The sequence below is a fragment of the Odocoileus virginianus genome, chromosome 20 (genome assembly GCF_023699985.2).
Source record: "Odocoileus virginianus isolate 20LAN1187 ecotype Illinois chromosome 20, Ovbor_1.2, whole genome shotgun sequence".
In the NCBI taxonomy this organism is placed as follows: Eukaryota; Metazoa; Chordata; class Mammalia; order Artiodactyla; family Cervidae; genus Odocoileus; species Odocoileus virginianus.
This window is the reverse complement of record NC_069693.1, coordinates 14722414-14860824: the sequence shown is the minus strand read 5'-3', so window position 1 is coordinate 14860824 and position 138411 is coordinate 14722414. Positions and strand designations below refer to the sequence as shown.

At 50.5% G+C, this 138411-nt stretch overlaps 7 protein-coding genes across 23 annotated transcripts; 3 read left to right on the top strand and 4 right to left on the bottom strand.

Annotated features, from left to right (window-relative positions):
• The first annotated feature begins 3916 nt into the window (after positions 1–3916).
• Positions 3917–11546, top strand: LRFN3 (leucine rich repeat and fibronectin type III domain containing 3). Of its 4 annotated transcripts, none has more exons than XM_020871826.2 (4): positions 3917–5099; positions 5211–5312; positions 6642–8078; positions 10911–11546. In XM_020871826.2, exons 2-4 carry the CDS (start codon positions 5218–5220, stop codon positions 11374–11376), a joined length of 1998 nt encoding a protein of 665 aa, XP_020727485.1. In that variant the 5' UTR covers positions 3917–5099; positions 5211–5217; the 3' UTR covers positions 11377–11546. The 4 variants fall into 4 exon arrangements, with proteins under 4 accessions (XP_020727485.1, XP_020727484.1, XP_020727487.1 ...); XM_020871825.2 differs by having other exon boundaries at positions 6639–8078; XM_020871828.2 differs by lacking the exon at positions 5211–5312 and having other exon boundaries at positions 3918–5099.
• A 30183-nt stretch (positions 11547–41729) lies between these two features.
• SDHAF1 (succinate dehydrogenase complex assembly factor 1) lies at positions 41730–42838 on the top strand. The gene has a single exon (XM_020871778.2). It carries the CDS (start codon positions 41733–41735, stop codon positions 42207–42209), a length of 477 nt encoding a protein of 158 aa, XP_020727437.2. The 5' UTR covers positions 41730–41732; the 3' UTR covers positions 42210–42838.
• A 5953-nt stretch (positions 42839–48791) lies between these two features.
• SYNE4 (spectrin repeat containing nuclear envelope family member 4) lies at positions 48792–54083 on the bottom strand. 2 transcript variants are annotated; one of them, XM_070451836.1, is made up of 9 exons: positions 54009–54083; positions 53285–53410; positions 52726–52876; positions 51797–51940; positions 51307–51501; positions 50984–51235; positions 49852–49929; positions 49110–49168; positions 48792–49018 (listed from the first exon to the last, which is right to left on the bottom strand). In XM_070451836.1, exons 2-9 carry the CDS (start codon positions 53398–53400, stop codon positions 48838–48840), a joined length of 1176 nt encoding a protein of 391 aa, XP_070307937.1. In that variant the 5' UTR covers positions 53401–53410; positions 54009–54083; the 3' UTR covers positions 48792–48837. The 2 variants fall into 2 exon arrangements, with proteins under 2 accessions (XP_070307937.1, XP_020727433.2); XM_020871774.2 differs by lacking the exon at positions 54009–54083 and having other exon boundaries at positions 53285–53941.
• ALKBH6 (alkB homolog 6) lies at positions 54031–59847 on the bottom strand. Of its 6 annotated transcripts, none has more exons than XM_020871844.2 (7): positions 59774–59847; positions 58887–58969; positions 58503–58571; positions 56592–56652; positions 56057–56208; positions 55728–55844; positions 54031–54468 (listed from the first exon to the last, which is right to left on the bottom strand). In XM_020871844.2, exons 1-7 carry the CDS (start codon positions 59796–59798, stop codon positions 54205–54207), a joined length of 771 nt encoding a protein of 256 aa, XP_020727503.2. In that variant the 5' UTR covers positions 59799–59847; the 3' UTR covers positions 54031–54204. The 6 variants fall into 6 exon arrangements, with proteins under 6 accessions (XP_020727503.2, XP_020727504.2, XP_070307951.1 ...); XM_020871845.2 differs by lacking the exon at positions 59774–59847 and adding an exon at positions 59675–59757; XM_070451850.1 differs by lacking the exon at positions 59774–59847 and adding an exon at positions 59517–59662.
• A 416-nt stretch (positions 59848–60263) lies between these two features.
• On the bottom strand, positions 60264–73615 carry CLIP3 (CAP-Gly domain containing linker protein 3). The gene is made up of 14 exons (XM_020871808.2): positions 73462–73615; positions 72922–73145; positions 68981–69120; positions 68803–68896; positions 68438–68599; positions 67953–68071; positions 67217–67453; positions 64540–64675; positions 64295–64423; positions 63261–63404; positions 63069–63192; positions 62797–62861; positions 62354–62426; positions 60264–61773 (listed from the first exon to the last, which is right to left on the bottom strand). The coding sequence occupies exons 2-14, from the start codon at positions 73085–73087 to the stop codon at positions 61719–61721; spliced, it is 1644 nt and encodes a 547-aa protein (XP_020727467.1). The 5' UTR covers positions 73088–73145; positions 73462–73615; the 3' UTR covers positions 60264–61718.
• Positions 73616–75124: 1509 nt separating this feature from the next.
• Positions 75125–91258, bottom strand: THAP8 (THAP domain containing 8). 6 transcript variants are annotated; one of them, XM_070451838.1, is made up of 5 exons: positions 90681–91246; positions 77888–78080; positions 77393–77776; positions 77140–77193; positions 75125–75719 (listed from the first exon to the last, which is right to left on the bottom strand). In XM_070451838.1, the coding sequence occupies exons 1-5, from the start codon at positions 90998–91000 to the stop codon at positions 75579–75581; spliced, it is 1092 nt and encodes a 363-aa protein (XP_070307939.1). In that variant the 5' UTR covers positions 91001–91246; the 3' UTR covers positions 75125–75578. The 6 variants fall into 6 exon arrangements, with proteins under 6 accessions (XP_070307939.1, XP_070307940.1, XP_020727363.2 ...); XM_070451839.1 differs by having other exon boundaries at positions 77170–77193; positions 90681–91244; XM_020871704.2 differs by lacking the exon at positions 77140–77193 and having other exon boundaries at positions 90681–91240.
• Positions 91259–91375: 117 nt separating this feature from the next.
• On the top strand, positions 91376–138156 carry WDR62 (WD repeat domain 62). 3 transcript variants are annotated; one of them, XM_020871702.2, is made up of 32 exons: positions 91376–91632; positions 101171–101262; positions 102900–102962; positions 105308–105365; positions 105613–105783; positions 106947–107084; positions 107489–107671; positions 110012–110172; positions 111249–111423; positions 113457–113594; positions 115060–115238; positions 117131–117222; positions 119390–119515; positions 122946–123013; positions 123095–123216; positions 123942–124017; positions 125301–125412; positions 125649–125712; positions 126423–126545; positions 128068–128201; positions 130486–130538; positions 131746–131964; positions 133737–133864; positions 134162–134265; positions 134623–134730; positions 135002–135136; positions 135514–135628; positions 135741–135867; positions 135949–136000; positions 136161–136778; positions 137562–137719; positions 137814–138156. In XM_020871702.2, the coding sequence occupies exons 1-32, from the start codon at positions 91456–91458 to the stop codon at positions 138075–138077; spliced, it is 4533 nt and encodes a 1510-aa protein (XP_020727361.2). In that variant the 5' UTR covers positions 91376–91455; the 3' UTR covers positions 138078–138156. The 3 variants fall into 3 exon arrangements, with proteins under 3 accessions (XP_020727361.2, XP_020727362.2, XP_020727360.2); XM_020871703.2 differs by having other exon boundaries at positions 111234–111423; positions 125301–125379; XM_020871701.2 differs by having other exon boundaries at positions 111234–111423.
• The last annotated feature ends 255 nt before the right edge of the window (positions 138157–138411 follow it).

Below are 138411 nucleotides of genomic sequence, written 5' to 3'. Positions count from 1 at the left end.
GAGATATACCACCTCCATCCCTTCTTGCTCTAACAACCCCCTGACTTGGAAGGGGCCTCATTTATTTTAAAAGCCACCCTTTTTTGGCAGACAGACTGAATCTGTTGATTTGAATGTACATGCATGTGCACGTGTGTGTCCATCCTATGTAGATGTCTGGTATGACTCTCAGAATGCTCTTTGTGTCTATCTGTGGGAATGTGGCTCACACACGTGTACACGAGAGAATCTGTGTGCCAAGTGTGTTTTTGCACATGTGACTTCTCACATGTCTGAATGTGGGTCTGTGTGTGTGTTTTGGAAGTGTGTCTAAGTATGTATTTGTGTGTTCCCCAACCCCCCTGCATGCGTGCGTCCCCATTCGTGTCTGACTCTTTGCGACTCCAAGGATTGTAGCCTGCCAGGCTCCTCTGTCCATGGAATTTTCCAGGCAAGAATACTGGAGCAGGTTGCCATTTCCCTCTCCAGGGGATCTTCCCAACCCAGTGATCGAATCCACGGCTCTTGTGTCTCCTGCATTGGCAGGTGGGGGGGGGGGTGTGTGTCTGTTTTTTTCCACCAGCTGAGCCACTGAGGAAGCCCAACTTGTATAAGTCTCTCTATTTGGACGTGATGTATGTTCTGTGTGCCTTCTGTGTCTGTGTGTGTTCTGGTGAGCCTCTGAGCATGTGATGTGCATTGTGAGTATGGATGTGTATTTTTGGATAGACTGTGTGTGTAGATATGAGCAGTTCCCTTCCTCCCAAGGCTCCCTCAGCTCTCAGGCAGTTTAACCTCATTCTTCCTGCTGTGGCTGTTTCCGATGCTTCGGTCCCCTTCTCCAGATGTTGCAATTAAGTAAATGCAGCAATTAAGCGGAGTCCCCCAAACAACCATCCCACCAGGATCTCCTTCCAGGAGCTAATGAAGGATTACAGCACATGCAGACACACGCACGGAACTATTCAGAAACCAACTCCCCCCAGCCTGCACATGCTATGGCATAAGGGCATACAAACAGCATAGGCATCCCTTTGCCCACCTGCTTCATTTGTTACTTATCCTTCAATCGCAGTATAAAGGTCTCCTCCTCCAGGAAGGCCTCCTGACTCCTGGAGGGTGGGAAGGTGGAGGGAAAGGCTGGACTCTGCCTCTGAGGTGCACACCCTCTGTTTCCTCCATCAGAACTATCCATCAGAATACCCTCTGGTTCCTCCATCCAGCCCTGTACTTTGTCATCAAAGCCCTTATTATTTTGCCCTGTGCTTCTGTCATACTCTGACCGCTCTGTCATGACAGTCCCAGTCTTTCTAGCCCAAGCTCCTCCCATCCCAGGCCCGACCACCCCAGGCTGTCTTTCTCCCTTTTAGAATGTGAGCTCAGTGAAGCAGGACCTGACACTGTCTTGGTAACACTTTTACTGCAATGTCATCTAGTGCACAACCATGCCCAGAAATCCAAAGTAAATGTTGAACTAGCATCTTTGCCTCTGCCTGTCTCTGTTGCCAAGTCTCTCTGTATGTCTCTAAACATGTTAGCTTCTTTGGTACGCACTTGGGGTGCTATGTCCCCTCAATCACCAGGTTTTGGCACAGTGTGGTGGCCAGGACCACACACATTGTAGACGTTCCTGGTTTAGCCCAGTGCTTCTCTGAGTGTGGTCCCTGGGCCAGCAGCGTTACCATCAGCCTGGAAGTCAGAAATGCAAATCAGAAACTCTGGAACTGGGGCCTGAAGATCTCTGGTTAACACAGCCTCCAGGTGATTCTGATAAGGCTGAAGTGTGAGGACCTCGGATCTAGATCATTCAAGGCAGCCCCCTCTGATCTCAAATTGCTCTCAATACCACCCCCTCTCACCAAGGAACAGTCATCACCAAAGAAGGCAAGGCTGTGGATATTTCCTCTGAAATCTGCATCAGGGAAGGAAGGGAAGGAACAATAGTTCTGATGTGTTCTATAAGGTTCCTTAATGTTCCCCAGCAGAATCAAGCCCCAGTTGCCCAAAAGGGCAACCTACTCCTCGTCTGCACCTTCTATTAACTTCGTACCTCCTCTGCCTCACTCTTTCCCTCCCCACTTGCGCATTTCTGGGGGCCACCCCCAAAATCAACCAGTTCCACTGAATTCTAACCCCGGCCTGCTTGAGATTGTCCCCAGGTATCTTCAGGCTTCCCTGATGGCCCAGTTGGTAAAGAATCGCCTGCAATGCAAGGGACCTTGGTTTGATCCCTGGGTCGGGAAGATCACTTTCACTTTCCAGGCATTTTCCTCTGGCTCCCCCACCTCCGCCACTGCTGTAGCATCTCTGAAACTTCTCATGTTTTTCCTGAGTGTCTGAGAAACCAGTATCTGTTGTACTGGGCCAGGAGCACTGATGAACTTTGCTAATGATCGGGAAAGGCGGGCCCTAGAGCTGAGTTAATTTTAGCTGCAATTTTTCAATACACACAAGTGGAAGGAGCCAAAAGTCTGTTCTGAAACCTTCAGCAGAGCTAGTGATGCCAGGGTGGATGTGCATTCATGCCCCCGCCCCCAACAGGGTTACCTTACTTCTCCACTCAGATGGGGGATCCTGGGGTGGGGGGGGTTGTGATCAGGTTCCCCCAGGGTAAGGTGATGACCACGAGCCAAGGGTGGGTCCTCTTTGGACCAGGGCTCCCAAAAGATTAGGTCCCCCAGGTTGCTATAACCAAGTTCCGAGGCCAGGCTTGTAGACCACGGCTCACATCCCTCTTCCCGCAACACCATCTGCCAGGAAACACGTGGGATCCCCCCACCCTCATCCTCTCCTCCACTATCCTCCGTGAGCATCAGTGCAGGCAGACACCACTCCTGGTGAGTCATGTGTTAGTACGATTCTAGTAGGATATTCTATGGGGCAGTGGACCTGAGTCGAGGAGAGGGGGAGGCAGTGGCTATACGGATATACTTTTCTGGGTCAACCCGGCCTGCCCCCTGCCTCTGTTCCAATTCCTATCTTCTCCTTTCTCCATGGGATATCTGGCAAGTGTGACTTGACATCTAGCTCTATTTCCAGAGCCAAGTTTTCCCCTTGCAGCCAGTGCAAAGAGCCTTGGGACAGAGCAGAGTCTCTACACTGGCCAGAAAGATAAGGCTTGATACAGGTAGGGCCCAGGCAAGGAAATTCCACCTAAAGGACATCCCAGAGAGGTGATGCTGAGACAGGAAGGCAGAAGACAGGCTTGGGCGGCAGAGGGCTCTGGGATGGAGAATCACATTCAAGGCTGCGAATGAGAGGGGACACACACAGACACACACACACGCACAGACACACACACAGACACAGACACACACACATACACAGACACACACACAGACACACACACACAGACACAGACACACACACACAGACGCACACAGATACACACACACAGACACAGACACACACACAGACACAGACACACAGACACAGACACACACACACAGACACACACACATACACAGACACACACACACACAGACACAGACACACACACACACAGACACACACACATCCTCACAGCTGAGTTGCCCAGCTCAGTCTGTCGCTGTCTCTGTCTCTCCCTCAATCTCTGTCTCTTTGACTATCTCTATGTCTCTTTGTCTATCTCTAACTGGTGCTGTCTCTCGTCTCTCTTTTTCTTTCTGGGTCTCTCACTGTCTCTGTATCTCCATCTCTCCTTGAATATGTGTGTCTTTTCCTCTCTCTCTGTCTCTGCCTCTCTGATTCTGCTCCTCTTTGTCCCTCAGTCTAAGTCTGTCTATCTTTCTGTCTCTTTCTCTATCTCTGTCTCTCGGTTTCAGTCTCTGTGTCTTCCTGACTCTTTATCCAAGGATTCTCTCTCCCAAGGAAAGCTAGGACGACTCCATGAAAGGTGGGGCTAGGGGCGCGCCTTTGAGAGAGGAGACCTGCCTACACCTTTAAGCGCGGGCGCGCGCGGGGCCTGCGCCTTTAAGCGCGGGCGCGCGCACGGCCCTGGGTTCCCGGCGAGGAGGCCGCGGGAGCGCCCGGACCCGGCCCGCCAGCCCGGCCCCCGCCCGGCCCCCGCCCCGGCCCCGGCGGGGGAGGGGTCTCTGAGCGCGGCCCCTCCCCCCTACGTCCCAGCCTGTGCTGCGGTGCCCCCACCCCGCGTGTCCCTGTCTGTCCGTCTGTCCGCGCCCAGGCCTCGCCCCACCCCGGCCCTCGGGGCTGCCTGGCCGCCCCCCGCCCCTACCGCAGCCGCCCCCCTCCCTCTGGACCAGCCCCCGCTGCATCCCGGGAAGCGAGTGGAGACGGCGCCGCCCCACAACCAGGACCCGCACCCCGAAATCGGGGAGCCTGCACCCCAAGACTGGATCCAGAGATCTGGAAACCTGAGCCTTGGAGCCTGATTTGGGGCTGGGACCCCGAGACCTGGAGCCTGAACAGCAGTATTTGGGGCTGAAATCGCAACATCAGTCCCTGGGACCCCAAGATTTGGAGCTGGAACCCCCAAGAATTGGAATATGTACCCCAGGATTTGGAGCCTGAACCTCAAGATTTGGAATCTGAATCCCCAAATTTGGAGCTGAGCTCTGAGTTCTATGCCTGGGACCTTCAAATCTGGGACTGGATTCTCATTTCTACAACCAGGAGCCCACTAATTGAGACTCGAACCCTGAAATTTAGGCCTCAGAGTCCAAGATCTGAACCCTGGCATTGCAAAGGGCCTAAACCTGAGTTTGGGCCTGAAATCCTTGCTGCTAAGCCTAATGCTGAAATTTGGGGCAAATCTTGACTCAGCGCCCCAATATCTAAACCCAGAACCCTAGCATCAAATCCCAAGATTGGGCTTGGGACTCAGATCTTAAACTCTCCATCTGTCTGTTTAGCATCCCAAGACTGGAGCTGGGAGATGGTGACTCCGGGCAACCTAGATTGGGGCCTGGGTCTCTAAAATTGGGCCCTTAAGAGGCCCAGTATTTGGAGATCTAAGACCCTAAGTATCAAGGTCTAGAGACTCTTTGGCCACAAATCTGAGCGGAGACACAACAGACTTGGGAGCAGGGAAGGCATGACCAGGCACCCCCTCCAGAGCCCTGACCCCTGACCCCTCGGAGCTTGAGGATTCTTGCTCCCTGGGGCGGCTTCCAGCTCAGGTAAGGCTACTGGGAGACCCTGTGGTGGGGAGGGACTTGAGAGGAACTTCATTGCTGGGGGTGGAGGTAAGGAGGACCATGTACCCCTGGGCACCCTTGGAATTTCCCCAGGGAACAGATGTCCCTTCACAAGAGTCTGCCTCGAACACTGTGGACATTTGGCCAGCCCTGCCCCTCTCTGACCTCCTCATCCCCAGCTGATGGCATCTCCAGGTCTGTGACTGCCCCCATCCCCCCGCCCCGCTTGGGCTCTCCAGCTTCTTCCTACCATCTGTCTTATTTGATCATCTCCAGCTGCCTCTCATGTCCACCACTCCTCTCTCCAGTGTCCTTTCTCCATCTCTTCCTCTCACTGACCATCTCTACTCACCTCTTCTCTCTCTCATCATCTTTGACACTTATGTCCACTGGCTCTTCTCCCGGGCTATCTCTGGCCCCCACTCCTCTCAGTGACCATCTCTGCCTGCCACTGCTGTGTTTGATCATTGTCTTTAGCACCCCTGTCCACAGCATCTCTCTCCGGCCACCTCTGTCTACTGTTTCACTCAGTGACCACCCTTGACATCTCTGTCTGTAGTACCTCTCTCTAATCATCTTTCAGCAGCTCTCTTACCCGTGTCTACCCTGGACTCTAAGCCTTGACCCGTGACTGTCTCTGACCATCTTTCACCATCTCTCTCTACCATTCTTCTGTCTCTCCTCTCTGAGTTTCTCTATCCACCTTTTCCTCTGTCTAACCATCTTTCACTGTCTCTCTTGCCCTCTACCCACTCCTGACTCCAACTGCCAGTCTCCGACCATCCGCCCTCACTGACCACCTTTCTTCTCTCAGTCTCTCTTGCTCATTGGTGCTCTCTGATCATTTCTAACATCTCTGACTGCCTTTCCTCTCTCTGGTGCCCTCTCCCCACACCCATCAATCGCAGCAGCTGTCCCGTCTCCAGCTGTCTCTGACATGTTCTGTTCCCTCCTCCTCTCTCTGACAGCCCTCCTCTCTCTGACAGCCTCTCTGCCTTTTGACCATTTCAGACCATCTTTGACCATCTCTCCTGGATCTGGCCATCCCTGCCACTTCCCCTCTCTTTGGCCACTCCTCATCTTTGTGACTATCTCTAACAACCTCTCTCGTCTGGTCCTGTCTGGCTACTTCTAATCATTCCCACCACCCTGACCACCTCTTCTCTCTTTGGCCATCTCTGAGTGTCTCTCTTTGACCACATCTAAAGCTCTCTGGCTTACCTTCTCCCCACCCTGATCACTGCTCCTGTTCTCTGCCTGTCTCATTTCTAATCACCTCCCTTCCCTCTGACTTTCTTTGTTCATTTCTTTTCCCTCTCTTCCCTCGTGACACATCTCTCTGAGTCTTTAACCATCCTCTCTGGCTTCTGGTCTTTCTGACCACTCCTCTCTGGCCATCGTTGATCAAGTTCTCTGCTCTCAGCCCACTTTGACCCTCTCTTCTGGTCTCAGACCACCCCGACCCCCTCCAGCACCCCTCTTCTGGCCCCAGCCCGCCCTAACACCCCCTCCTTTTCCCAGCAGGCCGCCCCTGCCCGCGATGGCCGTCCTCCCGCTGCTCCTCTGCCTGCTACCGCTGGCCCCCGCCTCATCTCCACCCCAGCCAGCCTCACCCAGCCCGTGTCCCCGGCGCTGCCGCTGCCAGACACAATCCCTGCCCCTAAGCGTGCTGTGCCCGGGGGCAGGCCTCCTGTTCGTGCCACCCTCACTGGACCGTCGGGCGGCGGAGTTGCGCCTGGCCGACAACTTCATCGCGACCGTGCGGCGCCGGGACCTGGCCAACATGACGGGCCTGCTACACCTGAGCTTGTCCCGCAACACCATCCGCCACGTGGCCGCCGGCGCCTTTGCAGACCTGCGCGCTCTGCGCGCGCTGCACCTGGACGGCAACCGGCTGACCTCGCTGGGCGAGGGGCAGCTGCGCGGCCTGGTCAACCTGCGCCACCTCATTCTGAGCAACAACCAGCTGGCAGCCCTGGCGGCCGGGGCCCTGGACGACTGCGCCGAGACGCTGGAGGACCTCGACCTCTCCTACAACAACCTGGAGCAGCTGCCCTGGGAGGCGCTGGGCCGCCTGGGCAACGTCAACACGCTGGGCCTCGATCACAACCTGCTGGCTTCCGTACCCGCCGGCGCCTTTTCCCGCCTGCACAAGCTGGCACGGCTGGACATGACCTCCAACCGCCTGACCACCATCCCGCCGGACCCGCTCTTCTCCCGCCTGCCGCTGCTAGCCCGGCCCCGCGGCTCGCCCGCTTCCGCCTTGGTGCTGGCCTTCGGCGGCAACCCCCTGCACTGCAACTGCGAGCTGGTGTGGCTGCGGCGGCTGGCGCGGGAGGACGACCTGGAGGCCTGCGCCTCCCCGCCGGCCCTGGGTGGCCGCTACTTCTGGGCAGTGGGCGAGGAGGAGTTTGTGTGCGAGCCCCCGGTGGTGACCCACCGCTCGCCGCCCCTGGCCGTGCCTGCCGGTCGGCCGGCCGCCCTGCGCTGCCGGGCGGTGGGGGACCCCGAGCCCCGCGTGCGGTGGGTGTCACCTCAGGGCCGGCTGCTGGGCAACTCCAGCCGAGCGCGCGCCTTCCCCAACGGGACGCTGGAGCTGCTGGTCACCGAGCCGGGAGATGGCGGCATCTTCACGTGCATCGCGGCCAATGCAGCTGGTGAGGCCACAGCCGCTGTTGAGCTGACTGTGGGTCCCCCGCCACCCCCTCAGCTAGCCAACAGCACCAGCTGTGATCCCCCGCGGGACGGGGAGCCTGATGCCCTCACCCCGCCCTCTGCCGCCTCTGCCTCTGCCTCTGCCAAGGCGGCTGAGGCCGGGCCCCCTACTGACCGTGGCGTCCAGGTGACAGAGCATGGCGCCACAGCGGCTCTCGTCCAGTGGCCAGATCAGCGGCCTATCCCGGGCATCCGCATGTACCAGATCCAGTACAACAGCTCAGCCGACGACATCCTCGTTTACAGGTGCAGGTCCAGGCGGCGGGCAGTTCGGGTGGGGGAGCGAGGTGGAGGGAGGGCTGGAGGAACACCTACTGATACCCCAGGCTGCACCACCGGAAGTGAAGCTGCAGGGTTACAAAGGAAATCAGGCAGAGAAGGCAAAAGGAATGTGGCAGCAGTGGTAAAAAGAAAGGAGGCAGCAAAAGTAAACAGTAACAGACAGAAAAAGGAAATCTGGTAGCAAGAATAAAAGGTAATCAGGACTTCCCTGGTGGCCTAGTGGTTAGGATGCTGCGCTTCCACTGCATGGAGCAAGGGTTCGATCCCTGGTTGGGCAGCCGGAGAGGCAAGGTTGAAGGGTTACGAGCAGATTTAAGTAGTAAAGAGAACTAAGTATTTCCAGATGACAGCTAGATTCAAGTCAGGCTGCAGGAAGAAAAAGAGATCAAGCAGGAGGGTCCAGGGATCATGGGGAAAATGGAGTGAGGCAACCCAGCTGCAAAGGAGCTCAGTGCATGCTCAGTCATTTCAGTCGTGTCTGACTCTTTGCAACCCTGTGGACTGTAGCCCGCCAGGCTCCTCTGTCCAAGAGATTTTCCAGGAAAGAATACTGGAATAGATTACCATGCCCTCCTCCAAGGGATCTTCTTGACCCAGGGATTGAACCCGCATCTCCTGCATTGCAGGTGGACTTTTTACCCACTGAGCTGCCTGGAAAGCCTGCAAAGGAACTCAGACCAGAAGTTAAAAGGAAAATGGGGGAGGAGGTTATATAGAGATTAGGCTTTGGGTTTGTACGATGTGACCTGCTCTATGTGTTTGGAGTTCTAACATGGTGACATCTCAGCTTTTTTTTTTTTTCCAAATCAAATTCAAGCTAGTTCAGGCTCCACCACTGCTAGGTGAACAGGACTGTTCAGTCTGGCATTGCTGGGGACTCCCTACTCCCTTCTGTTGCGGCAAACAAAACCTGGGTTACACACTTCAAGAGTGGGTTACCATGACAGTCATCCAGGCAAGATTGGAACATCTGCTGTGGCCACATGTGGTCACTGATGGTGGCTGTAACCCAGGTGCTACTGACATGTCTACCCAAGTCCAGCTTTGCATGGGTGGCTGGGGATGGCTCCCTGTCCTCTCTGTCAGGCTGGCCCAGGCTTGACACCCAGCTGCGGAAGAGTGGGCCTCCCAAGGTCTGGGGTCCATGCCTTGTAAATCCAGTATCTGGGTTCCCTTTGCCTCCCCACAAGCCAAAACCCTCAAAGATTAGTAATCACTTGATTTCTTTCTCAGTCCTGGAAATCCAACAAGCTTTTCTCCATTCCATTTCAAAGATAGCCATCTTCAGTCGATTCCACAGAGGGCCCACACCTGAAAATCACACAAGTCCCGTCCACCTTGCTGGATGGGGTGGGGAGGATGGGACAAATGCCCTCCTAGATTGTCACCCTACTAGAGATAATCATGGAGTTCCCTCATTAAAGCCGCTGAAGAATAAAACAGGGATTATAAAACAAGTTAAATCTCCCAACAGGGCGCCCTGCTACAAAAGGAAATATAGTGAAATTGGGTACTAAAGATAAAAGGAAATGAGAAAGATAAGGATAAATTGAAACCAGGCCAGAGAGATAAAAGAGAATCAGGAGACAGAACTGGAACGAAATAAGGCAACAGGGAGGAAAAGAACTCAGCAGCGATGACTGAGGCACATCAGTTTAATGAAAACGGAGTCAGATGACAGGGCTCTCTGGCAAGCAGGCTACGGCTACAGCAATAATAATACGGCAGCGGGGCTCGGGGGACCTTCATTGGCAGGTTAGAAGGAAATCGGGCATCAGCACAACAGGGGATTCAGGTGGTTAGATTAGAGAGAATTCTAGCTTTCCACTAGAGGAAAGTCAGGCAGCTGGGAAAGTGCAACCCAGTCCGGGATGGAGGAAAGTCAGAGGAACAGAGGGAAATTAGGTGAAGGCCTAGAGGGAGATGTGGAGGTGGGATTAGAGGGAAATTGGATGGGCAGGGGGATGGTAGAAAGAAATGGGCATCAGGCTAGAGGAATACCAGGCAGCCTCTTCTCTAGCGGTCCCGTGGTTAAGACTTCGCCTTCCCAAGCAAGGGGTGCAAGTTAGATTAGTGGTCTGCGAGCTGAGATCCCATATGCCTTGGGGCCAAAAAAACAAAGCAAAGAAACAGTATTGTAACAAATTCAGTATAAAATGGTCCACATAAAAAAAAAAAAAAGAACAAAGCTGGGCACTGAGTTGGAGAGATGTCTGGCTGGAGGGAACTCAGTGGTGGGCTGACAGGAGATGGGGTGATAGACTTGGGGGACTCAGGCAATGAGCTAGGGGAGAGGCGGGTGGGGGAACCAGAGTGAAGTCAGGCGGAGGAGTGGAACAAAACTGGGCAGTAAGGCTAGAGGGAACTTGGGCTGCAGGCTCGGGGAAAATGCTGGAAGGGTGGCAGTGCAGGAGGGGAGCCAGGCAACGGGATATAAAATGAAACCACACTTGGGAGGCCATGGGGCTCACGGCAAACTGGGCAGCAGGGGGTGGGGAAGCGGGCACCGGTGAGAATATAGGCACTGAGGCCAGAGGGAGATCAAAGGGACATTTGAGCAGCAGGAAAAGGAGAAGGGGGACTGAGGTAAAGCTGGCTAACAGAATGGTGGCTGAAGGGTATCAAACCAAAGGGAATTCAGGCAGTGGTTACAGGGGACCTCAGGGTCTAGGGTGAAACGAGGCAGTGGCCTCGGGTGGGGGGTGAAGGGGATCTTCCAGACTGGAGGGTTGGGGCAGGGTGCAGGGTGGGTGCTGGGCAGCCAGCGACCTGACCCCCACCCGCCTGTCCCTCCAGGATGATCCCGGCCGAGAGCAGCTCCTTCCTGTTAACGGACCTGGCGTCAGGCCGCACCTACGATCTGTGCGTGCTGGCCGTGTACGAGGACGGCGCCACGGGGCTGACCGCCACACGGCCGGTGGGCTGCAACCGCTTCTCCACCGAGCCGGCGCTGCGGCCCTGCGGGGCCCCGCACGCGCCCTTCCTGGGCGGCACCATGATCATCGCGCTGGGGGGTGTCATCGTGGCCTCCGTGCTGGTCTTCATCTTCGTGCTGCTCATGCGCTACAAGGTGCACGGCGGCCAGCCCCCCGGCAAGACCAAGGCTTCCGCGCCTGTCAGCAGCGTGTGCTCCCAAACCAATGGCGCCCTGGGCCCCACGCCGGCCCCGCCGGCCCCTGAGCCCACCGCACCCAGGGCCCACACCGTGGTCCAGCTGGACTGTGAGCCCTGGGGGCCCAGCCACGAACCCACGGGACCCTAGCCTGGCGCCCACCTCTACGGCCCAGAAGGGCGCCCCCTGCCGGGGTGGCAGGACCCAGACACCCCGTGGGACCTGGCCTCGGACTCACCAAATTGCTCACGGTTTTTAAAACTCTGACGGGGAGGGTGTCGGGGGCACCGGGGCACAACAAGAAAGTCCTATTTTTCTAAGCTTGGGCCTGGGCCCTTGCCCGTGTCTCTGTCTGTTGGGGGTGGGGGTTCGTTCAGGGGTCCGGAGTGGGATGCCTCCACTGGGGAGAGAACCCTGCCCCACCCCCGGCCCTTTCTGAGGTCCCCGGATGAGCTTGAGGACGGCCGTCCCTTCACCCTGCAGACATTCCCTGCGTGTCCCCTCTGGGCCTGCCCTATGCTGGCTGACCGTGCGACCCAGGCGGCCCCCAGCCCTGCCCCTCAGACACTGATAGCTCAGGGCAATGAGAGACTTGGTGAGGAGGGAAGCCTAGGAGATGGCAGGAGCCCCCCAAAAGGTGTGGTCACAGCCTAGGGTGTGGTCAGGGAGGGCCTCATGAAGTAGACGTGAGCTGAGAATGACATCTGAAGGAGATAATGGGGCAAAGAGCAGAAGGAAAGGTATTCTGGGCTTAGGGCCAACACAAGCAAGGGCTTAGGACATGCAGGGCACTGGGGGCGCTGCGGTAGAAGTGAGGCAGGAGGCGTGGGCAGGGTTCAGGACCCCCAGGCTGAGGAGCTCAGACTCTGGCCCGATAGTTTTGGGGAGTCACGGAGGAGTCTATGCAAGGGAGGGAGAGGGTCAGGTTTGGGTTTTAGGAAGATCTTTCTAGCTGTCAGGACGGTGGATCAGAGACAAAGACTGTGGCTGGGAGCCTGCGGAAAACCAAGGCAGGAACCTGGGTGGGTGAGGACAAGGCTGGACCAGGGGCAGGCGTGGGGGAAAGCAGCAGAGGGTGGGTGAGAACGATAGGAAGCTGAGTGGATCCGTTTTGGAGCTGAAGGGCTGTGGGGGAGGGAAGTGTCCAGGGGAAGGCCCAGGGCTCTGACCGGGGGAGGGACAGTGGATCTGCCCTGATACAGGACCAGGGAGGAAGGGCAGGTTTGAGGACGATCCTGAGGCCAGTGTGGGACTTGGTGGACATGGAAGGCAGCTATGCTCACCGTTGTCCCACCAATGCCACTGGGACTTGTTGAATATAGGGGTGGGGGCCCAGAGGGTGGGCATGCCATCAAGGGTTGGCAGCCAGGAGACCACTAGACCCCTAGTCTAAGACCAGAGCTAGGGACAGAAATGGGGGCACTGTCAGCAGGGATGGGTCATCAGACTCAGGTCATCAGACTCTCCATATTTAAGGGACAGGAAAATAAATACCTGGGCTGAAAAACAAAGACTGAACAGCAATAGGTGGAGGGACGGAGTGAAGCAAACCAGGCAAATCAGAGCCAAGGACTCTTGTGTTTAATGATCTCAAGGCTGTGGTGACCTCAGCGAGAGCTGTGTAGGGGATTGGCTGGGCAGCTGCCAAAGCCAGCTGATTTGACAGTAGGAGGTAAGAAACTATAGACAGGGAGTATAGACCCTGTGGTCCTGTGGGCCTTGAGCCTAGTTCAGGTTGATTGGGGCCTTTCTGCCCCTGTGTCTCTCCAGGGTTTGTCCTCGTTCAGTCTAGATCTGCCCTAGGCCTCCCCTTGGATACCAGGCCTGGAGGTTTGCACGATCAAACCCTGGGTCTTGGAAGTGTCACTGGAGGCCCAGGAATGGATCAGCAGTAGGAGGACCAGCACTTCCTGACCTCAGACCACCGCTGGTACCACCTCCAGAGGCAAGATATGGAGTGAACTTGGGTCTTGTCTTTCTTCCCTGCTGTGTGAGGGGTTTGATGAAGAGCCCAAGACTGGATTGGCCATGCTCATGATCTGGTGCACATGACTTGTCCTAGAATAACATCCTAGATCCTGGCACACCTTTCTTGGTTGGGTGTAGGCCTTGGAAATGATCCTCCATTGACCAAGGGAACAGCCTGAGTCCCAAGGACCTGACCTGATCCCCCAAGTCCTCCAGCAGCATCACGAGGTCCTTCTTCTTCTTGTTTGTTACCCTCAGTGGCTGAGGTCAGGTGAAGCTGTCAGGGAGAGTGAGGTGTTTTGGAGAAAGGGACCTAGAGAATGGGAGGATGGGATGGATACCTAGTGCCTGCATCAAAATACCACTTGCTGCCATAAGGGGGAGCCAGAGCGTGCCATCCTGCAACCTTCCTTCTAAAATTTGAACAATTAATGCCTGTAGTACTAGAGCATTAATTAATGCAAAGTACTAGGGCTTCCCTTGTGGCTCAGTGGTAAAGAATCCCCCTGCCAATGCAGCAGACACAGGTTCAATACTTAGGTCCAGAAGATCCCCTAGAGGAAGAAATGACAGCCCATTCCAATAGTCTTGCCTGGAGAACCCCATGGACAGAGGAGCACTCTGGGGCTACAGTCCATGGGGTCACAAAGTGTCCAGCATGACTCAGCAACTAAACAACAGCAACAAAAAGGGATTTGATACTGAACAAACATAGGCCCGTCCTGCCCTCCCATGTCTCACCATTTGGTGAGGGAAACAAGCGTCATATAAGCAAGTGGAGAGCATGTATGGTGACAAGGTGGGTCACGCAGGAGAGACCCTTGGAACTATGAGACCCTATAACCAGGGCGCTTGACCCAGGAAGAGAGTTTAGGGAGTCTTCCTGGAGGAAGTAACACCTGCTGAGATGCTCAAGCTAACTACTCAGTGGGTGGAAAGGATATTTCATACAGATGAAACAGCACTGCCGGAGGCTGCAGGGCTGGCGTGGGTTGGAGGGGAGGAAAAAAAGAGTGATCCTGTGTTTAGGTTGGAGAACTGAAAGGGGGCAGATGATGAAGGACCCTGTGGGCAACTGGGAGGATCCCAGATTTTATTCTCAGTGGCATGAGAAGTCATTGGAGGGTTTTGACCCATAAGGAGAAGAGTCCTCCCTGATGTCTAGGAAGCTCCAGTGGGGGTTCTGTTTACATGTTCATGACAAAGGTGACTCAGGGAGACCAAGGAGGAGGCTACCGCGATGGTGCAGGCAGAAAAAGTAGCCAGACAAGGTTGGGAGCTGAAGTGAGAGGATTGAGAGATCTGAAATACTTTACCCAAGGCCTCCATTCCCCTACACAGAAGGGGACAGTGGGGATCACTGTCCAGCTGCCCCGTTCTCAGGCAAGATTGCAGAGACTGGGGAAGAAGAGTTGTGGGGCCTCGATCTCTGATACCTGGGATCCATCCCTTAGATGAGGAAGGTGACTTCTCTATAGTACAGGAATTAAGGACCTCTTCCAGGTTCAAGTGCTAAGACTGAGGCTGTGGCCTGTGGGGCAGGGGAGAGGGGGATGTGAATCCAGGAAATTCAGTCCCAGAGACACACGCATACCCACACAGGCAGAAGTAGTGAGGTGGGAGGAGGCACATGGGGGCAGGCTGGTTCCTCTAGCATGGTCCCCTTCTGCCTCCCCAAAAAGATACATGGACCATCCCCCAACCCCATGCAGAAACAATCCAACTCTAGGCAAATGATCATGTGTCTCTGTAGCTGAAAGTTAAAATGCAGCTTGTCCAACATTGCCTAGCTGGGTCCACCAGTTTTCTGAGCTCAGGGAGTGCAACTCTTTCCACTCTCCATCCCCCATCTGGCTTGGAGGATCCCCTGCCCATTTCTGAGACCAGCTTTCCTGGCACCAAAGCTCCAGGCTTCTGGAGGATTTTCTTGAAGACACTGTAGTTCTGATACCAGGACTCTGTCCCCTGTCCCCTCCTGCCAGATCCTGAGTGTGGCTAACCCATGGTTCCTGAGTGTCTGGACATAAGTGTGATTAAATGAGAGGCTTCAGCTAATGCCAAGACTTCACAACGCTACCTGGACGTGCATGTGGGAGAATCCGCTGAAGGGTCCTCCAAAAGCGGATGTTTCTTTGCTAGACTGAACTTGGGCATGGTTCCTTCCTGATCACACCTCACAAAAGCAAGGATAGGTATCAATTCTCAGCGTTGCTCTGACCTGTGCAGAATGATAGGGGCCTCCCTGGTGGCTCAGATGGTAAAGAATCTGCCTGCAGTGCAACAGACCCAGACTCAATCCCTGGGTCAGGAAGATTTCCCCTGGAGAAGGGAATGGCTACCCACTCCAGTATTCTTGCCTGGAAAATTCTGTGGACAGAAAAGCCTGGCAGGCTATGGTCCATGGGGTGGCAAAGAGTCAGATATGACTGGGCAACTAACACTTTCACTTTTTCATGCACAGCGATACCGGGAACAGAGTGGTAACCAACAGCCCTAGACCCTTCCCTCATAGAGTTCAAGTCTGGTGGAACAAATAAATACTCACCAAACAATGGCAGCCCAGAGTGGTCAAGGCTGGGATGGGAGAAGCACAGGCAAGAATGATTAGGGCCTGTTTAAGCTGAGGGGACTCTGGGAGCCCAGAAGGGGATCCTAACTGAGCCTGGGATGGGAGGTGGGGAGATTCCAAGATTCCCGAAGGCAGGGCCAGCTTCATGGCAGTGTGATCTGCATGGAAGCCCAGCACCCCTTGTTTAAAAGGACCCCATGCTGACTGATGCCCCACTGTCACCATCGTGAAATTCTTAATGATTTTTGAACAAAGGACTCCACATTTTCATTTTGCACTGGGACCCCACCCCCACCCCACATACTTGAAGGATGTATGGAGAAAGCTGGGAGAAGTGAGTTCTCCCAAGAAAGAAGAACACTGTATGCAAAAGAGAAGCAGGAAAGAGAGAGGATGGGCACTTGGAGAGCTGGCCAAAGTTCCCTGTAGCTGGAGAACAGAGTGGGAGAAGAGGGCGGGTGACGGGGAAACTTAAGAAGTGGGCGGATGCCTGCTGCCAGGCTGAGGAAGTCTAACTGCACGCCAGAGGCACCGGAGCCATGGGAGGGGCAGGGTCTGGTGTGGACTTTAGAAAGATCCGTGGTGAGGAGGGTTGCTTGGGGCACAGAGCAAAGAACAAGGTTGGGATTGGGGGCTCATTTGCCTTAGGAGGGGTTGGGACTGTCTGACTGCTGTGGGCAAGCTTATGAAGAGCCTTGAATGCATGGGTGACTGACACTCCAGTGTACTGGGAGACTGATCAAGGAGATTCCACGGCTGAACCCAGAGAACCTGAACCCATTTTCACTGTTGAGTGTGGGAGGGGAGTACACAAGGGTAGGTTCAAGGGTGTTCCTGGTAAGTATTTGAAAATCTTTTTATATGAGAACTCACATGGGTAGACTGATGGAGTTGAATGCAAAATTGACGAGACTTTAGAGTATAAAACGTGACACTTCAGAGGACTTTATTCTGGGTATATTCTGGCTTCAACTCTCTACAGAATCCCTGGGGTACACTTGACTCTGGATAAAACATCAGTTCTTTGGGAATTTCCTCTTCATCCACAGCCCTGAATGCTGTGGTCCTTACCACCCTCCTGCTTCTCCACTCACCTCTTTCTGGGGCATCACCCCCAGCACACCCCAAAGTTTCCTTTTTCCTTCTCTGCTGAGGACCTCACACCTCTATCCCGGCCCTAGGCCCTCCCCTGAACCCTGGGCCTGGCTTTGCTTGGCTTCCTGAACATCCGCCTGGGGCCCCTCACACCCACAGGGTCCAACCCTGGCCTCAGCTTCTCCCCCAAACTGCCTCTTCCTGAGTCCTGTCTCAGGGCAACCCCCATTCAGCCTCCTGAGCAGCGCCCCCCACCTTCCTCCATTCTCTGGCCCCATTCTGTTCTAACTCTGGCCTCACCCACATGGGTCCCTGAACCTCCTCCCCCTGGGCTTCTGGCTTCAGTCTCACCCTCTGGTCCAGGGAATCTTCCTAAAGCCAAACCCGACCCTCCTCTGGGCTTCCCAACTGGCTCAGTGGTAAAAAATCCACCTGCCAATGTAGGAGACACTGGTTCGATCCCTGGGTCAGAAAGGTTCCCCTGGAGGAGGAAATGTCAATCCACTCCAGTCCCACTCCAGTATTCTTGCCTGGAGAATCCACACAGACAGAGGAGCCTGGCAGGCTACAGTCCATGGGGTTACAAAGAGTCAGACGCAACTGAGCACCCGTGCACCCTCCTCTGCGTGGAACCTTCCATGGCTCTCCAGGGGGCCCGGGACAGAGTCCCAGTTCCTCAGCCTGGCAGCGGAGGCTTTGCCCCCTCCCCTGTTCCCAGGTCCAGCTCCATCTCTAGCACGTATCTTCCCCACCTCCGTCTGGAAGGAAGTCACTGCTCCCGGAAAGACCCTCACCTTTGCACTCCCACACTTTGTTCCCTGTGCCCTTGGTGGAGCCCCCCTCACCTCCTCTGCTTGTGATGAAGAGCCTGGGAGGGATCTTAAGCAGGTGAGAAATGAAACTACTGAAAGTCGATTCCTTCTTGAATTCTCCCCCTCCTCCTCCCACCCAAAGCAAGGGTTCTGGGTGGAAAGAGGCTAGGGGGTGCACATTCCTGGGACCTGGGAGAACGGAGGGGCTGGAAACTATATCCAAGATCTCTTGCTTCTCCCTGTCTAGAGCCCCAGCCTTGTCTTTCCTCCCAGATCCTCCCTCCATGGACGGTGAGGCTCCACTGTCCTCTGGTTCAGGACGTTCTAGGAGGATGAGAGCAACTGGAAGCCATTGTCTTCCCATGGGAGCTCCACCGTCAGATCCTCCAGACCTCCACATGGCGCATGTGTTGCCCTCTCTAGTCACTTTCACGACCTGGAGCCCAGACTCCACCTTCCCCAGGAAGGTCCCCGGTCCTCCTCCCTCAGACTCAGGAAATCCAGTCTCCATGCTCGCTCTTCTGCAGAATCCAGGTGTCCAGGCACCCAGCACCCTCCTTTCCAGGACCCCAAAAGTTCAAGTCTGAAGCCTCTCCTTTCTCATTCCTCAGCAGGCTCAGGAACCCTGACCCTGTTTTCTTAGGAACCATGATATTTTTTCTCTCTCTCTCTTTTTTTTTTTTGGCCACACTGTGTGCTAGCTCTGTGACCAGGGGTTGAACCCATGCCCCCTGCAGTGTAAGCACAGAGTCTTAACCACTGGACCACCAGGGAAGTCCCAACCATGGTATGCTAGTCTTACCCACTTCGATCCCCTGATTTGTAATTTTCTGTCTTAAACTTGGAGACTTCTCCCCTCCAAACACTTGAGGGCCCTCTGAAGGAATATCTTTCTTGTCTGTCTTTGGGTCTTCACATCTCTCCACCACTCAGCTCTCTCTACCTCTCTGACTCTGCCTCTCTCCCCACACCCATCTCTCCATCTCACTGCAATTTTCTTGTATGTTTTCCTCTCCCTCTCTCCGTGTCTCTGCTCAGCTATGCTCCCCCGTCTCCCCTCCCTGTCCTTTCCCCTCCCCTCTCTGTCCATCTGCCCCTTTTCCTTGACCCTGCCCACATAATGAGGCCTCATTACTATCGATGGCAACAGGTCAGGCTGGAGCCAGTGCTAATGGGGACCTCAGTGTGCTAACCCAGGGAGAGTGCTGAGGGCCAGGCCCAAGCATATGTGAGTTAGTTGCTCAGTCATGTCTGACTCTTTGAGACCCCATGGACCATAGCCCACAAGCTCCTCTGTCCATGGAATTCTCCAGGCAAGAATACTGGAGCAGGTTGCCATTTCTTCCTCCAGGGGATCTTCCTGACCCAGGGATTGAACCTGAGTCTCCGGCATTGCAGGCAAATTCTTTACCATCTGAGTCACCAGGAAAGCCCAGGCATTTGGAACCATAAATATGCCCCCACAATGTGCCTGGCCTCATTTCGGCTCCTTGCAGGTAAGCCCCCATCTTACTTTATTCCCTGGGCTCCGAGGACTGCGTTCTTCTCTGGGATTCCTCTTGCATCCCCTCTGTTCCTGCTGTAGGAGGCCTGGAGGGCAGACTGGCGAGAGAGACTGCGGTGACTAACCGGGATCCACCCACTCCCTCTTACCTGCCCCACTCTGCCGCGGCGCCCTGAGCTTCCAGTGGGGTGAGTGACCTGTGGGAGACCCAGAAGGCAGGTGAGTTGGTCTGAATCAGCAGCAGGGGACCGGCAGAGCCAGCTGGGGCTCCTGGGCTGCCTGGCAAGTTCTGTGACAGGGGATTGGCCACAGTGGAGTTTCTTGGGGCAGGGCCCTGGCCAACTGGGGCAAAGGACTATTTGGGCAGGGTCTGTAGCAAGGGATTTGGCCAAACAGCTTGCGAGAAGGGGACCAGTCGGGCCTTTCTGGGATGACCGCCCAGTGGAAGCAACTTTATTCTAAGTTAATGTTTATGTACCAGACATTGTTCTGTGCCCTTTACATACATTATCTCATGTAATCTTCCCATACCCCTGGGCTAACACCCTCTCTTACATATGAGTCAACTGAGGCCCAAAGAAGTGAAATACCTTGCCCACGCTCACATGGCCAGGGATTAGATGGCGACAGGATTAGAACATTATGTGTTTGGCCTCAAAATCCACCAGATAATACTGATTCCTTCCTGTCCCCTCCCAGTTCCCTCTGGCCGGGTGACTGCATGTGTGGGTTTCCAGGGATGTTACTACATCAGGATTCCTTGGAGGACTGGTGCTGAGAAGCCCAATTTCCGGCTGTCCCTGTCGCCACCGTCCAAGGGGCCCCTGACCACAGTGCTGGTGAGGGCGCACTGGTGGAGTCTGTGGGCGCGCTTGTGCTGCGCTGTGTCGCTGCGGGGCCCTCGGAGGGCGGTGGGTAGCCAGGTGCACGTAGGGGCGTCCAGGCCGACGGGAGCTACAGTGGTGACCCCGGGTGGGCACGCCTCCCTGGACCCGACGCTGGCTCTATCGCGCCACCTGCTGGGTACTCGCTCCGTGATGGTGACGCCGTCGCCGCAGCCCCACGACCCGCACGAGGAGTTTGCCGCGGGGGCCCGAGCCTCACGCCTCCCGGGCCGTCCTGCTGGACGGCGTCGAGCACGCGGCCCGCCGGCCCCTCCTCGCACAACCTGAGCCTTTCCAGGTATTGCAGGTGCAGAGCTCCACAGACCTGTCGGGCACCGGCGTGGTGGCCACGCATCCCGTCCTGCATGCGGGAGACAAGGCCTGCGACCACGTGTCCAAAATGCTGTCCCAGGGTCTCTGAGGACCTGTCTACGCCGTGCCTGCGTTCGTGCTGGCGGATCCCTGGCACCGAGACCTCGTGTGCTTGGCGGCAGGCTGCACCCGCGGCCGACGCTTGTAGGAGAGGCGGCGCCCAAGGGGTGCGCCCCGGCTCCTGGCTGCGCTTCGACCCGGACCTGGGGCGCCCGCTTGTGCTGCCCTCGGCCGGCCTGCACGTGCTTTTTCTGGCCGGGGACGCGGCCCGGGGCGGGGGCGTCGTCTATGATCCTTCCTTTTCTCCCGTGCTGCCAGTGGGCGCGTTCAGCCTTGCTTAGCGCCCGTAGAGCTGCCAGGCTTTTCCAATACGCGGCCGCTGCTCAGCGTGCACTGGAGCCTCAGCCCCTCCGGTCCTGGGCCACATCGCCGGTGGCATTCTGACCATAGCCAAGCCCCTGCCCAGGGCTTCACCTGGACGGAGCTGGCTTGTGGACCCCGACGCTGTGCCGTCCACAGTCTGGAGATGCGCCAAGCCTCCTGGACCCGAGCACAATCCCTGGATTGGGAAGACCCTCTGGAGAAGGGAATGGCAACCCACTCCAGTATTCTTGCCTGGAGAATTCCATGGACAGAGGAGCCTGGCGGGCTACATACACCATAGGGTCACAAAGAGTCACACACAGCTGAGTGACTAACATTTGTTTTAAAAATGTAATCCTCAGCCACCGTGGAGGCAGGTCTTTTTATTATCCCAATTTTATAGAGGAAGCAGTTGAAGGTTGAAGTTAAGAAATCACCAACCAAATCTGCACATGGAACAGGTGGCAGCTGTGACCCTAAAATCCGCTCAGGCCACTAGGGAAGAGGCCTGTTGCCACCAACAGTGAGGCCCTCCGCGCAGACTCGGTGTAAACTGGATGCTGACCATAGTCCTAAATTATGTTATGGGACTGATTTCCCAGAACCTTGGAATAAGGGGCTCCCATTCAGTCTCTGTGCTTCCCTGGCAGCTCAGTGGTAAGGAATCTGCCAGCCAAGCAAGATACCCAGGTTTGATCCCTGGGTCAGGAAGATCCCCAGGAGAAGGCAATGGCAACCCACTCCAGTATTCTTGCCTGGAAAATCCCATGGACAGAGGAGCCTGGAGGGCTACAGCCCACGGAGTCGCAAAGAGTTGGACACAACTGAAATAACTGAGCATGCACGTACACAATGCTGTTTTTAGATGAAACTTGTGTTCACCAGCTCATCAAAGTCCTATCCTATACCCAGGCTGTGCTGATCATTTCTGTACTGTCCCTCAGCCCCATCATTCTCTTTCTGCTGATGTGGGCCCCAATTCATTTTATTTTTTCCTGATTTTTTTTTTTTTTTTTGGCTGCACTGGGTCTTTGTTGCTGCAAGAGGGCTTTCTCTAGTTGTGGCAATCAGGGGAATCTCTAGTTACAGTGCATGAGCTTCTCATTGTGGCACTCAAACTCTAGGCATACAGGCCTCAATAGTTGTGGCACACAGGCTTAGTTGCTCTGTGGTATGTGGAATCTTCCCGGACCAAGGGCTGAACCCATGTCTTCTGCATTGGCAGGAGGATTCTCAACCAGTGGACCACCAGGGAAGTCCTCCAATTCATTTTATATTGGGAACCGTGTTAGCTTCTGAATGCTGACGCTTCCATACCAGAGACCTTGGGTGTCTAGTGTGTGGAGGGATGAGATTAATGTCAGAATTCAGTTCTGATGCATCCTCTCCTCATCTCATCTCCAGATGTTCTGACTGAGGAAGCTGTGGACCCTCCCATGGAATCTCATTCCCTCCTAGCATCTTCCTTGATGATGTCACTCCAGTTCCCAGTCTCCTGTAATGACAATGCTTCCTTTAACAGGACCACATGTCACCTTTGCGAAGCACAAGACTGTGTGTGCCCAGCACGCAAGCCACATTTGAGTCCAAGACCATGTCCAGTTCCAAAATGGTACCTCTGAGGGGCTCCAGAGCAGTGTTTAGCTCTCAAACTACGGTAATGGCCAATCCAGGATCAGAAAGCACACTTGAAACTGAACCAAGGCTTTTACCTGTGGCCACAGCTTAGCTGGGGCTTGTCAAGGGGCTGTGAAGGGACCCTGGCCTGAATCTGTACCTGTGGTTGAATCGGCACCTGCACCTGTCTCCCTGCTGATGCTCACAGCTGACCCAGAGTCCAGATCCAATGACAGTGTCATGGTCTGGGTCAGCAACTGCCTTAGTGGCCAAGCCAGGGTCCCGGGTGATGGCAGTACTGAACCAAGCTTAGAGGCTGTGACTGGGGAAACCAGAACTTGAAACTGTGTATGAGTCCAAAACGATGTCTGTGACCAAATAAGAGATAGAAGCTGTCTCTGGTAATGGGCAGGGGGCCATCACAGAGGGTACTGCTGTGCCTCTGGGTTACCATACATCTATACTTTTTGGCCGCACCATGCAGCATGTCGGATCCTAGCTGCCCAGCCAGGGATCGAACCTGTGCCCCCTACAGTGGAAGATGAGTTTTAACCACTAGACTGCCATGGAACCTATACATTTGATGGTTATGCTTTCCCCACACCTGGGAGCTGCCACCTACATGCTGAGCCTTTGCCCTTAGACTCTACACAGAGGCCTCCCTTCCTTTCAATTGTGGGTCACCTGCTCTGGGGGGAGACAGTCCTTGCTTGTCACAATGCACGTCTTTGGCATCGTCATCACTGCTATCAAACATGAGTTCAGCTTTGTTCATGTGAGAATCACACTGTATGGAATACTGGGGAACTCCCTCCTTCTCCATCTCTCATTTTTGTCATCTCTAAAATGGAGGCAATTAGATAGGTCCACAGTCCCTTATCTAAAATGACTGGGGGGACTTCCCTGGTGGTCCAGGGGTTAAGATCTTGTTTTCCAGTGCAGGTGGTGCAGGTTCAATCCTTGGTCAGGGAGCTAAGACCCCACATGCCTCTTGGCCAAAAAAAAAAAAAACACAAAACATAAAAAATAGAAGCACTATCATGACAAATTCAATAAAGATTTTAAAAATGATCCACATCAAAAAAATCTTTTTAAAAAAGTAACATTTTAAAGGATATGTTTTTATTTATTTGGCTGTTGGATCTCAGTTGAGGCATGCAAGATCTTCATTGCATCATGTGGAATCTTGTGTTGGGGCACACAGACTCTAGTTATGGCACATGGCTCTGCAGCATGTGGGACCATAGTTCCCTGACCAGGGATCGAAGCCATGTCTCCTGCCTTGCAAGGTGGACTCTTAACCACTGGACCACCAGGGAAGTCCCAACAGTAACAATTTTTTTTTAATAAACAGATAAAAAATAGGGCTTCCTTGGTAGCTCAATGTAAAGAATCTACCTGTCAATGCAGGAAGGTTGGGTTCGATCCCTGATCTGGGAAGACCCCACATACCACAGATCAGCTAAGCCTGTGGACCCCAACTACTAAAGCCCATGTGCCCTAGAGCCTGTGCTCCACAACCATTGAGGCCACTGAAATGAGAAGCCCGCACACAACTAGAGAAAAACCTGCACAGCAAAGAAGACCCAGCATGGACAAAAATAAATAAATAAAATAAATAATTTTTTTAAATAATAAATAAGTAAATAAAAGGATTATGGCCCAGTGCATTTCAGATTTTGGAATTTCAAAGGGTCATCCCATGCAAATGCCATGTATCATATAATACTCCTAGTGGGTGTTACAAAACCACAAATATGAATGTTTCTGCAGTGACATGTCTGAGTATGCATACCAATTGGGATAAATTACAACTGTAAGCAGCCACATGTGAGTTCAGGTCAGCTTTTGCTGCTGACTTAGTTTTAACATCAAACACATAACACATCTTTCAATCTTCAGACCACTTTTGCCTCGGGGAATTGTAGATATGGGACTGTGGACCTCTAGCAGCTACTTCGTCAGGCCCTTGTGAAGTGGGAACAAGTTAACGTAGGGAAAGTGCTTGGAAACAAGTCCAGCTCATGCTGAGCGTCACTGAGGAATGTTTCAGCTATTTCTATTTCCCCCCAACACTGGCATCTGGAACCTCCAAATTCTGTGAGCTCTGGCCATATCCCAGGGCCACATGCAACCACTGACATGTCCCAAATTTTTCCTCAGGGAAGGTTTCCAAACATTTCTCTGGTTGGAAAGTTGTGGGGGCTAGACAATATATTTAATCAGGGGCAAAGTGTTGGATGTTATGGATGTACAAAGCTACCTTTCTGCACTATAAAAAGACAATGGACTCTGGAGCCAGATGGTTTGGGTTCAAATCCCAACTTGACCACTCGTTATTTATATGACCTTGGGCAAATTATTTAACCTCTCTGGGTCTCGGCTTCTTCATCTGTGAAATTGGGATGATATAAAGATCAAACCAGTCAATCCTGAAGGAAATCAACCCTGAATATTCATTGGAAGGACTGATGCAGAAACTCCAATGCTTTGGTCACCTGATGCGAAGAGGCAACTCATTGGAAAAGACCCTGATGCTGGGAAAGATTGCGGACACACAGGAGGAGAAGGAGGCAACAGAGGATGAAATGGTTGGATGGTATCATCAATTCAATGGACATGAGTCTGAGCAAACTGCACGCGATAGTGAGGGACAGGGAAGCCTGGTGTTCTACAGTCCATGGGGTCACAAAGAGTCAGACACATCTTAGCAACAACAAGTGACCAACAACAACCACCCATAGGGCTGTAGTGAGGATTAAATGAGATAATATAAGGAAAGCTCAGAAAGTATATGATGCTAAGACCTCATATGTGAACCCATGATGGTCCATACTCCCCTTCACACCCCTTGAGAGCTCACCCTGCCACTCAGGAGTCAGGAGTTCCCCAAGTGCCCTCATGGCTCCCCAGCATCCAGCAGTCTCCATTCCAGGTATCCAGCACCCTCAAATTCTCAGAGCTCCAGAGATTTACTCTCACCACTTGGGCCCTCATCTCCCAGGGACCTGACTCCTGAGTTCCTTCTTTGATTAAGGAATGTTTTATTATTAGGTACAAGACCTTGTTCAAGAAACTGAGGATGTATCAACAACCAAGACAGAAAAACACCCTTGTTCTTGGGACTTCCCTGGTGATCCAGTGTCTAAGATTCTGTGCTCCCAATGCAGGGAACCTGGGTTTGACCCCTGGTCAGTGAACTAGATCCAGCATGCCACAACGAAGAGTTTGCATGCTGCAATGAAGATCAAAGATACCACATACCACAAATGAAACCCAGAGCAGGCAAATAAATAATTAAAAAAAAAAACACCTTGTTATCATGGTGCTTATGTTCTACTGGAGAGATATAAACAATAACTGTTTAGTTAATAATAGAGTATATTAGAAGACGTGTGTGTGTGTGTGTGTGTGTGTGTGTGTGTGTGTGTGCATGTGCTGTGTGTGTGCTCGGTCGCTCAGTCGTGTCTGACTCTTTGCAGCCCCATGGACTGTAGTCTGCCAGGTTCCTCTGTCCACAGAATTTTCCAGGCAAGAATACTGGAGTGGGTTGCCATTCTCTTCTCCAGGGGATCTTCCTGACCCAGGGATCAAACCTTTGTCTCCTGCATCTCCTGCATGGGCAGGCAGATTCTTTACCACTAAGCCACCTGGGAAGCCCATGTTAGGAGATGATACATGTTAAAGAGAAAAAATAGAGCAACGAAAGTGTGATCAGGATTTCTGAGAGTACAGTTTTAAATAGGAGGGATGTAACTTAAGCCAAGTCTCAAAGGAAGTGAGGGAGAGAGCCATGTGGATATCTGAGAAAAGAGCATTCCAGGCAGAGCGAACAGCAAGTGCCTAAAGTGAAAATCTGCCACCCATGTGAGAGGAACAGCAAGAAGTCCAGGCTGAAGCAGAGGGATCGCGGTACCCAGTAAAGGAGGAGATCATGGGAGTCGGATTGTGGATGGCCACGTGGGCTCTGGCAGTAACTTCGGCTTTTATACTGTGTGAGGTCGGGGTCAAGGACAGATTTTGTGCAGAGGAGGGTTGAGACATCCCTTGCATGTAAATAAGATCCTTGTGGCGCCATGTAGGGAACAGTCTATGGGGCTGATGGGGGAATTGCTGGGAGAGCAGTGAGGAGGTCACTGAAGTTGTCCGGGAAGGAAATGATGAGGGCTGGACCAGAAGGGAGGCAGTGAAGGAGAGTACAAGGTGACCTGGGAAGCTTCTGGGGGATGAGGTGGAGGACAAAAAAAAAAAGAGGGAAATCATAGATTGGGAGAAAGGAGACACTCCGATATGGAAGGTCTTGGGGGAGGCTCTTGATAACTGGAGGAGAGACATTTAGGCCTTGGCTGAAGGCTCTCTTATTAATTGGAGAGGTGGGCACCCCTAGCTCTTTAGTAAAACAACTTAGCTGGTTTCCTCAGAGGAGGGTTTCTGAGTTTTGCATGAGGACGGAATTGGGTATTGAAAACAAGGCTCCTGGTTAATAGACGAGGGTGAGACCTCCCAAAGCCCTAGTACCCCAACATTCAACCCCCCATAAACTTCCATCCCTCACCCCTCCTCAGATGCTCGCTTTCTGGCGACCCTACGCTTGGGTCACCCCGCAGGTGGACCAGCTGCAGTTGTGATTGCTTTGACCCTCAGTATCGGGAAGCCGGATTGTATTTCTGCAGCTCCTGACTAGGGGCAGAGGCAGGTCTGAAGCAGGAGCTGCCTGCACTGCACCTCCTTGCATAATTGGGCCGCAGCCACCTGATGCCCTGGGCCAGGCCCCCTAGGCTGTGCCCTGAGCCAGGCCTGGTTCCCCACTGGAGCCCCTGTGACCCTGTCTTGCCCAGGTGGCTCTGAACGGGCCCTTTAGCTGCTGCCATGACCTGATGCCGCCTCGACCCTTCGAGACCAGCGGCAGTGCTTGGATGTGTCTCTTCTCTGATTACCGATTTGTGCTTTGCGTGGCCCTCCATGTCTGTGGGCCGGCCTGTCAGCACCTGGGTGTCCGTGTCAACCTGTCACGATTCCAGGTTGGCTCTAGTGAGAGAACCTTAGGAAGGAAGGGGTTCTGGAATTTAAAGGCAACACTCCTTGATACTGGGGCCTTTCCTGATGGCTCAGATGGTAGAGAATCTGCCTGCAATGCAGGAGACCCAGGTTCGATCCTTGGGTCAGGAAGATCCCCTGGAGAAGGGAATGGCTACCCACTTCAGTATTCTTGCCTGGAGAATTTCATGGACAGAGGAGCCTGGTGGGTTACAGTCTATGGGGTCACAAAGAGTCGGACACAACTGAGTGACTAACCTTCTCCTTGATACTGGAGTCATCTGCTGGGGCAAGACTCCAGGGTTCTAGGAGTGGGACAGCCTCTGGGTCCTAGGAGTGGGGCTGCTGAGACTCCGGAGGCTGGGTTCCTTGGGTCTGAGATGGAGACTCCTCCCCACTGGGGGCGCGGGATTTCTGGGTTCTGAGGGTTGAAATAGGTCTTGGGTTTGGCATCTGTGTGCCCTGAGGGTGAAGACTTCTGGTTCCTGGGGTACAGAACTATTCAGTTCTAAAAGGCAGGACTCCTGGATTTGGTGGATGGAAAGGTCCTCTAGGCAGCTGGAGTGAGAGTTCTGTATCCCATAGCCTGAATTTTATGTTCTGACCCTCTGGTTGCTAAAGATCGAAACTTGACCCTGTGGGGTGGAGATTACCAGAGTTGGGGGCTGGAAATCCTCCATTCTAGGGGGCATCAAGCTGCCTGAGGATGCACTGGCCTAGGCCTTCAGCCATAACCCACCCAGGTTCCCTGTCTGGGTGCCTGGATGCTGCTGGCAAGGTGCTGCCTCCATCCTGTGTCACCCTGCCAATCACCAGCACCCCAGCACACTTTGCACACACATGTGACATCCTCTTGGCCCCCCTGAGGCCCTTCTACCCAGGCCATGAGCTTCCTACACCAAACCCAAGATTGAAATGTGGACATATGCCTGGGCACTGGACCCTGCCCAATGCGAAGTGTCTACTGTGAAACTGGCCTGTTGCTGGGTGGCCAAGTCTTCCCCTGGCAGGAACTGAGTCTATGCAGTGAGGGTCCAAGGCCTCAGCCCAGCCTTTCCATCTTCTCTCATCGGCAGGGCTTGGCCCCACTCCTGACCCTGGCAGGGCAAATTCAGCTCCCTGTTGCCCATCTCAGGATGCCAGCCCCTCCCAGCACAATGTAGTCCCTGAGACCTTGCGCTTCCCACTGCCAGCCTCCAACCACCCCCTCCTCCTCCTCATTATCCAGACCCTCAACCTTGCCCATCCTAAAGTGTCAGCCCAATTCTGACAGAAGTCCAGCCACCAGCTCTCATCCTTTGCACTTTTCAGCCCTGATCGTGGTCCAGTTATTCAACTCTTACCTCTTCAGGAACTCAGACCTGGTCATAGTCCAGCCCCCAAGGCCTTTCCCATCCTAAGCTCTTACAGAGGCTGTGCCTCTGATCCATGGATGGTCTACCTAGCATTTATCTCTTTGAGGGTTCACTTCAGCTCTGCCCAAGTCAAGTTTTCCAGCCCTTACCTCCACAGGGCCCCAGATGCCCTATTCCAGCCCCAGAAGTTGGGAGTGAGACTCCAGCAGCTGCTTGCCAAGAAGTAACCCTCCATTGGTACTCTTTCCCCAGGCTCTGTACCTGCACACTCACACTATTCCTATGCACTCTGGACAGTTGCGTGGGGCTGGAGCTGCAACTGCATGGCATGCCTGCGTCCCTGCCCAGACGCCAGCAGCTACCGAGGCCAGGAGCGCAGACATAGCAGCTGCAGCCTCCTGTATGATCCCAGAGACCTGCTGGCACCCTGCCACCCATAGTTGCCACCAAAGTTCTTCCTGGCCTGTGTGGCCGACAAGGGTTGTGGCCGACAAGGGTCATGCCCACGGGAACCACCAAGTGCTCCAATGCCTGCCCACAGGCCTCCACGGCTGCTTGCCGAATGTTTGGTGTCTGTGTGCAGCTCTGAAGGACACTTGGCTTTTGCTGTGAGCCATCACCAGGGGCGTCGGCAGTGCAAGACCAGGTCTGGTCTTCCATCATCCTGCAGATGGTAGTGAGAGCCACCATGTGCCAGGCTCACGAATGAGATACAGTGCCAAAAAGGACTGAATTCTGCCCACACTCTCCTTGGGAAAATGGATCTGATTTTCTCTCACGGCTGCATTTACAAAGCACCCGTTCTGGTTCTCAAATTATTATCCCTAGACCACCAGCAGCAGCAAACAGGGCTTGTCTACAATGCAGACTGCCCCAGACTTATTACTGACTCAGAAATGCTGGGATGGGACCCAGCATCCTTTTGTAACAAGCCCTGCAGGAGATCAGATGCAAGACTGAGTCTCAGAACTTCTGTTTGACCTGTTCCAAATCAGCTCACTGCACCTTTGAATCGCACTAGGAGATAAGGTCAATCGTCATCTCCTTTCTCTGGTGAGGAAACTGAGGCACAGAGAAGCTAAGTGCTTCCCCAGATCTCAGTCGTAAGCAGCAGAACTGGCCTTTCTGCCTGACTCCAGAATCCTCCTGAACCCTCTATGTTTTAGTATCTTTCTAACAATAATGTAAAAATAGTTCCAGTAGTAACATGAAAAGGGGACTGACTGTATAGAGTGCTTGCCCAGTGCTAAGCCTTCTATTGGGCTTCCATGGTGTTTCAGATGGTAAAGAATCCACCTGCCAATGCAGGAGATGCAGGTTCCATCCCTGAGTCAGGAACATCCCCTGGATAAGAGAACAGCAACCCACTCCAGTATTCTTGTTTGGAGAATCCCATGGACAGAAGAGCCTCAAGGGCTAAGGTTCACGGGGGTCACAAAGAGTCAGATATGACTAAGTGACTAAAACACACACACACACACACACACACACACACACACACACACACAAGCCTTCTATTACCTTAATTAATTCTCCCAACAGTCCCATCAGGCCGGTACATGTTATGCATGAGGGAAACCAAGGCATTGATGGTTAAGGAATTTGCCCAGTGTTCTACACCTAGAAAATGACTTAGCTGGGCTTCCCTGGTGGTTCAGTGATAAAGAATCTGCCTGCCAATGCAGAAGACATGGGTTCAACCCCTGGTCAGGGAAGATCCCACGTGCCACAGAGCAACTAAACCCGTGCACCACAGTTACTGAACCTGTGCTCCATAGCCCGGGAGCTGCAACTACTGAAGCCCTTGTGCTCTGGAGCCAGTGCTCCACAAAAAGAGAAACCCAAGCACTGCAACCAGAGAATAGAATAGCCACTATTCACAACTAGAGAAAAGCCCAAAAGCAACAAAGGCCCAGGGTGGCCAAAAATAAATAAATAAATCTTTTTTTTTTTTTTTTTAGAAAATGAATTAGCTGGCATCTGAACATTTGTTCACTTATTGAACAGACTCTCATCAACTTTGAGTCTTTATGTCCACATTTCTCCTCCACATTCCTCATGGTCTCTTGGCTCCATCCTGACTTTCTGTGTCAGCGTCCATCCCTGTCTGACCCCTTACTGCCTCTAGTTCAAATGCACCCTGGGGGGAACTTGTTTGGCTTGCTTTTTAGTTACAGATTGATGACCACCCCTACCTCTGTCGACCATGGTCATTTGTCCAGCTTGGCCCAACCAGCTGTGGCAGAGATGGAGTCATGGGGGCATGAAGTGGCCAATATGTCAGGCAGGCCTCTTACTGGCAATGTCAGAATCCTAAACTAGGGAAATTTTTTAAAAAAAAGGATTTGAAGCACATATAGCTGCAAAGACAGAAGGTATTTCTATCTTCAGGCTCAGCTAGATTAAGAATTTTCGATTGCAGTTAGAAGAAACCTGTTTCTCTCTCTCTCTTCTTTGTCCTGGTTTTCCCTTCCTTTCTCTGTGTGTGTGTGTTAGTCACTCAGTTGTGTCTGACTCTTTGCAACCTCATGGACTATAGCCTGCCAGGCTCCTTTGTCCATGGAATTTTCCAGGAAAGGATACTGGAGTGGGTTGCCATTTCCTTCTCCAGGGGATCTTCCCAACCCACGGATCGAACCTGAGTCTCCTGAATTGCAGGCGGATGCTTTACCATCTGAGCTACTAGGGGAGAACCTCCTCTCTCTGTGTTAGCTTTATTCTCAAACAAATTCTTCCCCTGTGGTAGCAGCAAGTCTTCTGCAACAACAGAAGGACAATTCTAACAGCTTTATAGCCCTCTCACAAAATGTAACACCTTTTTCCCACTAGTTGCCGAAGTCCTAGAGTCCCCACTCATAGATTTTGCTTGACCAACTACTGGGGCCCAGAGGAAGGAGGAATAGTCTGATTAGCCAGCCCTGATTCCTGTACCCATCTCTGGAGCCTGGATGTGGAGTCATCTCAATCTGCATGTTGGAAATAAGGATGGGTGACTGCCAAAAAGGAGGTAGAGGTATCATTGTCAGAAGGGTGGGAGGGGACTTCCCTGGTGATCCAGTGGCTAACAATCTGCACTCCCAATGCAGGGGGCCCAGGTTCAATCCCTGGCCGGGGAACTAGATACCACATGCTGCAACTAAAAGTTCACATGCTGCAACTAAGATCCTGCATGCAACAATGAAGATCGAAGATCCTGAGTGCTGCAGCTAAGACCTGCTGCAGCAAAATAAATAGATGTTTTCATTTGGGTTTTTTTTTTTTAATTTTTTTTTTTAAAGATGGGAGGACAGAAAAGACAGCCACCACTAGAGTCTACTGCCAGGTTCCCCGCAGGCCCAAACAGGCAGATAAGAGGTAGAATCATTTGATGATTCAAGGGATGGTCACCCCTTTCAGTAGAGACTGGGGGTGAGTGGTGGGCCAAAAATCCCCAAAGACAAAGAACAGAGAAGCTGCTTCAGTCATATCTGCTGCTAAGTCGCTTCAGTCGTGTCCGACTCTGTGCAACCCCACAGACAGAAGCCCACCAGGCTCCCCCATCCCTGGGACTCTCCAGGCAAGAACAGTGGAGTGGGTTGCCATTTCCTTCTCCAATGCATGAAAGTGAAAAGTGAAAGGGAAGTCGCTCAGTCGTATCCAACTCCTAGCGACCCCATGGACTACAACCCACCAGGGTCTTCCATCCATGGGATTTTCCAGGCAAGAGTGCTGGAGTGGGGTGCCATTGCCTTCTCCATCAGTCATATCTAGGACCCATTAAAGTGGATAGCACATGGCAGGATATGTAGACACTGCTCAGTCATTGCTGGTTATTTTTGCTGTATGATTAATCCAAGGGGAGTTGCCAACAGAACAATGCAGCCTCGGGGTGCTGGTTGGATGGAGGGTAAGCCTCTGGCTTGTCTGAGCCTGACAAGCCTGTCTCCCCAGCCATGCAGCCTCCCCCACCCCCACACCATCCTCAAAGAGCCTCTGCATCTTGTGTGGATCCCCTGCCCTGTGACCTGTCCGAGTGTTCAGGAGGTGGTGCAGCTTCCCACTCCCTGGGATGAGGGCTCTGAGTGTGAGGATGGATTCTTCCAGGAAGGGGGTGATTGCATCCTTGTGGACTACTGTTCTTGCCTCCACAATGGCCAGAACTTCCCTGTGAGCATCCTCTTGGGTCCTTGTTAGAGTTTCACTTGGAGCCTTCCACTTTGCCTCTAATCTCCATGCACTTTCTTTTTTTTTTTCCATTTATTTTTATTAGTCCATGCACTTTCTTGAATGGATCTCATGTCAGAACCTCTAGGCATACCCTCCCTTTAGTACCACCTCCCCTTTCACTCTCCTCCCTTCCTCCACAACCTGGCCAGACTGTCCTGTTAAAGAATTGCTCCTCTTAGAGGAATTCCTTGGAGATCTAGTGGTTAGGACTCCACATTCCCACTGTGGGAGGCATGGGTTTGATCCCTGGTTGGGGAACTAGAATCCTTCAAGCTGCACGTGTGGCCAAAAAACATCAACAATGAAACTATGTTGGAACTGAATTTTGGGACTTCCCTGGTGGTCCAGTGGTTAAGACTTCACCTTCCAATGCAGTGGGTAAGGGTTTGATCCCTGGTCAGGGAGCTGAAATCCCACTTGCGTCTTGGCCAAGGAAACAAAACATCAAACAGAGGCAATGTTGTAAGAAGTTCAACGAAGACTTTAAAAATGGTCCACATCCAAAAAAGAGTCTTTAGGACTTCCCTGGTGGTACAGTGGATAAGAATCTGCCTGCCAACCCAGGGGACACAGGTTCGATCCCTGGTCAGGGAAGATGTCACATGCCTTGGAGAGCTAAGCCTGTGCACCACAGCGACAACTACTGAGCCCATGCTCTATAGCCTGTGCTCTGCAACAAGAGAAACCACTGCAATGAGAGGCCTCTTCACCGCAACTACTGAGGAGTCCCCACTCGCCATAACTAGAGAAAGCCTGTGCACAGCAGTGAAGACCCAGTGCAGCCAAACATAAATAAATTTAAATTTTTTTTTATTTTTTTAAATTAAAAAAGAAAGAATTGCTCCTCCTATACCTGCCAACTAGGGGAGGGTGTGACCTGGGACCCCTGCAGCTGCCCTATGAAGGAGGTCTGTGTCATCACAGATGGACTTAGGCTGTCAATTGCAAGGTGGCCAGGACTGTGGCCTGAGGGGTCAGAGATGAGCGCATGACTTCTGGGTGTTGGGAAAGAGCAGACTGTGGCTCAGACTCCTGGGACTCATGGGTCCCTAACCTCCACATCCACTTGGCTCCTGCTCTGAGCCCCATGGCCTCACTGCTGATTTCCCACTCCCCAGTCCACCTAACACCAGCTTTGCGCCATGTGGCACAGTCTAACCAACCATATGCACCAACCCTGCAGCCGCAGAGCACTGCAGCTGCCCCATGCTCCTATCTGCCGGTGCCCACTTGGTCATCTTCTATTGGAGGGCTCATGCATGCCCCATGCCCACTGCTCCTGCTTCCTCTGCCGAGGTTACGCTTTCTGGACAGACAACGGTATTCAGCGTGGCTCCCACCTGGCCCATGGTGCCCTGTGAGCAGCATGCCCCAGTGCTGGCCTGAGAAGTGCTATGATCACTGCAAGGCTGCCACAGGTGGCTAGTACCACTGCCTGTTAGCCTAGTCCCCACCCGGCCTCACTGCCCTGGAGGAGCCACTGGTCTGCCCTGCCATGGGAGACGTCCACTTCAACACATTCGAAGGAGCCCACTGTGAATTCCCTGCTTCCTCTGTCTACCACCTGGTGTGTCTCCGTGACACAGCCCATGACAACTTCAGTCTGGGTTTGATGCCACTTCTGCAGCCACGAGGCTGCACCAAGGGTCTGACCCTCTTAGCCTGTGTTCTGACACCAGACATGAGTCTGAAAGATCTCATGATATTCCAAAGGTCCACACTGACCCCCACCCCCTACTGTCCCCACTACCCCCAAATCCTGTTTTCTGCTGTTGTCCCTTTATTGACTCTCCCACTAGTCTTCAAAGATGTCCACTCTGATTCCCCAGGGGCCCCATTTACCGCCCCCCCAATGGCTACTGATCCCCCTCCTCACTGATTTGCCTGTGGACTCCTTCCCACTGACTCTCACTTGTTTTTATTTACTACCCTCAAGACTCCTATCACTCTCTAATTAACTCTCTTTTGAGTCTTTGATCATTTACACCCCTGTGGCTCTTCCCATTGATCTTCCTATTGATACTGACTCTTGCATTGAATTCTCACTCCTTTCTGGTATCCTAATTGAGCCTCTGATGCAGTATCTTATTCATTGAAGGCTTCCCAGTGGTGCTAGTGGTAAAGAACATACCTGTCAATGCAAGAGACATGAGAGATGGGGGTTGGATCCCTGGCTTGGGAAGATCCCCTGGAGAAAAGCCTGGCAGCCCGCTCCAGTATTCTTGCTTGGAGAATCCCCATGGAAGAGGAGCCTGATGGGCTCCATTGAGCCTTTCACAGTGTCACATTAATTCATCAGTTTACTTTTTGAATCTACCCCAACGTACCCACGAGCTAAGTCCTCCCATTGCCACCCAAAGCCACCTAAGTCTTCTGATCCTCAGTGATGCATGGATCTGTCCTTCCACTGCCTCTATTGTCCTCTTTGTGATCCTCCCCTTGCTCCCTCACTGAGCCCTCCCCACCAACTCCTTAATTATTCTTTTTCCCCCTCATTGGTCTTCCACTGACTCCTCATTAATTCTGACCACTCTACCATTGATCCTCCATTGGATCCTTTATTGACCCTCCATTTCACCTCCAACTGACCTCCCATTGAATTCTCCTTTGATATCTAATGACTAAATGCCCCTTAACAAACCACCACTGTTCTCCTTAGTCCTCTCTGATCCTTCAGTGACATTTCCAGAAGAGTCTGCTGACTGCCACTACCGCCTTGCCTGGCTGCTCTCCCCTCCCACGTTCCCTCCCTCTAGGTGAAGGGAATTCTGGAATCACTGCCCTTCATTCAGAACTGCAGCCTCCTCACCTACTGCCAAGGCTGCCTGCCCTGCATAGACATCCACTTCAGCCTCTCTCTGGCCTAAGATTGGGACACCCTGGTGCACGCAGCACTGCTGAAGCCCTACAGGATCCTGCCTATGCTGACCTCATGACCCAGGCAGCCCAAGCGGCCCCTCAGCACCCTTGCTCAACACCTGGAAGCTGGCAGAGATGCCAGGCTGTGGCCTGGTCTGCACGCTCCTCGGCCCCCGCCTGTGTGGCCACTCGCATGCGAAGGAGAAGTTTAGGCCTTGGCGGGAGGGGCTAGGTGAGGAAGGGTGGGACTTGGAAAACAGCAATGACTAGATTTGAAAAAGTGGCCAGATCTGGAGGGACAGCAGTTGAACAAAGTCTTTATGGGTGTTTTTGTTATTGTTTTGTTTTTAGTATTTGTTTATTTGGCTGTGCCTCTTAGTTGAGGCAACAAAGTTGCATCTTTGTTGCTGCATGCAAAATCTTTAGTTGGGGCATAGAGGCTCTTAGTTGTGGCCTGTGGAATCTAGTTCCCTGACTAAGGATAGAACCTGGGCCCCCTGTATTGGGAGCACAGAGTCTTAGCCACTGGACTGCCAAAACAGTCCCAAGGTCTGTCTTTCTTTTGTGCCTGTCTCTTTTCCTCACCATCTGTCTCCTCTTTACATCACAGCCTACACTGCAGGGTCATCAGGAGGCTGGGATCCCCATGATGTCCTGGAGGCACCCCCAACTTCGCTGTGAGTGCTCTGGCTGGGCCTGGGATGTGTGCTAGGCAAGTTGTGGGCCAGCAGGAAGAGTCTCTGAAGGAGAAGACAGAGCTGGGCTCCATCTCAGGCCAGGCTGCGAACATTAGGCTACACGCATGGTCACCCTCCCAATGGACTCTGAACTTTGTGCCCGGTGTCTATAGAAATGGCAGACCAATGGAAAACCACACACCCGGATAAAAGAGCCTCTGGACTTGTACTTGGACTCTCCGCCTAAAAGAATATGCTCATTATCTCTGTAACAGAACAAAGTGGTAAATTCCATTATGTTTATCAGGATATGACCACAGGCCTATTGATAAATATCCACTGTCTTGTGACACATGAATCATGGTTTAACTTTGATCGTATCTCTCTTTTCCTTTGTCCAGACTAGTTTCAAGGAATTTGGGGAGGTGGGTTTGAGCAAGTACACTTAGGGTATATAAGGTTTTCACAAACACTGGTCGGGGCCCTTGGCTAAGAGGAGACTCTGCCTTGGGCCTGCTGGTGTAATAAATTGCACTCCACTATCTGCATTGTCCTTCTGAGTGAGTTTGTTTCCCAGAAAGCGTGGCTGCAACATTTCCTCTCCTGATGGGGATCAGAGAAGACCTGACATTGATGGAACTGGCTAAGGAGAGTGTAGGAGGGACATGCAAGGGAAAGGGAACCAAAATTACAAAGTTGTGGAGGTTGGAAAACATCACTACTTTTCTTTGGGTAAAGTTGAGGCGTTCAGACAGGGCTGGATTTGGGGACTCAAATGATGTCACTAGGACTCAAGTTTCCATCTTTCATCCCTGCCTTTTCCTTTTTATGTGTTAGCATAACAGGAGGGGAAAGGGCAGGACACAACTTTTGAAAGGAAGACATCGCCTAAGGACACAACATAAACTGATTAGAATCAAATGGGACCAAGATGGCAGACAAGACTAGACCATGATCCTCAATCAGAAAGTGAAATGACACACTCAGAGGTACCATGACAGTTCCAAGGCACTGTCAAAAGACCAAGAAATTGGGTCACTGCAAGGAATTGTGCATCAGAACAGTAAGCAGTGGAAATCTCCACCTCTTCTCCAAAATGGATGGAATAATTCTCCTACTCATTAGCATATGAAATTACCCAATCTATAAAAACTAATCATGCCACATTTCGCAGGCACACTCATCGGCCCTCTGCGATGTCCCATACTCTGTGGAGTGTGCTTCTCCCTAAATCTGAATAAATCCACTTCTTACCTATCACTTTCTCACTGAATTCTTTCTGTGATGAGGCATCAAGAACCTGAGCTTCATTAGGTCCTGGAACCAGGTACCATGGGTTTTGACTGGGTTTGAGTCCCAGCCACATGGGTTAGATTCCCAAGCACGGTTTTGAACCACTTAGGTTCAAGTCCCAGCACATGGAATCAAGTGCCAATCTGAGGTAAACGGTTTCATTAGCATCTACATTAATTAGACTTTTGGGGCCAAGAGCTATAACAGAGGCTCAACATTACAGTGACTTAAACTTGATAAAAGCGTATTGCTCTCTCATGAACAGCCCAAGTAAAACCAGCTCTTTTCCTCCAACTCAGAAACACAGGCTCCTTCTATCACACAACACAGCAGGAGGCAGCTCTTAGACTACAGGGTTGAGGAATGAGACAGCTGGAGGTAGCACGCATAGACACCTCTCTTGACAAGGTATCCATGCAGAAAGGGGAGAATAAAGATCAGCTAAGGGACTTCCCCCAAGCTCCAGTGGTTAAGACTCCACATTCCCAAAGCAGGAGGCACAGATGTGATCCTTGTTTGGGCAACTAAGATCCTGCATGCCCCACGGCATGGAACAAATAATAATGAGATCAGTTAGGAAGAGCCAGAGGGCAAGGATATCTTAGAACTAATTTTTATCAGTATTATTTTGAGATGGGAGAAACTCGGGGATGTTTCAGTGCCGACGGGCAGAAGCCAGACAAGGAGAGGTTGGAAATCCAGCAGGAAGAGATGCCAGGATAGAGGATGCATGGCTCCCTTGAAAGCAGGAGAGCAACAGCAGAGCTGGGAACTGGGAAGGCAAAATGGATAGTTTTGGGAGTTCTTTTGTTTGTTGTTTTTATTTTTTTTTTTTTTTTTGGTCATACCTCATGGCATGTGGGATCTTAGTTCCCCGACCAGGGTTCAAACCCAAGTCCCCTGCATTGGAAGGTGATTCTTAACCACTGGACCGCTGGTGAAGTCCCAGAATGCTATTAGTAAGGGGAAAACAAACCTGAAATCTCATGATGAGAAATAGAATCACCTGTGAGTTCAGGGTTACCTGTAGGGGTGGGAGGATAGGAGAGAACAGCTTGAACATATACCACAACTGTCACATAAGCTAAGCCAGACAGGTAAGCTTGACCCTTTAGTTCAAGGGTCAAGAGACTCCTGACTGCATCTCCTAAACTTCTAGTGTAGCTTTGGGTAAGTGACTCAGCCTCTCTCTATGCCTGTTTGCTCATCCACAAAAAGTAGTGATAAGAACAGTACCCACCATACAGGGTAGCTGTGAAGATATATATAAAGTGCTTGGCATAAGTGCTCAGTAAGTATGAGCTGTGATTGCTCTTGTAACCATTTTTATATTATCTGTGGAGAGGCAGTATGTATATGCATGATAAGTTGCTTCAGTTGTGTCTGACTCTTTACAACCCTCTGGACCGTAGCCTGCCAAGCTCCTCTGTCCATGGGATTCTGCAGGCAAGAATACTGCAGTGAGCTGCCACTCCCTCCTCCATAGGATCCTCCTGACCCAGGGATCGAACCCACGTCTCCTGTGTCTCTGACACTGGCAGATGGATTCCTTCCCTCTAGCACCAGCTGGGAAGCCTTCAGTATATATAGCAGAGTTGTTAAAACTAGAGGTCATGAAATCTGATCCCTGAGGTTCAAAACCTGACTCTGCCACTTACCAGGTATGTGAAGCTGGGCAGGCTATGTTACTTCTCTGGCCTCGGTTTCACGAGAGTCATATGGTACAGGTTGTCTCATCGGAGTGTTGATGAGGATTTAATATCACTTAAAACATTAAATGTTTAATAAACTTTTAAATATTTACTATTTTCAAATAAATGGATTACATAAAATAATATAAATTAGGTGACAATATATTAAAATGCCAATTGCATCATATATTACACATTTTATTAACCTACTCTGCCATACATTATCTTATAAGTAAAATATTAAAGCACTTGAAAGAGTGCCTGGCACAGAGTATGTGCTCAGTTAACAGTTACTAGATTATGAAGACACAGATGAGAGATGTGACAGGTTACAGAGGCTTTTTTTTTTTTTTTTTTTCTCTACAGTTCCCTTCTGAGACAGTGATTATTATGGAAAATTTCAAGCATCACAAAAGAATAGTGTTTGAAACCCCATTACAGTTACAAATATTTTGCCATGCTTGCTTTCATCTTTTCCTCCCACTCTTTGTTTTGTTTGTGCTGTAGGATTTTAAAGCAAATCCCAGACCTTATTCCTCTAGCAAAGAACCTGGTATGTGTTTCTGACAGAGACACCAGCAGGAATCACAGCAGTTTCAGACCTCCCTACTGACTCCCAGGGCTTGCCTTGTAGCTCAGCTGGTAAAGAATCTGCCTGCAATGCATGAGACCTGGGTTTAACTCTCGGGTTAAGAAGATCCCCTGCAGAAGGGAATGGCAATCCACTCCAGTATTCTGGCCTGGAGAATTGCATGGACTTGGCTCCAAAATCACTGCAGATGGTGACTGCAGTCTGAAATTAAGACACTTGCTCCTTGGAAGAAAAGCTATGACCAACCTAGACAGCACAGTAAGCAGAGACATTACTTTGCTGACAAAGGTCCATCTAACCAAACCTATGGTTTTTGCAGTAGTCATGTATGGATGTGAGAGTTGGACTATAAAGAAAGCTGAGCACCAAAGAATTGAACTGTGGTGATGGAGAAGACTCTTGAGAGTCCCTGGACTGCAAGGAAGTCAAACATATCAATCCTAAAGGAAATCTGTCCTGAATATTCATTGGAAGGACTGATGCTGAAGCTGAAACTCCAATACTTTGGTCACCTGATGCGAAGAACTGACTCATTAGAAAAGACCCTGATGCTGGGAAAGATTGAAGGCAGGAGGAGACGGGGAGGACACAGAATGAGATGGTTGGATGGCATCATCTACTCGATGGACATGAGTTTGAGCAAGCTCCGGGAGTTGGTGATGGACAGGGAAGCCTGGTGTGCTGCAGTCCATGGGGAGGCAAAGAGTCGGAGACGACTAAGCAACTGAATTGAACTGATCGACTCCCAAACTTAGGCCCTCTTCCCAGCCCCTGACCTGCCTAGCCTCTTGCGGAAAAATGCATGCCCAGATGTGCGGGGGCGTGGTCGCACTCTGGGCGGAGGGATCCCGGGTTATCGTTTCCCGGTCCCCACACTCCGGGTGCTGGTAGGTGCTGGTAGGTGCTGGTAGGGTGCTGAGCAGGTCGTGGCCTTGCGGGCCTCCCAGCGCTACGAGGACGCCTCCGGATAGCCTGCGGGAACTATAACGGAATTGTGGCTGACTACCTGATACTTCTTGGAGGTCTGCGAAGTGCCAACACAGTCAAAGAGTTCCGTGTGGCCTGGACTCGGCTTCTACAGCTAGGGAGGCCCCTCCCTCTCCTACCCGCAGTTCCGACTCTCTACGGCAGAGAGCGCTACCGGCCCAATCAGGCTGCGTTTGGGGGCTCATAGCCCACGGCATATTCTCAGCACCGAGACTTGTTCTGCCGGCTGTGACCCAACACTTTACCGCGTATTCCCCTCCCCAAGGGTTGGGACCCTCGATGTACACTTGCTCTGGGAGTGGGGACGCACGGAGCTTCCCAGGGTTGCTTAAATAAATGAGGATAAACCCACGTGTGTGCCCGTCTTCCCTCTCCCAGGGCCCCCAGCGCTCTGGGGAACACAAGGACCCTAACCTCTAGCTCTCTCCACTCGCAGGACCTAAGAGTCAGGTCAGGATCCCGTGGTCTCTTCTGACCCCAAACCTAAGAGTCTCAGCGTCTAGCGTCCTCCTCCTCCAGGCCCTAAAGCGTCCTCTCAAGGACACTGATGTCCAGTGGGCCGGGCCAGTGAACCATTAGCTCCGCCCCTTATCACAACATTGTGACGTAGAAGCAGCGACAACCTATGAGGCGCGACGGCGCCGCAAAGCTGGGAGCGGGAGGCGGAAGTGCCTGTGGCGGTGTTTCCCAGCTTCTTCCGACTGTGCTAGCGCGCGGTTCTGTGCCCCGCGGCCCAGCTGCTATTATGAGCCGGCACAGCCGGTTGCAGAGGCAAGTTCTGAGCCTGTACCGCGAGCTGTTGCGCGCCGGGCGCGGGAAGCCGGGCGCCGAGGCACGAGTGCGGGCCGAGTTCCGGCAGCACGCTTGCCTGCCACCCTCCGACGTACTGCGCATCGAGTACCTGTACCGCCGCGGTCGGCGCCAGCTCCAGATGCTACGCTCGGGCCACGCCACGGCCATGGGTGCCTTCGTGCGTACGCGGGGCCCGACCGAGGAGTCCACCGGCGCGGGGGCCCCAGGGACCCTGTCTGATGAAGGTGACGACACGAAGAGACCGCTAGACAGCGTGAGGACACAGAAGACCCCGCTGGATGGACGGTGACCGGCTGAAGGGCTCGGCCGATGGCTCAGGGGGACTGGCGGACCGGGGAGCCCCCCGATGGAAATTGAGAGGTCTTGAGAAACTAGATCGACAGATTGAGGGAGTTGAAGAGCCCTCCTGGGACGTGGGGTGCGATGGTGAGAAATGCCCGGCTTTACTTGCTGTATGGTACCGGGTCATACTTAACCAGTGAGGCTTGGGGTGGACTGTCAAACTGAGAGCTACTTACCCTGAGGCCTGGGGAGCCAAGACGCCCCGCTGTTTGACAGAGACTGACACGCTCTTGTCTAGAACCCTGAAAAATACCACTGCTGGCTCCTCAGACTCCCCTCTCCTATATTTAACTCTGAGAAGAGCAGACTCTTTCGTTGAGGAGTTTGGGATGATGCCCTGATGGACGGTGAGAAGCCTGGAAACCCCCTCAGAAAAATCTTTGCTCCATTGAGACCAACTGGGATTGGTGAGGAAGGGGGTAAGGGGTCTCTCACCCCCGCTAATCAGTTAAAGACCCCCTCAAGACCTCTATATGATGGTTCTTAGGGGGAAACCTCCCACATCCCTGATTCCTGCCCCTTTCCCTGCTCAGGTCTGTTGAACAAAAAGGCAATAAAATGGGGTGTGCTTATTTACCTGTTGGTGGTGGGAAAGATTTGATTTGTTTGGGGATTTTGAGGGTTATCAAGAAGTGACCCTCTGGCAAGGGATGGGTGTGAGGAACCCTCTAGAATGGCAGATTGGTTGGAGCAGCATAGTTCTTTCTCCTGGGAAAATCCATGGAGGGAACCCACCCTGGTTTGATCCCCAAGGAAGCCCCTGTTAACCCCTTAATGGAAGGTAGTGAGGTGGAAGAGGAATAGTGGAGCTGAGGAGGCCTGGCTGGTAACCCTTCTGGTAGTAATGGGACCCTCAAACCTGGCTAAGGAGTCCAGCCTCAGCTACAAGCTGGAATTGTTGTTAGTAAGGCCTAGGGGTAGGAAAGGAGAGGTGGACCCCTAGGCCACAGACATACCTTTTCCCATGTCTCCACAGGGACATGCCCTAGACATTCCCTGAGGTGCTGCATTTTGTAGCCCTCAGCTGTATTTGCACCCATTAAATAAGTAGAAAGCAGTTGAGAGGAGGACCTCAGGAAAAGAACTCAGCGCTCAGATCAAAGGTAGGATGCCACGGCACGCCTGCTGCTCAGTCGTTTCTGACACATTGTAACTCCATGGACTGTAGCCTGCGAGGCTCCTCTGTCCATAGAATTTTTCCCAGGCAGGAATACTGGAATGGGTTGCTATTTCCTACTCCAAGGGATCTTCTCAACCTAGGGATTGAAACCACGTCTCTTGGGTCTCCCGCATTGGCAGGCAGGTTCTTTACCCCTGCACCACCTGGGAAGCCCCAAAGGTAGGATGGACCAAAGAGAAACAGTCTCTGCCCCAATCCCAGTGCAGGAGGCAGATACTCAAATAGTTTATAAAATGAGGTTGAAATCTGAAGAATTACAAGGTGTTTGCCAGAATGTAGGGATAGACTTCTAAGCAGGGGGACCATGTGGGTAAAGGCCTGGAGAGGGTGAAGGGGAGAAATGCTGGGGCCTAAAGAGCCCCAGAGCACAGGCTGTGCAATTCATGCAAGTGGCTTCTGCTTCAGCTTTGTCTCTGGTTGGTACTCAGCCTCCATGCCCATGTTCATCTGTCCGCCTCCGTTTCTTCCACCAGGGTGTTGCTATTCATCCTGGCCTGGCTGCATTTCATAGTATAAACCGAAATCTTGAAAGTGGCTAGTGGTGTTAAGTCCTACCCATCCAGGCCACATTAGGGCTCCACCTGCATCTCCCTCCTCTTCCTCCTGCTCATTCCTGGCTCCAAGAGCTTGAGCCCTAATAAGTTCCAGGATGGGAGCTTCTGGCAGGGTCACAGGCAGTGATCGAGTTCTCACTGGGGCTAGGTGTCCTGGTCAGAAGGAAGTTACAGGGTGAATGTCGGGTGAGTAAGAGCTTGGACCCTGGAACTGGAATGCTTAGGTTTGAATTGCAGTTCTAACACTTACTGATTACGTGATCAGAGGCAAGTGATTTAACCTCCTTGTGCCTCAACACGCTTATCTACCGAATGGGCATACTAACTACAAGAGTGTCTCCCTCATGCAGCTGTTACGGTATGTTTTTGTTCAGTCGCTAAGTTGTGTCTGACTCTGCAACCCCATGGACTGCAGCACATCAGGCTTCCCTGTCCTTTACCATCTCCCTCAGGTTGCTCAAACTCATCTCCATTGTGTTAGTGATGCCATCCAACCATCTCATTCTCTGTCGTCCCCTTTTCCTCCTTCCTTCAGTCTTTCCCGGCATCAGGGTCTTTCCCAATGAATCGACTCTTTGCGTCAGGTGGCCAAAGTATTGGAGCTTTAGCATCTGTCCTTCCAATGAATATTCAGGATTGATTTTCTTTAGGATTGACTGGTTTGATCTCCTTGCTGTGCAGGAGACTCTCAAGAGTCTTCTCCAACATCACACTTTGAAAACATCCATTCTTTGGCACTCAGCCTTTTTTATAGTCCAAACTCTCACGTGACTACTGGAAAAACCATAGCTTTGACTATATAGACCTTTGTCGGCAAAGTGATGTCTCTGCTTTTGAAAACACTGTCAGGTTGGTCATAGCATTTCTTCCAAGGAGCAAGCATCTTTTAATTTCATGGTGCAGTCACCATTATGACACAGTGAATTAAATACCTGCGGCAGCAGAGGGTGATGTCCCAACCCCATAACCCTCCTGTCTACTTGAGTTCACTTGTAACTGCAGAGGAGGGTTCCCAAGAGACTGCTCTTCCTGCTCTGAGCCCCTGCATCTCTGCTCTTCTGCTTGAGGGCTTTCTAGGAATTCTGAGAGGTGGGTTAATGCCCTCAGGAGCAAACTGCAGCCTGTGGGGGCAACAGTCACTGGCTAAGTGCCCCAGTTGCCTGTTGTCTGGTGGGACGGAGCCCCAGGTACTCACAGTGGCTCCCGCACCATAAGCATCTGTTTTGCTTCTGCCCTGTTCATTCTGTCTCTCCTCATTCCCTGCCTCCTGCCTCCTGGGATCACATCGCAAATAAACCACCTCACTCAAGCCCTTATCTCAGAATGTACTGATGTTAAAGCACCCCCAATGGTCCTGTCTGTGTCTGCTGCTGTTTTCTCTCTTTTAAGGGACAGGGTCACTGCTTCTCAACCTGTCAAAGAATCTCCTGATCTAAGAAAATTGCTATAAAGGACTTAGGGGGTTAGAATAATTTGGAATATGCATTGTGGGTTAATAATAGAATGGAACTGAGTGTTGAAATTTCCTGAATCCAGTAACTGTACTCTAATTGTGTAAGACAGTATCTATGGCATTAAAAACTATACACTGAAGTATTTAGGAGTAAAGAGCATCATGTCTACAACTTACTCTCAAATGGTTCCAAAATATGTGCATAGATATATTACTGAGAGTGTGAATGGTGAAGCCCATGGGGTTAAATGTTAACAATTGATGAAGGTGGGTAAAGGGTATGTGAGAGTTTCTTGTTACTAGTCCTAAAGCTTTTCAGGAATTTGAAACAAAACAAAAAGTTACCAAAAAGACAATGTCATATATATAATGACAATATCAGTGTCTTACTGGTCATTTGTCTTTGGACACCAGATATCTTCACACACAGGGTACATTTTTACAAGAGATTTGAGAAAAATAAAGCCTGTATTTTCTGAGACTTGGATAGATTTCTCATGCATAACTTTCTCATAGATTTAGCAATCAATTTAAATTCCTGACCTTCAAAATAGTACCATCTGCTCTCCCTCACGGGTTCTGATCTCCACCCTGTCGGGAATGACAGGTCACTAGAATATGTTCTTGTCTTGGGTCACAAGCTCCACTCTCCCAAAAGGGTGACCAGGTGCATGAGGTGGTCCAGGGGGCCCTGGGGAATTCTGGGAAACTCATCATACTGGATGAGGAGCCACAGGTCACCTGCAAGATCCCACCATACAAGCAAGCAAGGCTGACTGCAGCCCCCAGTGAAGCATGTGGCACTAACCAGAGGAGCTGGCTTCAGGACTTAGACAGTAAAGAATCTTCCAGCAGTGCAGGAGTCCTGGGTTTGATCCCTGGGTTGGGAAGATCCCCTGGAGAAGGGAATGGCTCCCCATTCCAGTATTCTTGCCTGGAGAATTCCATGGACAGAGGAGCCTGGTGGGCTACAGTCCATGGGGTCACAAAGAGTCAGACACAACTACGAGACTTTCACTTCACTGCAACTCTTCTATTGGGCTTCCCAGGTGATGCTAGTGGTAAAGAACCCGCCTACCAATGCAGGAGACATAAGAGACTTGGGTTCGATCCCTGGGTTGGGAAGATCCCCTGGAGGGCAGGTCGGCAACACATTCCAGTATTCTTGCCTGGAGAATCCCATGGACTGAAGCAACTAAGCACACACACACCTCTCTATTGACTGCTAAATTGGTGGGATGTAGGCTTGGCGGTTTCAAGGGGCACTCCCCACCATTTGGATTAAGACTGAAGCCAGAACAGGAAAGAACTGAGCCCCTGGATCCAGCTGTGCTTGCAGTCCTGAACTTTTAAGTTACCCACAAAAATTAATTATTAATTCCCAATTTTTTTTTTAAGAAATTACTGTTGTTTTTGTTTGCTTTAAATATTTATTTATTTGGCTGCACCAGGTCTTAGTTGTGGCATGCAGAATCTTTAGTTGCATCATGCGGGCACTTTTTATTTTTTTAGTTGTGGCACTCGAACTCTTAGTTTCAGCACATGGTAGCTTCAGTCTGCATTGCAGCATGTGGGATCTTTAGTTGCAACATTCAAAACTCTTAGTTTCGGCATGTGGGATCTAGTTCCCTAACCAGGAGTGGAACCTGGGCCTCCTGCATAGGTTGCTCACTATCTTAGCCTTAAATCAATGGAGATGGTTTCACTCACTTGCTCCATGTGTGGCCTCAGGCTAGTGGCTTCCCCTCTAGAGCCTCAGTTTCCCATTTCTGTTAAGCAGGGACACATCATTGGGGTGGTTGTGAAAATTAAAGGAGGTGTCTGTCTTAAGTGCGCATCCAGGAGACTAGCATGGGGCTCCTGCCTCTTGTTCTTGAGTCTGGTTCTGCTCCACCTCTTGTCCTGATACTTTAAGCTCTGGGAGAGGATAAGCTTAGACACTTGAGGCTGGGGACTGGACTCCAGGACTGAGCCCTGGTAGTTCAGCTTGGTGACCTGGGAGAAGAGGGCTTTCACAGTCCAGTCAGTGATGGCCAGCCTGGGAGCCCACCATGTAGAGTGAACAGAGCACCTGGATGAATGCAGATCAGGGGCTAAAGCAAGTGCTGTCAGCAACCCACCAACATCCCTCTACCCCTCCTGTATACCTGCACCCCTCTAGTAGCCTGTGGAAAGCACCTGTGCCTCTTTGCCTGAGGGTCTTTACAGGCAGGAGAGGCTGGAAGTGCTGGGGAGTTAACATCTCCAGGATTAATCCTGAGTCAATGAGAGATGAGAGCTGGTACATTGCCACAAGTCTTTCACCTCTTGTGTGTCCCATAATCTCCCAGAGGTCCCTAGGGGGATGGCACGCCAATGCCCAGAGAAGCAACCAGCTCACGGACTCCCTTCCCTGGCTCACTTCCCACTCCCCTATCAATTTGCCTAGGATCACCCCATCAAAAAAACTACCTGTGCTTGAGGGACTTCCCTTGTGGTCAAGTAGCTAAGACTCTGCTCTCCCAATGCAGGGGGCCCAGGTTTGATCCCTGGTCAGGGAACTAGATCCCACATGCCACAACTAAGAGTTCAAATGACACAACTAAAGATCCCTCATGTTGCAGCTAAGACCCAGCACAGACAAATAAATAATAATTAAATAAAAATACATTAAATATATATATATATACACACACACACCATGTTTTAAAAAACAAAAAACTACCTGTGCTTGAATCTTTGTCTGAAGGTCTAGGGGAACCCAGCCCAAGATGGGCTGATTCAATTCTATATTCTGTGCTCAAGGCAAAGGGCTCTGTGGAGGGGGTTGTCTAGAGGTACCAGGGTCATACAAAGGTTGTCAATATTCAAGTGCCCAGTATCCTCACACATGCTGCTATAGAATGAAGGTTTGTGTCCCCTCAACACTCATAACCCTCAATGTGAGGAGGTGTGGGGCCTTTAGGAGCTGATCAGGTCACGAGGGTGGAGGCCTCATGAAAGGGATTAGTGCCCTTCTAAGAGACCCCAAAGAGGGACTTCCCTAGTAGTCCAATGATTGACTCCATGCTTCCAATGCAGGGGGTGTGAGTTTGATCCCTGGTCAGGGAACTAAGATCCCACATGCCACATGGCCAAAAACAAGAGAGAGACCTCAGAGCGTTCCCTGGCCCTTCTTTGATGTGAGGACACAGGAAGAAGATGGCTATCGATGAACCAGGAACTGGATCCTCATTAGACACTGAATCTATCAGCACCTTGATCTTGGACTTTTCAGCACCCAGAACTGTGAGAAACCAACTTTTGTTTCTAAGCCACTCAGTCTAGGTTATTTGGTTATAGCAGCCCAAACAGACTAAGACATGTCCTTTAACAGTGACTATTTATTACATATGTCTGGACTGCATTCTCACATTGGAGGGGGACCATTCACATAGCTGAATTCCAGGTAAGGTATCCTGATCAGTTGGGCAGGAGAGCAGCAGGAACCCCCTGACGTGGGCAGGAACAATGTGATACCCACCAGGAAAAGGAAGAGGAGGAGGAGATGGAAGAAGGTCAGAGGTCGCCTGGATGCAGGAGTGGGCACTCTGTGAAGGGAAATACAGTGTTAAATGTACCAGTGGGTGCCACCATGAGCCCTGTTCCCCAACCCCCGGATTCCTCTCCCAGACATCTTACCCAGGGTCCGCCTCCAGCATCACATCTTGGAGACTGGAAGACGCTTGCCTCATCCTGTCCTAAACGTAGAGAGCCGCCAGCAGCAGAATGGGTGAAAGTGACATTTAATGTGCTCTTTACCTTACTACCATGGACAGGCAGAACTGGGCTTATTTCTCCTCCTTTCCTAGCACCCCTTCCATCCTCAAGCCCCCATGGGGACTTGAAATAGCTCCAAATGTAGTGGAGGTCTGTCTGTGCCTGCCCTCCATGCAGCCCCCCTTTTCCTGGTAACGGTGGTTCAACTTGGAGAGGAAGGTATCACAACTCCCCACTTTTCTGAATTCACAATTCTACTGCCATGACTAGGCATGTGACCAGACCTGGCCAATCAGAGCCCTCCGTCAGCTTGGCTACTGTGATTGGTGGCGAAGCGGGAGTCTGACCTAGAACTTTTGCTGCCATTAAGTCCAGAGCATTCTCTCCTGGGATGAGTGAGCCAGTGGGAAGTGAATGTGTAGCTGCTGGGGCAGCCGTGTTGCTGAGAAGAAATCCACCGTGAAGTAGAGCCCAAGACAGGGAGGGACTGCGCCCTGGCAGTATTTGAGGTCTGAAATTCAGCAACGCCTGGACTTGTCAGTTAAGTGGGGGGAAAAAACAACAACCCAGCATCCCCGTTCTTTGTGTAATTCAGTCAGGGTTGGGTTGCTGTCACTTGCTATCGAGACTCCTAAGTGATACACCTGGCTGAGGACCAACTCACTCGAGACTTCCGGAGCAGGGGTTGTCTTTGGTGACCTGCTGCGTGCTTCCGGTGGCTGAGGCCCGACATGAGCATGTCCTGTGGGGAGACAGAGGTGTGGGGTCCTTGGAGAATCAGGGACAGACAAAGTTGAGGAAGGGCCACGACGGCAGTGTGGTGTCATATAGATGAGATTCTGGGGGGAAGAGTGAGATCTCAGGGAGAGATGATGAGAGGGCCAGAGCCCCATAACAGCAACAACAAAAAACCCAAGAAGAGAGACATTATTTATTCATTCACTCAACAAATATTTAATGAGAGTCTGTTACACGCCAGGTACTGTTCTAGGAGTTGAGGACACAGTGGGCATAGAAGCAGGCAAAATGCTGGCATACATGGAGTTTATATTCTAGCAGGAGAGAGAGAGTCTGTAATTTAATAAATATATAATGTCAAGATGTGGTAAGTACTGTTAGGTGCTAACTTTTCGCTCAGTCGTGTCCGACTCTTTGTGACCCCATGGACTACACAGTCTATGGAATTCTCCAGGCCAGAATACTAGAATACTGGAGTGGGTAGCCACTCCCTTCTCCAGGGAATCTTCCCAACCCAGGGATCAAACCCAGGTCTCCCACAATGTAGGCAGATTCTTCACCAGGGAAGCCCAAGAATACTGGAGTGGGTAGCCTATCTCTTCTCCAGTGGATCTTCCTGACCCAGGAATCGAACCGGGGTCTCCTGCATTGCAGGCGAATTCTTTACCAGCTGAACCACCAGGGAAGCCCAAGTAAGAGGATAAGGAGTGATAATGTTCTGAGGCAGGTCTCTCTGAAGGGGTGATATTTGAGGAGAGACTGGAGTGAAGGAGGAGGTGAGCTGGGGGTTTGGAGATGGGAGTGTATTTGAAATGTCTGAAGAGCCAGGAGAGTAGTGTGGTTGTGGTGGGGTGAGTGAGGGGGAGAGTGAGAGGAAATGAGGGAACGTAGATACAACAGAGACCCGGAAGGAGAACACCAAGACACCAAAAGAGAGACATCGAGAAAGACAGAGCCAGAGGTTCGAGGGCCTTCTCGAAAGGCAAAGACCCTGCGAGGAAACACACAGAGGGTCCCATGGGTGCTTGGGGGGAGGAGGTCACCCCACCTGCTCTCACCTCCAGTCTTTGTCCTCTGCTCTGGGGGCCCCTGTGGCCACACAGCTCACACGGAGCCCCTGGCATCCGGGGCTTTGTCCTTCGCCCCAAAGGCTCAAGGTCCCCAATGTCCCCCGCCGGGTCCCATTCCAGCTCTGTTGGTGTGGGGAGGCTACTGGGTGCCCAGGGCCCCCAGACCCCACCAGGGCCCGGCCCATCTGAGTCCCCCTCGAACTCCAAGTCCTGTTCCAGTGTGCTGGCCTCCTCCAACACCTGCTCAGAGGACAGAGGTCATGAGGGTTGAGACTGGCACACGCGCCAGGGACCACCAGGATGGGCCATACCAGGCTGGTGCTGACCAGCTGGGCCTGCAACCGCCACAGCTGCCAGAAGATGCTGTTTTGGTGGGCTCTGAAGGCCCTCAGGACCTGCTCCAGGGTTGCCCGGGCCTGAGGCTCGCTGCGCTGCGCCAGCCCCTCACCAAACACCAGCAGTGCATCTAAACGCTCAGCTGCCCCACGTAGGTCTGCCTGTAGCGCCTGGGTACACATGGTTGAACATCATCAATACAGCCCACCCCACCGCCTACACACACACACACACACACACACTGACACACACACACACACTGGGTACACACGGTTGGACATCATCAACGCACCCCACACCACACCACCCTGCTGCCTACACACAGACACACACACAGAGGCACCAGAAAACCAGAGACCTAGGACTGGAGTTACTACCCCCACCCTCTTCCCATCCAGACATGGGGAACAAGGAAGAGATCCATTTCCAGGGGAAGCTGGCCCCCATCCTGAGGCCCTTACCCACCTGCAGCTGGACCATCCTGCTCTGGGCTGACACGCAGGGCCCAAGGCCTCGCTCCCAGTCCTGCAGCCAGAGGTTCAGCCCCAGAAGACAAAGATGCAGACTGTCCTGCTCAGCCTCCAATACCTCCCGGCCAGAGATGGGGTGCTGGGGAACACAGGGCTGAGTCAGGGCCGGTGAGCCAACCGGGACCTTGCTCCCACTCCCATTGCACCCAGGCTCCTGCCTTCTGGATGCTTCTCTGCAGCAGAGTCCATCTGTGGGTGTGCCCCAAGGCCACTCCCACCTAGAGAAACTTCCCAGTGGAGTCAGGCCAGAGAACCTCTAGTTCAAATTCTCCAGGTTTTCAAGGCTTCTAGAAACTTGTCCATATAGGGCCTGGGGGTCTTAAAGAGACAGGGGTAATGGAACCGAATTACTCCCACAGAGAATGGGGCTACACCAGGGCCAGTGATGAGATAATTCTTGGACTTCCCTGGTGGTCCAGTGGTTAGGAACCCACCTGCCAATGCAGGGGACATGAGTTCGATCCCTGGTCCAAAGACATGCTGTGTGGCAACTAAGCCCGCGCCACACCTCAACTACTGAGCCCGTGCACCACATCTAGAAAGCATCCCCACTACAGAGTCAGCCACACTGCAACACCTGAACAATAATAACAACTCTCCACAACTAAAGATAGCCCACATGCAACAATGAAGACCCAGCACAGCCATAAATAAATAAATAAAATATTAACAGATAATTCTCTCTCAGTTGATAAAATATGAAGTAGTGAACAGTTCAAGAATCATTGTCTAGAGCATCCCACCCCTACACAGTTGGCCAACACTTTTCCGGAATCATCACCTCATCCCTGGTGTGGAGGCCAGACTCTGGGAGACAGACAGGAGGTGGGGGCTGGCCCAGGGGCCCAGGTCACCTCAGCTCACCTCTGGGTGTTTGGCTCCAGCTGACTCCTCAAGAGAAGAGGGCACTGGCAACCTGGGGAGGTCAGCAACAGGCTCTGGGCCCCTCGGCCCAACCCGGAAGTGCTCTGGAGGGTCCAAGGGGTCCTGTCCCAGCTTCCGGGCCTGTTCTGACCTGCGAGGTAGAGGACAGTGACAGGCCCCTGGGTGAGTCTAAGTGAAAGTGAAAGTAAAGTCGTTCAGTCCTGTCCGACTCTGCAACCCCAGGGACTGTAGCCTACCAGGCTCCTCTGTCCATGGGATTTTCCAGGCAAGGGTACTGGAGTGGGTTGCCATTTCCTTCTCCAGGGGACCTTCCCAACCCAGGGATCGAAACTGGGTCTCCCGTATTGCAGGAAGATGCTCTACCATCTGAGCCACCAGGTGAGTCTAGGTGCACATTATTCACTCTACCCCACCCCTGTCCCGAGTTACCTCTCCCATGTCCCCATCGGGTCTTAGCCACAATACCTCCTACCCTTCTAGGGCCCCTGCTAATGCCCCCGCCACTTTTGACCCCAGTTTCTAAAGCCCAAGCCCCTACCTGATGCTCTCCTCTCCATATGCGTCTCCAGTAGCGTCCAGTTCCCTAGGGGCTCCAGGGGGGTGACTGAAGGGCTCTGAGGGGGGTCTAGGGCCCAGAGGTGGGGGCTGGGCCATATTTGGGAGCCTGGGGACAGAGAGTCGGTAAGGACCCCAGCAGGAGCCCTTTTCCTAGCCCCAGTCTCCTAGAAGACTTCCTCAGTAGGACTCACCCGGGCCTGAGGCAGCCAGAAGCCCAGGGGCAGGTTCAGCTCCACCTCCTTCCAGGTAGAACCTGGACCCAGGTAACTTGATGCCCAGCTCAGGTGACCCTAGCTCCACTTAACTCCTTCCTCCCTGGTATACCAGTAGCTGACTCTCAAGCTCACCCCACCCAACTAAGGGGTTTCCAGATATGACCCTGCCCGCTCAAGAGCTCCAAGTTTTGAGCCACTCCAAGACCCAGACCTCTCATCCTGGGAACCCACATCTGCATGTGCATGCATATTCAGTCGTGTGGGAGTCTTTGCCAACCCCATGGACTGTGGCCTGCAAGGATCCTCTGTCCGTGGGATTTCCCAGGCAGAAGACTGGAGTGGGCTGCCATTTCCTACTTTAGGGGATCTTCCCCACTCAGGGATTGAACCTATGTCTCCTGCATTAGCAGGCGGACTCTTTATCACAGAGCCACCTGGGAAGCCCCCCCAGCGTCCCTTAGGAACCCAAACACCTGCCCCGCGCCCCACCTCCAAATGTCGAAAACCAGAGTAAGACTTTGTTGTTGGTTTATTTGGAATGGGGCCTTTTCCTGCGGTTTCCACGCAGGTACTGGAAAAAAACCCGAGAGGAGCCGCCTCTGCCGCAGAGATCCAAGGTCACAGGGCGGTAGCAGTCCAGAGCGGGAGCGAGCTCAGGAATCCGAGCGGGCCCTGGGTCCTGGGGTCACTTGCTGAGGAGGAGGCCAGCGCGCAGCACGCGGGGGACGCGGCGGATGGTCAACGAGACGCGGGTGCCGCGCACCAGGCGGGCTCCCGGCCGCGCCGAGGGGCAGGCGGCGGCGTTGGGCGGCAGGGAGCCAGTGTCGAGCGCGTCTACGCGGGCTGCCGCGATGCCGTGGAGGAGGCGCGTGTAGGCGGTGCCACGGAGCACCAGCAGGCTGCGCGGTTCAAGCAGCAGCGAGGTGGCCGGCCGCGGTGGGGGCCGGGGCTGCGGGGAGGGTTGAAGGTTAGCGAGTCCCCAGAAGTCGGCGGCGGGGGCAGACGAGAGATCAGCAGGTTTGGGGGTTCAGGGGCGAGGGTCAGCGAGTCCCAGGGGCAAATGGCTGAGGCGCGTGTGCTCCTAAGGATCGAGGCTGTGGAATGAAAATCCCAAGGGCGACAGGGCCACGGCCTGGAGGGGAGGGGCGCCGGGGAGGGAAGGGGGAGTGGTCGGCAGTCTTTTGGGAAGGAGTAGGAACTAGGCTGCAGATGGGGGCGTCTATGTATCTAAGGAATCTGCAAGGAGCTGGGACTGAGGGATCAGTGGTCCCAGTAAGCTAGGTGGAACTGGGCTGAAGACTTGGCTGAAGCCAGGAAGTGAGGGAGAAAGGAGCAGGTGTGGTCTAGGAAGATGTGGGGGATCTCAGGATGTTTTGAGGACCCCAACAGAGTGGGAGGGGCAGGCTCCATGTAGGACTGACAAAAGGAGCCTCTGGACTTCCCTGGAGGTCCAGAGGTTAACTCTGTGGTTCCACTGCAGGAGATGAAGGTTCCATTCCTGGCCAGGGAACTAAGGTCCTACATTGCAGGTGGTGTGGCCAAACAAATAAGTTGGCGTTTTTTTTAAGGGAGAACCCTAAGGAGCAGCTGTGGTCAGGGTGTCCAGGGTAGTTTCTGTGAACACTGGGGCATCAGACACGCATCAGAGAAAGAGGTCAGGGAAATTGTTGTCATGAGCAACCCTCACAGAAGGAAAGGGGCTTGAGCAGCGAGTCCTGGGTTGAGGTGCCAAGGTGCCAAGGAGGTGTCCTGCATGACACATCACATTATTGGAGTGGGAGGGAGGAGGTCAGTATTGGGGTGCCTATGCAGTGGCCACTGAGAGTCAGGGTGTCTGGGAGGATGTCAGAGACACCCCTGAGGGGATGGTGTGGGGCTATCAGGGTATCAGTGTCTGTTGGAAAACTGGGGAGCCCTGCCTGCAGTACTGGAGCTCTCACTCTAAATATGCTGAGCCAGGACATCTGTAGGATGTCAGGACAGTCACTCAACAGGTGGGGGTACTGGGGTATCTGTGAAGATCATGATTTCTAGGGCACCCTGCAGGTAGATGGGTCAGGTCTCTGGGAGGCTGTGGGTGCCCTCCATGAAGGGGCAGAGGTAGATGGGTATCAGGGCTACCTCATAGGCAGGTGGAACTGGGGTCTCTTGGAGGATATGGGAGGTCGGCGTGCCCACAAGTGGCTGGGGCAGAATCTCAGGGCCCACCTGCTCTGTCGGGTCATCGTCTTCTGGCTGCCGAGGCTCGTAGAGGTCCAGCACGGTGTGAGAGCCCAAACTGATAGTGCTGACAGTCGGGTAGTACAGTGGCCCGTCCTCGTGGGGCTGAGGAGTGGGTACCAGGGCTGGACGGGGCAGGAGTCCACACCCCCCCCCCCCACCCTCCGGGGTGAAAGGGGGTCTCCCCAGCTGGGGACAGGGAGGCAAATGCTTGGTCGGGCTATGTGAACTGCTTAATGAGAGTGGATGTGGGTCAACATGATGCCCTGCCCCGTGGTGGGTCTGAGGTCTGGGGGGCGGGGTGAGAGTGTGGTTACCATGATGCCCTCCCCAGGCAGATACTGGTTTACAAGGACGTGGTTGGCTGGGAGACCCCCAAAAAGGCTGAGGTCAGACACTTTGTCCACGTAACGCTGGAGCCATGGTGGCAGTCGCTCAGGAACCATCCCCCGGGGATGGGGAAGCCCACCTGGGGAGGGTAATGGGGTGCTGAGGGCACCCAACCAAGGAGCTCTGGCACCAAGGAGCCCCTGTTAGGAATATCCCAGTGGTTGGTAGCACTCTGACCTCCTCAGGGACCCCTAACTCTTTGGAGATCCCCACTCCACTCTTCAAAGCTTTCCTGCTTCTCCAAAACCTAGAGATACTCCCCAACCCATTGGGAAATTCTAATCCCTCAAGACCTCTACTGACCCCTCAGAATCCTCCTGGCCCTTGGGATCCCTTGAACCCTCAGGGACCCCCCCCCCCCCCCCGCCACCTTGGCCTCAATGTCCTGAGACTATCCAACCTGACATGCCTACCCCAGCCCACAACCCTAAATCACCTATGCTCACAGTCAGGGACACTTACCCCAGTTCTGTAACTTCCTCCCAGAGAGCTGGGTCCACTTTGGCTTTGGGGCATTGAAGACCTGGGAGATGGAAGGGGGTCAGTCCTTTTTCAAGGACCACCCTCTCTGATTCTCCCACCCAGGCCAACAAAGGGGTTTTTAACTGGGGTGGAAATGGGTCATCCCAGTGGCTGTGGGATCATTCTCTGGGACAGTGTTCCCAGGATCTTGTTGTTTGCCTTTTCCCCCTGTGGAGACCACAGGCCTCAAAGCTGACCTGTGTCTACCAGGATTGAGGAAGGGCTACACAATCAGGGTCTGAATCTACCCAGACTGGATGGAGCTGGATGGAGCTCTTTCAGCCCAGCAAACAGTCTGCACTCTACTTTTCTGATCCCTGGGCTATCTCAGGACAGTCTGAGTTCTGGAACCTCCTTGTTCCTGTTGCCTGGGGGAGAAAAGGTGCTAAACTGGTTATTCAGTACAGTCAAGAGAGTACTTTGAAAATTCTCCACAGCCAAGACCCCAGGGGTCTAGAAAGGGTTGTCTCAAAGAAGTCTAAGAAGGGACTTCCTGGATGGTTCAGTGGCTGACTCCACACTCCCAATTCAGGGAGCCTGGGTTTGATCCCTGGTCAGGGAACTATTAATATATCCCACATGGTGCAACTAAGAACCTGCATGCTGCAACAAAGTTTGAAGATCCTTAATGCCACAACTAAGACCTGGCACAGCCAAACAAATACTAAAAAATAAAAAGTTGGACTTCCTTGGTGGTCCAGTGGCTAAGAATACACCTGTCACTGCAGGGGACATGGGTTCGATCCCTGGTTTGGGAAGATCCCACATGCCGCAGGGCACCTAAACCTGTGTACACAACTACTGAGCCCACACACCCTACAGCCTGTGCTCTAAAACAAGAGAAGCCACTTCAATAAGAAACCCGTGCACCACGACAGAGGGTAGCCCCTACTCGCCACAACTAGAGAAAGCTTGCGCACAACAAGGAAGACCCAGAGCAGCCAAAAATTAATTAATTAATTTAAAAGCATCTTAAAAAAAATAAAACCTAAGAAATCTCCTTATTTCCTTCATGGTAATGGGGCTGGGATGGGTTGTCTCAGCAGCAGAGTCTGAGCCCTCAAGCTAACTCATTCCTAGGAGTTAGTTGAGACTGCACAGGGCAAGTTCAGGCTCTATAACCAGGGCTCTGGGGCTGCAAAGGGCTATCCCAGTGCATGGATTCTGAACTTTGTAAAACTCTTCTTTCTGCAAACCTTAAGAATAGAATACAGACTGTACTATCTAATACATGTGGTCTGAGCTTGGTAACCTTGTTCCCAAGGCTCTGGGTCTATACTGAGCTATCAGTGGAGGGAAGCATTTACTCTGAACATTCTGAGGCTTGAACTATCTCAGCACAGAAATCTGAACACTATAAATTCTTCATTCCCCAAATCTCAAGGGCCTGAACTGGGCTCTTTCAACCTGTGTTGTAACCTCCTTTTCCCTATAACAGTAGTAGGATTGGGTTGTCTTAACACAGGCAGCCTAAACTCCATAATAACCACCACCTTTCTAGGAATCAGTTTGGGAAGTTCCCTAGTGGTCTAGTGGTTAGGATTCAGCGCTTTTATTGCTGTGGCCTGGATTCAGTCCCTGGTCGGGGAATGAGATCCTGCAAGACGTATAACTTGGCAAAAAAAAAAAAAAAATCAGTTTGGTTCCCCTAAGCTTCCTGGCAAAAGCTCTTTCACCAGGCCCCAGCAGGTGATGAGAAAGAAATAGGGAAGGTGAGGGATGGGTGCTGGGTGGCACTCTCCTTTCTGCCAGGATCTTCACTGTGGCCTTGTGGGCTGTCACATGAGAGCTGGGGGTTGGAGAGGGATCTGGAAAGAGGAGAAAAACAGACCAGAAGGGTGTTGAGGTCACCTGTCGAAGTAAATACTCCTCCTCTTCCTTGGAGATGAAGTCAGGGATGTAGTAGATTACAGGTGGTGCCTAGGACAGAGAGATCCCCCTGAAGGTGTGGCCCTTCCAGCCGCAGTCTAGTGCTAGCACCCATGCGCAGTCCCTTCTCTGGAGCATAGCTCAGGATGTCTCCAGACAGGCCAGGGCCTTAAGTCAAGGGACCAATGACTATTTGGGGGATGAGGAGGTGGGGGTGAGGCTAGGGCTGGACCCTGAGGGGAACAATGGAGAGGGAGGGGGAAGTCCCAGCCCACAAGCCCAGGAGTTAGCCTCCCTATCCACCTCCACTCTATCTCCCGCCCTCTAGTCCCCACCTTCACCCTCTGCACCCCCAGTCCTGACAACCTGCTCCACCCTGAATGGTTCCAGGGCTGGGACCCTGGCATCCTGATCCTCCATCGACAGCAACTCCAGGTACCTGGTCAGACCTGTGGGGAGGGGAGAACATGCTGAAGTAACCAAGCCTGCCGCCCTCAGACTATGATCCAGCTTTCTGCTCTTACCATGGGCCACAGCCTCAGCTCAGACCTCTAAGGAAACTTCTCTTGGTTTCTAAAACCTAAGTCTTCAGTATCTCAAAAGCCACTCAGTGCACATCCCCCACACTTGCCCGGACACAGTGAGCACCCAGAATACTCCCCCAAACTCCATCCATCAAAGGTCCATCAAACTACACATTTGCTTTCTCAAGCTCCCACGGAGAACAGCCTCTGACTCCATCCTACACCTTTCCCAAGAGCTCCACCACATATAACAAAAGCTACACACCAGAGTCCCTTTAAATACCTTGGTTTGAGACCTTATTCTAAAAACTGCCATGCCCTGACTAAGCACAGCACAGCACAGCATGCATGCCTAAAAACTGCAATCCTGGCTCTCTGTGTTCAAGGTATAGATCCTCCTCCTTCCTCAAGCCTTTCAGACGCTCCATTCTGAGCACCCTTGTGCCCCCAATCTAAGCCTCCTCAGACATACCCATTTTCAGTCTCCTCGGATCCCCCTATTCTAGATTCCCTTCAAATTTCTCTTCCGGAGCGCCCCTTCACTCCAGCACCCTTGGACCTGTGATCCTGAGTCTGACTCCTTTCACCCCCGAACCCTCTGGATCCCCCGACTGTCTTCTAGAACCGCACATTCTGAGCTTCCTCAGACTCCCATATGCGCTTCCCTGGGTCCCCACTCTTAGCTCTCTTGGACCGCCATCTCCACCCTCGGCCACCCCGCAAACTGACCGTCCACCAGCGACCCCTCCAACATCCAAATTCAACATCCCAATTCCCTTCCCATCTACTTCCGCCCCCATGCCTTACGCAGGCATCCTCAGACCAATGGGAATTCTCAAAGGCTCTAAAGCTCCGCCTTCCACCCAATAGGCGCTCTCACAGAGTGTCGCCCCGCCCCCTCACTCTCGTTTGGTGATAGGCTATGCCTCCTGGCCTTTGAGCCACTGGACCCTTCAGAGACCGAGCTTCGTCTGGACCGACCAATCAGAGCTTCAGAACGGAACCCGTCCACACTGCGGAGCGAGCCCATAGTGGAGGGGCAGCTTTGGCGGCCCACAGGGAAAACGCGAGTGCTGGGAGGACACCCCCGCAGGTTAGGCCTTCCTACATACGAGCCGCAGGGAGACGAGATGGAGGGAAGGACTTTTCTGCCATGCTTCCCCAGTAAGGGTATAGAGGCACGGCCGTTAACTCCCTAAACACCGACACCACACAGAAAGCCATAGAAACGTCTTTATTGAAGGGGAGAGGGGTCATGCTGAGTTTGGGGACATGCAGTGAAGGGGCAGTCGTGAGCTGTTCTTGGTTTTCAGGGCCCCAGGTCTGCCCTGGACACCCTGGGCCTTCAGGGTCTCCGTCGGCTTTTGCTGGTCTGTCCAGGGTGCTCTGAGGTCCTCCAGGGCCAGTAACTTAGATTTGGCGTTTTGGACCTGTGACCAGAAGGTAGATTGAAATGGGGGCTCCAGGATTTGGGATCCCCTCAAGGCCTCGATGCTCCTTGTCTATTAGAGAGGGAAGCTTGAGGATCTGGGGTTCCCTTGGGACTGGGGCTCTTGGAACTTGGGCTTCTTGAGATCCATGGACTCGGGGCATTGAAGTCCTCTGGTTTCCAGGGATGAGAATTTCTGTTTGGGGTCTCCTGGTGCCTAGGATGCATATCCTGACTACAGTCTCCTCCATCTCAGGCATAGGGACTTCCATGGTTGAAGGTTTCCTGGGGGCTTGGAATCGGATTTTTTAAATTTGGGATTCCCTGGGGATTTAGGGTTCCATGATTTGGGGGTCCTGGGAGTTAGGGTTTGGGGCTCTCCTAGGGGCTGTCAGAATTAGGGGCAGAGGGAAGTTTGGGACATGTACTCTGGGGGTTGGGATCCTGAGTCCCAGAATGGGGCCTCCAAATTTTGGGGTCCCCCAAAGGGGGAAATCATTACTTAAAAAATAGAGAATTTTCTGGGAGCCTGGCCAGCACAGGTGCTGTGGGCCACATGGGGTGGGCTTCATACAAGGCACTGGGGGTTTCTTGAGGGTGCAGAGGATAGGAAGACTTGGGGGTCCTGTAATTAGCACTTCCAGGACTGTTTTGGCATCTGTAAATTGGGGGTGACAGTGGGCTGGTTAATGTGGGTCTCTTCTTGAGGGGTAAGAGTAGAGGCTTTTGTTAATGGAGGGAGTCTCTGATTGCAGTCTAAGGGTTTTGGGGTGACCATGGGAGTCACATCTTGACAGGATTGATATTAAATGTGGATCTGTTATTCTTCTCTGGAGATGTTTCTTTCAAGGGGGTTTGATGCTGGGAGGGTCCTTGTTAATAGGGAATGGTTTTGCTCCAGTGACTAGTGACTCAGGAATGTTCTACTGTGGAGCATTATGTAGAGAAAGTCACCATCATTTGGGGTGAGATGGAAATCTGTTAATTGGGGGGTCTGATCTGAGGGGTGGGACTAGCCTGAAGGTACTACACTCAGGGAATCTCTTTCTGGGTAACATAGGGTCTGTATTTGGGGGGTCATCATGGGGGAATCTGTTAATAGGGCCTCAGTGATCGAGGGCTGGCTAATGGGGGTCTCTATTCTGGATGTGTTATTGGGAATCTCTATCTCAGGGTGACTCGGGGGCTCCTTGTGTCAGGAGACGCTAGAGGGGGCTCTGTGTCTCTGTCGGATGTCCAGAGCCTCTAAGACTGCATCTCTGCCCTCAGCATCCAAGGAAACCAGCAGCAGAAGAGCAACCTGGGGAAAAGAACTGTGTCACACCCCAGTGCAGGGTGTGGGAGCATCTGGGCCCATCCCCACCCAGCTCCTCCCCAAGGGTCTGGGATTTGGCCTTTCTGGGTTCTGCCTCCACCTCTCTGGCTCTCTCAGGTTCCTCTGGAGCAGAGGGTGTTCTGTCTCCCTTGTTTTTGTTCAGTCGCTAGTTGTGTCTGACTCTTTGCAACCCTATGGACTGTAGCCCACTCCTCTGTCCATGGGATTTCCCAGGCAAGAATATTGGAGTGCATTGCCATTTCTTTCTCCAGGGGATCTTTCCGACCCAGGGATTGAACCCCTGTCTCTTGCTTGGCAGGCAGATTCTTTACCACTGAGCCACCAGGGAAGGTCTTACCTGCCTCTTAAAAATTGAATTCACCAGAATTCATGGTGGGGCCTCACTCTCTAAAGACTGTTTCCGGGTAAGCTAACTTAAGTCCTAAGTTTTCCTAACCTCTATTTCCAGCCCCAACCAGAACTCCAGACCCCTCTGTACAGTGGCCTGGTGGATGCCCTTCCCCGAATTATCCCACAGGAGAGGGAACCAAGGGTTGCTACACACCTGGAGATGGAGTTCTCTGATGCGATGTCCTTTGGGGTCCGGACTGTTGTGAAAGTGCGTTTGGGCTGCGTCACTGAAGAGAATGGCAAGGTCTCAGGTGATGGGATGACAGACCCACCTCTGTCTTTGATATCCACCTAGACTCTTTGTCATTAATATTTATCTACATCCCCAATATCCTACACTCCCAACAGCCATCTGGACTCTCTTGTCAATAATATTCCCTGTGTCCTCTGAGACCTACCCATCTCCCCAGTGCCTGCTCAGAGCCTTGTTAACATCCTCTTCTCCATAACACCCACCCTTTTGGGGGTCTGAATCATCATTTTCCTGGATCCCCAATTAAATACTGGAGATTCTGTCACCAGCATATACCTAAGGACCCATGACCTTACTGCCTACCCCCAAACCACATTCCTCCTCACACCCAGCCCGCAACTCACTTGTCACTTGATGCACTTTTTTGGCTCCGACATTGTCCCCAGGAGGGTCAGTGGATCCACCAATCCTAGGGAGACATGAGAAGTGGGAGGAGTCAGAGCCACAAGAGGCCAGGGTCCGGCAGGAGCTGAGCCGCAGGGGGCCTACGGGGAAAGTGCTAGGGTATGGGGGTGGGTGTCCACTCTATCCTCCTGGTCCAAGAGAAGGAGACATCTAAGGCAGGTATCAGGGTTCTGGGTAGTACCCTGGGTGATGATCAGAGTCTAGGGCTCACCTCTGAATTCGAGATGCTGGTGCAAAGACGCCATGCTTCGGTGGGCAGGTGAAGTACCGGACACCAAAGACAGAGCCGTCATGCTTGCCAGTGGGCTGGTCTAGCTCGATGCCATACCAGTACCCTGCAACAGGAGGGTGTCAGGATGCCTTGAGGCCCTGTCTGCCCCCCAGCCCAGATAGTGATCCTCACCTGGGGCGAAGTCTGTCTTCCCATAAAAGCGCACAATCCCTTGCTTCTGGCCAGCGACGAGGACTTGGTCTCCAACCTCAGCCTTGGCTCCTTCGCGTTGCTGCAGGCTGCCCAGAGACGGGGATGATGAGGGCTTCTTCTTACCTGGGGGTGGAGGGGAACAAGGGGTGAGGGTGAGACCTCCAGACACCAGCCCAGGGGATGCCGTGCCACCCGGAAAGCCACAAGGTAGGAACTCTGTCCGGGCTCAAATGAGATGAACTGCAGAGCCTTTCTCTGAAATAGGAGTGGGGGGTTGGGGGGCTTGAAAGAAGACAACCCCAGTTGTCAGAGAACTGGGGTTGGGAGCTTTAGGCGTGAGAGAGAAAAGTGAGTCAAGAACCTAGAGAACCCCAAAACTCTATCTCAAAGTTAAGGATACTGAGGCCAAAGGAAAATCTGAGTGTCAAAAGTCAGAAATTATCCTTTTAAAATGAAGGAGGGGGGGAAACTTCCCTGGTGGTACAGTGGCTAAGACTCCACACTCCCAATGCAGGGGGCCCACATTTAATCCCTGGTCAGGGAACTAGATTCTGCATGCCCTAACTAAAGATCTCGCATGCTACAAGAAAGACGGATGATCCCATGTGCTACAACTAACACCCAGCACAGCAAATAAATAAGCAAATAAATATTTTTAAAATAAAAATATGAAGAGGGGAAAATAAATAAATTGAAGGAGGGAGTTGGGTCTGAGGATAAATCAAGTCACTAAAGCCAGGAACCCCATAGATTCTCCCCTAAAACTGGGAGAAAGCCTTTGGGTCTAAGGGGAAGCTAAGTCACAGGGGGCAGGGAATACATACAGGTCCTTCCAAGAACTGGGTGGGACCAGTACTGAATCAAAGGAGAAACTCAGGTACAAAAGTCAGGGACTCAGAGTTTGTCCTCTAAAATGGGAGTTTGGGCCTGAGGAAAAACTGAGTCACAGAAGCTGGGCTACCCACAGAATATCCTCAAGACTGGCTCCTGTCACCCCATGGGCTCCAGCTGACCTTTGTGTTCCCTGCGGCCCTTGCCAGTGACACGGGAGAAGTCCATTCGGGGAGTCCGAGGGGTGGAGGTGACGGATGAAGGAGGTGCGTCCACTGCCTTGGAGATCTTGGACACAGAGGCAAAAAGACCTGGGGGGACAGAGTCTGGGCTGGGACTTGTCCAAGCCTCTGCCCCCTGCCCCATCATCACCCCTGACCCCACCAGTCAGCAGCATCACTACTGAATGGACCCCAGTGGGACTGACCCTGCTTGGGAGGGCAGATGAAGTACCGGACGCCCCCAACACTGCCATCATTCTTGCCCTCGGGTTCATCCAGCTCCACGCCCACCCACTGGCCACTGGCGAATTCCGTGGTCCCGCAGAACCGCAGCGTGCCCGTCTGGAGAAAACAAGGGAGGATATGGCTTGGGTGGGCCTTGGGAGGCCATGATAAGATCACTGGCAGGGGAATTCCCTGGTGGTCCAGTGATTAAGAGTCAGCATGAACTCCAGGGCTCCAGTCCCTGGAGATCTTACAAGCTGCACAGAGTGGCCAAAAAAAAAAATCACTGGCACAAAAGCAGCATGGTGGAGTGTATGAGGGAGCCCCAGGCTCAAATCTCAGCATCTCAGCTTGGACATCACCATTCACTGGCTATGTGACTTAACCATACTGTGCCTCAGTGTCCTCATCTTCGAAATAAGAGCAGAAATTGCACCCACCTTACAGGACTGTTACAGAGCTGCCCTGTCCAATGTACTAAATAGCCACTAGCCACATAATGACAATTTAACTGAGATCAGGACCTCCCCCATGGTCCAGTGGTTAAGATTCCATGCTTCCACTGTAAGGGCTATGGGTTTGATCCCTGGTCAGGAAAGTTCCACATTCTGAGTAAAGTGACCAAAAAAAAAAAAAAAGTTAACTAAAATTAAAATATTTCCCCAATTGCAGTAGCCACATTCCAAGTTCTTAAAACCACATGTGGCTTGTGGCTACTTCACTGGACTATAAATATACAGAACATTTTCAATCTCACAAAGTCTATTGGACATGAGTGCTACAGAGACAGAAAAGCCCCCAGTACAGGGCTTGGTGCTGGGTAAGGGATCAGTTGAGTGTTGACTATTAGTATGCTGTCACTTTCATAAAGGGACTGCATGGGCCTCAGTGTCACCTGTAAAATGAGGATAACAGTCCACCTCAGAGGCTAGTTATCTGGTGGAAACATTTTTAATATATGTGACATTGCTTAGCTGCAGTGAATGTGGTTATTATATCATTTGTGTGAGGTTCCTACACTGCTCTAAGCCTCAGTTTCTTGTCTATAAAATGGGCTGAATAATAGCGCCTCCTTTGGGGGGCTGGTGTGGGGATCAGAACAGGGGCTGGCACTCAAAGAGCACTTGGTGTACACCAAGCCCGGATCTAAGGGCTTTTCTCATTTTCACTAATTTAAGCCTGGAAAAGAATCTAAAAGAGAATGGATATGTGTGTATGTGTAACTGATTCACTTTGCTGTACAATGAAGCAAACTTACACAACATTGTAAAATACAAATGCATTTTTAAAATAAACCTCATACAACCCCCTGAAACGGGTTTGATTAGTTTCATTTTACAGATGAAGAAACTGATGCCCAGAGAGGTGAAATCACTGGCCCCACAGCTGGCAAGGGGCAAAGCTGAGATGTGCTTGAGCCAATCCTAAGCCTGATTTTGTAACCACTGTGCTATGCTGCTTCTCTCCAGGCAGAGTGTGTTATTACATGTCTCCAGATAAAGGTTTCACCACCCTGGATTTCTTACAGTCTTCTATGTTGTCCCCTCCTGCTTTCAAAACTGGCACATTGATTTGATTAGATCATGTATAAGAACTTTCCAAAGGGGGCTGATGCCTGCAAAACTCTTGATTAGGAAACAAAGTGTGACTTTATGGCTTCTCACTGTACAAAAAAACCAAAATTCAAAGTCACTGCAGTGGCCTGCAGCTCTAGTGTGATCCAGCCCCTGCTAACCTTGCCACTTCACTCTCCCTAGGTAACTCCCCTCCATGCACACTCCTCTAAGCCTTTGTACCTGTGGTTTCCTTTGTCTTATATTTTTGCAAGGTGAGCTCCTTCCCATCTCACCCTATATATCACCTCCTCAGAGATGCCTTCTCAGAAGACCCTAGCTAAAATCACCTCTGCCCTCAGCCAGGGTTAATTTATTAAATACTTGCATTTAATAAATGTTTTCAAAGCCCTTGCTACTGGAAATTATCTTAACTGTGAGTTGACTTTATTGACTGTCTCTTATTCAATAGAAATGGAGTTCTATGAGAGCAAGGCTGGGGCTGACACAGGTCTTTACCCCCAAGGACAGGCTGGGTCCAGCATGGAGTCTGAGGAACATCAGGTAAATGAATTCAATTTGGAATGCTTGGATGAATGAAGATGTTCTCTGTCCTCTGGGACTTTATCCCTGCTCCCTCTCCCTAAGACCCTCCTTTCTCCTTTTCTTCTCCTGGCTCACTCCTCCACATCTTCAAGTGGATGCAGTCCCCATCATACCCGGATCGCTCTGACCAGTACTTTTTTCCCAAGCAAAGGAGTGATCACTCTGGGAACACAGGTGGCCCCTGAATGGGGACCACAAGGCCCAGGGGGACCCACATGGGGCCGACCTGTGCTGATCACTCTGCCTGTGCTTCCTCATGAGAGCCACAACTGCTCTGGGCTGTCACTGTCAGGAGACGGATCTGCTGTCGCCCTTGGACTAAGAGCTCAGCCCAGGGTGGGGCATAATGGAGGTACTAGCAGAACAACTGTTGGATGAAATAAACATTGTGTGCATGCCTGGGTGGGTGGACAGACAGAGGGGGCGAGTCTGGACTCTGCCCAAGGCCCTAGCCTTGAGCACTGAGTCCTGCCCTCCCATCCCTGCTCCAGTTCCTGACCTTCTGGCCATCCAGTAGCACGCGGTCTCCCAGGCGCAGGCCCAGTGCGCTGAGCATGAGATTGCCTGGGACGTTGTCATAGTTGGGTAGTGTGACCTTGGGGAGGGCGCAGGAGAGCGGCACTGCCTCCTCCAGTAGCGTCCTCAGCTCCTTGGCCACCAGTGCTGCCTCTGCCTTGTCCAAGGACATGTCCATGGGGTCTGGGACCACCTCTGCTGGCACTTGTCCCTTTCGGTTCTGTGGACCAACAGGAAGAGAGGGGGAGAAAACTCAGTGGTGGCAGGCTGCCCTCCCACTGAGGCCACGCCCCCAGAGACCCTGGGTCAAGGTGAAGCAGAGAGGGAAGTAAGGTCATGCCCTGGGCCAACATGGCAACAGGAAGGGATGGGGCAATAAGGTTCAGGCCACAGTCCCCAGGGAAGTCCACCCCTGAGACTTCAGCCGGGGGATGTCAAGTATGGAGCCAACGGGGAATGAAGGTCCCACTTCAGTGCTGTAGGTCATGCCTTCAGGGCCAAGACCCCAAGCCCAGAAATGGGGCCTTGGAAGGATAAACACAGAAAATGGGCTCCTGTGGTACCAGGTCAAGGGTCCAACTGGGCCAATGGGGAATGAGAGCTTCAAGAAAGGCAAGTGGTCCTGCCCCACTCCCATCCTCTGCAGAGGCCTGCTGGCTGGAAAGGGACTGGGAAGGAAGGAAAAGGAAGGTAACAGGGCTGGGCCAGGGTGGCAGTACCCGAAGCGCCGGGTTGGCACCGTGTTCCAGCAAACACTTGGCCGCGCCCAGGCACAGGTTGGAGGCAGCGATGTGCAGGGCTGAGCCGTGGTTGAAGTCACTGCACGTGGAGTTCACCACTGGGAAGGGGGTGAGAGGAGGGTTCCGAGTGAGCGCCCCCGGCACCGCTTTCCAGTCTCCGGAAGTCCATCTCTCCATCTCTCTCTTAACCCGCAGGCTGCACTGCCTCCCGCAGCCTCGGACAGAGCCCCGCCCCTCCTCAGCCACACCCTTCCCGACTAGCTCCTGCCAAGTCCCAGCGGCGTTAAGGACCACTGAGCCCCATATCCCGCACCTCCCGCCTCCCATCCTGCCCTCCCAAGCCAGGCCCATTAGGCGCCTTCCCACCCTTCTTCACTGCCTACACCTGAGCACCCTCCTCCTGCTTCCAGACCTCCTTCCTCGCCTGGGTCCTGCCCGCTCCCAGCCTGGCTCCTCCTCCTCACCTCGGGGCCGCGCACCCTTCAGCAGCACGCGCACGAGATCGGGCACGTCGAAATAGGCGGCGTAGTGAAGCGCGTTCATGTTAGTCCAGCGGCTACGCAGGGTCACGTCTGCGCCCAGAGCCAGCAACTGCTGCGAGAGGCGCACCGCCGCCGCGGGGTCCCCTGCGCAACAACCCAGGTCAGCTTGGGTCCCCTCCTTCAGAGAGTGGGGCCAGGGCCATAGGGCAGACCCTAGGCCTCAGGGATTGCACTTTGGGATCCTAGGCTATGGGCTCAGGATGGAGGTCGGAGGGCTGGAGTTCTGACAGTGTCGGGCGTGGGAGCCTAGGTTTGGGGGTTCATGGTTTGGGGGCTAGGACCCTCACCGACTCCGTGGGCCCCAGCCTTGCACGCATAATGGAGCAGTGTCATGTCGGTCAGCCCATCGCGATCATTCACATGGCAGCCTCGCCGCAGAATCTGAAAGTACCGGGGACCAGGGAGGGTTACCCAGACTTGTGAGGGACCCCTTCCTCTCCTCCCTCGCTTCACCAGTGTCCTTACCTCATTGCCAATGACGTCGATCTTGTGTTGGACTTGGGGCACCCACTGACGCACGATGGCGAACAGTTCGGGGATGGTGGTCTGGGGGTCAAACAGAATCTCCTGGCAGGCAGGGTCGTTGGGGTCGAAGAAGGTGAAGGCTGGGGTGGTGAGAGGTCCAAGGTCACCCCCAGGCAACCTGACCCCCCCCCTCCTTCCACCCTGAGATAGAGGAGGCCTAGGTCTTTGTCTTCAAGACCTTCTAAGTCAGGGTCTCACACTGGTGGCCTGTGGGCCCTGGGCATTTTCTGTGTGGCCAGCATGAAGTTTCAAAATGAAAAGTTTTCACATAAAAATTAGGATGTCCTCTGTGTTTTGAAAAATTAAAGATCAGGCAATTCCTGTACAACAGCCAACTCTACCTCATGAAACAAGAGTGTGACAAGGAGTCTGCATGCCCAAGGAGATTGCTACTGTTCTGGCCCATGGTTCCCTGTAAGTCTGGGCACGATTAGGCCGAATCTCCAGAGTAAAGAAAAAAATTTTTAATATTGATTTATTTATTTGGCTGCACCGGGTCTTCCCTGCGGCATGTGGGGTCTTGGTTGTAGCAGGCAGTGTCTAGATCTAGTTCCCTGACCAAGGATCGAACCCAGGCACCCAGCATTAGGAGCATAAAGTCTTAGTCACCTGATGACTAGGGAAGTCCCAGAGTAAAAAAAACTTAAAAGCCAGAAATCAGTTTTTTAAGAAAAATCTCCCCAATTTTTCAGCTACTGTGCAGTCCACATAAAATGTATCCACGGGCAGGATCCAACCTGTGGCCAGACAGGGAGAAACCCAGAGGAACTTCCATCTCCCTGCTTCAGACTCTGAGGATTGCCCTCTAGTAACGTTCAGCACCCAGCACAGGGCTGGCACGTGGTGGGAACTCAGTGCCTGTTGAATGGATGAGCACATCAATGACCAGCTGATACAGAGCCCAGGGAAGTACCGTACAGTCTCCAGCAGGCAGCCTGTGTGCTCCTTTAAAACCTCAGCCCTTCTTGGCTGAGATCCCTGCCCTGGCTCCCATCACACTTGAGTACAGATCCAAATCTCAGTCTGGCCCACAGCCCTGCACCAACTGGCCTTGTCTGTTCTTTGCTCTCTCCCTCTCACTCGTTCCCCTCCAGTCACACTGGCCTCCTTCCGCCCTTTCAATTTGCCAGGCAAATTGCTGTCTCAGGACTTTGTGCTTGCTGTTTTTCTTGCCAGGGCCAGTCTTCCTTCAGATCTTCTTAAGGCTCGAGAGAGGCCTCCCCAGACCATCCTGGCTAAGTGAGCACCTCTGCCCTCCTCCATCTCTTGCCCCACCCTTTTTTTTAAATTTGGCTGCAACGCAGGGCACGTGGGATCTTAGTTCCCCAACCAGGGGTCGAAGCCACACCCCCTTCATTGGAAGCATGGCGTCTTAACCATTGAGCTGCCAGGGAAGTCCCTCTTGCCTTTCTAAAAATTTCTTTAAGAATACCACTACTTGGGTACTTCCCCAGCCATCTGCTGGTTAAGACTGCAGAGACCCAGGTTCAATCCCTGGTCAAGGAACTAAGATCCTGCATGCCTCATGATGTGGCAAAAAAAAAAAAAAAAACCACCCACTACTTGTTTATTCCTTCCTCCCTCCTCTTTTCCTCTTTTTCTCTTCTTCCCTCTTTTTCTTCTCTCTCTCTTTCTCACTTGTCCCCCTCACTAGGACATTTCTATTCTCCCTTATCCCCAAGGCCCTGGCATCCAGGAGTTGCTCAGTCTCTGCTGAATTAATGTACACATTTAATAAACACATACAGCCTTCTTAGCGCAGTGGGCAGCACGTCAGTCTCATAATAAACACATACATGAGTTTCTCTTGCAGTCTACCTTAGCCCTCTCTCTGGCCTCAACCACATTTTCAGATTCCTTCACCTTCTGTGACCAAACTCTCCTTGTTTTACAAGCAACAGGGTTCCTGGGGGTGGGGAACAGACACCCTAGGCTCTTTGACATCCCAACAGGCCACAGGCCACAGCCACATTTCCAAAGGAAATTTTCCAGTTTTCCGGGATGGAACCCTACCCTGCACACCCAGATAATGTTATTTTTCTATCAGACTGAGGGCAACCTGTAGCCTCTCTGATCCCCCTCTAGTGAGTGACACAGAGGCCATCCCACTTGCCCTATCCTGCTGGTGCCTACTCTCTGAACTTGGAACCTAGTTGAATGTACAGCTACTGAGGATTCCCAGCCAACATCCAAAAGCCTCCTCTATACCCAGTTCTGGCTGAGCTCCACTCTTCTCTATGCAGTAACCAGAGGGAGCTTTTTAAAAATATAAATCAGACCTGCCACTCCCCTGCTTTTAAATACCCATGCCCCCACCCCCAACTGCTCTCCCCGCCATCACATTTAGAATATACCCGAAGTCCTCACAGTAGCCTTGAAGGCCCTTCCCAGATCTAGCCCTTGCCAACCTCTCACTTAAACTCTGATCATAACTGCAGCACCATGATTTTCTTTTTGTTCCAAGCTCAGTCCTGCCTCAGGGCTTTTGCTGGTTACAGCCTGGAACTCTCTTTTTCCAGCTCTCCTATGGTTGATTCCTCTTCTTGCTCAGTTGTTGTTTAGTCACTAAGTCGTGTCCCAACTCTTTGTGACCCTGTGGACTGTAGCCCACCAGACTCCTCTGTCCATGGGATTTCCCAGGCAAGAATCCTGGGGTGAGTGAGTGAGTGACAGTCACTCAGTCGTGTCCGAGTCTTTGCAACCCCAGGGACTGGAGCCCATCAGGCTCCTCTGTCCATGGAATTCTCCAGGTAAGAATACTGGAGTGGGCTGCCATTTCCTTCTCCAGGACATCTCCTTGACCCAGGGATTGAACCCACATCTCCTAATTGGCAGGTGGATTCTTTACCACTGAGCCACCAGGGAAGCCCCCTCATGCTCAGGATTTCCACCTAAATGCTTCCTCGTCAGAAAGACCCATCCTGACTGCTCTATCTCAAGGTGCTGCCCACTAGCCATTCTCTATTATTACATCTCCATCTTTTATTTCTTTCATAGCATTCACTCCAATCTGAACTTATCTGATGTTTTTTTTCCTGACCATGCCTCATGGCATGTGAGAGTTACCAGACCGGGGATCGAACTCATGCCCTCTGAAGTAGAAGTGCCAAGTACTAACCACTGGACCCCCAGGGAAGCCCCTGAACTTATCTGATTTGTATTTCTGTTACTTGTTTAGTCTTGCCTTCTCTCCTGAGAGCAGAGATCATGCCTGGACTGCTCACCGTTAAATCTTCATCTCCCAGCACAAGGCTTGTCACCGAGTATAGTACTGCTGGTGAATGAGTAGACACTTTCTATTTATCTAAGAGGCCACCTCCCTCTCAGCTCCACAGCTTCCTACCTCAGAACCTTCACTCCTGTGGTCACCTCTCCTGGGAGCCCCTTCCCTTTGTTAACCCTCAATCCATCCTTGGGTCTCCCTTGAATGTTATTTCTTCAGGAAAACTGTATCTTAAAAGGCTCTTGCAGACTCCTCTTCTTGGCAAACACAATTCTCTCATGTCTTTAATTATGTACTTGTATTTTTGTACTTATCTGTGTGACCATTATTGAGGCCTGTGAATTTTCTTAGGCAAAGATTAGATCTGTCTGCCCCCACCTCCTAGGTCCATAGCAGGCTTTCCAAGCATGCTTGTTGAATGACTAAAGGACTGAATGATGTGATCATGAATCAAATATTAGGATTATCCCAATTCCATTCTTCAGTGGGTGAATGAATGAATGAATGAAGGGGGGCGGGGATGCAAGGGCCGTGACTTCTCCAGACCACCGTCAAATCCTCGGGAGTCCTCCCACCATCTCCATCAGCGGAGTTTTCAGCCAGACCTCCCAGGCCACCCAAGGCTCCAGGCCAGATTGCAGGATGGGGAGGGGGTTACCGTAGTCCTTGGGGAGGGGAGCTGGTGCCGAGGGATGCACAACAGGCTTCTGCCGGCGCTCCTGGGTGGGGCTGGGGGGCTGTGGGACAGGCTCATCCTCCTCCTCCTCCTCCTCTTCCTCCGCCCTGAGCGGCGGGGCCATGGGGGCAGGATCTGTCTTAGTCATGGTCCTCGGTGGCCCTCGGGGGGCAGGTACAGAGTTGGGGGTGGGCTTCAGGCAAGTCCTGGGGGCAGAGGTAAACTAGAGAGGGTGCTCCACAGTCTCCAGAATCTGAGCCCCCCAAACGCTCCCAGGGCTCCGGATGGCTCTCACGCCCCCAGCACTGGATTTTGGGCAACCATAGAGATGTCAGTCACCCATCAGAGGACCCTGGTTTGTGGGCCTACGGTCTACCATCTCCCCCAGGCCAGTCCCCCATTCTTCTCCTCCCGCGTCAGGCCCCTCAGTCTAGGCCGCCCCCTCCCCGGGTTTGTTTATCTCAGGATGCAGGATGCTTCGCCCCTCCCCTTCTCCGCGGGCCTCCCGTCTACCCGTCTTACCTCGGGTGGATGGGGCTGAAGACCAAAGCTGAAACCGGGGAAACTGGAGTAATGGGGTGTCAGTGTCTGGAGAAGTGATGGGGGAGAAGGAGACAGAGAGAAGGGGATGAGGCCCAGACGCCGACGGGGGGGATGGGGGTGGAGAGGGAGGGGCGCTGACGGCGCATGCGCTGTGTCACCCCCAACCAGGCGCGGGGGCGGAGACCGCGCGAGGCTGTTTGCATTGATGAAAAGGCTGCAGGCTGCGATGGGAAGGGAAGAGACGCCGAGGATGGGAAGAAGAAATGGCCACCAAGAAAATGTGAGGCTTGGAGACAGAAGGAGAGCGATGAAGCGATTGTTCAGTCGCTGAGTCCTGGGAAAACGGGCACAGTCCTTCCCGCTGTGATAGCGCCTTCCCCGCAGGCCTGCAGACCAGGCCAATTAGGGCGGGGGTCTCTGTGGTAGTGACAGGTGTTTTCTCTCCCTGACGTGTCAGACTTGACCTCTTCTCCATGTTCGCCCTAGACAAGTGATGTCTCAGAGGGATGGTTTTGTAGAGACTCCTATAGTCATTGTCATGGTAACTGTCAGAGTGCTCGCCCAGCACTTACCAGACCCAGAGAAGTTAAGCCACTTGCCCAAGGGCATAGAGCAAGTAGGGAAAATGGAGCTAAGACTTGAATCCAAGTAGCCCGGCTTAATCACCATGCTACCTGACTTTGGCACTGTAGGGTACACATCTGCCAATAGACCCCTCCCCAGAAAGGCCTCCAGGAGCCAGCCCAGGATGGCTCTATCACAGTGGCTTGCCTGTCGCACCTGACTAGGGCCTGCCCTGCCCACTCTGATCTCAACAGAACTGGCTGACTTTGCCTTCCACCCCTCATCCTTCTAATGGGCCAGCCCAGTAGCTCCATTCAAGGTTATTTCCAAGGTGTTTCATCCCTCACCCTCATCCCAGGCCCTGGCCCTGTTCCATCCTTCATCCTCTCCCACCTGGACTATGGCAGCAGCCTCTTCCCTGTTCTCCCTACTGCTCCTAACACCCCAAGATGCTGCCACAGGGACCTCTTAATACCTATCACATCAGGACCTTCCTGAAGGCATCTGCTTACTGCACCTCACCCCAGATAAAAGCCAGTGTCTCAACCATAGCCCACAAGTCCCATCATCTCACCAATCTCACCTCCTCTCACTCTCCCCATCATTCACTCCACTCTAACCACACTGGCCTCCTTGTCCCTCCTCAACCCTGGACCTTCGCACTAGCTGTTCCTTCTGCCTGGAATGCCCCTCCCCCAAATACCTGATCTCCTTTCTCCTCTCTTTTAGGCTTTCACTTATTGGTTCCTTTTCAATGAGACCTTTTCAGCTCTATCTAATGTTGCCTCCCAACCCCGCCCTCCTTACACACAAACTCACTCCCACCCCTGCTTCACCATAGCAACACTGCCCTCCTCCAGCTTACACCTTAGATGATGCTGTTAGAACAGGGGCTGTTCTCCCTGGAACATCCAGTCTGCATGCCTTCCAGGCCAGCTTCTTTTCATCATCCAGGTCTCTGCTCAAACACTGTCTCCTTAGAGAATCTTCCCTCCCTCCCTCTGCCCACAACCACCCCCCCTCCCCCGCCACCCACCTCACTCCAGCCATTACATTTTCATTCAGTCTTTATAGGCACTTATCACAGTCTGAAATTATATTGTTTATTAGTTCACTATTTCATCTTCTATTCAAGCAGAATTGGAGCACCATGAGGACAGGGCTTCTGTCAGCTGTGTTCACTGCTGTATCCCCAGCTTGGTGCCAGGCTTGGAAAAGGGTATGAGGGGCTCTTCAGTCCCAGTTACAACTCTCCGAAAGCAAACAATATTCTCCCTGCTCTGAGAATATTTTACTGACCACAAAGATTGAAGGTGGGTTTGGGACCTGGTACCCAGGGTCATCACTACTGACAGAGGTCTTGGGCCCAGGTCAGCCCTAAAGTTCAAGGGGTTCCTAGGAGGAGGTAGTGGGAGCCAGGTCTTTGAGGGAGGCAGTGCTATGCCCCAGGCATGCGGGCCAAGCCCACGTGTGATGTGTCTCTCTTCCTCTGTCTTCTGTCATCCTTCCCAAGACATTATCTGTCCTGGTCCTTATGCACTGGGAGTCTGAGTGTCCAGGAGCTCAGGCTTGGCGTCCAGCGTGGGAGGTGCAGGACCGTGGGCAAGGACCACAGCAATGTCAGGCCCTCCACAGATGATGGTGAAGGCTTGGGATTCCTCAGGTCGAGGGAGCTGGGCCATCCCAGGGAAAGAAGTAGCAGAGATGGAGGACACAGGGAAGTAAGAGGAGGGGAGGAGGGAAGGAAGAAGTGGGGGCAGGGGGAGAAACCATGAGGAACAGGGAGGGGAGGGGGGAGGGGGGCGTCAGGAGACAGACAGAGACGTGGGCAGAGAGAGAGGTGAGAACCAGAGAGACATTCAGGAGGGAACGAAGCGGTATGGGAAAACAGGGACAGAGATGAGGGGGGACAGAGACATGGAGAGACAGGTATGGGGGTGTGGGAGAAATGCAGGGATAGAGAGACAGGGACATGGGTATGGGGGATAGACAAAGAGGCAGATGAAGAGAGACACGGGGAAATGGGGAGATAAATGGGATGACAGAGAGATTGGGGGGTGCAGAAAGACAAAGATGAATGTGGGAGAGAGAAGAGATTGAGAAACAGGAATGGAAGAGGGGCAGGGGAGGCAGAGAGAGACACAGTGTCAGCCCAGGGCCCTGGCCGGCTCCATGAAGAGCCTCAGGCCTGAGTCTGCATTCTGTGCTTGTCTCTGTCCACTCCCCCACCAGCATGTCCGTCTGCTGCATGGCTGGTTCAGGCCACAGCCTCAAACACAGAGCCTCCAGGGACGGCCACTGCAGCTCCAGCTGACTGCTACTGTCTGGGGATATGAACCCAGTGCTGCTACATCTGCTGAGCCTTCGGGAAAGGCCAGAAAATATGTTAAAGCATTACTGAAGCCAAACGAATGGTATCTGTGGGCCAGGTCCACCCACTGGCTGTCAGGTGAGGGCATCTCAGCTACAGAGGCAGCTCAGGGGCTTTCGGAAACTCCTCCCCACCTCCCTTTTCCAAGCAGGAACGAGAGCCCCAGGACCTCAAGTTTGCCCCTGGGGTTTTAAGCAGGAAAAAGGCTTGGCCAATTTTTGATTTTTAAAGACATGATCCTCTCCACTTCCCACCCCAGAAAATACTCAGCAGTAAAATACAGGGGCAAAGGGCCTTAGATAGGGTCAGGAAACTCTAGTATAGAGCTGCAAACCCAAGCTCTATAGGGGCCATGCCCAGAGGTCTCCAGCAGAAGCGCACAGGCCTCCTCTGGGGCAGGACAGCTGAGTTTGGACCCTGCCTCTGCAGCTTACTGGCTGCCTGGCTTTGGGCAAGTCACACTGTACTTCAGTTTTTCATATGGGAAACAGGGACTGTCAACATCAAGGTCAAGTGAGTTTTAAGTTATTAACTGTGTCCAAAAGAGAGTATGTGTGTATGCTAAGTCGCTTCAGTCCTGTCCAACTCTGTTCAACCCTACGGACTGCAGCCCGCCAGGCTGCTCTGGCCGTGGGATTCTCCAGGCAAGAAGAGTGGAATGTGTTGCTGTCCCCTCCTCCGGGGGATCTTCCCGACCCAGGGATCCAACCCACATCTCTTACTTCTCCTTCATTGGCAGGCAGGCTCTTTACCTCTAGTGCCACTTGGGAAACCCCCTAGAAGAGAATAGGGGGGCTTAAGTATTATTAAAAAAGGGAACAGCCACTACTCAGTTTCTGCCCATAGTTGCTTGGCATTGCCAGATTGATTTTTTTCATGGCAGCAATTTGGAACCCTGGGTGATATGTTGTGACTTTTCAACTCTGGACTCTAGACGAAAACACTGGGGCTGTGTGGGCCAGGCAGGGCACTCACCGCACACAGCCGGCCCCAGTGCACCCGCGCCTGTAGCTGCCGCGCCAGCTGTTCCAGGGCCCGCAGCCGCGCCTGGTGCTGCTCGTGGCGCCGCTGGAGCCTCCGCACCCGCCGCTGCAGTGCGCCCAGCGCCGCGCCCAGCCCGGCCCGGGGGTGCTGGGCTGATGCTCTAGGGCGCAGCCCCGCGGGAGCCGGCGGAAGCGACAGGGGCGTCAGGAACACGGTGGCTGGAGCCTCGGGGGCCCCGGAGGCTGGCCCCAGCATCAAGAGCTGTACGGGCCCAGGGGCCGGGACGGCAGGGCCTGGGGCCAAGGATGGGGTCTCCTGCAGAGGCGGAGGCGGAGGCACGACGGGTTTCTCCATGCTTCGGGAACTCTGCTGCCTCTGGAAGACAAGGCGCGGGGTGGTGGACATCAGGGCCAGACTCCAAGGGGAAATTCCTCAGGCGGGGAGGGCTGGTGACCCACTCCGGCTATGGGGCTTCCCCGAGCTCACCTGGGCGGGCGGCGCTCGGGAGAAGATGGAGGGCACGGCGTCGGGTCGCAGGTAGCGCACGCCCCAGCGCCACTGGAAGCAAGAGGGGGCGAAATGCTCGCTGCACAAGTGCTGGTGGCAGCTGGGCACCCAGTGCTCACGGCCCATGTGCCTCAGCCAGGCCTGCAGCCGGGGGCCATCCTTCAGCGGGAACCTGCCAGGGGGGCGAGGTCAGCGATGTCAGGTCCAACCCCCGCCCCCGCCCCCACCGCCCCACCCCACCCCACCCCCGCAGCCGCCAGCACGGGCACACCGAGAGCCTTGAGTGCCAAACCTCTGCCTCCCCCGGGGCAGAGTCTGGCCATGCCTCCCAACCAGGTTGTGTGTGTGTGTGTGGGGTGGGGGGGGGTGGGGGGTGGGGGGGGTGTTATTCACTCTGTCCTGTCCGACTCTTTGCAACCCCACGGACTGTAGCCTACCAGGCTCCTCTGTCCATGGGATTCTCCAGGCAAGAATACTGGAGTGGGTAGCCATGCCCTCTTCTAAGGATCTTCCCCACCCAGAGATAGAACCTGGGTTTCCAGATTCTTTACCATCTGAATCACTAGGGAAGCCCATCTCTGCCTCTACCCATATCTAATTTTTTTGCTCCCATCTTGTGGTTCAGCTGGTAAAGAATCTACCTGCAATGTGGCAGACCTGGGTTCGATCCCTGGGTTGGGAAGATCCCCTGGAGAAGGGAAAGGCTACCCACTACAGTATTCTGGCCTGAAGAATTCCATGGACTATATATAGTTCATGGGGTCACAAAGAGTCTAAGAGAAACAACTAAGCGACCTTCACCTTCATCTTTTAAACACCCAGCATCAGCCCACCTCTCCCATATCTGTTGTTGTCTGTCCCCCAAAGCCTCCAAACTCCTTCCTGGTCTCTCTTCCATGGCCACTCTCCCCTCCCCACTAATCTGTTCCTCCACAGGAACCTAAGGGAGCAGTTAACAAAATGGGACAAATCTAGAATGTGGGAGATCCTATATTCATGGGGCTAGGGGTGGGGTTATAGATTAAAGGGGATTTAAGAAACATCAACACAAAAGCAGATCTGGGCTTCTTCTGCAACCAACCATTCTGTAAAAAGACATTTTAATCCAGTTGGGGGAAACAACATGAATTGGTTATTAGATAATTGTAAGAAGTTAATTTTGCTAGTTGTGATCAATATACTGATTTAAGCTTCTAAAATAGTCATTTGTTGGAAAAATATTCTGAAATATTTATGAATAAAAGACTGGAATTTACTTTAAAATACTGCATTAAAGATGTACGTGGGAGGAAGGTGGAAGAAAAAGATTAGTGAAATGTTGACTACTGGTGTAACTGAGTGATAGATACATGAGGAGTCATTTAAACAACACTATTTTTTGTGTATGCTTGAAAACATGTCAAAAGGTTTTTAAACAACAAAAAATTACCTGATTAAAAAATGGGCAAAGGGCTTGAATAGACTCTAAAGAAGATACAAATGGCAACCAGCATATGAAAGATGTTCAATATCATTTATCATTAGGAAAATGCCAATCGAAATCACAAGATATTGCCTCATAACCATTAGAATGACTACTATATTAAAAAAAAAAAGAAAATAACAAGAATTGAGAAGAATATGCAGAATCTGGAACCCTGTGTGCTGTTGGTAGGAATGTAAAATGGAGAAGGCTCTATGATATGGTAGTTCCTCAAAAAACTGAAAAGAGTATTATCATATGATCCAAATCCCACTTCTGGATAAAGACCCCCCCCCAATAAAACTTCAAAGCAGGGTCTCAAAGAGATATTTGCACACTCATGTTCATAACAGCATTATTTACAATAGCCAGGAGGTGGAAGAAACCCAAGGGTCCATCAACAAATGAATGTTTTAACAAAAGGTGGAATATATATACACACACACACACATATACATACACTAGATATACATATATACACAATACACACACACACACAATGAAATATTACTCAGCCTTAAAAAGGAAAGAAATTCTGGGACTTTCCTAGCAGTCCAGTGGTTAAGACTCTACACTTCCACTGCAGGGGGCATGGGTTCTATCTCTAGTCAGGAAACTAAGATCCCACATGCTGGGCAATGCAGCCAAAAAAAAAAAAAAAGAAGGAAAGAAATTCTGACACATGTTATATAACATGGATGAACCTTGTGTATATTATGGTAAGTGAAATAAACCAGTCACACACAAAAAAAAGTCCTAATACTGTATGATTCCACAATACTTTCTAGAACCAACATCAAAAAAGATGTCCTTTTCATCATAGGGGAATGGAATACAAAAGTAGGAAGTCAAGAGATACCTGGAGTAACAGGCAAGTTTGACTTTGGAGTACAAAATGAATCAGGGCAAAGGCTAACAGAGTTTTGCCAAGAGAACACATTGGTCATAGCAAACACCCTCTTTCAACAACACAAGAGATTACTCTAGACATGGACATCACCAGATGGTCAATACTGAAATAAGACTGATTATATTCTTTGCAGCTGAAGATGGAAAAGCTCTATACAGTCAGCAAACACAAGACCAGAAGCTGACTGTGGCTCAGATCATGAGCCCCTGATTGCAAAATTAAGACTTAAATGAAGAAAGTAGGGAAAACCACTAGGCCATTCCAGTACAACCTACATCAAATCCCTAATGATTATTCGGGCTTCCCTTTAGCTCAGTTGGTAAAGAATCCCCCTGCAATGCAGAAGACCCCGGTTGGATTCCTGGGTCAGGAAGATCTGCTGAAGAAGGGATAGACTACCCACTCCAATATTGTTGGGCTTCCCTTGTGGCTCACCTGGTAAAAAATCTGCCTGTAATGTGGGAGACCTGGGTTCAATCCCTGGGTTGGGAAGATCCCCTGGAGAAGGGAACGGCTACCCATTCCAGTATTCTGGCTTGGAGAATTCCATGGACTGTATAGCCCATGGGGTCGCAAAGAGTCGGACACGACTGAGCAACTTTCACTTTCACTATGATTATTCAGTGGAAGTGATAAATAGATTCAAGGGATTAGATCTGATAGAGTGCTTGAAGAACTATGGATGGAGGTTTGTAACAGTTTCTTTTTCCCAAGAAAAAGAAATGTAAGTAGACAAAATGATTGTCTGAGGAGGCCTTACAAATAGCTGAGAAGAGAAGAGAAGTGAAAGGCAAAGGAGAAAGGAAAAGATATACCTATTTGAATGCAGAGTTCCAAAGAATAGCAAGGAGAGATAAGAAAGTCTTATTAAGTGAACAATGCAAAGAAATAGAGGAAAACAATACAATGGGAAAGACTAGAGATCTCTTCAAGAAAATAAGATATATCAAGGGAATATTTCATGCAAAGACGGGCACAATAAAAGACAGAAACAGCAAGGACTTAACAGAATGAAATGATATTAAGAAGAGGTGGCAAGAATACACAGAAGAACTGTACAAAAAAGGTCTTAGTGACCCAGATAACCACGATGGTGTGGTGACTCACCTAAAGCCAGACATTCTGGAATGTGAAGTCAAGCGGGCCTTAGGAAGCATTACTACGAACAAAGCTAGAGGAGGTGATGGAATTCCAGATGAGCTATTTCAAATCATAAAAGATGATGCTGTTAAAGTGCTGCACTCCATAGTCCAGCAAACTTGGAAAACTCAGCCGTGACCACAGCACTGGAAAAGGTCAGTTTTCATTCCAATCCCAAAGACAGGCAATACCAAAGAATGTTCAAACAACGGCACAATTGTGCTCATTTCGCATGCTAGCAAAGTCGTGCTCAAAATCCTTCAAGTTAGGCTTCAATGGTACGTGAACCAAGAACTTCCAGATGTACAAGTTGGATCTAGAAAAGGGACAGGAACCAGAGATCAAATTGCCAACATCTGCTGGATCACAGAAAAAGCAAGAGAATTCCAGGAAAACATCTGCTTCACTGACTACACTAAAGCCTTTGACTGTGTGGATCACAATAAACTGTGGAAAATTCTTCAAGAGATGGAATACCACAGTGAAGGACAGTCCTGGTGTGTTGTAGTCCATTATGTCACAAAGAGTTGGATACAACTCTTTGTATCCAACCTAAGCTACTGAACAACAACAACTTACCTGTCTCCTGAGAAACCTGTATGCAGGTCAAGAAGCAACAGTTAGAACCAGACCTGGAACAATGGACTACTTCAAAATTGAGACAGGAGTACAACGAGGTTGTATACTGTCACCTTGCTTATTTAACTTATATGCAGAGTGCATCATGCGAAATGTTGGATGAAATGAATCATAAGCTGGAATCAAGATTGCTGAGCGAAATGTCAATAACCTCAGATATGCAGATGATACCACTCTAATAGCAGAAAGTGATAAGGGTTAAAGAGAACAGAGAAAAAGCTGGCTTAAAACTCAACATTCAAAAAATTAAGATCATGGCATCTGGTCCCATCACTTCATGGCAAATAGAAGGGGAAAAAGTGAAAGTAGTGGCAGATTTTATTTTCTTGGGCTCCAACATCACTGCAGACAGTGACTGCAGCCATGAAATTAAAACGTGCTTGCTCCTTGGAAGGAAGGCTATGACAAACCATACACAGCATATTAAAAAGCAAAGACATAAAAAAAAATAAATAAAAAGCAAAGACATCACTTTTGCTGACAAATGACCACATAGTCAAAGCTATGGTTTTTCCAGTAGTCATGTCTGGATGTGAGAGTTGGACCATAAAGAATGCTGAGCACTGAAAAATTGATACTTTCGAATTGTGGTGCTGGAGAAGACTCTTGAGAATCCCTTGGACAGCAAGGAGATCAAACCAGTCAATCCTAAAGGAAATCAACCCTGAATATTCATGGGAAGGACTGATGCTGAAGCTGCAGCTCCAGTATTATGGCCACTGACGTGAAGAGCCGACTCACTGGGAAAGACTCTGATGCTGGGAAAGGCTGAAGGCAACAGGAGGAGGGTGCAGCAGAGGATGCGCTGGTTAGATGGCTTCACCAATGCAATAAACGCAAATCTAAGCAAACTCTGGGAGATCGTGAAGGAGAAAGCAGCCTGTTGTGCCACCGTCCATAGGGTCACCAAGAGTCTGACACAGCTTAGAGAATGAACAACAAATATGATTCTACTTATATGAGGTATCCAAAGTAATCAAACTCATAGCAACAGAAAGTAGAATGGTGTTGCCAGGGGCTGGGGGAGGGGTAGGAAAATTGGGAGTTCTTTTTCATTGGGTTTCAGGTTTGCAAGATCAAAGAGTCTGGAGACTGGTTGCTCAACGATGTGAATATGTTTCATATTAATACTGCTGAACTTAAAAATGGTTAAGATGGTAGATTTTATGTGTATTTTACCACAATTAAAACTTTAAACAATTTTAATTTTAAAAAATGAACTAAGTAAAACTCCCAGTGGGAGTGGGTGGGGATTATCTGATAAGGCACCCTCTACAGGCCCTACTACTTCTGTGTCTATAGCAGTAGTGCCACCTGTCAGCTGGTGCCATTGTCCCCTTTTATAGTGATACACTCTGTTTAGCCCTGGGCTCAAGACTGTCCACAGTAAAGACCTCATTTCCCAGCTTCACTTGCACCTAGGGTGGCCCCATCATTAAGCTCTGGCCGGCTGGTCCCATGGCAGCTGCCAGAAATTGTGAGGTTTAAAATAAAAGGTTTATTTTAAGCTGCTAAATGTTATGAAGCATTAGATAACTAATAGTCACCCACATCCCCCCTTCACAAAGTCTTCCACAAGGAGACATTATTTACTTAATATTTTTTCTTAAAACTAAGCAATTTTATAAGTTAGAGGAGAAATGTCATATGACATCCCTTATATGTGGAATCTATAAGAAATACAAAATGAACTTACAAAACAGAAAGAGAATGAACTTATGGTTGCCTGTACACACTGCTATATTTAAAATGGATAACCAACAAGAATCTACTGCATAGCACAGGGAATTCTGCTCAATGTTCTGTGGCAGCCTAGATGGGAGGGGAGTTTGGGGGAGGATGGATACATGGATAGGTATGGCCGATTCCCTTAGCTGTTCACCTGAACCAATCACAACCTTTTAATTGGTGACACCCCAATACAAAATAACTAGTTCTTTAAAAATTGACCAACTTTAAGTAGTAAACAAAGATACCTAAAAGAGAAACTTTTATGTATCTTTAAATCACAATTGAAAATGGAAAATCAGTATCAATTCCATAAATAGGAGTTAACCATAAAAACATCTGGATATCTTTACAGGCTGAGCGCTGTAAGTTCTGTACCCTCTTTCTTAAAAAGGAAGAGTAAGGAGTGTTAGAAAGTAGGGGACAGTACCATCCGTAGGAGACAAGATAAATAAACTCAAACATATGCACACAAAAGAACACTATGAGCTCTAAAGTAAGTTGGAGGCACTGTATGAACGGACATGCTATTTTTAAGCATATATTATGTGGGGAAAAGGTTCCAAATGGAGTACACCAGCTTTCAGTAATTGTGGTAGGCTGAATAATAGTCCCACAAAAGACATCCTTGTCCCAATCCTGGACGCTGTGAATACTGCATTTCATGACAAAAGATGTGACTAAGGATCCTGAGATGGGGAAATTATTGGAGATCATCCGTGTTGGTCCTCCATGCAATCGCAAGTTTGTTTTTTGTTTTTAATTTTTTGGCATACCACATGGCATGAGGGATCTTAGTTCCCTGACTAGGGATCGAACCCCTGTCCCCTGTAGTGGAAGCACAGAATCTTAACCACTGGACTGCCAGGGAAGTCCAAGTATTCTTCTAAGAGGGAAATGGAAGAATATATCATTATCACAGACAAAAGAGGAGAAGGCAATATCACCACAGAGGCAGAGATTGGGATGATGTGGCCACAAGCCAAGAAATGCCTGCGGACGCCAGAAACCGGAAGATTGAGGAACAGATTTTCTCCTAGAGCCTCCTGGGGAATGCAACCCTACTGACACCTTGATTTTGGCCCAGTAAAACCAACCTGGATTGTGAGAGCATAATTCTTATTGTTTAAAGCCACCAGCAGTTTGAAACAGCAGCCACAGGAAGCTAACCAACATATACTGTGTTTGTATAAAGAAACACTGGGAAAGCCACATAAGACGCTAAAGAGGCCACCTTTGGGGAGGTGGTGGACGGGATGCACTGAGGTTGGTCGTGGGGTGCAGAGCAAGACTCCTCAGGCAAAAGGCAGACAGTGGTGGGTAGCTGGTTAAAGAGGACTGAGGGCTGACTCAGAGGGGAGCCATGGCAGCCAAAGAGAAGAACCCCAGGGCACAAAGCCAGGAACTCTGGCTGCTGCACTTCCCTCAGCCTCCATCTGAGATCCAGCTGCTCTCACCAGCCTCAGTCTACCTGGACATGAAATCCCTCTGTAATAGCAGGGGCAGAGACTGCCAAAGGATTATTCCATATCCACTCTCTGCTTCTTCCTTACTAACAAACTCCAACTTTTTTGAGGCCATAATGTGCTCTGTTAAATGACTGTTTCCTGGGTTCCTTTGCCATAGTGGGGACATGCAATTAAGTCCTGGCCAGTGAATATTTCCATGTTGGGTGAGACATCTGAGATAGTACCTTAAATGTGGAAGCAACCTCAGATGGAATCAGAAGCAGCTCAAGGGGCAAAGGAGGAAAGGAATATCATTAAAAAACCTCTTCCTAATTTGGTTTTATTTTTATTCTCTTTTGTCCCTCTGGATAGCAACATCTATAATAGGAAATGTCCCTCTCTAAAAATCTACCTTAAGTGGACAGCCAATCTTTTTTTGTATATAGCAATATTTTAGTCTTAGTTAGCCATTCTAACTTAGTCTTTCTTATTTAGTCTTTAGTTAGCCATTCTATCTAGAGCACCACTAGTTCTGTTTTTCCTTACTAACATAATTCAAAAAGTCATCAGGGTGGTTAAAGCCTATCAAAAAGACTACATTTCCCAGCATCCTTTGCAGTTGCAATGCCCAGTGATGAAGAATCATTGGGTGGGATTTCTGGGAAGGCTTTGTGAAGTGGACCAGCTTGGTTTAGAGTTGAGTCCCTTTTACTCTTCCTCCTTTCCCTTTTCTCCCTACCAGAAATGGTAGGGCATGATGGTTGGGGCAGTTGGCAGCTGGAGGATGGATATGAAAGACAGGACCTTCATCCCTGATGACTGTGGAGCTGCCACATCAGTGCTGGTCTGCCGACATACATATTTGCTTTATATGAGAGAAAAACAAACCTTGCATAGACTGAATTATTGTTCAAAACATTTGCTACCATTGCCAACACAGAAACACATTTCCACTCCACTGACCTGACACTGCTATAAACTTGCCAAAGCAGTTAAAGTTACATGGGCCACTTCAAAGTACACAAGTTACCAGGAGCCACTGGGTGACTTCTCCCCACTGTCTCTTTTTCCCCCTCCCACAAGATCAGCAACATTCCACCTAGGGGCAGCTCCTCCAGCCCAGGCCCCTAATTAAGACACAGTAGAGAAGTGCCATCAATGGCCTGCCAAGGACATTAGTCTGAGTGAGAAATAAACCTTTGTTGCGGTAAGCTATTGAGTTTTGGTGAGTTTGTTACTGTAGCATAACTCAGCCAGATTGATTCCTACAGACCCCATAATTTAGTTAAGCCACTATTATTTCAGGACTTTGTTAACTGCCAGACAGATGCAATGCATACCTGATAGACACCCCATAGACACCCACCCCCATGAGATGACTGTCATTTGTTCCTGTGTGCTGATAGGGTCTAAAACACAACTAATGAATGTTTCCTTTGGCATCCTGGCAGGAATTTCAAGTTATTTCCCAGTACTTTGCTCATTGTTTCACCTTGTTCCTTCTAGCATCCATGCCCTCTAGAATCTGCTTTGGAGCCTACTTCTCATCAAACTCTTAGCTAAATGGCTTCTGCAAGAGTGATTCAGGGTTGGGCCTTGAGGTGGGAATGGGTCAGCCTGTGTGAGGAACAGCCTGGCAGCCACTGGTGGAGATTTCAACACACAGATGTGAACTGATTTTTATTTTTCCCTACACCGAGTAGCTTGTGGGATCTTAATTCCCCAAGCAGGGGTTGAACCCGGGCCCTTGGCAGTGAAAGCGTGGAGTCCTAACCAGTAGACCACCAGCGAATTCCGTGAACTGATTTTTCTATGTTCCTCTGGCTGCTGTGTACAGTCATTATTGTTCTCATTATTACGTGTGAAGAACCTGGAACAGCACCTGGCCTATAGGAAGTGCTCCCTAAAGAAGTTTTTACTGTTGTTGCTGTAAGGGAAGCAAGAGCGGAAGCAGGGAGACCAGCAAGCAACTGTAACAGCATCTCAGTAAGAGACAATGACAGGGACTTCCCCGGTGGTCCAATGGTTGAGACGTCGCCTTCCAATCCAAGGGGCCTGGGTGTGATCCCTGGTCTGGGAGCTGAGCTAAGATCCCACATGCCTCGTGGTCAAAAGACAAAACAGAAGCAATATTGTTACAAATTCAATAAAGACTTTACAATGGTCCACATTAAAAAAAGATCTTAAAAGAGACTGACAGCCTGGACTACACTGTGATAGCAGAGGTGCTAAGAAGTAGTCAGGCTGGGAGCGTGGTGGGCTTTTTCCTGTCCTTATTTCCTAATAGTTTAGTGAGGATTCTGTCACTGGCATCTGTAACTGTATTTCCAAAGAGTTAGGGGTTTTGTTGTGATTGTTGCAGGATGGGGAGTGTCAAGGGGTAGAGTTAAAGCATGGATTAATGGTATAGACTGGGGGCAGTGGTGCTGAAGAAAAGAGGATCAGTTTGGGTCCTCAGTTCGTCAATGACTGACCCTGCACCTTTCCATGAGCTCTGTCAGGGCAGGAACAAGATGTGTCAGTGTCCCGTGTGTCCAGCAGGGGCCTGCTTACTACAGGAGACACTCAAAGTTGCTGAATTAATAAATGGTGTCAAGTGGCACCAGTGGTAAAGAGCCCACCTGCCAATGCAGGAGACATAAGAGATGTGGATTGGGCCCTGGGTCAGGAAGATCCCCTGGAGGAGGGCACACAACCCACTCCAGTATTCTTGCCTGGAGAATCCCATGGACAGAGGAGCCTGGCAGGCTACAGTCTATAAGGTTACAAGAGTCTGACACAACTGAAGCAACTTAGCATGCACATGCACGTCAGAGTGATACATTTTAAAAAGCAAGTCTGGACATACTGATTCAGGTCCAAAGACCACTCTACTCTCCTCCTACCCTGAAACAGGGTCCCTCAAATGGTAGCTGGGATGTGGAGTTCTGGGTTTCCTGGGAAGCTCATATGAGACACATTCACCTAATTAACCCAACAAATATTTACTAAGTAATATGTGCCAGGCACTGTTCTGGGTGATAGAGACACAACAGGGAATAAGACAGACAAAAATCCCTGCCTTCAGGAAGCTGACATTCTAATGGAAGAGACAATAAATGGATATATTTGGTTGACCAAAAAGTTCGTTTGGCTTTTTCTATACAATCTTGTGGAAAAACCCAAATGAACTTTTTGGCCAACCCAATATTAAACATGTGGTATGCCAGAGAGTGTTAAGGATAAAGGGGAAAATAAAGCAAGAAGTTAGTAAAGAAAATACGTACGTACTGGGAGAGGGTTATCATTTTACAGAGCAGTGGTCATAAAGGGAAGAACTTTCCATGCAAAGGCCCTGGGGCAAGAATGTGCCTGGCATGCTAGAGGAACATCAAACAGGCAGTGATACTGGCATGGAATGAGTAAGAGGCAGGAGAGAGGAGATAAGGCCAGAGAGTGGGGATCCAGTGCCTGTAGGGCTTCGTAGGCCTGCTTACTGCCTGCTCCAGCCTCACCTTCTTGTCTTTTATACAGTCAGGTGGGAGCCAGGGGAGACATCTGAGCCCTGATCTGACTCAGGGGGTTACCAGTCCCCTGTGACTGCATGTGGAAAACAGACTGTGGGAGCAGCTTGTCAAATGGAGAACCGACTAAAATAGTGCAGTCAGGAGGTGGCCAACACCAGGGTGGGGGCAGAGATGGGGGACAGAGTGGTCAATTCTGGATAGACTTTAAAGGAAGAGCCTGGACTTCCCTGGTGGTCCAGTGGTTGAGAATCCACTTGCCAATGCAGAGGACATGGGTTCAACACCTGGTCCGGGAAGATTCCACATGCTTCAGAGCAACTAAGCCTGTGGACCACAACTACTAAGCCCACTCACACAACTACTAAAACCCCCACACCCCGGCGCCCGTGCTCTGCAACAAGAGAAGCCACCACAATGAGAAGCCTGGGTACCACAACTAGAGAGTAGCCCCCACTCACCTCAACTAGAAAGCCTGTGTGCAGCGATGAAGGCCCACTGCAGCCAAAAATAATAACTTAAAAAAAATTTTTTAAGGGAATGCCAACAGGATTTGCTGATGGACCAGATGAGGAATGTGTCCTGGCCCATTTAGACTAAGGCCACCAGGGACAAACCTGGAGTCTAATAAAGTCAGGCTTATTTACCTTGGCAATAAGTGAACTGCACACCAGAGGTACTGTGGGGAATTTCATCAAACAGAGGAAAATAATTATTATTGGGGTTTGCATGCTAAGTCGCTTCAGTCGTGTCCGACTCTGCGACGCTATGGACTGTAGCCTGCCAGCCTCCTCTGTCCATGGGATTCTCCAGGCAAGGATACGGGAGTGGACTGCTCGTGCCCTCCTCCAGGGAATCTTTCTGACAGGGATCAAACCCAGGTCTCTTACATACCCTGCATTGACAGCTGGGTTCACCACTAGCGCCACCTGGGAAGCCTCATTATTGGGGCTTGGGGGAATGGGTAAAGTTTAGGTGAAATGTAAGTGAAACAGTGTTTGGATAAGATCAAAGCAGAGCAGCACTGTGCGTAAATGGATCAATATCAGACCTGGATTGCAAAGTGGGCCCAGGGTCTGTCTCCTTGGAAGCAATAAAGTTTGGGTAGATGTGAACTACTGTGTCCAGAAACCCCTTACCTGAAGTTCTGAACCTGGACTATAAATCAAGGCTGCTTCTCTGTGTCAAGCGACCTAACTTCTCCAGGCCTTAAGTAAGATGTTTCATTCCTACTGATGTAATTTCAAACAGCAAAGTTTGTGATAGCCTATGATTTTAGAGAACAAAGCTTCTTAGTAAAAAAGCAGTAGTCGCTTAAAGAAGGGAAGTTTTGCTCCTTCACATCTGCAGCACGTCCCTGAGAAAAATTTTTTCCAATTAACTTTTCAGCCAGCTTTTTCCATCTCTGTCATCCCACCTAAATAAATTAGAAGGCAGGGATTTTGGGTTTTGTTTTAAAAATTTAAGCCAAGTTTTACTTTCTCAGATGTGAGAAAAAAGTAAAGTTGGTTCTAAGCATTTCTAGCCTGAAAGACAGTAAAGGATGAAAAGCTATTAGATAGGAAACCTTATGGGAGGTTCTGGAAGAGACAGTCAGGAGGTCGGTTTCGGAAGTTTTGAGTTTGAGATGCCTCAAATTCGTGGGGATGGCGAGTAGGCAACTGTAAGCTCTTTCTGAGCCTGGACCAACTTCATTCCTCTACACAGCCCTCCCTTTCCTCCGTTCGCCCCGCTCAATACCTGCAGTTAATCGTCGATCCCTGCTGTATCATACCTTTGCACGTTTACATGTACCGTGTTTACTGCAACTAACCCTGCTTCCAAATACCTGCAACCTAGACCAGGAGCGCCGCGCCGCAGCATTTATCCTCGGGCCCCGCCCCACATTGCCCCGCCCTTGGGCCCCGCCTCCCTGTAAGCCCCGCCCCTCGCTTGCGCTCACTTGTAGAAGCTCACCGGGCGGTTGTCCGCGCCCAGCTGGCCTGCAGTGTTGGAGCAGTTCGGAGCCCGGCAGTACTTCGGCATGGCTGTCCAGCCCAACTGGGTTTTGCCCGGTCTGCAGCCGCACTTTGATCCTCGCCAGGCACCGCCGAACCCCGCCCCACCCGCGCGCTCGTCTCCTGCCTCACGTGACGGCCCTTGGGTCCTCGTCACATGCGGAGGGAAGGAAAGCTGCGCCTGCGTATTACGTGCCATACTGCGTTGCCACATCACGTGGCAAGTGAATAAAGCAAAACCGGCTCTGAGCCGCCGGGACTTCATCACGTGTTGGGGGAAGAGGTGGCGTCAAGACCTTTCTGAGTCTGCGCCAACTCTTCAGTCTGTCTCGGCTCCACCCTAGCTTACATCCGGGCGACTGCTACAGCGAGGATAGTCGGCCTGGGGTGGCGGTAGGGGGCTTTGGCATTAGCCTCGTAAAAGTTCAAAACTGACGTTCAGTGAATGATGAAAACACAGACGGGATTAAAAAAAACTCCACAACGCTCGATCAAACATCTAGCTAAGAAGCCGTGGCTCCACCCAGCCAGAACCCCCCGCTCCACCTCTTAGCCCTCATTGGTCAAAAGCGCCGCAGGGTAACCCTGAGATTGGCCAGACCAGCAGACCCCCGCGTCCAATGGGCGGCGGCGCCGGCTTTCCCGCGGCCGTTCGCTATTCAAGTGGATCGTGGCGGCGGCGGCGGTTGAGTGTAACGGTCGCCGTGCTCCGACGCGACGATGGCGGCCTTGGGGCCCGGAGGCTACGCGCGGAATGATACAGTTGAGAAGCTGCCATCAGTCATGGCGGGAGTTCCGGCGCGGAGGGCCCAGTCTTCGCCGCCCCCGGCTCCACCGCTCTGCCTCCGGCGGCGGACGCGACTCCCGGCGGCTCCAGAGGACACGGTGCAGAATCGGGTGAGGAATTGCTTGCCTTGTCCATCTCAGTTCCAGGTTCCCTGCTCTTCCTTGGTCCCACCCTTAGATCCTTGGCCCCGCCTATCAGTCCCCTGCTGGTACCCTTCTGACTGCTCTCTGGCCTGTTGTATCCCCTAAGTCCCGCCCCTAAATGAGGCTCCTCCCACTGCCGCGTCTCCTCCTCTCTCTGGTACTGCCCATCACCCCTAGTCCCACCTCTCAACCCCTGGCTCCGCCCTCAGCCTTTAAAAAAATTTTTTTTATTGAATGATCATTGCTTTACAGAATTTTGTTTTCTGTCAAACCTCAATATGAATCAACCGTAAGTATACATATATCCCCTCCCTTTTGAACCTCCCTCCCATCTTCTGCCCCATCCCAGCCCACTAGGTTGATACAGAGCCTCTGTTTGAGTTTCCTAAGCCTTACAGCAAATTCCCTTTGGTTATCTATTTTACATATGGTAATGTAAGTTTCCATGTTACTCTTTCCATACATCTCACCCTCTCCTCCCTTCTCCCCATGTCCGTAAGTCTATTCTCTATGTCTGTTTCTCCACTGCTGCCCTGTGAATATCAGTATCATTTTTCTAGATTCCATATATATGTGGTAGAATATGATATTTATCGTTCTCTTTCTGACTCACTTCACTCTGTATAATAGGTTCTAGGTTCATCCACCTCATCAGAACTGACTCAAATGTGTTCCTTTTTATGATTGAGTAATATCCTATTGTGTATATGTACCACTACTTCTTTATCCATTCATCTATCAATAGACATCTAGGTTGCTTCCATGTTCTAGCTATTGTAAATAGTGCTGCAATGAACAATGGGATACAAGTGTCTTTTTCAATTTTGGTTTCCTGAGGGTATATTCCTAGGAGTGGGATTTCTGGGTCATATGGTGGTTTTATTCCTAGTATTTTAAGGAATTTCCATACCATCTTCCCACCAACAATACAAGAGCATTTCCTTTTCTCCACACCGTCTCCAGCATTTATTGTTCGTAGAGTTTTTGATGATGGCCATTCTGACCCATGTGAAGTAATATCTCATTGTAGTTTTGATTTGCCTTTCTCTAATAATGAGCAATGTTGAGCATCTTTTCGTGTGTTTGTTAGCCATCTGTATGTCTTTGGAGAAATGTTTAAGTCTTTTTCCCACTGTTTGATTGGGTTGTTTGTTTTTCTGGCATTGAGTTGTATGAGCGGCTTGTATATTTTGGAAATTAATCCTTTGTCAGTTGTTTCATTTGCATTTATTTTCTCCCATTGTGAGGGTTGTCTTTTCACCTTGCTTATAGTTTCCTTTGCTGTGCAAAAGCTTTTAAGTTTAATCAGGCCCCACTTGTTTACTTTTGTTTATATTTCTGTTACTCTAGGAGGTGGGTCATAGAGGATCTTGCTTTGATTTATGTCATCAAGTGTTCTGCCTATGTTTTCCTCTAAGAGCTTTATAGTTTCTGGTCTTACATTTAGGTCTTTAATCCGTTTTGAGTTTATCTTTGTGCATGGTGTTACACATACCATACACAAGTGTATGGTATGTGTTCTAATTTCATTCTTTTACATGTAGCTGTCCAGTTTTCCCAGCACCATTTATTGAAGAGGCTGTCTTTGCCCCATTATATATTCTTGCCTCCTTTGTCAAAAATAAGGTACCTATAGGTGCATGCGTTTATTTCTGGGCTTTCTATCTTGCTCCATTGGTCTGTATTTCTGTTTTTGTGCCAGTACCACACTGTCTTGATGACTGTAGCTTTGTAGTATAATCTGAAGTCAGAAGGTTGACTCCTCCAGCTCCATTCTTCTTTCTCAAGACTGCTAGGGCTATTCGGAGTCTTTGTGTTTCCATATAAATTGTGAAATTTTTTGTTCTAGTTCTGTGAAAAATGCCATTGGTAATTTGATAGGGATCACACTGAATCTGTAGATTGCATTTGGTAGTATAGTCACTTTCACAATATTGATGTTTCCTACCCAAGAACATGGACTATCTCTCCATCTGTTTATGTCATCTTTGATTTCTTTCATTAGTGTCATAATTTTCTGTGTACAGTTCTTTTGTCTCCTTAGGTAAGTTGATTCCTAGATATTTAATTCTTTTTGTTGCAGTGATGAATGGGATTGATTCCTTAATTTCTCTTTCTGGTTTTTCATTATTAGTATATAGAAATGCAAGTGATTTCTGTGTATTGATTTTGTATCCTGCAACTTTGTTAAATTCACTGATTAGCTCTAGTAATTTTCTGATAGTATCTTTAGGGTTTTCTAGGTACAGTATCCTATCATCTGCAAACAGTGAGAGCTTTACTTCTTCTTTTCTATTGTGGATTCCTTTTGTTTCTTTTTCTTCTCTGATTGCTGTAGCTAGGACTTCCAGATCTATGTTGAATAATAGTGGTGAAAGTGGACACCCTTGTCTTGTTCCTGCTCTTAGGCGGAATGCTTTTAGTTTTTCACCATTGAGAATAATGTTTACTGTAGGCTTATCATATGTGGCCTTTACTGTGTTGAGGTAGGTTCCTTCTATGCCCATTTTTTGAAGAGTTTTAATCATAAATAGGTGCTGAATTTTGTCAGAGGCTTTTTCTGCATCTATTGAGATTATCATATGGTTTTTATCTTTCAATTTGTTAATATAGTGTATCACATTGACTTGCATATATTGAAGAATCCTTGCCTTCCTATAATCAAATCAACAACTTGACCATGGTGTTTGAGCTTTTAGATATGTTGCTGAATTCTGTTTGCTAAAATTTTGTTGAGGATTTTTGCATCTATGTTCATCAGTAATATTGGCCTGTAGTTTTCTTTTTTGTTGTGGTCTTTGTCTGGTTTTGGTATCAGGGTGATGGTGGCCTTGTCGAATGAGTTTGGAAGTGTTTCTTTCTCTGTAATTTTTTGAAAGAGTTTTAGAAGGATAGGTGATTAGCTCTTCTCTAAATGTTTGATAGAATTCTCCTGTGAAGCCATCTGGTCCTGGGCTTTTGTTTTTTGGTAGATTTTTGATCACAGGTTCAATTTCAGTGCCTGTAATTGGGTTGTTCACAATTTCTATTTCTTCCTGGTTCAGTCTTGGAAGATTGAACTTTTCTAAGAATCTGTCCATTTCTTCCAGGTTATCTGTTTTATTGCCATATACTAATAGTCTTTATAATCCTTTGTATTTCTGCATTGTCTTTTGTAACCTCTCCTTTTTCATTTCTAATTTTGTTGATTTGATTCTTCTCTCTTTTTTTCTTCATGAGTCTGGCTGAGGCTTATCGATTTTGTTTATTTTCTCAAAGAAACAGCTTTTAGTTTTATTAATCTTTACTGTTGTTTCTTTCATTTCTTTTTCATTTATTTCTGCTTGGATCTTTATGATTCTTTCTACTAATTTTGGAGGTTTTTTGTTGTTATTGTTCTTTTCCAGTTGGTTTAGGTGTAAAGTTAGGTTGTCTGTTTGATATTTTTCTTTTTTCCTGAGGTAGGATTGTATTGCTATAAACTTCCCTCTTAGAACTGCTTTCAGTGCATCCCATAGGTTTTGAGTTATCGTGTTTTCATTTTTATTTGTTTCTAAAAATTTTTTTATTTCCCTTTTGATTTCTTCAGTAACCTGTTGGTTATTTAGTAACGTGTTGTTCCCTATGTGTTTGTGTTTCTTACAGTTTTTTTCTTGTAATTGATACCTAGTCTTGGCGCTGTGGTCAGAGAAGGTGCTTAATATTACTTTAATTATCTTAAATTTACTAAGGTTTGATTTGTGACCCAAGATGTGGGTAGACCTATCCTGGAGAATGTTCTGTGTGCACTTGAGAAGGTGTATTCTTCTGCATTTGGATGGAATGTCCTGAAGATATCAGTGAGATCCATCTCATCTAATGTATCATTTAAGACTTGTGTTTCCTTATTAATTTTCTGTTTTGATAATCTGTCCATTGGTATGAATGGGGTATTAAAGTCTCCTACTATTATTATGTTACTGTCAATTTCTCCTTTTATGTCTGTTAGTATTTGTCTTAAGTACTGAGGTGCTCCTATGTTGGGTGCATAGATATTTATAATTGTTATGTCTTTCTCTTGGATTTATCCTTTGATCATTATGTAGCATCCTTCCTTATCTCTTGTAATCTTCTTTATTTTAAGGTCTATTTTGTCTGATATGAGGATTGCTACTCCAGCTTTCTTTTGCTTCCTTGCAAAATATATTTGCATGAAATATATTTTTGCATCCTCTCATTTTGAATCTATATGTGTCTTTAGGTCTGAAGTGGGTTTCTTGTAGACAGGATATCTATGGGTCTTGTTTTTGTATCCATTCAGCCAGTCTGTGTCTTTTGGTTGGGGCATTTATGCCTTTTACATTTAAAGTAATTATTGATATATATGTTTCTATTGCCATTTTCTTAATTGTTTGAGGTTGATTTTGTAGATCTTTCTTCTTGTATTTCATGACTACATAAGTCCGATTAACACTGTTGTAAAGCTGGTTTGGTGGTACTGAATTCTCTTAACTTTTGCTTGTTCAAAAAGCTTTTTATTTCTCCATCAATTTTGAATGAGATCCTTGCTGGGTACTAAAATCTTGGTTGTAGATTTTTCCCTTTCAATACTTTAAATATACCCTGCCATTCCTTTCTGGCCTGAAGAGTTTCTGCTGAAAGATTAATTGTATGGGGTTAATTGTGTGGGGTTAATTGTATGTTAATTGTATGGGGTTGCCTTGTATGTTACTTGTTGCTTCTCCCTTGCTGCATTTAATATTCTTTCTTTGTGTTTAGTCTTTGTTAGTTTGATTGGTGTGTATCTCGGCAAGTTTCTCCTTGGTTCTCCTGTATGGGACTCTTTGTGCCTCTTGGACTTGATTGACTATTTCCTTTTCCATTTTGGGGAAATTTTCAACTATGATCTCTTCAAAAATTTTCTCATGCCCTTTCTTTTTTTCTACTTCTGAGACCCCTATAATTCAAAGGTTGGTGCATTTGATATTGTCCCAGAAGTCTCTAAAACTATCCTCAGTTCTTTTCATTCTTTTTACTTTATTCTGCTCTTCAGAAGTTATTTTCACCATTTTATCTTCCAGCTCACTGATTCATTCTTCTGCTTCAGGTGTTCTGCTATTGATTTCTTCTAGAGTATTTTTCATTTCAGTAATTGTGTTGTTTATCTCTTTCTGTTTATTCTTTATTTCTTCTAGGTCTTTGTTAATTGATTCTTACATTTTCACCATTTTGTTTTCAAGGTTTTTGATCATCTTTACTATCATTATTCTGAATTCTTTTTCAGGTAGTTTGCCTGTATCCTCTTCATTTATTTGGACTTCTGTGTTTCTAGTTTGTTCCTTCATTTGTGTAGTATTTCTCTGCCTTTTCATTATTTTATTTTAACTTACTGTGCTTGAGGTCTCCTTTTCCCAGGCTTCAAGGTTGAATTCTTTCTTCCTTTTGGTTTCTGCCCTCCTAAGGTTGGTCCAGTCATTTGTGTAAGCTTTGTATAGGGTGAGATTTGTACTGAGTTTTTGTTTATTTGTTTGTTTTTCCTCTTATGGGCAAGGCCAGTGAGGTGGTAATCCTGTCTGCTGATGATTGGGTTTGTATTTTTTTGTATTGTTTTGTTTGTTGTTTAGATGAGGCATCCTGCACAGGATGCTCCTGGTGGTTGGGTGATGCCAGGTCTTGTGTTCAAGTGATTTCCTTTGTGTGAGTTCTCACTATTTGATTCTCCCTAGGGTTAGTTCTGGAGAAGGCAATGGCAACTCACTCCAGTACTCTTGCCTGGAAAATCCCATGGATGGAGGAGCCTGAAGTCCACGGGGTCGCTAAGAGTCAGGCATGACTGAGCGACTTCACTTTCACTTTTCACTTTCATGCATTGAAGAAGGAAATGGCAACCCAGTCCAGTATTTTTGCCTGGAGAATCCCAGGGACGGCGGAGCCTAGTGGGCTGCCATCTATGGGGTCGCACAGAGTTGGACACGACTGAAGCGACTTAGCAGCAGCAGGGTTAGTTCTCTGGTGTCTAGGGTCTTAGAGTCAGTGCTCCCACTCCAAAGGCTCAGGGCTTGATCTCTAGTCAGGAACGAACATTCCACAAGTGGTTTGTTATGGCATTAAGTGAGATTAAAACAAATATCCAAAAACGAGAAACCAAAGATGAACCCCAGACAAATGGCAGTTACAAAATCAGGCAAAGAATATACACGTATACCCACAAGCAAAGTGAAAACAGTCCAACAAAAATAAAGTACAGTAGATTGACCCAGCAAACAAGGTAAATCAAAAATTATATTTACCAGTTAAGAACAAAACTAACTAAAGCACAAACTGGAAAACAAAACTAAAGCAAGGTGTCAAGTGGGGAATAAAGCAATGAAAAAAAACTAACAAATATGTTGAGAGGAAAGGAAAGAAAGAAAAGAAAGAATAGATATGCAGAGTTAAATAGAGGTAGATGAAGACAATTTTTATACATTAAAGATTAACAGCAAGGGGAAAAGAACAGTAGGAAAGGCAAAGGCGCCCTCAGCCTTTGGAGCATTCCAGGGTTCCTTCCTGATTTTATCCTTTGAAACGCATTATAGTTGCGCTAGTCACCTCCTAGTCCTGCTTTCCTGCTTGTCCCCTCAGTCACCTTTAGAAGTCTTTTTGAGCCCTTACACTTTTGTTGACCTCATCCCCTGCTGGGTCTTTAGGGTCCCTACCAGGGTTCAGTCCCCATTGCTACTTGTTCCAACTCTCCCTGGGCTCTAGCCTGCCTTTCCTCATCCCCCCTTCTCTCTCCTCTCCCTTACCACGGTGGGATGCTTATTCCATACTGCCTCCTTCAATTATGGAGAGGATGTGAGTAATATTTAGAATCTCAGCAGCACTGCGAGGGGAGGGGGGAGGGACATGGGTATAGACCAGTTCTCTAAATCCTGAGATGCAAAACTTTTATTAGAGTGGGTAGAAGAAATCCCAATTGTACAGCAGCAACTTTTAAAAATATATATATTTGTTTTTATTTATTTTGACTGTGCCCGTTCATCGATGCTGTGTTGCAGACTTTCTGTAGTTGTGGCAAGGGGTGGGGGCAGCTTGTGGTGCACAGGCTTCTCATTGTGGTGGCTTCTCTTGTTGTAGAGCACAGGCGCTATAGGGCAGGCTCAATAGCTTTGGAGCAGGGGCTTAATTGCCCCAAGAAATACAGAGTCTTCCCAAACCAGGGATTGAACCTGTGTCCGCTACATTGGCAGGGAGATTCTTAACCACTGGATCACCAGGAAAGTCCATGCAGCAGCAATTTAAAAAATCATCCTCCCAACTTGCAGAGCTACAAAGTCTGTTTTTATAAAATGGTGGTAACAATAGCCATGGTGTTGCAGGGAGATGAAATTGTGAATATGCCAGATAAAGTGTCAATATGCAATACCTGCGGGTGAATCTTGTTCCATGGTTTCCAGGAAACCATGCTCCATGGTTTCCTGGCTGCAAGTTGCTGGGCATGTGCCTGCTCCTCACCTCTCTGGCCACATTTCCCTTGTCCTTTCTCTCACAAAGGTCCTGTCACACTGGCCTGCTTTCTGTTTTCTTGAGACTCCAAGTTCTTTTCTGCCTCTTAGCCTTTGTGTTTGGTGAGTCCTCTGGGCTTTTTGCTGCAGTCTACCTGACTGGCACCTATCCTTCGAGTCTCAGCCTGAATATCTCTACCCTGAAAGGCCTTCTACTAAAAAAAAAAAAAAAAAAAAAAAGGCCTTTTTCTTTTTTATTCCTCTGAGAGGCCTTCTTGAACCCCAGCCTAAAGCAGTCACCCACCTCAGTCTCTCACCCAGCACCTTCTACTTCATAGCTTTTATCTCATGTTTCTGAAAGTGCCATGTGAGCTCTAAAGTGTATGAAGGAGAGGAATAACAATCAATTTCAGAGAGGTGGTATGTGCGTGCTAAGTCGCCTCATTCATGTCCAACTCTTTGCAACCCTGTGGACTGGCTCCTCTGTCCATGGGATTTTCCAGGCAAGAATATTGGAGTGGGTTGCCATTTCCTTCTCCAGGGGATCTTCCCAAGCCAGGGATTGAACCCACATCTGTTAGTCTCTTCACTGGCAGAATGGCAGGCAGGTTCTTTACCATTAGCACCAGAGAGGCGGTATAGCAAGGTAGTCAGGAGCACTACCTCTGGACCCAGACTGCCTGGGCTTTAACCTGAACTCCTTAACCTGAATTCTTCTTTTTTTCTTGAACTTTTCTGTGCCTCAGTTTCCTCATCTGTAAAATGAGGATAATAATATAAATGTTACCTTATAGTTTATTTGTGAGGATTAAATAAGCTCACATATCTTAAGTACTTAGAAAAACATTTGGCACATTGTAAGTACTCTATTGCTGTTAGTTACTACTGCTGTGATTGTGTATTTTGGGTGACTAATGTCATGTATGTTTCCTGTTTGGTGGTGCAGAGTCCATCCAGCTTGCAAAAGACCTGGTCTAAAAATGACCAGCTACGCTAATGCCCAGTAATGCTGATTAACAGATTAAAAAAACAACATGAGTTCCATTGCCTGGGTTAGTCCTGCTAACTTCCAGATGGGTTACCCTTCTAGGCCTCTCTTTCCTCATCTATAAGGAGATGATGATGATAGTGACTATATCACAGGGTTATTGTGAGCATTAAATAAGTTAATACAGTTGTATAAACAGCGCCTATCTCCTGATCAGATGCTCAGTAAATATTGACCGTTACTGTCCTCTCTCTGCCTCTCATTTCTGAGGCCCCAACACCTTGTTTGAGAGTGTTTTACTTTCTAATAATTAGAAACTAATCTCTTAAGAATATGAAACTATCACACTTTGTTAGTCCATACTCTGTAAATGTTTAATCAACCATGATGGGGACTGGCTCATTTGACTTATTTTGCTTAGAGAATTTTTAAATGTTAAGTGTGATTGTTCCAGTTCACTAGTTTCTTTACTCATTGAACCTCTAGACTGTCAATTTACTGAGCAAACGGACAGTGTCGTCTTGTGTTCACTGCTGTGAGCACAGCGCTGACTCTGAAACCAGAGGCTGCCTGAGTGTGTGTCCCAGCCTTGCTGCTCCAGATGTGGGACCTTCCTCCTCTGTAAAGCAGGGCTGATGACAGCGCCTTCTTCCCTGGGTTGTTGTGGGCTCTCGAGTCTTTCACATAAGACACTTAGAGACTTACTCTTTTCATTGAGGCCTTCTCCCCTTCCTCTGTCCTCTCAATTTCCTTCCCTGCTTAGTTTTTCTCTAATGCTCCCATCATCACCTGATATCTATTTTACATATCTGTTCTGTTCGTTTCCTATGTCTACCATCCCATCACCACTAGAATGTGAGCTGCAGGAGGACAGAGATTTGTCTACATTCCTCACTGTGCTATGCCCTATCACAGTATATGTGAAAGCATTACTGAAGTGGATAAGCATTAGCTGCTGGTAGATGACCCTAGAAGCTCAATGGACATGTTGAAAGTAACGGACTGAATGGGTGACTGAGGGATGTGGGACCTACTGGGGCAGGTGCTTCTGATTTGGGCCTTTTCCCTGCAGGTATCACTCGAGAAGGTGCTTGGCATCACAGCCCAGAACAGCAGTGGCCTAACCTGTGACCCCAGCACAGGCCACGTGGCCTACCTGGCAGGGTGAGTGAGTGAGTCGGTGGCCTCGGCCTCTAATCCCTGATCCTGAATTCAGAGCTTCAAGTCTTCGATGAACCTCTCGGGGCCTTGGCTGTTCCCTCTGTAGACTGCAGATAATGCTGCCTGCCTCTGAAGGCTGTAGGAAGGATTCCATGGGCCCCTCTATGTCTAGAACGGTACCACCACCTGTGTGTGCTAAGAAAGCCTTATTGTGACTGCAGGCAAGAGGTGGTAGGGATTCTGGGAAAGACAGGAGGTTAAGATCAAAGCCATGGTTGGTGTCAGGCAGTCTGCGTTAGTGTCCTAGCTCCACCACACGTGCCCCTGTCCTAGCCTCTGCTTTGGTAAAACAGAACTAGTGATACCCTCCTCCTAGTAGTTAAGGGAGAACTGAAGGTCATCTGCAACCATTTATCCCACAAATACTGGTCTAACCTGCACTGTTCTAGGCACCGAAGGGACCCCTCACCCCCCTAGGGCAGGGCAAGGCCATAGTAATTCCTGACGAACAGCATCTATTACTGAGTCTTTGGGAAGAAGCCAGAATACAGGACAAGGGGGGCTCTTGAATCTGACGGGTATGGATTCACATCCCTACTCATTCCCTGATTTGCTGGGGAGCCCTGGGCAAAGAACTGCTCTCTCTGGGCTTCACTTTCATCGTCTATGAAAAGCAGCTAAGACTGCTGACCTCACCTGGCGGTTGTGAGGATTTAAAGATGTTGTCACAGTAAGTCTTTCGTGGCTTCCCTGGTGGCTCACTGATAAAGAACCTGCTTGCCAATGCAGGAGACGCAGATTCAATACCTGGGTGGGAAAGATCCCTTGGATAAGGAAATGGTAACCCACCCCAATATTCTTGCCTGGAAAATCCCATGGGCTGAGGAGCCTGGTGGGCTACAGTCCATGGGGTTGCAAAGAGTCGGACTCGACTTAGTAACTGAACAATAGTAAATCTTTCTTAGACCAGAGCCTGACAGTATAGTTACTACAGAGTGAGTGTTGACTTCTTTTTAAGAGTTTGTTGTTATTAGTAATAATGTTAAGTGCCGTAGAATTCTCAGCATAGATAATGGGGGAGGAGGGGACTAAAGAGAGAAGCATCTGAACAGAAAGAGCCTTGTCTATCAGTTCAGTTCAGTTGCTTAGCCGTGTCCGACTCTTTGCGACCCCATGGACTGCAGCACACCAGGCTTCCCTGTCCATCACCAACTCCTAGAGATTACTCAAACTCATGTCCATTGAGTTGGTGATGCCATCCAACCATCTCATCCTCTGTTGTCCCCTTCTCCTCTCACCTTCAGTCTTTCCCAGCATCAGGGTCTTTTCGAATGAGTCAGCTCTTTGCATCAGGTGGCCAAAGTATTGGAGTTTCAGCTTCAGCATCAGTCCTTCCAATGAACATTCAGGACTGATTTCCTTTAGAATGGAGTGGTTGGATCTCCTTGCAGTCCAAGGGACTCTCAAGAGTCTTCTTCAACACAACAGATCAAAAGCATCCATTCTTCAGTCCTCATCTTTCTTTATAGTCCAACTCTCACATAGCCTTGTCTGTATGTGGGCTTTTATGTTGGGAGTGCAGTCATCCCTGGACCCCAATACTCCCCTCAGTTTGGGCACATTTTCCTCTTTCTCCCCAGCTGTGTGGTGGTGATTTTGAACCCCAAGGAGAACAAGCAGCAGCACATTCTTAATACTGCCAGGTAAGCTGGGGCCTGGGCAAGGGGTAAGGGTGGGATCAAGGTCCTGACACACCCCTCCTTCCCCACACTGCCTGGAGGTGCTTGTAGGTGACTCATTCATTCACTCACTCGGTTCATTGACTCTCAGTTCAGGTTCAGGTCTGCTCTGTGCTAGGCACTGTTCCAGGTGTTGGGAACACAGCCATGAACAAAGGAGATAAGCTGCTCTCCATAGAGCTGACAGCTTGTGGGGGAGACAGACTAAACGAGCTGACAAGTTACTAGCCAACCATCAGACCTTGACTGTGGCTATGGAGGAAATCATGAGGATGTGTTCGGGCAGATTGGAAGGCAGAGGACCCTTATCAGAGTCTTATCAAAGCCCTCCTAGGGCTGAGACCAGGAGAAAGTGAGGGGGTACCTCATGTGAAGGTGTGGGGAGAGCATTGTACGCAGGGGGGACGGCAAGAGCAAAGTCATTTTCGAATCTCAGGTTGAATAGTTAAGAATCTCATGTTGTTTGAGGAGCAGTCAGGGCTTCATGGGTGAGCTGGAGCCCCGGAAGTCAGATCACCTTGGGGAGTGGTTGACTATCATGCCGATTGCAGAGAGGAGCCACTAGAGGGCGTTTGTGGGCTGAGGCTATGCTTAGCCACCCAGCCCTCTAGCATGCTATTTCCCTTCCCCGCTTTCCTTTTTCCCACAGAATGTACTCCTTTTTGATACACTTTGTAATTTCCTCAGTGATGATATTTACTGTCTCTCTCTACAAGATGAACTGTCTTGGGGCAGGGACTTTCTCTTAGTTAATTTCTGTGTCCGTATACCCTAGGTCAGTGTCTAGGATATTGACAGCACTTGTTTCCTGAATGAATGAATGTAATTTGGGTTTTAGAAAGATCCCTTCAGCTGTCACTTTACTGGGAAAGACTCTTGGCCCTGAGAAGGCCCAAATTGGTACCTGGGGTCCCATTGATCACTGTGTCATCCTTGGGCTTTGGTCCCCACTGAATTGTGACCTTAGGGAGGCACTCCACTTCAACTCTTTTTTTCTTTGGCTTGTGGGATCTCAGTTCCCTGACCAGGAATCGAACCTGAGACCTCGGCAGTGAGAGCTCAGATTCCTAACCACTGGACAACCAGTCCTTCCCCTCATTGCAACTTTTTATTCTACAAATACTGCACAGATAGCTCAAGCTTAGCTCCTTTGGCCCAGCTCTCCAGGTGGACAGAGAAGATATGGGTTTTCTTCTTCCTGTATAATCCCTAAGGCAGGGTCTCTGAGATATGGTTTGGCAGATACAGCTTCTCTCTTAGAAGGGGCTTCTTGGACCCTTAGCTCTGACTGTGGGTTCTGTCACTGGTGATGAGTGCAGAGGTGGGTCCCCATCCAAGGGTGTTTATTCACTATGTGATCTCAAATGAAATACTTCTTGTATGTATGTCTTAAATATCGGACTTACTCGACAACCTTCAAAGTTTTCTACACAAAAATCCAGATGCCCTCTCATTTTGGAAAAGTGAGAGGTTCACATCTCTGGGGCCCACATTCTCCATGGCAGGAATGGGCTGGAGCTTGGTGGCATTTGTCAGAGTCTCCCTTGGCCAATTCTTCTCATCCTCCCAGTTGCCTCCCCGATGCCCACAGGTGGTAGAGTAGGTCATCTTGATCTGAAGCAGATAGCCGAAAAGAGTCCACTCTAAGTCACTAGTGGATCTGTCTTAGGAGGCAGTGTGGGCAGAATGGAGGTTTTCATCCTGGCTGCATTTCAGAGTCACCTGATCCTAGGCCTCACCCTCAATGAAGGCTGAATCAGGTAGTCTTGAATAAGGCGTAAGCACTGGCAATTTTTAGACTGTTTACATTGAAATAATTTCAGACTACAAGAATAGTACAAAGAGCATCTGTATACCTTTCACCCATATTTCCCAGATGCTAACATTTTACCAACGTTTGCTTTATCATTCTCTGTCTCTGGGAATTTTTTGCTGGTCAAGTGGTTAGGACTCCATGCTTTCACTGCCAAGGACCCACGTTCAATCCCTGAGTGGGGAACTACAATCCCATGAGCTGTGCAGTATCCACTCCATCAGGGCTTGAGGTTTGGGGGAGGAAGGGGCCTTTGCTTTTATAAAACCTCATTTCTCTGTGCACTGCCCCTGCTTCTCCTGGCTGCAGGACGGGCTGGGAACGCACTGGGTGCTGTGCTGGGCCAGCTCACAGCACTGGCTCCAGGGAACTGTGTTCGCTCACCTCTCCTGGCCTCTTGGGAGTGAGGGATGCACCAAGTGCTGTGAGCACAGCCAGGCTGGGGTCTGGCTGCCCACCCTCAGTGCCAGTGATCAACCCCTTTCCTTGTCCCCAGGAAGTCTCTGAGTGCTCTGGCCTTCTCCCCTGATGGAAAGTACATAGTGACAGGGGAGGTGAGTGGTGATCATGGTGGAGTGGGTGGGAAGGGGTCTTGGGGCCATTCCTCTGGCCCCAGCAGACCTGAGGAATCCCTGGAATAGCTCCTTCCTGGACCAGGAAAGCCCCATGGCAGATGCGGCAAGGGGCAGGGGGGATGGCTTTCAGGCACACCCTGGGGCAGTACCAGCTTCAGCCCTGACAGCCCCTCCAGCTTCACCTGGTGCAGAACCCAGCAGCAGTAAATGGCACCATCTTCCCCAGAATGGGCACAGGCCTGCTGTACGTATCTGGGACGTGGAAGAGAAGAGTCAGGTGGCGGAAATGCTGGGCCACAAGTATGGCGTGGCCTGCGTGGCCTTCTCGCCCAACATGAAGCACATTGTGTCCATGGGCTACCAGCACGACATGGTGCTCAACGTCTGGGACTGGAAGGTAAGAGCTGGTGGGTGGGTGGCAGATAGCCAGCCGCCAGAACACCCTGAGTCTCAGGCATGGGGGGAACTAAATGAGATAACTTGGTAAAGCGTTTATCCAACACACTTTTTGTTTGTTTAATAATTTTTATTTTTGGCTGGGTCTTTGTTGTGCAGGCATTTCCCTAGTTGCAGCACTTGTGCTTCTCATTGTGGTGGTTTCTCTTGTTGCAGAGCACGGGGTTCTAGGGTGTGCAGGCTTCAGAAGTTATGGCTCACGACTCTAGAGCACAGGCTCAGTAGTTTTGGTGCATGGGCTTAGTTGCTCTGCGGCATGTGGGATCTTCCCGGACCAGGGATTGAACCCGTGTCTCCTGCATTGGCAGACGGATTCTTTGCCACTGAGCCACCAGAGAAGCCCTATCCAGCAAATATTTCTTGAGTACCTACTGCATGCCAGTCCCTATTTTAGGCACTTGTTGTAGGGCATGTGACAAGCTCTCAACTAGTGGAACGTATCATTCGTTTTATACTGACCAGCTGTGACCTTGAGCAAGTGACCTAACCTTTCTGTGAGTCTGTTTCCTCATGTGTAAAATAGATGTTATAGTATCTACTTTGTTGAGTTGGGAGAACTCAGGGCTATGCGTTGGAAGGCTGGGCTTGGGAACAGCTTGGGGAGGACTTAAAGTTGGCAGAAGTGGGTGTCAGTCCTGGCTCTGTTCATCACCTGCTCTGTGACCTTGAGCATGTGACAGTCCTGCCTGAGCATGACAGGGTAGGGGGAGAAGCACCTCCCTCATAGGACTTTTGAGGGGCTCCCTGAGCTGTCCTGTGAAGGGCTCAGCGGGGCCCAGAGTGAGAGCCCAATCTCCAGCAACGTGGGTTGCATTGTCCTTCGCTTCTAGCTGTGGCCATCTTCAACACCATATGTGGGCTGCAGGGCTTGGACTCCTGAGGAGAGTTTTGGAACTTCCTCTCATGTGGAAGCCCTTCCAGGCCTCAATCTCATCTGTGTTGGGAATGATAAGAGGGCCACATGTAGGTTTCCCCAAAAAGAAGGGCCTGAGGAAGACAACCTTGGAGCAGGCGAGGGCAGGGAGACACAGGGCTGAGAGAAGAGGCTCAAAGAGTCTGGTGAGGTGGGTGCTGGGGTGACCTTCTCTTCACTGATTCTTCCAGAAAGACATCCTGGTGGCCTCCAACAAGGTATCATGCCGGGTCATTGCCCTCTCCTTCTCAGAGGACAGCAGCTATTTTGTCACTGTCGGGAACCGGCATGTGAGGTTCTGGTTCTTGGAAGTGTCCACTGAAGCAAAGGTGCGTTTTCATCCCCACTCCCTCAGCAAGGCCTAGGGGAGAACCATCAGGGGTAGTAGGGACTCCTGGTTCTACCATGATTCGGGGGCAGTGGCTGTCTAGCCTCTCAGTGGGGTGGCCTTCTGTCTCCGGGACTGCTCTCCAGATGCTGACTGACTGACAGACCTGCCGGGAAACCTCTTCTCCCCTGCTGGGCCCTAGGGCCACCCCTCATTCTGGGCCTGTGGCCTCCAGCCACTCTGTCTGGAAGCGTGCGTGTTCTGTTCTGCCTTCTCCACTTGGAGGTGTTTCTGAGAGTTCTCCATTTAGCTGTGTCCTGTCCACTGGCCAGGAGAGCCTGTCGTGACCTGGCTGGGGACTGGGCCGTCTGTTCAGGGTCTCACTGTGCCCCACTCTCCCTCCAGGTCACAGGCACGGTGCCCCTGGTGGGGCGCTCAGGCATCCTGGGTGAGCTGCATGACAACGTCTTCTGTGGTGTGGCTTGTGGCCAGGGCCGGATGGCAGGCAGTACCTTCTGTGTGTCCTGCTCGGGCCTCCTCTGCCAGTTCAACGAGAAGAGGGTGCTGGAAAAGTGGATCAACCTGAAGGTACCCCAGCCCCTCTCTCCGCTGTCAGTGTGGGAAACACTCTTCCCGTGACATGTGTCTCCAGAGACACACAGCACTGCCCTTGCGTCATAGCTGGTCACACCAGCTCAGGCTCTGATTTCTGGTTCTGCTTATTTGATTCTGGGAGAGGCTGTCTGTAAAATGGGACTACTACTGTCTGCCTCACCAAGTTGATAGGGGTGTCCTGTGGGATGGTACATGTAAGGCACTTAGCACATTGCCTGGCCTCTGTAACGGGTCAGGGTTATAATTGCTTCCCCATCACTGTGATCCAGTTCACATTTGTTTTCTTTACTGGGCATTCTTAGCTGGTGGGAGGACCGCCATTTTTTCCTTGTTTAATTTAAGGTGTCATGGGCTTAATAATTTTTATATTATTTTTACAATCAAAGACTATATAAAATACATAAAAATTTAGAATGCATGTATATGTATGGCTGAGCCCTCCACTGTTCACTTGAAACTATCACAACATTGTTAATCGGTTATACCCCAATAGAAAATAAAAAGTTTAAAAAATATATATAAAATTTTAAACTAAAAAATGATGTATCAGTGAATTGCAGAACCGCTTTTCTTCAGGATCTGAGGGTTTGAGTCCAAGTTGTCTTTCCATCCTGGGATTGGGTGCCTGTTTGGCTGTTAGCAGACGCATCAGAGTTTTCCTGCTTATCCTATTCCTGCTGTTGCAATTCTCCTCCAGACCTCCAGCTTCAGGGTTAACGGCCTGGCAAGAGGCATGTAGAGAATTCTGAGCCTTTTCTGTCTTCCTAGTTGGTTAAATATCGTTTAAAAAAATTTTTTTTTGTTTTGATTTTTAATTTTTACCATGTTGTGTTGTTTCTGCCATACAGCATCACGAATCAGCCATAATTATAATACATCTGCTCCCTCTTGAGCCTCCCTCCCATCCCCCATCCCACCCCTCTAAGTCATCACAGAGCACCAGACTGGGCTCCCTGTGGTATATAGCAGCTTCTTTCTAGCATCCACTTTACACCAGATAGTGCATATATGTTGATGCTACTTTCTCCATTCGTCCCTCCCTCCCCCACTTTTGTGTCCACAAGTCTATTCTCTATATCTCCAGTCCTGCCCTCCAAATAGTTTCATCAATACCATTTTTCTAGATTCCATATATATGCGTTAATATACTGTATTTATTTTTCTCTTTCTGGCTTACTTAACTCTGTATAACAGGCTCTAGGTTCCTCCACCTCTCTTGAACTGACTCAAATGTGTTCTTTTTTATGGCTGAGTAATAGTCCATTGTATGTATGTACCACATCTTTATCCATTCATCTGTCGATGGACAGCTAGGTTACTTCCATGTCCTGGTTATTGTAAACAGTGCTGCACTGAACATTATTTTTCTCATTTGAATCCTCCTGCTAGAACTACTGAAGCTTTTAAGCAAGTCAGATGTTTCAATAGATAGATGCTTAGTCCCTGAGTAGTGGTCTTAGCGACTTCTTAGAGACTCAGAAACTGAGTCTGTAGATTTGGCATAACTACTCTAAGCTATATCTAGAAGTTTGGCATGTCCTACCCCTTTATGTGCATGCCCTGGTTGAATGGATAGTCCTTTCTAAAAGTAACTTTTTTCTGTTCTGCTTTGAAGTATATACTCTCTATGAAGTTATTTTTAAGCAATGTGGAATCAAATTTAAGCTTAAAATTCAACACTTCCAGTGCAGGCGACCTCGGAGGTCACAATCAGCTAAGGAGATGTTTTCCATGCACAGCTGAGTTCCTCTATAGCAATGACAACTCTGCCCCAGTTTATGCCTTTGTGTGCCTTTCTGCCACCTTTTCTTCTACAGTGACTGTACATTGTATCTTGATTTCAAAAATCTTAAAATCTGCAAAAAATGGGTTTCTTTTTTTTTTAAATATTTTTTATTTTGTGTTGGGGTTTAGCTGATTAACAATGTCACGATAGTTTCAGGTGGACAGCAAAGGAATTCAGCCATGCATATTCATGTATCCATTGTCCCCCAAATTTCCCACCCATTCAGGCTGCCGCACAACATCGAGCAGAGTTCCCTGTGCTGCACAGTAGGTCCTTGATGGTTATGCATTTTAAATATAGCGGTGTGAACCTGTCCATCCCAAATTCCCTCTCTCTTCCTGTAACCTGCCTCCCAGCAACCATAAGTTTGTTTTCTAAGTCTACGAGTCTCTTTCTGTTGTGTAAGTAAGTTCAAAAAATGGGCTTCTTAAATCCGAAAACTGTAAAGCTTTACTGGAGGCCCAAGGCTGACCCGATCTGGGCCACATGAAGCAGCAGGTCCACTTGGGTCCCCTTTGCCCCCACAGGTCTCCCTGTCTTCCTGCCTCTGTGTCAGCCAGGAGCTCATCTTCTGTGGCTGCACTGATGGGATAGTCCGCATCTTCCAAGCCCACAGCCTGCAATACCTCACCAACCTGCCCAAGCCGCACTACCTGGGGGTGGATGTGGCCCAGGGCCTGGAGCCCAGGTACTGCCCGGCACGGGGAGGGAGAGGGGCCCACCTAGAGTCTGTCTGCCGGTATCCACCCATGCTTCCTGATCCGTCTGCTTACTGGCCGCCCTGGGCTGGAAGCAGGATACAGACCCTAAGGAGGCAGCAGAATCTCGTGATGTCTGTAGTCTAATGCGTACATGCTCAGTCACTCAGCTGTGTCCAGCTCTTTGCGACCCTATGGACTGTAGCCCACCAGGCTCTTCTGTCCATGGCATTCTCCAAGCAAGAACACTGGAGTGGGTTGCCATGCCCTCCTCCAAGGGATCTTCCCCACCCAGGGACTGAACCCAAGTCTCTTATGTCTCCTGCACTGGCAAGCGAGTTCTTTACCACTAGCACCACCTGGGAAGCCCCAAGGTGCTGGATGATGGATGAGTACATAAACATTTGAAAAATAAAAAAGATCATTTCAGATAGTCGTAAATGCTTTGCTGAAATAAAGCAGGGACTCCAGGAGAGGATCTTGGGATGGGGCTGTGTTGATTGGGTGGCTGGGGGAGGCCTCTGCAGTGAGATGAGGCCAGCTGTGAGGAGAGCTGGGTCCTGACAGCGAATGCAAAGGCCTTAAGGGGACAGCGCACTTGGCTCAGTGTGTTATGGGGACAGCAGGAGCCCCGGTGTGCCGGGTGGGAGAAGGATAACAAGTGATGGCATTGATGGGAGCTGCTGAGAGGGGCTTGGAGCCTATCCTCACTGCTACAGGGATTTTTGATCATGTGTTGAGGCCAAGAGAGAAGGCCATGATCCTGTGCTCAGAGAGGATGGATCTTGTGCCGAGTAAATGAGGGGAGAGAAATGTTGACAGAAGTTGAAAACTCACACACTCTCAGGGGCCAGGCGGAAGCTTCCAGTTTACAGCCTGTGTATTAGAAGCAAAGCAAAGGAAGAAGATGGAGGAGTGGGAGAGCTGGGTTACCACAGAGATCATCAGGGGTGGCACTGCCAGGCAGGGGGCTGCTCGGGTGTCGCCAGAGGCAGCTGTCGCTACTCACGGTGGCATTGGTGGCAACTGATGACTCACGTGGCCCTGTCAGCTTCCTCTTCCACAGGAAGGCAGAGGCCACCTACCCGGATACAGTGGCGCTGACCTTTGACCCCACGCACCAGTGGCTGTCCTGCGTGTACAAGGACCACAGCATCTACATCTGGAATGTCAGAGACATCAACCAAGTAGGCAAGGTGTGGTCGGAGCTCTTCCACAGCTCCTACGTCTGGAACGTGGAGGTGAGCCCCTCTCTCCCTCCCCCCACCCCTGCTCAGCCCCAGCCTGGGGGGCTCAGCTGAGAAAGCTTCTGCAGAGTTTGGGAAGCCTGTTCAGCCATTCCTGCCAGAGATACTCCTGGACCCCAGTATGTGCCAGGTGCTGTTCTGGGTGCCGGGGACACGTCTGAACAGGAAGCTGACAGGAGTCCTCATCTGGAGCTTACATCCGGGTGGTAGAGTACACCTATAAACAAATCAGTCAAGAACATGCCGAGTACAATACCCTTCTGAAGAAAGACAAAGCCACCCAGCAGGGAAGGGGATCAAAGGTGCTATTTTAGAAAGGAGAGTGGTCAGGGAAAGCCTCTCAGACGGTGTGACCTTCTTCTAGTGGGGGACCTGCAGGAAGAGAGGGGTGAGGCTAGCCACCACTGGGGGTATGGCAGGCGCAAAGGCCCCACAGCAGGAGCGTGTGTACCTCAGGGAGCTTTCTGTCAAGGGCATTTGTGTACTTTATTGCTTTTTTTTGTATTATTTTATTTTTGGCTGTGCTGGACCTTTGTTGCTGCGAGGACTTTTCCCTAGCTACAAAGAACAGGGGCTACTCTAGTTGCGGTCCGCCTACTTCTCTTGTTGAGGAGCATGGGCTCTAGGGCTTCAGTACTTGCAGTTTGCAGGCTGTAGAGTCCAGGCTCAACAGTTGTGGTGCATGGGCTTAATTGCTCCACAGTATGGGGGATCTTCCCAGACCAGGGATTGAACCTGAGTCTCCTGCATGGGCAGGCAGGTTCTTTACCACTGAGCCACCAGGGAAGCTTGCTTTTTTTGTTTTTTAAGTATTAAAGAAGTCTTTATTTTCTGAGAATGAATCTGTGGGACTTTTTCTCTGAAGGTATTCTAAGTACTTCTTGCAGATAAAGCAACTCTTGGAGAAAGAATTGTATCCAATTTTTTTTTTTCTTTCTGAAAATGTTTGTCCTAGATAAATGATGTTTTCAGTGGCCCAATTCAAGACTGTGAGAAATAACTTCATCCTTTTGAATAGACATTATCCAGCTCTTTGCTTGAATGTATCTGCCTTCATGGATCTGACATTTCTGTTGCTTGTACTTTTCTCACTTAAGAATATTTTTTAAAAATAGTTTTCAAAATTTATGTATAAAAACATTCTTCTTGGGAAAAAACATGAAATATTACAGATAAAGCTAAAGTCTGTTTTGATCTTTTAATAACTTTTTACTCAAAGTCTATTTTATCTAACATTACTATAGACATGCAAAACTCCCTTTTAGTTACTATTTGTATGGAGTATCTTTTTCTCTACCTTCACTTTCAACTTGTATGTATCTTTGAATATGTCATGTCATGAACATGTATGTATCTTTCTTAAGTCTTTGATGTTTCTTAATTCTTTTATCACTACCTTCTTTTGTGTTTAATTGATGTTTTTATATTGTTCCATTTTGATTTGCTTCTCATTTCTTCTTTTGTATATTTTAAAGTTACCTTCTTCCTAGACAATTATAAGTAACATCTTATATTTTTAACAAACTAGTTTGAAATAATAGCGATTTAGGTTCAATAGTTTACAAACACTCTGCTCTTTATGTAGTTCTGTCCCTCCTCCTCTATGTTGTTATTGTCACAAATTATTCAATATCTTCATCATTGTATTTTCATCAACACTGATTTTATTTTGTTATTTATTTGTGTATTTTTGGTTGCACTGCATCTTCATTGCTCCCTGCAGGCTTTCTCTAGTTGTGGCGTGAGGGCTTCGCTTGTTGCAGAGCCTGAGCTCTAGGCCCTCAGGCCTAGAGCACAGGCTCAGTAGCTGTGGCACATGGGCTTAGTTGCCACGAGGCATGTGGAACCTTCCCAGACCAGGCATCAAACCTGTATCCCCCGCATTGCCTGGCAGATTCTTAACCACTGGACCACCAGGGTAGCCCTGCAACTTACTATTTTTCACAAAAATCCAATAGTAGGTCATAGTGTTGTTATCAAAGTGGTTATACTGAATTGCCCTTTGCCTTGTTCTCTGGGGACTATAGGTGTATCCTGAGTTTGAAGATCAGAGAGCTTGTCTACCATCAGGATCTTTTCTGACTTGTTCCTCAGACAATACCATCCGCTTCTGGAACATGGACAGCAACCCTGACTCTCACTGGCAGAAGAACATCTTCAGTAATGTGAGTAGCTTCGTTGTGATCTGTCTGTTAGGAGGAACAAAGGCCTACTTGAAGCTAAATATGGGGGCAGGAAAGAGTTTTATGGAACCTGGGTGTTTGACTTCACTAGGGGCAGGAACCAGGAACCAAGGCATGTCAATTTCTGTCTCCTCTCTCAGTTTTCTTTCTCTCCCTCTCTAAGTGGCATGGTCTTTCCTCTTTGCTTTCCTTTGAGTCAGCTCCTACTCTCTTAAGTATATGTAAACACAACTACTCCAGGCAATCCAATATACTCAACAAAGAAGAAATTGTTCCCCAAGTCTTGGGTTAGAACCCCCCTGGGGAGCATGTGATGGGCTGAACCAGGCAGAAGCATCCCCTGTCTAGCAATGACTGGGGCCGGAGATGGGGTGCTGGCATGATGAGAGGCTGGGGAGAAAACACTTTGCTGGAGAAATGTTGGGTTTTGCTAGGTCAGTGAGAGAGCTTCTCTGGGGAGCTAAGGCCTAAATCATGTATTCATTGATTCTGCAGATACTACCAAGGTCAGTGCTAGGTGCTGTGTTGCATGCTGGGGACACATCAGTGACTAAGACACATTCTTCTCCTCTCAAAGCACCTCTAGTCTAGTGGAGGAGGCAGACAATGAGCCGGTAACTACACACACTATGATATAATCCCAAACATATAAAGTACCATGAAAGAAAGTTGTGAGGTACGAGTAGGATACATGAATAGTCATCTGACTCTATCTGTGGCACTCGGGGCAGCCTCTAGAGGAAGAGATAACTGAGATGGGAGGATTGGGCAGCATAAAGAGGGGAAGGGAGAGTGTTCTACACCAAGGGACAAAGGCCTTGAGATAGGAAAGAGCTTGGTGAGTTGGAAAATCCAAAAGAGGTCAGTGTTACCAGAACACAAAAGGCCCTTAATGCAGAATGTGTATCCAAGTGCACCACTACCCTCACTAGCACCTCTTCTCCCCCAACCATCTCTTCTGCACCTGTGATATATGTGTTGTATTTGGTTATACATAATAGAAAAATCCAAACACGATGGAAAAGGTTTGATTTTCTGGCTCATAAAAATAGCCTAGCGATAACAAGTCCAGGCTGTTTTGGCAGCTTTAGGAAGTACTTAGAGACTTAAGAACCACCCATTTTGAAGGAGTGGCCCTTGTCCTCATGACCCAATATGGCTACTGGAGCACCAGTCATCACATCCAAGTTCCAGGCAGCTGGACAGTGGGAAGGAAGAAGAGTTTTCACTTGCTTTACATCTCATTGACCAGAATTTATTCACACAACTTCATCTAGATGCAAAGGAGTGTGGGAGACATAGTAATTATTCTGAGTAATAAAGTTTCCAAGTCAGAATCAGAGTTCTGTTCCTCATCAAGATTGGGAGACTGGCTGTAAGGAGACACAATGGCAGCAGTGCTTCAGAGGTTCTCATAGCACTGACCTCAGCCCTTTGCTCTCTGCAGACCCTGCTGAAGGTCGTGTATGTGGAGAACGACATCCAGCACCTGCAGGATATGTCACACTTCCCAGACCGGGGGAGCGAGAATGCGATGTCCGTGGACGTGAAAGCTGGGGTTCGAGTCATGCAGGTCAGTCCTGATGGCCAACACTTGGCTTCAGGCGACCGAAGTGGAAATCTGAGGCAAGTGGGCCCTGGTGGTGTCTAGTGCACACCTCCCAGCTTGGGCTCGGGTGCTCAGGGCAGTGGGGAGGAGCCCTGGCCTTGGCACCTCCAGCTGCCTGTTGGCAATGAGGGAGTGTGGGTAGCAGTCTGGTAGCCAGCCCGCCCTGGGAACATAAGTTGAGAAGGGGCTTCCAGAAGGGCTGGCTCCCAGTATATCAGAGTAGGCACCTAGGGACTGGGCCATGTGAACTTTGCCTCCCAAGTGGACAGGCACACTTGCATGACTCCAGGGCAGGGTGACACCTTCTTGGCCCCGTGGTACCACTGCTGAACCCTCAGAGAAGATGCCAGCTGGACCTGGGAGTGCTAGGAGAGGGGTCAGAGGGTGGGACATCTGAGGGCTCAGGCTGTTTACCACCCTGCAGAGGTTTTTCAAGATGTGACAGGCCCAATAGGTGCTGACAGAATATGAGCCCTGTCTTAGGAATCAGGTGTAATGTGAAAGGGTACAGCAGTGACCACCTAGGTGCTGGGTCTCTGGTGGGATGGGAGGGACCAGGGGTGCTGGAGACCATGTGCCGCGTGAAGGGGCAGCTGCCACACAGCACCAGTAGCACAGCCTCCATGTTGTCACATATTCCTGTCATCCAAGAAGAACAGACAAGAACTTTTTGTGCAGATTTTTTTCTGTGAAATTTTATGGTCTTTAAATGTTGGCAGCTGTTTTGATGTCAGTCACTGATGAGGCAAACCAAGCAGGTCAGGGGGCTGCTCCAGTTGACAGCATCCTGGTGTGAATGGCGGAAAACAGTAAGGAGAGCTAACAGGGGCATCATGGTCTTCTCCCAGGCCGGCCACTGGCCTGAGCACTGTGGGTATCGACTGATTTAATCCTCTCAGCGACCCGCTGGTGTCAGTGCTGTTATTCTCACCACTTTCAGATGGATTCGCTGAGGAAAGAGGGGCTGAGTGGCCAGGTTAAGATCACACGGGTGGAGAATGGAGGAGCTGGGATGACCATTTCTTATTTCAGTCCTGGATGACCTGTTGTCTGATTTCATTTGGCAAGAATATGAGGAAAGTCTGGATTTGAGACCCTTTAAGAATGAGAGGGAGTTCCCTGGCAGTCCAGTGGTTAGGACCAGGCTTTCACTGCCAAGGGCCTGTGTTCAAACCCTGGTCAGGGAACTAAGATCCTGCAAGCCCTGGGGTGTGGCAAAAAAAATTAGAATCAAATGGTCCCACCTGGGGGACTTCTCTGGTGGGCCAGTGGCTAAGACTCTGCTCTTCCAATGCAGGGGGCTTGGGTTTAGTCCCTAGTCAGAGAACTAGATCCCACCTCTACAGCTAAGAGTTTGTGTGCCACAAGTAAGACCAGGCACGCCCAAATAAATAAATATATATATTTTAAATGTTCCCACCTGGGACTTCCATGGCAGTCCAGTGGTTTAGACTCCGTGCTCTCACTGCCAAAGGCCCAGGTTTGATCCCTGGTCAGGTAACTAAGATTCCACAAGCTACACAATGTGGCCAAAAACCAAAAGCTGTAAAACAAACAACAAAAATGTTCCCACCCATAGGGCCTATCTTTGAGTATGACCTCTGACCCCTGCCCTACCCCCAGTGATCACCTCTGATAACAGCCCTCCCCTAACCCTTGTTCCCCCAGGGACCATTGTAGATGTTAACCCATGGAACCACAAGGGGCCGGTGCCTGCTTAGGTGCTCCCAGGCTTGGGAGCTTTCTGGGTGCCGAGAAAGGTCAGGCACCTCTAGACTAGTTGGCCAGGGTAGGGTATTCTCTATGTCCCCCACCCAGCTGCTCTGGCCTTTTCTAGTGGGAGCAGAGTACCTGGGGCTGAGGGCTGGGGGCGGTGGACAGGGTACAGCAGGCAGTGTGTGTCTCCCAGGATCCACGAGCTGCACTTCATGGACGAGCTGGTCAAGGTGGAGGCCCACGATGCTGAGGTGCTGTGCCTGGAGTACTCCAAGCCGGAGACAGGTGAGCCTGTGGTGGGGGCACGGCCTGCCTGGCAGAGCCACCGGGATGAGTAGTTCGTGTCTGGTGGGACTGTGAATGACAGCTAGGGCTCCTGCACTTAATAAGAATTGCTGTTGCCAAGCCCCGGGACCAGGGTGGCTAGGACTCCTGAAAGCAAGACCCAGCAGGCAGGACTTGACCTGCTTACCCTGGTCCCCAGCACCCCAAGCTGCTCAGGCTAAAGAGGTGAAGGTTAATGAGTAAATGTATGGATGAGCTCCTTTTCTGCTGGAAAAGATAGATCAGTAGTGAAACATATTCTTTGAGAAACTTCGATGCTTACAGTAAATTTATGAGAATATTATCATGAACACCTGTAGATTCTTCACAGCTCCCCAAGTCTTTTCTTTAAATCCTGTCTGACCCTTTGACTATATATAGGATGTTATCTGCTTCCCCTCTCTCCTTTTCTCTGGATTTGTGCGTGTATGTGTAATAATACATTATGTGTAATAATTCATAATAAAATAATACCATGTATGTAATTTTTTTCTTTTTTTAAAAAAAATAATTGTATTTGTTTATTTTTGGTTGTGCTGGGTCTTCATTGCTGCGTGAGCTTTTCTCTGGTTTTTGAAGGGGACTACTCTCTAGTTTCAGCACATGGGCTTCTCGTTGCAGTGGCTTCCCTTGTTTCAGAGCACAGGCTCTAGAGTGTATGGACTTCAGTAGCTGTGGCACATGGGCTCAGAAGTTGCAGCTCTCAAGCTCTAGAGCCAAGGGTTCAGTAGTTGTGGTGCATGGGCTTAGTTGCTCCATAACATGTAGGATCTTCTCAGACCAGGGATCAAACCCATGTCTCTTGCATTGGCAGGCAGGTTCTTTACCACTGAGCCACCAGGGAAGCCCTGCTGTTGTTTTTTTTTTTTTTTCTTTTGCTAAACCACTTGAGAGAAAGTTAAAACTACTTGAAAGGAAGACTTGCTGTCCTTTCACTCTTAAATGCTTCTGTAAGCGTTTCCCAGCAACAGGAACATCTATTTACCTGACCACAGTGCATCTTATTCAATGTGCATCTTATCAAATCTGTCATCTCTCTTGGGCTTTTTTTTTTTTCTTTTGGCCATGCTGGGTCTTTGCTGCAGAACACTGGTTTCTCTAATTGCTTCTCTAGTGGCGGCTGCTCAAGACATGTGGGATCTTAGCTCCTCAACCAGAAATTGAACCCTTGTTCCCTGCATTGGAAGGCAGATTCTTAACCACTGACTCACCAGAGAAGTCCCTATCTTGAGTTCTTATTCCCATTTTGCCAGTTTTCCCAATGTTGTCTTTTGCAGCACCTTTGTCTTTCCAGTCCAGGTTCACGCTTTAGTTGGTGCAGCTCTTTTGTCTCCTTTGTTCTGGTGCTGACTTGAGGCTTATTTCCACAGCCTTATTTAGTTTGTCTTTATGACTTTGTCTTTCTGCAGAATACAGACCAGTTGTCTTATAGAATTTCCTTCCATTTGGATTTGTTTGTTTTCCTCATGTTTTGATTCTGATGATACCTTTTTGGCAGGAATATAATCTTGGTGAAGTTATGTCCTAATGAGGTTAATATTCTTTCCCATGCTCTTCTTTTCTCCTTCCTTTTCCCATACTCTGTTCTGCCAAATTTCCTCTGCATTTCTTTTCATCCAGTACACCTCTCCTGAGCTCCCCTCCACCTCAGATCGCTGTTAGGCCTTAGACCTAGCAGGTGCCCAGAGTAAGCACCATTTGAGGGGGCCAGCACGAAGGTCCAGTGTCGGAAGAAAGGGTGGCAGCAGATGGTCAGTAGGACCGACGTGAGGCTCATGCAGCCAGAGTGTAGAGAGTGACGGGGGTGGGTGGAGTTTTGGAGAGGTTGAGAAGTTGGCAGAGCCTCTCATGGCTGCCAGTAGCTGGACTGGGTAGGAAGGCATGCTGGGCTTTGCTGAAGTGTCTGGTGTGGGCACGGGCGGAGGAGTGTCCATGTGTACATCAAGATTCATCCTGCACGACCTGGTGGCGAGGAATGCAGAGTGCCAGGGTCTGGGGCAAGTTGGCTGCAGTTAGGAAACCAGAGATCCCCTTCCTCAAGGCCAGGAAAGCTCGGTCACACTGCTGTCTGAGAGGCCAGGCCATCAAGCAGGCCCCCAGGAACCCAGGACCTCCCTCTCACCTACAGGGCTGACTTTGCTTGCCTCGGCCAGTCGGGACCGACTGATCCACGTGCTGAACGTGGAGAAGAACTACAACCTGGAGCAGACCCTGGACGATCACTCCTCATCCATCACGGCCATCAAGTTCACTGGTAAGCCCCTGCCTTCTACATCCTGCACCTCATTCAGTGGGCTCCTTTGGCTGCACATAACAGCAGAGCCCCCTTCAGCTTAGAGAAAAAAGGGAGCAGCCACATCGGATTCAAAGCCCAGCTGGATCCAAAGGTTGAATTTTTTTTTAATTTATTTATTTAGTAGGCTGTGCTGGGTCTTAGTTGTGGAACTCAGATCTTCCATCTTCGTTGCAGCATGCAGGATCTTTAGTTGTGGCATGAGAGCTCTTAGTGTGCGATCTAGTTCCTAGACCAGGGATTTAACCTGGGCCCCTTGTATTGGGAGCACAGAGTCTTAACCACTGGACCACCAAGGAAGTCCCCCGAAGGTTGAATTCTTTTAAGTTATCCAGACTGTCTCCCTCTGTCGGCTGTGCCTCTCTTGGGTGGGCAGGGTCTCAGTGATTCCTATGCTGCTGGAAAGACTCTTCCCTCTTCCTATCACTTTGGCAGAAATTGAGAGCTGACTTTCCTGGTGCTGACTTGAGGCGCCACCCCTTCCCAGAACAGTTATCGGTGCCAGAGCTTTGGAGTGTCCTCTTAGGCTGTGTCTGACTCCTGTTTCTCCAGTTCCCACCTGCCTCCACCTCTGATCTAGGAGAACTGACATTAGGCGAGTGCCCCAGCAGGAAGTCAGAATGCCAATCCAGGATGGGATGGGTGCTGGGGACCTTGGCAGAAAAATGGGTGACAGTGACAATTACTGGAGGCTAGTTCTGTGCTGGGTGGTGACCCTTGTGCTGTCCCAGCAGTTACCCCACTTGACAGCCAGAGTCACACAGCCAGTATTTTGCATAAGGCTGTCTTCCTTCAAAGCCTTCACTCAAACAGGCAATTGAAGGGATCCCTCCAAGACTGGAAAGATTCAGTTTGGTGATCCCTGGCCCTAAGGGATTCCAAGAGAAGGGGAAGCAGGCCCTTGTAGGAGTTTAACTGATCAGAACCCAAGAACGTATTCAAAACTATATTCAAGAAGAATCCATTTATGGAGAGAATACATCCCGGTGCTCTATGTTCTTGACTAGGAAGAGTTTTGTACATATAATCTTGTGGCTGAGAATGTATTAGTGTCCCTTGGACTTCCCCACTTTCTGCCCTGTCTCTGTCTCAGGTGGTTGGGAGCTGAGCAAAAACAGATTAACAGTGTTTGCTATGTTGTGATGTGGGTGTATGTGTGTATGCACATGCACAGTTGCTCAGCCGTGTCCAACTCTTTGCGACCCCATGGACTATAGCCTGCCAGGCTCCTCTGTCCCTGGAATTTTCCAGGCAAGAAGACTGGAGTGGGTTGCCATTTCCTACTCCAGGGGATCTTCCTGACCCAGGGATCAAACCCACATCTCTTTGTAAGGACCGAACAAATGCAGATCAGCTCAGCTTTCTCAGACAGCCTTAAAAAACTGTTCAGACCCTCCCATTCCACAGGGGAGAGGTAGGTAGAATAGATTAGTAAATCTTGTGCTGTGCCCAGCAGTGACCTTAGCTTTAATGAATGGTCTAGATCCAGGAGAGGTGATGACTGGCCAAGGGGGTGACCCACGAGTCGGTCCTTCTGACAGTGTGGACCTCTGTTAAAGCCCCAGGCGGTGTGAAAGGATGGGCATCCTCAACCCAGCTCCTGTAAGCCCTGCTCTGACTGGGCTGGCTCACCTGGGCATTGTGCTTGAAACATTGACGATTTGTGTAAACTGGACACCAGCCAACTGGAAACTGTCTGAAGCTACCCAGCTAAAGAATGTCAGTCTTTGAACTCTTTTCTTTGAATCATATATTCCAAAAAGTGAACAGAAAATCTGTGAATAGTTTACAGCATAATACAATGAAATATCCACATCAAAGTTCACAGTCAGTAGGCCTGAACTAGACACACCCCTTGTTTTTAGCTAGAGACTATTCTGATTGATCCTGGTCCTAGTCTTGCTAAACACATGAAGTCTCCACCCCAGGTTAGGAAGCAAAACATTACCAGTAACTTGCAGGCCCTCTCTGGGTCCCTCCCATACACAGGGCTCTCTTCCTTCTAGGACTAGTGACTCCCACTTGAGTAACATCTTAGCTTGTAATGTCAGGCCTGGGAGCTTGCAAATGTCCTGTCACAAGGAGCAGCATCCGTTGTAGCAAGGCTCTACATGTTTTATATTCATTCTGTCTCATCATCATCATCACAACTCTGTGAGGTACCTGTGCTCTGATTATTCCTCTTCTATAAAGAGAGAAGCTTAAAAGCAAGAACATCGATAGTGCCTACCTACCAGTACAGTTACTACAGCCACTGTCCCAGGGGCTTCAGTGCCACTCCACCGGGCAGTGGCTGATACAGCCTCATTGAACAGACAGGAGGCTGAGGCTCAGAGAGAAAGCTTGGCTTCCGAGCACAGTGTTTAATAACCAGAGGATGCCTGGAGCACCCCTGGCCTGGTCCTGACTCTCTGCACTCTGGGACAAGGACTGTGTGACTCTGAGCCCCTGGGTTCACATTTGCAAAAATGTGGCTGGTGACAAGTTCAGGAGGGGGCGGCTCAAGTGGCAGAGAGCCTGGCCTGGGATCTGTGTGGATTTTTTTTCTTTTTTGGCTGTGCCACGCGGCTTGTGGGATCTTAGTTCCCTGACCAGGGCCGGAACCCAAGCCCCCTGCAGTGGAAACATGGAGTCCTAACCACTGGCCTGCCAAGAAGTCCCTGTCCGGATATTCTGATCTTCCTGTTTCATATTACTATTTGTGGCTGAACTGCATCTGCATTGCTATGCGGGCTTTCTCTAGTTGCAGCAGTCGGTGGCTAGTCTTCCTTGTGGCACACAGCCTCACCGTGGTGGCCTCTCTTGGTGCGGAGCACAGGCTCGAGTGCATGGGCATCATTAGTTTTGGTGCATGGTTATCATTAGTTGTGACACATGGGCATCAGTAGTTGTGGCGGACAGGCTTAGTTGCCTGTGAAATCTTCCTGGACCAGGGATCAAACCCATGTCTCCTGCCTTGGCAGGCAGATTCTTATCCACTGGGCCACCGGGGAAGTCCCTCTGATCGTTCTTGATGGCATGAGCCTCCCAGCAGTCTGCCTGTCTCCTCTTGCTGCCTGCTTCAGTCACATCTCCGCTCTGTGGCCTGAGTCACTTTTCCCAATCCCAGATTAAGCCTGGTGCCCCTGCTATACCCTGGCCTGTTTCCCTGTATTCTCTTGCTCTGCAGAGGCCTGCCTTGCCCACTGCACCGTTTGTACCCCTTCATGCAAATGGCTCACAGCTTACAGAGTCCTCCCACCTGCCAGCACTCCCGTCACCTCTTCCAGGAAGCCCTCTGTGATGCCCAGCAGAGTTCCCTTATGGTAGGGTTCCCTAGCTAGGATCTCTAGCCCTACCTAGTCGGGCTCAGAGGGGCCCAGCCCTCCCTCATGATGGCCTCCTCCTCCAGGCAACAGAGACATCCAGATGATCAGCTGTGGCGCCGACAAGAGCATCTACTTCCGCAGTGCCCAGCGGGTAGAGTGGGGTGGCCTCCTTGGGGGCTGGATGTGGGGGCCCCTTGGGGGTGTCCTCTGAAAACCCCATCTGCCCTGCCAGGCCTCGGATGGACTGCACTTTGTCCGTACCCACCACGTGGCTGAGAAGACTACCTTGTATGACATGGACATCGACATTACCCAGAAGTACGTGGCCGTGGCCTGCCAGGACCGCAATGTGAGGTGAGGAGCTGCCCTGGGCGGCTTGGTCGGCCTGGCCTCGGTGGGTCTCTGAGCAGGGGGGTCTGTCTTCTCATGAGCTTTCCTCCCCTGCCCATCAGTCCCTGAGAAGCTGAGTGGAGTGGAGGGACCCAGTGGGTGTTTGTTAGAAGCTGGGCTCACCCAGGCCTTGTCTCCAGGTCAACAGTGGGTTCCCTGGCTCTCAGAAGCCTGTGTGGGGTAACCGAGAGGTGCTGACATGGCTTATAAATCATTCAGCCTCGTTTCTTGAGTACCTGTCTGCGGGGAAGAGAGAGGGAGTCCCTAACCCTGCCTCCGTGGAGTGCAGGGGAGGACAGACAGATAATAACAGCATGGAGCCGTCAGGGCTGGGATGAGGACAGCCCAGAGGCTTTGGGGGCCCCGGGAGGACATCCACCCCACCTGGGGCTCAAGCAGGGCTCACAGGAAGGGATATCTGAGCTCAGACTGGGAAGGATGTGGAGGAATGAGCGTGTCCAAAGAGATTCTCCATCTCCTACATTTGCTTATTCAAACTGGCTGCCAGACATAACCTCTGTGACCTCAGCCTGAGACAGGGTCCCATTTCCTGATACAAGGTTTCGATCCAGGCAGCAGAGGAAAAGAGGTACTGGGGGCTTCCCAGGGAGAGGAGGGCAGCAGGTAAGGTTGGAGCAAGAAGGGGTGTGGGTGGGGCCACGTTAGCCACTCCTGCCCTCACCTTCCAGAGTCTACAACACCCTGAACGGGAAGCAGAAGAAGTGCTACAAGGGCTCCCAGGGTGACGATGGGTCCCTGCTGAAGGTGAGGAACTGGGGCCCTGGCTGAAACCACACCCAGACACACACACCCAAGGCCCCCCTGTCTGCTTCCTGCCGTTGGGCCATCTGAAATATGAGTCCTCCTTGGCATGGAATCAAAGGATCACATGCTGGCCAGCATCCACTCAGGCCTGGCTAAGGATGCTTGGGAGCCAAGAGTGGCCCCTAGAGCTCTACCTTTATTTACTGAACCCTTCCCCAAATGGGGGGCATCCCTGGTAGCTCAGCTGGTAAATAATCTGCCTGCATACCGGAGACCCTGCTTTCATTCCTGGGTCGGGAAGATCCGTTGGAGAAGGGATAGGCTACCCACTCCAGTATTCTTGGTCTTCCCTGGTGGCTCAGCTGGTAAAGAATCCTCCTGCAATGCGGGAGACCTGGGTTCGATCCCTGGGTTGGGAAGATCCCCTGGAGAAGGGAACGGCTACCCACTCCAATATTCTGGCCTGGAGAATACCATGGACTCTATAGTCCATGGGGTCATAAAGAGTTAGACACAACTGAGCCATTTCTTTGACTTTCCCCAAGTGGGGACATTTAAGTGGTTTCCATCTGAGTGGCAATAGAGTGTGGTGGGAAGAATCAGAGAGGTCTGGGGTCCCTCTTCAAATTTCCCCCCCTGCCTGTGTCATCCAGGATGAGGTGGGAACCTTCTCAAGTGTCTCTGAACTAGGGGAGTTGTTACAACGCTCCAGAGTCAGATCCTCTTAAAGTTCTGCCTCGGGCTGTCTGTGACCTTGGGCAAATGTCATCTCCTCTCAATCCTGTTTCATCATCTCTAAAATGCAAATAAAAATAGCCTCTACAGGAACCTCTCCAAAGGTCCAACAGCTAAGACTGCGCCTTCCAGTGCAGGGGGGCAGGTTCAATCCCTGGTTAGAGAGCTAAGATCCTACATGTCTCTTGGTCAAAAAACCAAAACATAAAACAGAAACAATATTGTAACAAATTAGGATTTAAAAAAAAATATATTTTTAAGCCTCTATCACAGGGGTCTGTGGGGGAATAAATCCACATGCCTACAGTACTTAGCACAGGGCCTGGCCGCCATTAGTACCGTTGTGATGGTTGTTAATTTCTTTACCTGTGAAATGGGGACAGGAGCTTCTGCCTACCATGGGGTGTGTCGTGAGGCTAACCTGGGATGAGTCCACATACCTAGCGCCCAGCATAAGGGGGACCTTGGTCAGCGGGGCTGTAATATTGACCCCCGCCTCTGGGAAGAAGGAGGCCACCCCAGTGTCACGTGGGCGCTCTTCTCGGCAGGTCCACGTGGACCCCTCTGGCACCTTCCTGGCCACAAGCTGCTCTGACAAAAGCATCTCAGTGATTGACTTCTACTCAGGCGAGTGTGTTGCCAAGATGTTTGGCCATTCAGGTGGGTGTGCCTCTCTGCTTGGGACCCCTTCCCACCTGCCCTCACCCAGCCTTCTAGCTCAGAAGGCCAGTGCAGGCCTTCCTTGGTGGTACAGTAAAGACTCCCTACTCCCAATGCTGAGGGCCCGGGTTTGATCCCTGGTCGGGGAGCAAGATCCCACATACTGCAGTTAAGACCCAGTGCAGTCAAATAGATAAATGAAAAAGACCAATGCAGCTTCTCTACTCTACTTGCAGAAATTGTCACCGGCATGAAGTTCACCTATGATTGCCGTCACTTGATCACCGTGTCTGGAGACAGGTGGGAAAGGCCTGGAGGCTGCCCAGCAGGGCCCCCCTCTGGGAGTGTGTGAGACCTATCCTATGGGGAGAGTCAGGGCTCAGACACTAGAGCCTGGTGCCCACAGCTGGAACTCTGAGCATGCCAGCTTACTCTCGCCGGACAATGTGCCAAGCCCTGAGTTCAAATCTAGATCTGCCACTTACTTGTGACCCTGAGCAGGTCATTTCCCTTTCTGAACCTCTGTAAAAGAGAGATGAGCCCGAGACATCCCCCTGGTGGTCCAGTGGTTAAGACGTCAAGCTTCCATGGCAGGGCGCAGGGGGTTCGATCCCTATTCAGAGAACTAATATCCTGCATGCTGCATGGTGGGGCCAAAAAAAGAGAGAGAGATGACCCCATCTACCTTGAGAATCATATGGTGAGAGTCAAATGAGATGACATTTCCTCAGCACCTGGTTGGTATCCTAGGACATCCCTTTTGTCACTCTGTCCAATTTACTACCCTCCCTCGTGGCTATCTTCTGTGGGTCTTGAGGTCTTCAGAGCAGCCTTGGTTTACTAGGGGGCCCTGGACCCCACCAGGGTGTAGACCTGCCCTGAGCTGATGGGAGCTATTTTCCAAGCCAGGGAGTAGGGTCTTGGCTGTGGTGACCTAGGTGGTTCCAGCATCAGATGACTTCTGTATTCACCATTCTTCCTCCTCCCACATCTCTCCTTGGCCTATGCAGCTGTGTCTTCATCTGGCACCTGGGCCCTGAGATCACCAACTGCATGAAGCAGCACTTGCTGGAGATCAACCACCGGGAGCAGCAGCAGAACACGAAGGACGGGAAGTGGAGCGGCCACCCCAGGTCCTGGCAGCCTCCTGTCCATCCCCACCTGTCCATTCACCAAAGGGGTGTCTTTTTGCCCCGGCCCCCATAGGGAGTAAGGCTGCGGACAGGGGCCCCAGACCCTGCCCCTCGTGCCCTCAGGGCCTAGAAGAGGAGATGAACTTTGTGGGGTTTGGGGTTTTTTTTTCATTTATTGGGGTATAGTTGTTTTACCATATTGCGTTAGTTTCTGCTATACAGTGGAAGTGAATCAGCTGTATTTTTGCGTGTATTCTCTGGGAACTGGACTTTGAATACGAAGTTACAGTAGCACACACGAGAAAGGCTTTGAAGTGTAAAAGCGAAAGAGCTAGGAGAGCCTGTGAGCACTCTGGTGAGGAGCCCTCAGGGGGCTGTGGGGACTAGAGGAGGCCCCCGACCCAGCCCTTGGGGAGGGAGAAGGTCAGGGAAGGGTCTAGGGGAGCAGAGATGTCTTCTTAATCTTTAAACAGAAGTTGTTCTTTAACTTATATCCCTGAGTTTCCTAAACCTATTTCTTAAGTCTTTAAGTTCCAAGACCAGTTTTATTTGGAGTGAAATCCTGTTCTGGTCTTTGATTTGGGATTTTGGTTTGGAAGTTTCAGTTGGAGTGGGAAGTTTTAAATTTTCTTTTCTCCTGTCCCTGGAGCTGTCCCTGTCTCTGTCTTTTTTTTTTTTTGGCTGCTTTGGGTCTTCATCGTTGCACATGGGCTTTCTCTGGTTGTGGTGAATGGATGCTGCGCTTCCTTGAGGCACACACGGCTTTTTGTTGCAGTGGCATCTCCTGTTGCAGGGCACAGGTTCTAGGTGCGTGGGCTTCAGTAGTTGTGGTGCACAGGCTTAGTTGCCCCACAGCATAGGGGATCTTCCCAGACTCGAACCCCTGTCCCCTGCATTGGCAGGTGGATTCTTAACCACTGATCCACCAGGGAAGTCCCCTCTGTCTTGGGGCTTTGCCATTGCCTCCCCCTGGGAACCAGGCCTGACATGGCCTCATTTTCTGCAATCATCTTGAGGTGATGCAGATCTAGGCACCAAGGGAGCGGACAACTCTTTGGCCCTTGAAACTAAAGTCTCATTGCTAACCCTGCTTCCTGGAACAGAAGCCAGCAGCTCAGGACTCATGCCCTACCATCTGCTTTGCTTTCTATTCCATTGCTGTGGGCCTTGAAGAGTTTGTCTTATTTTTTGAGCCCAGCTTTTGTTGTTGTTTAGTTGCTAAGTCATGTCCAACTCTTTTGCAACCCCATGGACTGTAACCCGCCAGTCTCCTCTGTCCATGGAATTTTCCTGGCAAGAATACTGGAGTGGGTTGCCATTTCCTTATCCAGGCCAGCCTTTCTTACATGTCATTTATTGTGACAGTGTGTTTCTAGCAGAGGGGTTGTAGTAGGTGAGATCTCCCAGCCCCATGTTGACCAGAAGCCAAGAGTGTGTTCTTATAGACCCAGCCCTAGGCAGGTCCCCTCTCCCATCCCATTTACCTGTGTTTCTCTCCTGCCATCCTTTTTCCTGTCTTCAGGCAGGAGATATATGCATCCGTGCCTAGTGAGATTTGCTCTCTGAGCCCTGGAGAGCAGACAGAGGATGAGCTGGAGGAAGAATGTGAATCTGAAGAGTTGCTGAAGACCCCATCCAAGGAGAGCTTGGATCCAGGTTGGGAAAGGGGCCCTATTTTGAACTCTCAGCAGAGAGATCATTGCTAGGTTTTAGTCACTGCTTTGTTTTCACAGCCTGACACATATTGAAACTCAATAATCACATCATTCAGGACTCTTTCAGGGTCATAGCAACTAGACTGTCACTGGCTTAATTTGGAAAGAGGATTTATTGGTTCCTGTAATGGAAACTTTGAGAGTATGGGTTCAGGCATAGCTGGATCCTGGTAGTCAGGTGACATTAAAGCAATAGATATTTCTCCATCTCTTGGCTCTGCGCTTCTCCGTGTTGACTTTGCTCTCAGGCAGACTCTCCCTGTTAAAGGGGCAGAGTATCCCTGGCAGCTCAACATTATAACACTATAGAGAAGAGAGCACCTCTTCTCCAACAGTTTGGAGTCCTCTGCTCATGACTTATGATCCTGTTTTAAGTCATCTGCCCATTTCTGATCTAGCCACTGTGATTGGCCAGCCCTGAGTCATGTGGTCATCCCTGAGGGCAGAGGCTTTAGTCAGCTCCACTTGAACCACATGATCAAGAGCCAGGGGTGAGTGTAAGGGGCTGTCCCCGGGGGAAAACAGGATGATGTTAACCAGAAGACAAACCAGATTCTCTTGTTCAGGCAGAAGGGAGAGAAGTGGCTCAGCGACTTTATGAGAGGCCAGGCCCTTCCATGAATTCCTGCCTCCTTGCATATTGCCTTGGCTTCAGCACTCATGTTACAAGATGGCTGCTGAAGTTCCAGCCATCAGAGACATGATCGAAGAAGACATTCCCTCCTGGAATCGCCTTTATGGGGCTTCTTTCCCAGAAGCCCCTGCAGGCTTCTTGCCAGTCATGTTGGCCATGATTGCTCAGCTGTGAGAGAGGTTGGGAATGGTGGCTAACCTGTGTGGCTGGCCAGCTCCTAATGAAGCTGGTGGGCTCTGCCAACAGGGAGGAAACAGCCAGAGGTCCCTGGATGGCTGATTGGTAGGCAGCAGCCATGTGAGAATTCAACCTGGGAAAAAACTAGAGAGTAAGCTCATTTTCTTTGTCACCACCCTCACATCCAGTCCAACGTCGCTTCCAAGGTGGCCACTCTTAGGATTTTGGTGTGGATCCTTTCAGGCCTTTTTCTGAACATTAATATACATAAAATATACACAGGGAGCATCTATGTCTACAAATTATATTAGACTGCAGATATTCTTCTGTATCTTTTTTTCTCTCAAAACTATCTCACTGACTACAAAGCAGAGGCCTCCCTCTTTTAACCGGTAGCATCACCACTGATTGTGCTCCAGGGGGACACCTAAATATTTTCTTTTTTCTTTTTAGCTTTATTTATTTACTTTTATTTTTTAATTGGAGTATAATTACTCTACAACATTGTGTTAGTTTCTGCTGTACAAGACTGTGAATCAGCTATATGTATACATATACCCCTTCTTGAACCTCTTCCCCCATTTGAGTGTTTTCTGACATTACACTGTTGTAAATGAGGCTGTGCTGGCCACTCCCCCCAGCCCCTGCTCCGCCCAAGGACAGGCACTGCTGGATCCCAGGATTAATACACTTCTTATTTTAAAAGATAACTCCAAGGGCCCTCCAAATCCAGTGACTGCCCCAGCCAGCAGTCAGTATTAAGCCTGCTGTTTCCCCATACTTTTGCCAATACTTGATAGTTTGAAGCCTTTTAATTTTGGTCAATCTTAAGCTAGTGGTAAAGAACCTGCCTGCCAGTGCAGGAGACATAAGAGATGTGGGTTCAATCCCTGGGTCAGGAAGATCCCCTGGAGGAGGAAATGGCAACCCATTCCAGTATTCATGCCTGGAGAATCCCATGGACAGAGGAGCTATGGTCCATAGGGTCACAAAAAGTTGGACACGACTGAAGTGATTTAGTGTGCATGGGGAAAACATATCCCATTGTTTAAATTTGCATTTCCCATGAGGCTTCCCCAGCGGTTCAATGGTGAACACTTTGCCTTCCAAGGCAGGTGATGTGAATTCAATCCCTGTTTGGGGACTTAAGATCCCACGTGCCTCACATCCAAAAAGAAACTGAACGTAGACAGCAGAAGCAATATTGTTAACAAAGTCAGTAAAGACTTTAAAAATGGTCCTCATCAAAAAAGAAATCTTTAGAACAAATTTTGCATTTCCCTGATAGCTAGTGAGGCCAACCATCTTTGGATGTGTCATTTCCTGTGTGGTCTCTGGAGAGCTGCCTCTTTATGTTGACGGTGGTCTCTTGAGTTGTTTATTCTCTTTTCATGGATGTTCTGTGTCTCTTCAGATCCTCAGTGCCTGCTGACCAACGGCAAGCTGCCGCTCTGGGCGAAGCGGCTGGTGAGTCTGCCGGGGGAGCGGGACACCTAGAGGCTAACAAAGTACGGGTTCCCTTTCCCCCTTCATATCTTTACTTTCCATGGAGAATCCTTATCATGGTTTCAGTCTCTGTTTGGACAGCCCTTCATTCATGCCACAGGTATTTACTGCATGCCTACCCTGGTGGCTCAGTGATAAAGAACCCACCTGCCAAGGCAGGAGACACAGGTTTGATCCTTGGAGAAGGAAATCCCCTGGAGAGGGAAATGGCAACCTACTCCAGTATTCTTGCCTGGGAAATCTCATTGACAGAAGAACCTGGTGGATTAGAGTCCACGGGGTCACAAAGAATTAGACACCACTTAGCGACTAAAACAACAATAACAGTTATTCACAGCACACTTGCTCTGTCCAGGTTCTGTTGAGTCTTTTATATGTATTATTTAATCATCATTGATGTCTGGGCTTTTCGTATCCCCTGTTATTTCACAGATAGGAAACTGAGGCCCAAAACGGTTAAATAACTTCCCCACAGTCACACAGCTAGGAATTAGAGAAGGTGGGATTGACCCTAGGAGGCTGGCTCCAGAGCCCAGGTTCTTAAGCACCCACCCTTCCACTGTCTGCCAAGCAAGTCTTAGTAGGAGGCAGTGGTAAGCAAGATCAGGGAAGTGGCAGAAAAGAGAAGTGTACATATCTTGGGTGTGTTTGAGTGGCAGAGTTGCAGAAATGTGAAGTGTGAGGGACAGAATAAGAGGAATGAAGGAGGACCTGAATGTTTGGGGCCTGAGTAGCTGGGAAGAATCACTAAGATGGAAGACTTTAGGTTGAGTTGGTTTAGGGGGAAGGGTCAGTTGTTGTCTTAGACATGTTTGCTTTGAAAGATTGCTAAACATCTATGTGGAGATGTGGAGCAGTTGCATGAGAACTTCTGAAGTTTAGAGCTAGGTTCGGGACTTCCTGAGCAGTCCAGTGGTTAACACTCCTGTGCCAGCACTGCAGGGGGTGCAGGTTCGATCCCTGGTCAGGGAACTAAAATCCCACAAGCCACATGACATGGCAAAAAAAATAACAATAGCAAGGTTCTACTGGAGACAGATATCTGCAAGTTGTTTCTGAGTGAGGCTTAAAGCCACAAGGCTGGAAGAGGGTCTGTGCAGTGTTCCTCGCCCTCACTGGAGTTGGTGAGCACTTGGCCAGCTGCCTGAGTGTCCTCTTGTCCCCTCAGCTAGGAGATGACGATGCAGCAGACAGCACGGCCTTCAATGCCAAGCGCAGCTACCAGCCGCATGGCCGCTGGGCAGAGCGGGCTGACCAGGAGCCTCTTAAGACCATCCTGGATGCCAGGAACCTGGACTGCTACTTCACCCCCATGAAGCCCGAGAGCCTGGAGGATTCCATCCTGGATGCAGTGGAGTCGCAGAGACTGGCAGGCCTGCTGAGCGAGGTGTGGACTGCTAGCCCCAGCCCCACCCACAGCACATGCACCACGACTGCCGATCGAGGACCTGGGGCCTCAGTGCGCACGCATTTTGAAAATAAGGTTGACCATCCCACTCCAGGAGAAGGGCACGGCAACCCACTCCAGTATTCTTGCCTGGAGAATCCCTTGGACAGAGGAGCCTGGTGGGCTACAGTCCACAGGATTATGAAGAGTCAGGCACAACTGAAGCAACTTAGCAGGCAGGTGCCACTCCAGGGATATGAGAGGGTAACGAGATGGCAGTGAGCAGGAGGATGGGCCCTGGGCCTGGTGCACAGGGGAACTTCCCAGAGCAGACCAGGAGTCAGGGAGGTGCTCACTTGGGGGTGAGAGCTTGGGCCCCAGGGCAGGCCTGTACCTGAGTGAAGGGCATTTGAGCAGGTAGTGCCCTGGGCCTACCCACTCCTGGCTATGTAACTTGCAGCAAGGCTTGATTCTCAATTCTCTGGTCTTTGGTTTTCAAAAATACAGTCATTTCCAAAAAAACAAAAAAAAAAGATGACCAAGAAAAACGATATCAAAAAGTCATTTTTTAAAATGGTCATGGGGACTTCCCTGGTGGTCCAGTGGCTAAGACGTCTTTCAAGCTCACAATGCACGGGATACGGGTTCAATCCCTGGTCAGGGAACTAAATCCCACATGTTGCAACTAAGAATCTCTCACGCTGCAGCAAAGACCCAGCACAGCCAAATAAATAAAATTAAAAACAAATCAATATCTTAAAAAAGACTCCACACTTCCAAAGCAGGGGACACAGGTTTGATCCCTGATCAGGAAACTAAGATCTCACATGCTGTGGGACAAGACCACAAAATAAAAAAAAAATTTTAAGTTAAAAATGGTCATTAAAAAAAGTCCTCAGAGGGATTTTACAGTTATGCAGGGCCATAAACAGTCTGGGCCCAAAAACGTGCTGACGCAGCTTTAGATCTTATTCCATTATTTTCTAAACAAAATTCTTTTTATTCTATGATATAAGTTTTCTTATGTAAGTTTTCTGATCCTGAAGCTAAAGCTTCGATGCTTTGGCCACCTGATGCAGAGAGCCAACTCATTGAAAAAGACCCTGATGCTGGGGAAGATTGAGGGCAGGAGGAAAATGGGGGCAACAGAGGGAGAGATGGTTAGATAGCATCACTGACTTGAGTTTGAGCAAGCTCCAGGAGATAGTGAAGGACAGAGGAGCCTGGCGGGCTGTGGTCCATGGGGTCACAAAGAGTCGGACCTGACTTAGCAACTTAAGAACAACGTAAGTTTTCTTATGTGGCTTAATATAAGTACAGTTAGGTGCACAGATCATAAAACCACAGTTTGCTGAATACCTGTGTACACACTTAGGTATCCACCTCCTAAGTCAAAGTATGTAGAGCATTTTCTGCCTCTTGATCTTGGAGGACCCCTCTGCCCCTTCCAGTTAGTACCCTCAATGAAGTAACCAGCATGCTGACCTCTGTCACCATGGATTGGTTTGCCTGTTCTTGAACTTCATATGAATAGACTCTTACAGGGTGGGAGCCATACATATTCCTTATCTGTAAAGGGGCCGATGAAATGGAGGGGCAGCACAGAAAGTGAGCTCATGACGGCCCCGCTCAGGCCTTGCCTCACAGGGAGCATCCAACAGTGAGGCCTGCCATCTTTCCTGTCACCATCGGTGTGGGTGGAACACCTAGCAGCTCACATGGGCCCTGGGGGTCACGGCTGCCTCTGAGGGCTATGCTGTCTTCACCCACAGTCCGAGAGTCCCCAGGAGGACGGCTGCGGGCACCCTTCCTTGTCACCCTCACAGCAGGAGTCTTCTGAGGCCAGCGAGCTCATCACCTGCCCCCCAGAGACAGAGGTGACAGTCACCGGGATGGACAGGTGAGTTCCTTAGTTGGAGAGAGGAAGCCTCGACTGGCAGGCACACCCTGGAAGAACTGTGCTCTGCTCTCCCAGTGGGCCTGAGGGAAGGAGGCAGGGGGGTGAGGCTGCCACCTTTTTCCCTGGTTCCAGGAGGAGGTGCATGGAAGGCGCCTTTGGTGAAGGCAGGAGAGGCGAGGCTGTGCTCCCAGCAGGAGCAGGTGCAGATGCCCAGGGCTTCTGGGTAGGGGCCAGGTGCTTACTAACCAGTATGCCATTTTTCACTTTCCCTACCCATCCCTCAACCCCGGCATGCAGCGAGTACTGTGCGGAGGCGGTGGTGGAGGCAGACGGAGACCAGCAAGGGGACCCCTTCCTCCGGGTCCCCTCAATCGGCTCGAAGGACCGGAGTCCACCTGAGGGTGAGTGAGCACCCAGCAGGACACCTTGCAATCATCTCTTCATCTGACCAGACCCCTTTCTGGGCACTGATGGTGACTGTGACCCCATCTTCCTGAAGCTCAGAGCCTGTCACAGAGACAGATATCATCCCTGCTGTCTTCATCCTAGACTTCTGGAGCCCAGCTGCCCACCAGGGGGAGCCCAGTGCTGCATCTCCCCTGAAGTGTAGCCTTGCTGGTCTATAAAGTAGGGTGTGGGTCCTATGGTCCCCCTTCTTCAGATGAGGGAACTGAAGCCCTGAAACCCCGAGCCTCCTTACCTGATGCACCCAGTCAGGGCCCAGCTTTGGGCCCCTGACCCCACCCACTCTCTTCCAGACTCGGGGGAGTCAGAGGCTGACTTGGAGTGCAGCGTCACCACCATCCAGTCCTCCCCTCCACAGCCAGACCCAGAGCCTCAGTTTGACACGATTCCCCCCACACCAGGTAGGCGGCGGCCACATGCAGAAAAGGGTGGTGTGTGGGCCTGGCCGGGTGCTGGCTGTGATATATAACCACTGGCCGTACATCAGTCCTGCACCCCCAATTCCCTCCCCTAGAAGACGGAGCCATTAGCCCCGCCTTCCCCTCCTGGTGGCCACAGGGTGTGTGATGGGCGAGTCCAGCTTCCTCCATTGTTAAGCAGCTGGCGGCTCTCTCAGGGCCTCTTCATGACTCATGTGTTGACAGTTCTCTCCTGCCCACGCCCTCTGCTCAGGATGCCCAGGGAACGCAGGAGAGTTGCCCCGGCCCGAGGTGCCAGGCGTGTCCAACAGCTCCCTGCCCCAGACCCCTGAGCAAGAGAAGTTCCTCCGCCACCACTTCGAGACGCTTACTGATGCCCACCCTGAGGGTAAGCCCTGCCCCTCTCTGACACCTGCCTGGGCGCATCCAAGGCTGGGCTCGGTGTGGACGTCCCCAGGGTGGGGCTTTCCCTGGCAGGGCTGGCGAGGGTGGTGGGGGGGCGTGCATTTTACTTAGGGGCTGAGCAGCACAGTATCTTCTGCCAGCTCGATTTGCTCCCGAGGTGTGTGTTGTCTGCTTTTTATTTTTGACTACATCGGGTCTCAGTTGCGTTATGCGGGATCTTTTCCTGGACCAGCAGGGAAGCCCCGTGTTATCTGTTGTTGACGGTCTCTGAGGATCTGTCTGCTGGTCTGTGGGGTCTGCCTGGGCCCAGGGCTGGCTGGCTGGAGGGTTTCTGAGGGCTCCCTTGGCATCTTGCCCTAGAGCTCTTCCTCGGATCCCTGAGAGACCTGAAAGCCCCTGAGACCGAGGACGACTTCTTCAACCCCCGACTGAGCATCTCAGCCCAGTTCCTCTCCCGCCTTCAGAAGACATCCAGGTAGGAGCAGGTGAACTAGTGAACTCCCACCCACTCTCCGTCTCCCTGCAGGGCGGGGCTGTGCGCCCCTGAGCACTCTCAGGGCCCCCACTGCCACCTCTTTTCCTAACAGGTTTCCCCACACCTTCCCTTCCCGGCTGCCCCGGCATCTCGTGAAGTCCTCGGAGGTCAGACTCACGGACCTTGGGGGCGAGCCCCCAACGGCAGGTGCTGGTTGCACCTCCCCAGTCAGGACCAGCGTGAGTACTCGGGCCCCCTCCCTCAAGACACGGGCCTGGGAGCCGGGAGGCCTTGTCCTTACTGCGAAGCTGTGTTTGCAGGTCATCTCTGGAGGAAAGGCTGAGGAGACACTGGAGGTGTGGTCCCCACTGCGTGAGTGTCCCCATCCCCCAGAGGAAAGCCCTGGGTGGCTCACTGAGCCATGGTGGGAATGGCCAGGGGCCACTCGGACCATGCAGCCACGCCAGGTGGGGGGCCCTGTCTGTCAGCCCTGAGCTGGGCTGTGAGAGCAAGCCACCTGCTTCCTTTCCAGCCCCCTGCCTCACGGGCCTGGCGCCCTGCATGCCCTCCTCCTCTGCGCTGCCCACCGACAAGAAGCCACCAGCACCCACAGCCCTACCCACTGCAGGCCTGGCTCGGAGTGTCCACACCCCCACCACCCACTCCCACATGGAGGCCACTGCCAGTTCCCATGCCAAGATGTCCCGCAGCATTTCCCTGGAGGAGCTGGCCTCCCTGAGCCAGGAGCTCCAGGATGTCACCACCACAGTGACACCCAGTTCTGATGGTGAGGGCCGAGAACCTGCCCTGCCCTCCCGGGGCAACCATGAGGCCCGCGCCAGCCTGAAACTCAGCCTGTCAAGCATCTGTGATAGGCTCTTGCTGCCCCCACCCCAACTGGAGCCTCCCACCACATGTGTCTGGTCCCAGGAGCCTGTGGACACAGAACGCAATGTCACTGTTACGACAGATGGTTTTCCAGCCCACAGCCCTGCGGATGGGATCGCCTCGAGGCTCCACAAGTCCACCTTTCTCCCAAGGTTCCTGGCCCCTGTGCGCCTCAATACCCCTGTCCCCAACAGTCTCCCGCTCCCAGAAGCCAGGCCTAGGGTCCTTGGCAGCATCGCCTCTCTCCGGGAGCCCACCCCTGGTGAGTACCATCCTTAGGATGAGGGATTGTCCCCTAAGCTCATCCCATATAACAGCTGGCTCATCTCCAAAGGCTACAGGCACTGTGCCATTCATTCATTCATTTCGTTACATATTTAGTGAATACTTGTATATACTGGGCTTTGTTCTGGGCCCTGGGGACATGGATGTGCTAAGTTGCTTCAGTTGTGTCCAACTCTTTGCAACTCCATGGACTGATGCCTGCCAGGCTCCTCTGTCCATGTAATTCTCCAGGCAAGAATACTGGAGTGGGTTGCCGTGCCCTCCTCCAGGAGATCTTCCCAATCCGTGGGAGCTGGTGGTAAATGAGACTACAGAAATTAACACCTTAACTGAGGGAAATCCCCAGTCTAAATTTTTTTTTTTAATGGAGGAGAGGGAAAGAGTGGCTTTATTACTTTGCCAGGCAAACAAAAGGGAAACACAGTAGGCTAGTGCCTCAAGACTGTGCCCCCTCCCTGACCAGACTAAATCTATAAGGAAAGGGTTAAGTGTATCATGATGCAAAGTGTGCTGTGGAGATAAGGAAGAGAAAGAAAGGGTTTAGGGAGTGACAGGTGGATGCAGTGGCTAATGGATGATGAACAATTGACATTTGACATTTGAGCAGAGACCTGCAGGAGAGTTGGGAAAGGAGCCTTGGGGACTGAGGGAAATGCCCCAGGAAAGGGGACAACAGTTGGGATCGGCCCAACCACCCTGGCCTCTTCAGATCAGCTGGAAAGTAGAAGTGTCTTTCTCATTTCCTCCCTTCCACCCCCAGAAGCGCCCAGTCCAGTCCAGGACTGCCCTGGACACTGGGGGGACCCCAGGGCGCCAGCCAGCTTCCTGCCTCCAGACCCCCTGGAGCTGAGCAATGTGGGGACTGTCGTGCACAGACTGCAGGATGCCTTCCAGGAAGCCCTGGACCTTTACCACCTGGTAAGCCAAGCCCCAGGGTCAGGGGAAAGGGCTGAGGGGCTCCCTGGCACTGCCCAGCCCAGGTGGCCCCTAACAAGGTGGGCGCCCTTTGCAGATGGTCTCCAGTGATGAGGTGAGCGCCGAACAGCGGCAGGCACGGACTGAGCTGGCCTCCACTTTCCTCTGGATCCACAGCCAGTTAGAGGCCAGCGACTGGCTAGTGGGGACGGACGTGGCCACAGCCCAGGCCCCGCCCAGCCCAGGTGGCCCCTCCCCGCCTACCCTGTGCCCCTTGGCCAGCCCAGATTTGCGTGCCCTGCTGGAACACTACTCAGAGCTGCTGGTGCAGGCCGTGAGGAGGAAGGCACGGGGGGACTGAGGGCCAGCAGCCTCTCCACGCAGCCCTGTGCTTCTGAGGAAATAGGTATTTTAAGCAAATAAACAGACAACTTGCAGAAGTGGCGCCTGGTGCCTGTCCTGGAGCATCCACAAAGCCCTGTTCGGATGGATGTGGGGAGAGAGGGGAGGAGGACAGCCCAGGGAACTCACTGGCCGTGGAGCACACAGGACTGTTTGGGCACTGCAGGAATGATGACCCCAGCACCTGGCTCGCATGTCACCTGTCCCCAGCCCACTGAGCTGCTGGCCCCTCCCAATGCCCACGAACCCACTGGAGCCTCTATGACTACCATGTGCCAGACGCTGGCCACCAA

Excerpts from the sequence above, each read along its gene's own strand:
- SYNE4 (XM_070451836.1), bottom strand. The coding sequence starts at position 53,400 with ATGGCCCAGCCCCCACCTCTGGGCCCTAGACCCCCCTCAGAGCCCTTC. Across the intron at positions 51,941-52,725 it reads CTGGAGCCAAACACCCAGAG|CACCCCATCTCTGGCCGGGA; the intron begins GTGAGCTGAGGT and ends TGTGTTCCCCAG. Across the intron at positions 51,502-51,796 it reads GCAGGATGGTCCAGCTGCAG|GCGCTACAGGCAGACCTACG; the intron begins GTGGGTAAGGGC and ends ATGTGTACCCAG.
- SDHAF1 (XM_020871778.2), top strand. The coding sequence starts at position 41,733 with ATGAGGCGCGACGGCGCCGCAAAGCTGGGAGCGGGAGGCGGAAGTGCC.
- ALKBH6 (XM_020871844.2), bottom strand. The coding sequence starts at position 59,798 with ATGTTGGAGGGGTCGCTGGTGGACG. Across the intron at positions 56,653-58,502 it reads AGGAGTATTTACTTCGACAG|GTCTTCAATGCCCCAAAGCC; the intron begins GTGACCTCAACA and ends TCCATCTCCCAG. Across the intron at positions 54,469-55,727 it reads ACGATGACCCGACAGAGCAG|CCCCGGCCCCCACCGCGGCC; the intron begins GTGGGCCCTGAG and ends CCCTCCCCGCAG.
- WDR62 (XM_020871701.2), top strand. The coding sequence starts at position 91,456 with ATGGCGGCCTTGGGGCCCGGAGGCTACGCGCGGAATGATACAGTTGAG. Across the intron at positions 91,633-101,170 it reads AGGACACGGTGCAGAATCGG|GTATCACTCGAGAAGGTGCT; the intron begins GTGAGGAATTGC and ends TTTTCCCTGCAG. Across the intron at positions 134,266-134,622 it reads GGACCGGAGTCCACCTGAGG|ACTCGGGGGAGTCAGAGGCT; the intron begins GTGAGTGAGCAC and ends ACTCTCTTCCAG.
- THAP8 (XM_070451837.1), bottom strand. The coding sequence starts at position 91,000 with ATGAAGTCCCGGCGGCTCAGAGCCGGTTTTGCTTTATTCACTTGCCAC. Across the intron at positions 78,081-90,680 it reads CGCCCGGTGAGCTTCTACAA|GTTCCCGCTGAAGGATGGCC; the intron begins GTGAGCGCAAGC and ends CCCCCCTGGCAG. Across the intron at positions 77,194-77,392 it reads ACTGGGGCCGGCTGTGTGCG|GGGGTTTCCCAAGTGGCACT; the intron begins GTGAGTGCCCTG and ends ATTCTCTTCTAG.
- LRFN3 (XM_020871825.2), top strand. The coding sequence starts at position 5,218 with ATGTCCCTTCACAAGAGTCTGCCTCGAACACTGTGGACATTTGGCCAG. Across the intron at positions 5,313-6,638 it reads CCAGCTGATGGCATCTCCAG|CAGGCCGCCCCTGCCCGCGA; the intron begins GTCTGTGACTGC and ends TCCTTTTCCCAG. Across the intron at positions 8,079-10,910 it reads GACGACATCCTCGTTTACAG|GATGATCCCGGCCGAGAGCA; the intron begins GTGCAGGTCCAG and ends CTGTCCCTCCAG.
- CLIP3 (XM_020871808.2), bottom strand. The coding sequence starts at position 73,087 with ATGACTAAGACAGATCCTGCCCCCATGGCCCCGCCGCTCAGGGCGGAG. Across the intron at positions 68,897-68,980 it reads TCGACGTCATTGGCAATGAG|ATTCTGCGGCGAGGCTGCCA; the intron begins GTAAGGACACTG and ends CGGTACTTTCAG. Across the intron at positions 63,193-63,260 it reads GAAGACAGACTTCGCCCCAG|GGTACTGGTATGGCATCGAG; the intron begins GTGAGGATCACT and ends CTCCTGTTGCAG.